The sequence below is a fragment of the Cibotium barometz genome, chromosome 41 (genome assembly GCF_041138505.1).
Source record: "Cibotium barometz isolate CiBa-2024 chromosome 41, ASM4113850v1, whole genome shotgun sequence".
NCBI lineage: Eukaryota > Viridiplantae > Streptophyta > Polypodiopsida > Cyatheales > Cibotiaceae > Cibotium > Cibotium barometz.
The window spans coordinates 4778461-4922639 of NC_141086.1; the positions used below are offsets into that span (position 1 = coordinate 4778461).

The window sequence follows — 144179 nt, forward strand, 5'->3', positions numbered from 1 at the left end:
CAAAGGGGTCACTCTTGAGCGTGCCTCTCAGCCATGTCGGGACAGACACCCTAGAACTTGGGATATCCGTGGCAGATGCAGATGGCATGGGAGGATTAGAGAGATCATCGCAAATCAACAACAGATACCCTCTAGGCAGTTCACCCTGGAGGAGCTTGTCTTCATGCTTCAGCGACCTATGAAGGATTTCATCCATTGAGGGCCCGTCTATACCCTCACACATTCATGAGCCTCACACGCCCAGAGATGTCTCTATGTGGACACTTTCGTCCCCTCTTAGTAGCTTCCCAGGTTTCCCGTGTTTCCCATGTTACTCTTGATCTCTAGATCTATAGATCTTTAGATCTTTTTCTATTACACAACAATGACATTTGTACTTCATCTGACAAGATTATTGTAACTTTTGGTCTCATAGGTCATTTTGACCTTTCGAAGACGTTAATACAGATTTCATTTCAATTCATTTTCTCTCTTCCCTCTACCCCCACTAACCCCGCGCTCTCCCGCCCCCCCCCCCCCCCCCTCCTCCCCCTCTTCTTCCTCGTGCTGCAAAACTAAGATCATGACTATTAACACTTCATATTGAGAGAGAACTAGTTGGCCTTTTCTATACAAAGGAGCCCAAGTGGAGATTGTCTCGTATTATGTTTACCTTGGAGTGACCTTTATAGGCCCAACCTTTTCTATGAGACCAACTGCCCAAGACCGCCTTGTGAGAGGGTATGTAGCTCTAGCCCATCGGGAGAGTATTTCGAGACCCACTTCCAATAGCCTCACACCAAGTATTGGCTTTTTGACACTTTGGTTCCCCTATAACGATGTACCACATCCCTTTTGGGGGACCACATCTTGGAGAGGATGATTGGAGGGGGACACAGAGGCTGCTTTCACATGTGATCCAAAGTAAGCCATCAATGCCACATTAGATCATCTTGGCTGAGTTTGCAACATCATCCTTGGTCACACATGCATTTTTTAAGACTATTACCTACATACATTGTGTGTATACACTAGATGCAAACCACCTTCCATGATTAGCACTTGACTCCTCCCCATGCAACTTACACGAGAGGGAAAGAGCAGGTCTTGGTACTCATGGTGGTTAGCTGGTTTGACTGACATGCCCCTTTGATGGACAACCTCCTCCCCTACCAATACACCGCATTTTACAATGGAAAACCTCCCCCCCTACCATTACATTCTTGACTCCCCTTTTGAGATCTCTCCAAGCAAGAGATAAACCGTCTTATGTGTCTCAACCAGACACAGCTTCACATGACCTTCACATAAGTGTCCCCACCAAAGCTCCCTACGAAACTCCAATTCTATAGAGACTACTTATTGCAAGTTTCCAAGGATGGATTCGGTGAGAGCCTTGGATACCTTCATATGCACATGTCAGTAACATCCCACCGTCTATGAACTGAATCTAGTAGAGCTGAGGGCATTCCTCAGGGGCACAAGTATGCAGGGTATGCACGACTGAGGAGGTGGAGATAGAGGAGCATTATATGTTCTGATGCACACCCTGGCACGAGATTTCCAGGAGATTCATTGTCTTTACAGATGGATTCAGTTCTCTCTCATGGGTTATTCAGTATGAGGATCAGAGACACATGGATCTGTACTTACTAGAGCTTCGTCATCATCAATAGGTCTTGCTCAGACAGCATCTATGGAGTTACAACCAACCGGATGCTTCTCTACCTCCATTACAGACTTCTTTTTGACTGCATTTGTAGGCGACAGTGGATGTCACTCAGGTTCCATAGGGACAGGGGACAGTCCATTGACTACATACAAGATCACAGGACCCTCTTGCCCCACGCACTTGCAAAGTCGCTAGAGAGAGAGCATAACCCCCTCTGAGAGGAGCTGAACACCCCTGCCCCAGCCGGGAATCTCCACCTTCCACCCACCAACTACAGATCCCAGACATACTCGAGTGATATGATGCCTTTCTTTCTTCTTCTCTCTCATGGAGGATTAAAAAAGGTTGGTGTAGCTTGGAGGAAGATTGTTTCCATGTTGACATAGCTTGGAGAAAGAGCCTTCACTGTGATGCACACCATGTTTCAGGTCAACCAAGTGCATTCAACACAATACACACTTGTGCTATAAATACAAAAAGAGAAAACATTCTTCTCCTTAACTATGCTTAAATAGTGTAGCCTCTAATTCAACAGTAGACAGCCAATAATCTCCACTACCCATGAGCCATTAACTACCCTGTCTATTAAATTCTCAAGTGTGAAAATCCTCAGGTTAGAAGCCTTGAAACTTCAAAGGGGAAGCCTAGGAATGTTAGTGACAGAATAACTAGGAGTCTCTTTTGTTGACATGAGAATTATGCAATATTTATTTATCCATTATTGCAGCATAATAATGGCACCACTACAACATGGAGCCGGGCCATATAAGGTGGTGGTGCTTCTATTTTACAAAGTTAAAGAGGGGGGGAGTGGGGGGTTTGGTTGTGTGAGCAATACATAGTTCAAAATCATTGATTGGATGTTGAGCTTGCAAGATTCTTTGAATTTCCATGAAACCGATCAAGCCCGGAGTTTCTAAGAAGCATATAATAATCTGTTGATGGAACGCGTAGCTCCTTGCATATGAAGTAGAGGATTGGCATCACACTCGACATCCTTCCAGTACATATAATATTTTCTGTCACAGCAAAAGTTGAATCAAGATGTGCTTTTTCAAGGTTATAATTCTGACCCCATCTTGAAGCCCATCAAGTTTCTTTCATTTTTCCAATTCTTTTCTAAGCATCAATTATCAACTACATGCGTAATACGGACATGCATATGATAAAAGCATACAAGAACAGGATACCCATTGCTTGCATACCCACTTGCCAGCCAACGCTTTCCATTATTTCTGAGAACCGCATTGAAAAGCATTGGTTTGCAAATTGGGGAAGGCAACATTGGGTACAATTGGCCCATCACATTAAGCTTTGCTTTGGGAAATAATATTCTGCCTAGTTGTCACATGGAGAGATTTTAAGTGCCACTTTTGACGGGTTTAGCACAGCCGCACCATTGGCATTGTGATGCGTACGAAATACCAAAAAGGGGACGGGGAGAAAACCGCTCCTTCCCCCATGGCTGGCTACACTCTTAGAGGGTGACTTTCTCAAAAAAGGGAGTGAGATGAAAACTATATTAGGAGCTTGCCAGCAAAGACCAATGAGGCAATCCTCAAAGAAGGGGCTTACACCAGACGTGGAGAAAGATCTCCTGTCACTTTGCTGTTAGTCACCTTGAATACACTCTCGGAGCCCCCACACAGTATGGAAAGATAAGCTAGGACTTGATAACTTACCAGGAAGATGCCCCATGTAATAGCATAAGCTAGAAAGTAATTCCTTTTGCAACTTGAAGCCACTCTCCAAAAGCCTGCACATCAAAGTTAAGAGTGATTGAGTGCAGGTGCATGTGCATGTGCATGCCTGGCATGTGTGTGTATACATGTGCTTGTGTGCATGGCTGTGTGGGCATATGCATGGTCTGACTAGCTTTCCTATGCTTTGAAATTGATAATACTAACTCTTTCAGGTGATGGACAAGGACTTCCATCAATGGGTCATCGTCCCTTTGATTGTTCACAAACAAACACACTCTCTCATAGAAATTACTGATGGACTCTACTTCTGGAAAAAGAGGAGCTGATGTTGGTCTCTTTCGGCCTTGATTTTCTTCGGCTAGCTTCCTACAGAACAAAGCATGTAAATCATTCGTTCTTTGGTGGGTTGTATCATATATATGATACATTTAGGTGTCAGGGTTCACCCACGCCCTTATGGGAAGCATGGTGCGTTAGCAACTCAAGCAAGGGTCCGACATACCACACGTGTTGAGTTAGAATGGGAGTTTGTCTGCTGCAGCTTTCCTCCATATGTACAAGCAGTTTTGAAGACACCTGCGTTACACAATAGAAAGAATGGTTTTCAAACTTTTAGGAAATAGGCATTAATGATATCATCTCGCTATGCAGAAGCCTGTTTGATCTATAACTAATGGAAAGCATGGCAAATTGATGCTAATCAAAATACTTGCAGAAGCACAATAGACAATAGATGTAGACCCTAATCTCCTGTATATTCCAAAACATGAATATGTACAATAAATAACCTCGGACCTTGACCAAGATCCAGTTCATTCATGCCTATCTACTGTGCATAAAAAAGGTTCCTGGCTGTCCTCCACTGCGCATGCTCTAACGCAAATGAGGGCGGCCTGTCTTGTTGTCCTGCACCTTGCCTTCTTGATGATCCACAACGTGCCCTTGCTGCCTTTCTTCTGGTCATGCAGACTTTCGCTAATAGATTTTTACAAATGACACTTGACCTCTTGTGGAGGGGTTGGACAACAACTCTCCATGCCACCTTGGCCCGGGCTACTCTATTATCACTACCGGCTCACAAGAACTTGCGGACGTTTCGCTCAACGTGACCAATGCATGATCAAAAAAATGCAAGCACGAAGACTATCCCACAGTTTATATGTACTCTTTTCTTATTATTAATAAAAATACATCTTCACTATAAAAAAATAAAAAATGCAAGCACGAAGCGATGTACCACATGGTCCAATAAAGAATCTTCCTCCGAATACTCAAGAGATCTACTACTCTAGGGTGTTATTAATGCCTACCTGGCATCTAAGATAGTACAAGTCGTGGTGCCTCTAGGGATTCAGAGGAAGGTGTATTGCCAAGTCGGAGTGGGGAGGGTTCCCACCCAAAAACTATAGAACTTGTGCTAGTTAATGCGAACATTGGAGGCTGGGCAAAACACCTCAATCACTGGAAAATGCTAAAGATTCCCATTTGAACTGAAAATATATATTGCAGTGTCATGAACTCCACAGCCAAGAACTCCTCCAGGGTGCAGATAGGTAGACTAAGGCCTCACACTCTTGTGTCCTGTGTGCTGATGCCCTACAGTCCTATGTCCTGCATGCACACAAAGCTGCTTATGGCCTCTGCAACAAAGAGTGCCATTGGAAATGAAAAGTGGAAGATTGTTATGAATGAAGAACTGCAGACTTTAATCCCTGAGAGGAGGGTGCGAGGAAGGGTCCATCGAAGGCTCGATAGGGCCAGAGGGCCTCACTGGAATCTGGGAACCTGGAGAGGAATGTCGGCGAGGTAACGGCCTCCAAACCGGAGGGGCCAGATGTGGGTTCCTCGAGGTAACCGGGGGGCCACCCACATCACCGTTGGGTTGCTGCTAAGATAAATGCTCGAAACGGTTCTCTGACAAAACCGTATCCTCTTGTGCTCTGCCAGCCTGGTGCGCTCAGCTCTGGAGGTCACAAGGCAGCTCTGTCTCGGGCCAACGGTCTGCCACTCTCCAGCATTAGTGTCGGTCATGGCCAGATCCTGGTGCTTTGTTGCCTAAGGGCTAGCTTCCCTCCCACCCCCCTTGAAGAGGATTTGAGTTGGGACCGCGAGGGCCGCGCGGGGCCGGGATCACTAGGGGCAGTCTCCTGGAATGATGACGAAGACAAGCTCTAGTGAGATGCCCCATCTGCCTGCATATGAAGCATTGGCCTGGGAGGCCAAAATACTCTACTCTCTGTAGAATAGGGGCTCCTCGGAGGCAAGGAAGAGAGATGGTGTGCGGCACTGTCTCCAAAGAGGCTATGCAGATACGAAGGGATGCAATCCCGGCCACTTGAGCAAGAACCGAAGCAACGGTCGAGGGGGATTCCATGACTCTCCCGATAGCACCACCTATCACCGCGAGAAGAGGAAGGTATTCCTTACGCAGTGCGACGGAGCTCACCTGCATGACTCTGTCCGACACCGCTGGCGAGTCGAACACAACTTGGTAGTAGCCATGCCCCAAAGGATGAATATTAGCAATCTTTCCAGGTGCACCAAGGAGGCTAGCCTGCAAAAGATCCCTGAGCTGTCTCTGTGCCGGGCGGCTACCAACAATCTTGCATACCGAAGTGGATGCCTCTACGGATACGACTGTCAAAGCGAGGGGCTAGAGGTTCGCTTCTGAAAAGGAGAGGCAAGGGACGGCGGCCTCGGTCAGGGATGATGGAATGGCTGCCATAGAGTCCTCTTGGGAGAGTTGAAAACCAAAAGAGGCCGAAACTTGCTGGAAGGAAATGTTACCCAAGAACTGAAAACCTGCCTGCTGTGAAGCACGGGAGAGGAGAGGCCAGAAGGGGGAAACAAGGTGCAGGAAGGAGGAAGAGCAAAAGAGCCTAAAAAAACTAGGGAGAGGCGGACATGAGGCAGAAGGGGGGGGGGGGGGGAGGGAGGGCGGGACGGGGAGGGTAAAGGGCAGGAGGTGGAGGGAGACGGGGGGGCAAGCATACATCCAGAAGATTCTACAAACTCTCCTTGGTTAAGCGGGCCTTTGGAGATATTTTTGTTTGAGTTGATGAGCTTGTTTGATCAAGAGATTTGACTCCATATATTTCACAAGAACTTAATGGATTTTCTAGTTTTTGTGAGCTTCCTTGAAGAATGCGAGTGCTCCAAAGTTGTTAAATCAAGTGGACAATTCATATTGAAGATGATAGCTCTTAGGAGATTGTAGAATCTCTTAGAGTTAGCTCCTTGTCCTTTTTTTTACTAGTTATTGCTCCAACATATGAGTGGGGGTTCTAGTTAGGAACACGATTGTTCCAAAGTTGTTAATCAAGTGGACAATTCATATTGAAGATGATAGCTCTTAGGAAAAGGAAGGGGGGGGGGGGGGGGGGGGGGGGGGCAGTAGGAGGCAGGGGGAGTTGGGGGCAGGCATACATCCAGAAGATTCTACAAACTCTCCTTGGTTAAGCGGGCCTTTGGAGATATTTTTGTTTGAGTTGATGAGCTCGTTTGATCAAGGGATTTGACTCCATATATTTCACAAGAACTTAATGGATTTTCTAGTTTTTGTGAGCTTCCTTGAAGAATGCAAGTGTTCCAAAGTTGCTAAATCACGTGGACAATTCATATTGAAGATGATAGCTCTTAGGAGATTGTAGAATCTCTTAGAGTTAGCTCCTTGACCTTTTCTTACTAGTTACTGCTCCAACATATGAGTGGGGGTCTAGTTAGGAACACGATTGTTCCAAAGTTGTTAATCAAGTGGATAATTCATATTGAAGATGATAGCTCTTAGGAGATTGTAGAATCTCTTAGAATTAGTTACTGCTCCAACGGATGAGTGGAGTCTAGTTTATATTAGGGAGTATGTTATGGCCCCAAAGGTTATAACGTAGCTACCATGTATTCAAATGCTAGGCTTGTACCTAAGGCCAATGCAAGATGAGACACAAAGAAAATAAGTGACTTAATAGAGTGGGATTATGGCATCTTTTTCACTCCCACTCATATGGGACCTTGTTGGTAGCACAAGGCGCCGGACGGACTGGTTAAGATTTCCACCTTGTTTGGTTTGAAATCTCTCTTGTATATTTTTTCATACTTAATAGAAGTCTCTTTTTCGGGGGGGGAAAAAGTGACTTATGGATGCTTATTCGTAAGAGTTAATGTGTTATTAGTTAAATTTATTAGCAAGTGTGCTTTCCTGTTGTATTATTTGCCCAAGCCTATATAAGTAAGTTTTGGCTCATAAGTGCACATCCCCACTACGGAGGACTCGCTATGGGATCAAGACCCAAGCAAGGCCTTGGCCATGGCTCTAGCTAGTTGCCAAACACCTAGAGAGGTGGGTGCCAATGGTACAAGATATCGGGGTTTGAGCATGGAGCATGGTCGTAGTATTGGTCTAATCTCTAACTCAAGGCTGCTCCAGATGGAGCAATGCTTGGGTGGAGAGTTGCCAACACCATAATTATCTTGGTTTGCGTGAGTGTTTGTCTTGCAAGATCTTCTCGGGAGACTAAGGGGCTGTTTTAGAGCCCGAGACGTGTGCTCATTTGAGGGGGAGGGAGGCAGCCTAGCTGGCCAAGGAAGCAGATGGTCACTGGAAATCCAACCTCAATGAGGTTTGGGATTAGTGTCCTGGAGAAGCCATGCTGCCATTGAGCAAATACGCTCTAGCAACCAATGAGATGATAGATCAAGTGGTGAAGGTGTTTGTCTAGGACCAAGAGGTCCTAGGTTCAAAAACGCACTAGGTGCTTCCTCAGCAGCATCACCTACCATGGGATAAAAAAGCACCTCCGGGCAGTGAAAAAGGTAACCATGGAAGGATACAGCTAGCCAATGCCTCAGAGTCAAAAGAAATCACCAAATAGCTGCTGGCTAGAAGCTGGGGGTCAAGAATGCACCCCTGTTTGCTGGCCATAGTGGCTTGCAATGACCTCAAGCTTCTCGGCTTCTAGAAATCCAGCCCAAAGTGATGGACTCAAGTGTAGCTACTTGAGCAAAAAGAAACTGAAGGTCTGCCTCAGAATTGTTTCAAGAATGTCCTCGGATGGAAAAGTTGGAACAGTTTCCATAGAGTCTTTTCAAGAGTGGTAACCAAAGGAAGTCAAATGCCAGTGAAGCTCGAAACCCGTCAATAACACCAAAAGGAAATAGACAAAGGAAAAAGGAAGAAAAGAGGTGGGGAGGACGCATTTAGGGAAGACTACCATGATGGGCTGCAGCTGCATGCTGAATGTCAAAACCAAAACCTACTGTTTGGGATAGTGACAGGAGGGCAACAAATGGCCATAACTGTGAGTGGAGCTTCAACTGGCAACAGGTAAGGCAAGCTCCAGGCAGGAGGCCAGCACCACAGCATAGAGGACGGGCTTCAAGGTGAGAAAGCAGACAAAACTGTGGTGGATAAAGAAAGGGGTGGAGGGGTTTATTTCTATCATTCTTCTTGTTGGGCTTCAACAGGTAACAGGTAAGGCAGGCTCCACGCAGCAGCACCCCAGCAGAGACGACAGGTTTCAAGGTGAGGAAGCAGGCAAAAGTGTGGTAGATAAATAAAGGGGGGAGAGGTTTATTTATCAGTAGATAAAGAAAGGGGGGAGAGGTTTATTTATCATTCTTCTCATTGAGAATCCTTGCTATGTACAAATCTGACTTGTTTACCTACTTAGTGTGGCCCATGTTTCCACAACCTCTACCTCTTAGTTGTCTCAGCCTGTTGATCACCTTTTCCCATGGGGCACTATCAAATCCTTTACAAAGTCCACACTCTTCTCTATGTTTGATTGCCTCAATTAGCTCAGATGCGGTTCACTATCGTGTGATTCTGTTGGAAGCCTCCTAGGTCCATGGCAAATTCCTCGTCTCTCTACCCAACCAATGAGGTAACCTTCTACTTAGCCAAAACTCTAAGCTATATCATGAGCTCTGTGGACTCATCGGGTCCCCTCCCTTGTGTGGGGATTGATTGGGGTGTCTAGCATGATGCACTCAGAATTTGGTCTCACAGGCCTTTTTGAAAGCCTTTACTTCTTTCTTTCTTGCGAATAGGTCACAGTGAGTTTCCTTATAAACCCCTTGAACAGCAATCCCAGTCCCCACACCATGTTATGAATAATTTGAAAAAAGATGCATATCAATCCCTTTGACCCTTGACATACAGCTCAACAGAAAGTGCTCATACCTCTGCAGTAAATGGAGGGCATGACCGGCATTGCTCTCGTCGGATAGCTCTAGCCAACAGCTTGTCATTCAACCTCTCTTGTAGACCTTTCCTCAAAGTAAGGAACTGTCTTGTCCATTCAAACACCTGTTTTTAAACCACAATATATATATATATATATATATATATATATATGTATGTATGTATGTATGTATGTAACAAGATGCTATCAATTTTTATCTTATTTTAGTCATCATAAGATTTTTGACTGGGATCTTTTGTTGGGGGGGAGAAAAGGTTTCAACTAGACAGAGAAGTTCAGAAGATGTAAAAGAGAATCCAGCTTTATTCAAGTAAACCAAACATTAATATCCATAGAGCGTAAGTACAAACTCTCAACAGAACAGGTCCCTTTCACACTGCTCCTGTTACAGGCTTTGGTACGTCCAACAATGCAAGCTTAGATCTTAGAATGTCCAACCATGGTCAGCTACCCAGAAAAGGTTGTAACATAAAACCTCACCCTTTGGAAATTATAGCGAGGCAGAGACCCTATAGACGTTTCAAGAAAGAACAACAAAAGAGTATTTAACCACACTCATCAGAGTGGGGTACACGAGCCACACTTGCTGGTTCTAATGCAAATGACTGCAAGGCTGCTACAAGCTGCTTCTGAGCTGGAGAAATTGCTGGATTTGCTAGCAGTTGAGAGACTCCCGCATAGAGGGATTTGCAAAATGGGCCTTTTTCAAAGGGCTACTAACTGGTCGTGCTGCCTCATATTTGCCTGCTACCCGAGGCTAAGGCTCATTTTCTTTTTTTCAAAAAGGAAACTTCTATTTAGATTTAAAAAACTGTATATCTGAGATCCTTTTATAGAGGAAAGAAGAGAATACTGATCGAGTGAATGTGATGGTTCCATACAACATCAGAGCCTGTATCATACAAGAAGGGAAAATCTTTCCAAATATGAGTGAAGGTCTCCCCTCTACAATGGGAAATCCTTGAAGGTCCTTGAATACTATTCCAGATGACGTAAGAGTAAGTGCAGATCTGACCAGATGATTGATAGTACCTGAATGTGGAAAGCCGGCATCTCCTGAACCTCTGTACAGCGAGATCTCCAAACCTGTCATGCAGTCAAGCTGCTTTCAATCTCCGCATTGGTATCCACAGCTGAGTAAAGTGACTAGACTGATGATTAAGGAACTACTCCCAACGAGATGATTTCAACTGTGCCTCTGTCTGCATACATGGCATGATTAGTCTGGGTCCCCTCGTGAAAAACCTAAGGCCCAGCTTTAAGCCACACAACTCTGCCCCATGTGAGATAGAATGGCTCTTTCTGGATATCCAACATCGCCAGTGAAAGTTCTCCATTAATTAACCACCATGAGCGTGACCTGTACAGTTCAGGAAACATGATTCAACTCCTAGTGAGGCTTCCTCATCCAGACCCAAGTGGAGGGTCTGAGCTGTATATGGCAGTATAGTCTAAAATGGAATTGTTAAAATTGTGACAGTGATTTAAGCATCAATGCATCCTCCCCTCTCTTCATATCCCACTACAAATCTCTAACAAGAGAACCACCAAACTACTAGAGTCTCCACAGCAAATGAGTGACCACGCTCAATGGCATGCAAATACACTCGACATCTGTCTTTTTTTTAACAGCATCTTGTTTGTTCATGCAGGTCTCATGCACTAGTAGGGCACGTATAGTACATGGGTGTTACATCCCGATAGGCCTAGGGTTTGGGCTAGGGATGTGTACTAACCTAGGATTAGGGTTAGGATTAACCCAAGAATAGGGTTAAGGGCTTAGCTGGGGTGTGGGACCTGGAGGGTTCACACGTGAGCTAAGGGTGCTAGCAAGATGAGGTCTAGATTGGCTAAGAGCTTACAATTAATAGCCTAGGGCTAATAATGACTAAAAGCTTATAAAAATAAAGCAAGGGCCAATAATGGCCAAGTTATTGCTTATGGGTGGTTCAGCCTAATGGTATGGGACGCTAAGTTGTGTTGGAAATAAGTGCACACTAGGTGTACTATTTCTAGTCTAGTTTCACTTAAGTCTTTGTGTCTTGAGTCTAGTGCCATGTGGCACCTCTACATTTATCCCATAAGTGAGTCTACTCAATCTTGTACTTCTCACCTATAAATTATAGGTGTCACATCAATGAAAGTATCAATCTTGTGTCTTGTCTACACTCATCTCAAGGTAACTCTTTGTCTTTCATTTGTTTTGTTTCATTTCTAGTTTTGCTCTTGCTTTCATATTTCTTACATGGTATCAGAGCCAGCCTTTCCTATTTCATTTCCAGCTTGATGCTGCCCTGATTCTCTTATACCTTGCCTCGTCGTTCGTTATCCTCTCCATCGTGCTCAAGTTCTGGCCGCCTATTTCCTGCCCAGTTCTGCGCCAGTTTTTGCTGCCTACGTTGGCCTGTTTACAGTTGCTGCTGCCTGCGCTTCACCCTCTAGGCTGCGCATCACTCCATACATGCAGCTACTGTCGGCCTCCCTCTCTGGATGAGCAGCACTTGTGTTGCCCCGACATCTACTCCTGCTCCTGGCCCCCGTGCTGCTCCTGAATTCTGCGCCATCTTCTTCAACAGGCTGCACTTCTCCAGGAGCTGCCCGAGGTTCTGCAACAAATTCTCCACCTCTGCTCGCTCTCCGGTCTCTCTAGGTATCGTGGCCCTGTACTACATCTTTCTCTATTTGCAAAATCTCTGTTCGCAGCTCTCTCTCTTTCTCTCTCTCTCGGGTTACCCCTGAAAGGGTGGAAGACCTGAGGAAAAAAACCAAAGTGGTATGCTTCAATATTTTCAGTTCTATTTTTCTTCAAAAATAATTCAAAACTGAACTCTCTCTTGTAAGGGAATAGACACTGCCCTTGCATCATTAGCAAGAGGTAAGACCTTCCCACATGGCATCTTCTACCCATTCTCTCATGTCTATCGACAAATTCAATGGGTCCAACTTTCATACTTGGCAAATCAAAATCAAGTGCCATCTTATGAAAGAAGGCCTGTGGGATGTTGTTCATCATGCTACTCCCGAAGATTCCGACATTGAGCAAGTTATCACTTATGCTCCCACTGCCAAGAATGACAAAGCCTATGCTATCATCTTGCTCGGTCTTGGAGATGATTACATTCATCACATCTCCGACATACAGTCTGCTTCTCGAGCATGGATCACTTTGGATACCCTTTTTGGACCCCGCTCTAAAAACTCTAAGATTGCACTTATGATCTCATTCTTTGATTTATATATGCAGGAGGGAGCTACTATAGCCTCTCATGTCAATTATTTTCGCAGTCTTATGGTTCAGCTTGCATCAGTGAAGTCCCCCATCTCCGAAGATATTGCTATTGCTGTGCTTCTCAAAAGCTTACCTGACACCTATGCTACTCTTGTCACTACCTTCAAGTATCACAATAATCCTACTCTTGAAGGTATCATCAATGCTCTCCAAGAAGAGGAAAGAACAAAACAACAAAAGGTAACTGACACTGCATTTTTAGCAAAGAAAGGAGGATCTAAGGTAAGAAAGCCTTGCACCCATTGTGGAAAAACTAATCATTTGGAGAAGGACTGCTTCAAGGCTCATCCATGCACCATTTGTGGCCGTGATAATCACCGGGAGAAGGACTGCTACTCTAAAACCTCTCCATCAGCCCCTGCATCTGCCGCAGCACATGTTGCTGCAGCATCTACATCAGCAGATCTTGCTGTTCATTCCTCACATAATGAGGAGTGGGCTTTCTGATTACTTCACCTTTTCTTGTCTACCACTTTGACCACCGATGATGTAGGTCAAGGGGTTCTATGTCTTACTCATTCTGCTTTAGGACCTCTCTCTTGTTCCTACTTGAGAGGCAGAGATTGCCCTTGAGGAGGGATGTCTTCAAGGTCCATCTGTTTGTCTACAGTCAGTTCTACAGTCAGTCTTCTGTCTATCTAGTCTTGTCTGTCTATCTATCTGTTGTTTATCTGTCTATCAATCTGACTGTGTCTTGTTTTAGATCCATCTTGTCCCTACCCTTGTGGACCCATATGAGGATATCACTTGAGGAGGGGTGTCTCGGGATTTTTTTGTCTCTCATGTCTAGTCTCTCAGTCTATCAGTCTTTATGTCTATCTTCTAGTCTTGTCTTTTTTTGTCTTCCTCCTAGTGTCCACTTAAGGAGGGTGTTGGAAATAAGTGCACACTAGGTGTACTATTTCTAGTCTAGTTTCACTTAAGTCTTTGTGTCTTGAGTCTAGTGCCATGTGGCACCTCTACATTTATCCCATAAGTGAGTCTACTCAATCTTGTACTTCTCACCTATAAATTATAGGTGTCACATCAATGAAAGTATCAATCTTGTGTCTTGTCTACACTCATCTCAAGGTAACTCTTTGTCTTTCATTTGTTTTGTTTCATTTCTAGTTTTGCTCTTGCTTTCATATTTCTTACAAGTTGGAGCCATCGGTACCAGTAGGCTCGGGGCAATCAGACCTCAAGCTTGGGGGTGAGTCCGGAGGACTCTAAGGGATAAGCTAACCTATGGTTAGTGTTAAAGCTTAGCTCGGCATTGGGGCCAGTAGGACCCGCCCATAGGGCGGGCTAGCAAGGATGAGGTTTGAATTGGCATAGAGTCAATTAAAAGTAAGCGAGGGGCTATATAATATATATGGCTAAAACCTTAATAAAGCAGAGGGCCAATGATAGCAGGGTTATTACTATATAAGTGACTTAGGGGTCACTTATGATTATTATGAGGACCCCTTGCACTGGAGGAGCTTCACCAACAGGACCTCTAGGCCAGAGTAACTACAGGTGAGTAGGCACACTGGTGTTATGGGACACCAGAGAGTGGCTATCAGGGTGTGGCTGACTCACGGCGATTCGACCTCAAGCTCAAGGGAGGCTCTGGAATGGAGCCTATGGCTGGGAGGTGAGTCGCTAGCCACAATCTATCATGGTCATGATTGATTCAAAGTCGGGAGTAACTTGTAAACCCATTGTTGGAACCTTATGGATTTTGATTGTCCAATTGCTTTTTGTGCTTTCCAAGGTTGGAGTGGTATGAGACACCTCGAACGGAAAGCAGTGAACTATTGGATCAGAGAGGTGAATATCACATGGTTGGATTTGTGTAGTGCTGTGTTTTACTGCTCCATATCCAAGAAAAAAAGCAGGAGCTTTTTTGGCTATGTCTGCTTGAGTTTGCTTGTCTTTTGACATGAATTTTGTGCGTGCAGTTGTGGGTGGAGCCCTGTGGCCTTAGTCACCCGCATGAAAAGGGGGTATGGTCTGTTTTGCTGTAGCATACAAAGGGTTGGTCGAGTTTGATTATGCATAGGAGTTCTTGCTTTTTGGGATTCTGCTGGATGCTTTTTGTGTGTGCATGGCTATCACAGCAGTACCTCAAGTTGAGAAGACAACATAGGAAGGGAATAAACCCTAACACATGCATGAAGGGATCTCTATCAGTAATTGGATTCGTCATAGAAAGAGAGAGATGCGTGGACTGTAGCATGTTCGTTGGCGTGCTTTTGAGCTGCTGGACAGCCAGGGCCGCCTTGTACTCATCATCGTAGGGTCTCTCTGGACCTACATGTGTGCAATTCAGTGTGGACAGCAAGGCTACAGACAGCTATAAGCATGGATCTCCAAAACAGGGAAAGCACTGGTGAGGGTAGTCCCCTTCCTGGCTGGCCGCTCTCAGAGGGAACTACCTCATACAAGAGAGGGGGGGGGGGGGGGGGTGGAGAGAGGGGGGGGGAGGGGGGGGGGCGAAGCCAAACTGGTGTCCTGTAGTGCCAAGTGAGGTCACCGGCATTGTCCGAGAGAAAGGGGCCCCACTGCCAGATGCAAAGGAAGGCCTCTCGACGTCTTTGCATGCGGTCCGTATCTCCGTGAAGCTTCCCCACTGATTGCAGAGGGTAATATGGCACGGATGGACTCTGCTGGGGGCAAGGGGGGTTTGGGGTGCCCTCAATGGCAACTCCCCCCCAAGTGATGGTGCAGGAAGAAGTCCGAGAGAAGGTGAATAGTCGAAGAATCCTCAGCCAAACCTGTTGCACTTTGGGGAAGTCCCAAAGGCAATATCGTTGCAACTCCTATGGGTGGTGGCACAACATGCATTGTGCTGGACGACCACCAATGGCCAGCCACGTGCCAACTGCTAGGCTCCTCTGAGCTACTTGCCAGAGGAAAAGAGTGACCTTCCAAGGTTAGAAGCTGTCCCTTCCAGAAGTCTCCAAGGGAACTAGGTGAGATGTCCTGGGAGAACCAATAGTCTTCTGAAATGGGAATTATGTCAATCTCATGCATCAAGCTCTAGCAGCCTAGCCTCGCCGAGTAGTGGAAAAAGGGGGTACTTGGGCTCTTTGGGCTAATGGTGTTTGTCCACTCCCACTCCCCAAGGTCCCATTGAATCCGCATCAAAGACATAAGTTCCTGTTCGGGCACCTGTCGGGATTCCAAGACATGCGGGATGGTTGCCTTTTCTGCATAGGTATCCTCAGTACGAGCCAAGTATGCACGTGCTACATCCCTCGGTTGCATGTGCAACTCTTGAGCAATCATTGCCATTGCAAGATCCATATAAGATTCAGTTTTCTTGGCCTTCAAACGGTCATGTACCAATGGATCCTCGCGGCAGTAGAGGTTCAATTCTTCTTGTTGTGCATGGAGAAGAGCCGGCATACGAGTAAGTTCAGCCCTCAAGACTATGGACTCTTCTTCCTGCATCTTCTCTTTGCCACGAGACGGCTGTCCCACATATTCATGTTCCCTATTGTGCACCACATGAGTTTGCTCATCCCGTAAAGCAGTGGAGGCATAATTTTCATTGTCCCTACTTCTTGTATTAGTATCTCCAACATTCATTGTATGGCTGTCCATAATGTTCTAAGTGTAGAGATATCTAGTGTTCACGGCGGTGATCGTCTCTCACGATAGAAGTGAAAGAGAACCGTATGCTCTGATACCAATGTAGCTTGGTTGAACACAATGCTAGTCAATACACTTAAATACACTAAGATTTGATGGACACTTGCTCAAATACAAGAAGTAAATTGCTGAATTGACAAGAGACACACAATGAGCAGGAACGGCCGACCCCTCCCTCAAATAAAGTATATTGATCTTGGGAGAATCAAGTACATAGTGTCATGGGCATTTCTGACCAGATTTCCATACCAATGCATATGAATACAATTTTGCAAACAAGTGGTTGTCAATGTAGACTTGCAATCCACACTACCCTCTCAAGTGTCCATATTCCCTACCATCTGCAAGAGAGCACGTAGGACAATGGGGACTTGTGCTTACCACTTGGGTGGAGTGCAAGCAGGTTTTGGGTGCCTGTGGATGTATTAGGTGAGGCTCAGTTGGAAGTTGAGGAACTTGATGAGGTTCCCGAGCAGATACTGGCACATAAGAAAGGTACGAGGTAAAGTTTCCCGTCGCTATCTTGTGAAGTTTAAAGAACTATTCACCGATGGATGCGAAGTGGATGGAGGAGGGTGACTTAGCAGATTCACCTCAGGTATTGCCGCTTTATCTTGATGCCTTTGAGTTGGAGCTGACTCTTGCTACGGCTCATTCACGTTCAGCAGAGCATGGGTCTGGAGCATTGCCTGATGCTCAAGAGGGGGGTAGCACCTCCGCTCCCTTATTATAGACAGGCTCAGTTTTCATCTAGAAGTCGCTTGGTGACATCTTTGTATTCACCCGAAGGTACTTGAGGCTGATAGTACATCTGCTTATGGGACTTCTATGATATTGTGTACTAGTCACATGAGATGATGCTATTTCTGGAGTTGGTTTCCTTTGGAATGGCATGGTTTGGTTTAGTTTAAAATCTGCAGCAACCTGAGCTAACACTTCGAGACTATGGAGGGCATAAGTCTTGCGAGCCGTCCTAGAGTTCGTTTGGTTCATAGATATATGGATCGAACTCTATTTGTGCATACACGTTTTGAGGTATTATTGTATTCTGGTGTCATTGGATCCTGGTACCCATTGAGAATACATTGAGTAATACTTTGGATTGTGTGGTGTGATGCATGTATGTTGGTATGATACATCAAGTACTTCATTATGTTCATGGATGCATCACTAAGTGTGGCTCCTGCGGGATAGCCATGTGCAGCGTGGGTAAAGCATCAAGAGGAACATATGAAGAAAGTACTTACTGGATGTATAGTTTAGATGCATTGAGTGCTTTCATATGCTCATGATGTACCATCAGTTGTAGGTCCTGCGGGATATTCATGGGTGTAAGGCTTGCGAGCAACCCTGAGACTGTTATTTTGGAGTAGGTAGAGCATCTTGAGGAGCATATTGTTTGCGAATGCATATATGTGTCATGCATATGATTGTCATATGTAGAATGATGCATGGTTTTGTTTTTGGCTAACACACGTTACGTGTTTCCACTTGGTTTTAGACTTTTGCTGCAGGTTGTAAAGGAATAAGCAAGAGTTGTTTGTCACTCTGACGTGACCGTTTGGCCTTATTGTTCAGGATGATTGTTTCATCACCTAGATGCACTGGAGGGGCATTGCTTTGGTCATATGGGGAATCCTTCTTCACTGGATGCTTACTGTGTTATTGAGTGCAATCGAGGACGCTTGCTATTTTTCAAGAGGGGGGTATGTTACGACCCTATGTTTTTCCCTCGCCAGTGCTGCTGCTGCTGCGTATGGACTACAGCCGGCAGCGATGGGCGGCATCGGGCAGCCAAACAAGCAACCAGACGGGCAACCAGCAATGGGCAGCCACGCAAGCGTCAGGCAGGAGTTTCTCTGCAGTCAGTCGGGCCGCCAGACGGGTGTCAGATGGGAGGCCCTCTACGCCAGGTGGCTGCACGTGTGGAAGCAATCAACACGGGTCTCTCTCTATCTCTTTTGGAAGAAGGCGAGCTGAAGGAGGCACCGAGGGGCTAACAACCAAGGGGTCTCTCTCTCTCTCTCTCTCTTCGCAAGCAGGTTTTTATTTTACGAGATTGGGATGCAGAGGATCAAGTTAAGAAGCACAAGATGATGTTCTTGGAAGAGATGTGTGTTGCTCTTCGTCTTGGACTTATGTGTATTCAAGGATGGCTTGACACATCCTCTATGTTTCTCTCTCTTGGTTTTTGGCACCGTGATTGGATGGTGCATATGTGGATTTATCTGTCATCGAAACACGACATTGGTTTTTCGAGAAGAAAACAGGACTCTCGTATCGAGGATACAGGCCTATGGTTTATGGATACAGGTCTATGGTTGATCAGATACAAGTCTTTGGTTTCGTAGGGAAAGCATGCCTCTGGATTCATGTGAACAGGTTCTAGTTTTTCTCAAGGTTACATGCAAGCTGTGACTATAGGAAGGACATGTGGTTTGGTTCAACACTACTGCTGTTTGGGAAAGGGTTGTGGGATCCATGGTAGAGATGGGGAAGACCTTTTCTAGCAGGAAGGTGTGGTACAGGTGTGCCTTCTCTATGGAATGCTTTGCTGTAATAGCGAGAGTTCTTATTTGGAAAATCCTGGGTGAAAAGCTTCGAGGGATCCTATTGGTAAAGGACTCAACAAGTTATACTTTGTACTCATATTTGTTCAAATAAAGAAATACCGCAAGGGACACCATTGCATTTTGGGGCCAATCGGTGTCCTTGTACTATTTGTAGGAGCACTCTAGCTCCCCCTGTTTGTTTCCTTTTCTAGGTCCCCATGTGTGATGAAGTGTTTTGTGTGCGAGTGTTTGTTCCACCGCCCGTCGGATTTTTGACGGCCCGTTTCATGAACGCCTGCATACGAGTAAGTTCAGCCCTCAAGACTATGGACTCTTCTTCCTGCATCTTCTCTTTGCCACGGGATGACTGTCCCGCATATTCATGTTCCCTATTGTGCACCACATGAGTTTGCTCATCCCGTAAAGCATTGGAGGCATACATTTCATTGTCCCTGCTTCTTGTATTAGCATCTCCAACATTCATTGTATGGTTGTCCATAATGTTGTAAGTGTAGAGATAGCTAGTATTCACGGTGATCGTCTCTCACGATAAAAGTGAAAGAGAACCGTATGCTCTGATACCAATGTAACTTGGTTGAACACAATGCTAATCAATACACTTAAATACACTAAGATTTGATGGACACTTGCTCAAATACAAGAAGTCAATTGCTGAATTGACAAGAGACACACAATGAGCCGGAACGGCTGACCCCTCCCTCAAATAAAGTATATTGATCTTGGGAGAATTAAGTACATAGTGTCATGGGCATTTCTGACCAACTTTCCATACCAATGCATATGAATACAGTATTGCAAAAAAGTGGTTGTCAATGTAGACTTGCAATCCATACTACCCTCTCAAGTGCCCATGTTCCCTACCATCTGCTCTCTATTGTTCCACCAACACATGGTAGCAACAATCTACAAGAGAGCACGTAGGACAAGAGAACACTACACAGGGTATGTGATCTTGTAATCAAGTTCCTCCCTCCTGCTACTTGCTCCCATATTTAAGCATAAAAGCTTACCAATAGCAAGTAGAGTCGATGACAATGGAAGTCTTCGCGATGGAAGTCCTTGGAGTGTTGAGATCTTCGATTTGTCGCATTTCTTCACGACAAAAGTCTTCAAGAGGATGAAGGGAACCTTGGGAAAGCTTCCCCTATGGTTCAACTTGAGAAAGGAGGGCTGAAATTAGGGTTTTCAGCAAAAAGACTAGAAATTATAGTAATAAAGAGAGTTGTTTTGCTGAATTTCAGTCATTGGGAGTGTGTGGGAGAGTGATTAGCATCCGAAAACACTCTTGGAAGCTTGAAAATCACCTTAGCAAGCTTGGAAGTGGAGTTGGGAAGGAGAATGTGCAAAGAATGCAGCCCAACAGCCCTCATGAAGGAGGCGCCAATCTCTAGAGAGAGGAGAAGTGAGGTGGTGAGTTGTCCAGTGTAGGTGGCAGGCAGGTGCTTTGTGGAGCAAGCTAGAGTGGACACATGGCTGGTTACTCCCTTTGTACAAAGGGGATAAGGTCTGGGTGGTGGACATTGGGTTATGTCCACCTCAGGACATCAGTGTGTGTGAACACCGGGCTGGTCATAATTTATAAGTGAGTTTTGGTCGCCCAAAACTTAATGAAGTGTGTACACACTCACTTATAAATTAGTGCTAAGTCCTAAGGATAGGTTTATGACCAATACTTACCACCTATCACATGCCACATAACCATGTCAGCAGACAGTTTCACACGCATAGTTCACGGGTGGGCGTCCCCTTACCCGGAACTACACATTGGTCAAGCAAGCATGATAACAACATGTAATTTCAATTGCAAGCAAGCACATAAAGATGCTATGCAACGCAGCATTGGTATGGACAATCCCCGTTCATGAGACTATACCAAAATAGACCTGCTCTAGACAAGTACACGAGGTACACCAATCCACCAAGCATTTCCGGGCATGTACACGGTGGCACAAGTCCCAACAGAAAGCCAAGTCCGCAGTATCACATGAGTGGCATCAATCCCCGGCATATACAACTGCCATGGACACCAGTCCAATGTACATACATGATAAGAAAGCACGGGTGGACCAATTGGGTGGCCAAATGGTCACACTACAATCATCAATAAGCAACATAAAATACAAAGAGCTTCCCAAGGATGAGGACTGCATAGGTCCACACAAGTCAGTGTGTACCAACTCCAAAGGTTTTGAAGCCCGCCTAGAAGCCTGCTTCGGAAAAGATCCCCTGTGCTACTTACCACAAATGCAAGAACTACAGCGTCCTTGCTTGCTGCCAACATCTGGCAAGCCAACCACCATCTGGTCCCAGAAAGCTCGCAACGCATCCACATTCAAGTGGCAAAACTGTAAGTGCCACAAGTCACTGATCTGAGTGCCTGTAAGAGAGGAGAGTGCTGAGAGTTTGTAGATATCGTTCTCCACTCCGCCTTCCCAAACAACCTGGCCTGTTTCTCTGTCCCATAGAGCAACAGAATGCTCATCAAACTCCACCCGAAAGCGAGTCTTGCAAACCTCATGCACTAACAATAGATGAAAACCAAGTGCGGGGATGTAAAGAACATGAGAGGAATTCTTCCCCCCTCTGCCATCGGGAATGATCTTCATCCGGCCGTCATTTTATGAATCGGTATGGTGGAATTGTCGCCAATGAAAATGCGACCTGACTGCCGTTTAAGATCCTGTAAAACTCACGAGAAGGAGAGTCATGTGCCTGGAAGCACCACTATCAAGAATCCACTCCCGAGTATCCCTGGCCGTGAAGCCAACTGCCTCCACACTCGAAGAAGATGAAGCATCTGTGTCCAAAATCTCCAAGTGCACAAAAGTTGGAGTCTTTGCAGCTGAAGCTGAAGAATCAGCACTCTTCTCGGTATTCCGCTTGGGACACTTCCTCCAATAGTAGCCTTTCTCGCCACAATTGTTACAGGTCCGCTCGGCCTTCAGTTTCGCACGGTCTGAATCCGGCTTCTTCTCAAAAGACTTCTCCAATGAAGACTTCCCTTTTCCCTTGTTGTTGTTACGGTCTTTCGACTGTTGGCCAGCCAAGGCCTCAAAACCTCCGCCCTGTGGAGGGTTCGTAAAACGCTCTTCTTGGTCTAAGACCATTGGCACAAGCTCCTCCCAAGGGATGGTACTGAGCCTACCGCTGGTGATCAAAGAGAAGTAAAATGTTGAGAACTGAGAGGGCAAATGGGACAACAACATAATGGCCATGTCCTCTAAAGATATCTCTTTCCCTGCCTGGAGAACCTCCTGCTGAAGAGCTTGCAACTTGTTGATGTGCTCCGTATCGTTGACGACTTTGCAAGATTCATCACCCGCATCTGAACTTCCAAGGAGATCCTCTTCATGGGTGATACCCTGTTGTACAGAGAAGCCAAATGCTGCCAAATCCTTCTGGCCAGCATCATTTGCTTTATATGATTAATCACATGTGGTGTGCGATTTAGGAAGATGAAAGAACGGACGCGGGCATTGACACGATCCCATAATTGTGCCTGAGCTTCCCGTTCCTTCCGTATAGAGGGTAGCTCCCCGTCTTCCAACTCCGGCCGTGGACCACCACCAACAATGAAATCAGTCAAGTCATAAGACTCCAAAACGGACTCCATCATTACCTTCCATATGCCGTAGTTGTTCCCGTCCAACTGTCGGTCCACTGGGAACATGGGGAGTGTTTGGATCTTCACGTGCTTCTCAGCCACCTCGAGTAAGTCTGCCATCGCAAGGGTTCACAAGGTCTTGTGAAGGGAGGGTGGGTGGGAAAAAAGAAGAAGAGGAGGCTGCAAATAATATGCAAGGTGCTGTCCAACGGTGATGGCCGCCTTCTACCCGATCTCCAAGTCCCGTACAGCCCAAGCAATCTCCAATCAGCACCTCAAATCAGCAAACCCTCGACGTCCCACTTATCTCCAAGCTTCAAGCCACCTCGGGCTCTGATACCATGTCAGAATGCACAGCGGAAATGAAGACAACTGATGTAGAGAGCAAAATGCAGATGAGAGAGAGAGAGAGAGAGAGAGAGAGAGAGAGAGAGAGAGAAGCTATGTAACTCTGCTATATACACATAAGAAAATCCCGGAATACACAATGGAGAGTGTGGGGGGCAAGGGGCCATTTTATATGGCCCCAGGCTGCTGGTCAGCCAGTCTAAAACAGGCCGACAGTCTATGTGCTCATAACCAGCAGAAAAGGCCCACGACCAGCAAACACCCTGGTCGATCAAGTCCCAGCAGTCGGCCAGGTCTGCTAAAGACAAACCGGGTAGCAACACTCAGTCGGCCAGCAAAAGGAGACAGTGACAGCGCAGCCACTCCTCAGAAAAAATGGGAAAAATACATGGAGAGTGAGGAAAAATGGGGAAACACCAAAAACGGGTGGGCACACCCACAACAAAGACCCTAGTGTAGTGTACAAACAGGAAATTACTGCTAACACCTTCCACAATTCATTCCACCCCCCCCCCCCCCTCCTCTTTCCCTCCCCCCTCGCACCAACCACTATGGCAGCAACACTTGTATGGCCACTACCAAAGCATGTGCCCCCTTCATGAAGGTGCACCACCCTATAGGCACTACCCAAAATCCAAGTATCATTACAACCAGGATTACCCCAAGCAATGGGCATCCACTTCAACCAACTTTATCTTCCTACCACCCACTTGGTCTCAGTAAAAACTCCACCATCCACTTGCTCTAGTGCAGAAAACCCTTCCTCCACCCTTGGTGTGTCCCCCACATGTTGGGTTTTTATCTTCATACTTGTACCTTCTATGGGAGTGCTGGTGGTTGGTAGGTGGGCCGGGGCACTTTTTACTTCCCTTATGGAAGGTTTTTTCCCCCAGGCTAATAATAGCCCATGTGATCTCATTCTGAGGCTAGGGGCACTCTGTTTTAGGCCTAGATAGCACTTAGAGGTGTGCTTAGTAGGCATAACCTAATCTATTAGGTTATGTGCATAACATTACATTGTATAAGCACTTTCTTTAAAAAAACAACTGCAATACAACAGTCGTTTTTTGCTGTCTCCTGTATTGGCCCTCATTCTCTTGCATCCACCTCCATTATTTGGTATCAGAGCTAGGCTCTACACTCCCGTGAGCTCCCCCACCACATTCCCCACGCGAGGAACTCTCAGAGACGACTGTTTTCTTGCTGCAGCTACTGCAAAACAGTGCGCCGCCCTATTTTCCAGCACCCGGGAGCTTGCTCTCGCTTTCTGTCGCCGGAAACTGCATCGGGAGGTCTTCTAGAGCTGGTGCGCAGCCTTCTAGTGCTGGTGCGCAGCATTTCCAGCAAGAAACCGGCCTGTTTCAGCCTCCAGGAGCCTCCAAAAATCAGGGCGCATCATTTCCAGCCTGTTCCCGACAAGTTCCAGCCCTGTTCGTGGTCAAACCAGCTCAAATTTGCTGCGCACTAGTCTTCTACAGCCCGTGGGTAACTACAAAATCATTTTTCAGTTGTTTCCTTCGTTCCCGAAGCTTGTGGGTACCTGCAGGTGTCCATTTCAGGCTTGGAAATTGGGGATTTCGACTCCCGTGAACTGCAGTAGCAGAAATCAGCGTGTGGGTAGCACGTATGCACTCTATTGGTTGAGGCATTGCCTTCCAGTCAAGGGGCTTTCTGTATTTTCTTTGTTGTAAGCCCGGTTTATGCTTGGTACAGCAAGAAAAGTGCCCATCCACTCAGGAATTGAGTGCGAAATTGGGGGGATTTTATGCCTAATTCAGTTCAGAAATTAAAAGGTGCATTTGGAACAAAAAGGGGGATGCTTTGCTCTCAGTTTTGACACTGAGAAGGGATTTACAGATTGGGACAGCAAGTTATAGCAGTGACATTGCTCTTGTGCAGTGAAAGGGTGAAGTACTGAGGTTGTGCCCATCTCGGAAGAGATTTTTTATTTGAGGTCTCTATTTTATTTCCTTGCAGGTGATCTTTGCAGTGACACATATTGCCATGGGGAAAGATGGTGTGCTTGATTTACTTTCAGCCGAGAACAAACTTGATGGCAGTAACAACTACCCTTTGTGGTCATACATGATGAAGCACATACTTGTAGCCAATGGGCTGAGCAAGATTGTTGACGGTACTGAGGTTAGACCCGGTACACGTGCTACACCACCTGATGATGACTCTGCCACTACTTCTACTGTCACACATAGTAGAAGAACACCTCCTTCACCATCAGTGCCATCCACCGAGGCTCAGCAAAAGTGGGATGAGAAAGATGCAAAAGCACATGCGATGATTGCATTGTCTGTGAAGACTGGTATTATTCCACATATACGGTCTTGCCAGACGGCAAAGGATGCATGGGATTGTTTGGCTAATTTGTACCAGGTACGAAATGAGGCCAAAGTTGCCTATCTCAAAAGGCAACTAGAGCATCTTGTTATGCATGAGGGAGATGTTATGGATGATTTTCTCACCAAGTTCAAGGACTTGCGTGAACAGTTAATCTCTCTCGGTGAGGAGATGTCAGATGGTTCATTGGTCACCATTATCCTAAATGGTATTCCAGATTCTTATCAATCACTTGCATCCACATTGCATCTTATTATGAAAGGGAATCCAGACTCTTTCAAGCTTGATGATAAGGCTGCAAAATGCATTTTTGTGGGATATAGCACTGAAAGCAAAGGCTACCGGTTGTATCACCCAGGTACACGGAAAATTATTGTGAGCAGAGATGTAATGTGTGCGGAGGATTCAGTCCTACCAATGCAGTCCATTAGGCAGCAGCCTGCAGTTTATTCTCGTGACATCTTTGAGTTTTTGTTGCCTCAGAGGGAGGGAAACACAGCCCCACATTTGGAGCCTGTGGAGGAGCCTGTGACAACAACAACGCAGCCCACTAATGTGCAGGAAATTACTGAGCAGGAAATTACAGTTGGTTTGCAGCCAACTAATCATGATGTGCCACAGGTTGATGTGCCTGAATCTTTCAGAAGGGTACCTAGGTGGCTCACCGAGACACTAAAGGACAGCCCTCTCGATATGCCTTTGTCAGGCAGGACAAGATTGGGTGCACGCAGAGCTCAGGGTCTTTGTACTGAGTATGCTTTGGAGAGCACAAGTCATGAAGAAGAGCCTGTCTCTTTTGAAGAGGCAGAAGAAGATCCGCATTGGATGGCAGCCATGCAATCAGAATTTGATGCAATCATGAAGAATGATACATGGTTTCTGACAGACTTGCCAGTGGGCAAGAAAGCAATTGGTGTGAAGTGGGTTTATAATGAAGGAAGGGGATCAGGCCTTTTATGCAGGGCAGAAAGGAAGAGGGAAAGCTGCAAATAAAGTAGCTGGAAAATAGGGCGGCGCACTGTTTTGCAGTAGCTGCAGCAAGAAAACAGTCGTCTCTGAGAGGGGCGGCGCACTGTTTTGCAGTAGCTGCAGCAAGAAAACAGTCGTCTCTGAGAGTTCCTCGCGATGGGCACAACCTCAGTACTTCACCCTTTCACTGCACAAGAGCAATGTCACTGCTATAACTTGCTGTCCCAATCTGTAAATCCCTTCTCAATGTCAAAACTGAGAGCAAAGCATCCCCCTTTTTGTTCCAAATGCACCTTTTAATTTCTGAACTGAATTAGGCATAAAATCCCCCCAATTTCGCACTCAATTCCTGAGTGGATGGGCACTTTTCTTGCTGTACCAAGCATAAACCGGGCTTACAACAAAAAAATACAGAAAGCCCCTTGACTGGAAGGCAATGCCTCAACCAATAGAGTGCATACGTGAGCTCCCCCACAATAATGGAGGTGGATGCAAGAGAATGAGGGCCAATACAGGAGACAGCAAAAAACGACTGTTGTATTGCAGTTGTTTTTTTAAAGAAAGTGCTTATACAATGTAATGTTATGCACATAACCTAATAGATTAGGTTATGCCTACTAAGCACACCTCTAAGTGCTATCTAGGCCTAAAACAGAGTGCCCCTAGCCTCAGAATGAGATCACATGGGCTATTATTAGCCTGGGGGGAAAAAACCTTCCATAAGGGAAGTAAAAAGTGCCCCGGCCCACCTACCAACCACCAGCACTCCCATAGAAGGTACAAGTATGAAGATAAAAACCCAACACCACACCCATACAAACCATTCAGGTGGATCCACCATTAGCCTTAGTGGTCACCCATGCCCAGAAGAGGGCCATGCCAGAAGAACCAGCCAATCCAAAGGATGAGCACAATGATACCGATCTCCCACTTCACCATAACGTCATAGATCAATCCTTCTTGCAAGCCTTCAAGGATCTCCATAACCTTCGCTCTGTAATTGACAAACCACCTACCTCTCCCTTCTTGCAATCCAAACCACAGCTTCCACCCTTCTTCATGGAAGAACTGTTAAGGGAGAGCAAGATGGCAGCGAATCTCTTTGATCTTCTACAGTTAAGCCCCAATGTCCAGCAACACCTCAGTGCACTTCCGAAGTAGCTTGACTGTAAGCCACTGAATTCTAGTGGTGGACAATTCCACAATGGTGGGTCCCCACTTCCACTCACTTGCCCGGGGACTAAGGACTTTGACATGCTTTTAGGTACCAACAAATGCTTACTTAACATTTGAATGTGACATAGCCATTTATCCTGATTGAGTTGATGTTGAAAAATATAAACTTCGCACATTGGGCACAACGATAGGGCCGGAATGGGCTGACCCCACTCCCCCCCCCCCCCCCCCCCCCCCCCGCGGGCCGGCCTTTGGGTAATTTTATTACCAAGGAGTATTTCCTATGGACAAGCTTTGGGGGCTCACCCAATCAGAAGAATACAGAATCCCAAGTAATCCATGAGAAATCCAATATACATGTATAGATACCAGAATACCCGCAAATCCATTAATACTCCCAATCAGTACATATGCAGGAACAAAACAATAGGAACAACCTAAAATAGTAACCCTCCTAGATTTTACAAGTTTGTTCCTTTGTATTCCACCTTATTAAAAATGTATGTGAGAACTATGTAGAAGCATATTTCAATGCTAGATCTCCCCCAAATCCTCGACAGTTCGCCATACATGCTTTCCACTTGACACTTGAGCTCCAATGCTCATTTCTGTGTCCAAGAAACTGTCCTAGGCATCTGGTCCTTTATACTGGATAATCCCCCATTCCCAAAGCTTGTACATCCTTAATCTTTTGGGCATCCAAAGCCATCCACATATGAAACCTAGGGGAACATCCAGGCTAGTGACAGCCCAAGGGGTGACCACTAGGCATCCTGAAGAGGGGGTTCCAAATTGACGGATACCGGAGTCTCTCCTCATCAAAAGTCGGAAGCAAGTCGGTGAGGGCAGGCTTGAGGTGACTGATCAAACTGGCTGCCAAATGTAGGTCAGCTAGTCACAAAATCTATGCTAAATTGTTCAATTGATTGCTGTGGAATCAACATTGATTGAAGTAAGACAATTGAGGTGATATCAGCATCCCACAGCTACAATCTCTTTAAGTTACCAACAAGGAACTCCACAACCACGTTGGACAATGGATATTGGAAAAGAGGGGGATGCCTAAGGCAGGGCTAGTGACTGGAGTGAAGTGGTAACAAGGCAGCCTTACCACAGAGGCTACCTATAATGGAAGGAACAATCCCGACCATAACAGGTCAAATCATGGATTCCTCAAACCAACCCATGAGGTAAGTCGAGCTGCAGAAAAAGAGGTGGCAAGGAAGCCACATGTTTCCCTTACGGAGGGCTGCATGGAAGCACTGCCTTCCTCACTAAGGGGAAGAGCATGCTGGAATGAAAATGAATTTCATGGTTAGCCTATAGTTCAATGCAATATTCAGTTAATACATGCCAGGGACGATAACCTATGTTTATATTTGGGAGTTCAACAAAAAATTATGATTAGAGCTGAAAGCTGATGGAACCAGAAAAGTGCAATGTGCAACTCTGAAGCGAACCGGACCCTCCTAAGATGTGCAACGGAAAATTCAACACTGGTTCAAAAGGACAAGCCTGAGAGTCTGCACCCAAAACTTCAGAATAGTCAAACCAGAGTCTAGGATCATGCATTGGGCCCCATGGGCAAAACAATGCCCACAATAGCTATACATTCTATATTGTGCATTTACAAACTTAAACAAGGGTGAATTTAACCTGTTTGAAAGGTGTTTCTAGTAGCAAAGCTAGGGACTCTAAAAGCTCCAGTTACAACGTCTTCGCCATAGTAAAATTATCTTGCTCACCTCCGATTTTTTGGAGCTGTTGCTCATACCACACGATACTCTAAATCTTCCTCTTTAAGAGTTAATATCTCTTGCTAGATCCTAAGCATGTAATGTCTAGAGGCAGTGTGCAATGTCATGGTGGCCAAGACAATAATCAATTGTGACATAAAGCACTATGATTCTCATGTAGCATACATGTTCACGTCCTAACTAAGCATTAAAATTAATTTTAAATCAGTTGCAGAAGAACAACAATACAAAGCTTCAAATTGACAAAAACATTTGTCCAAATATACCTCTTGTCCTGTGTGTGGAAGTTCCAATCCCATGTAAGCATTATCTTTGGTGTGTTGAATGCTTTCCATTGAAGGGATGCTTTGAGTATTTCCGTCAACCTACCAAGAAAGTAGCATGATAGTTTAAGTGAAAGTAGCATGATAGTTACCTCAAAATCATATTGTAAGGCATGCACATAACCGTTTTCTTTAATATTAATCTCCATCAATATTAAACTAGATAACCATTAAGATACGCATACATATTGTTTGAACTTTGAAGAAATTAACAAGACATGCCTACCACCTCCGCCCCTCCCTCCTCCCTGAGAAAAAGAAGGCAGCCATAATGGCTAAGTACTAACTCGCCTCCACATGGGGAGTGAGAATGAAAAAACCATAAAGAGGGGGGACGATGCTCTTCTCCTCCGGCTGGCCACTTTCTGTATCCCAGCTGACCTAACTCGATCATGGAGTTTACTTCAACAAGCGAGTTGTCGAGGTAATTGATGAGACTGCCGGTCTCATTGTTGCCCGAGGTCAAGCACAGAAGGATGGCTTATACCGGATGTCTACCTTTCTATCTGAGCCATCTTCCGAGGGTTCTGAGTTTCATCAGGTTCGTGCCTATGTGACTAGAGCTCCTTCGGACAAAATGACTATGGCACTATCGCCAAGGAGTGAGTTGCTCATTTTTGTGGGCTATGAATCTAAGGCCTACAAAGTCTTTGATCCAAGATCGAACAAAGTCTTCGTTCGTCGAGACATTGTCTTTGATGAGCGGGACTTGCTTATACTGGATGTCTACCTTTCTATCTGAGCCATCTTCCGAGGGTTCTGAGTTTCATCAGGTTCGTGCCTATGTGACTAGAGCTCCTTCGGACAAAATGACTATGGCACTATCGCCAAGGAGTGAGTTGCTCATTTTTGTGGGCTATGAATCTAAGGCCTACAAAGTCTTTGATCCGAGATCGAACAAAGTCTTCATTCGTCGAGACATTGTCTTTGATGAGCGGGACTTACTTCTCCTTCCGCTGCCCATATCACCCGAACAAGAATCTCCGATTGTGCCCCATGAACCCAATCAATCGATTGTTACTCTGCCACTTGAGGAGCCGCCAGCCACCACCGCGAGGGACCCTTTACCCCGCTAGTACCAACAAACCATCATGCGGGATTTAGGCATGCTTCCCAGCGATACCCCCTTGAACGGTCCTCGTCGGTCCATCAGGCTCAATCTTCGAGCCTCATTTGCCTCTGTGTTTTCAGCAGACTATGTGGCATTGACCGTAATGGCACGTGGTCCCTTGTGGATCATCTTCGTCATAAGAAGGTTATTAGAACCAAATGGATTTTCCACACCAAATTTAAAGCCGATGGTACCTTGGACAAGTACAAAGCCCAGCTTGTAGTGCAAGGCTTTCGCCAAAAAGAAGGCATTGACTTCGACGAGACCTTCGCACCTACAGCTCAAATGACGACCATCCGTCTCTTACTCGATCTGGCCGCACACCACAAATGGCCAATCTACCAGATGGATGTCAAGAGTGCCTTCCTCAATGGCATTCTTGAGGAGGAAGTCTATGTTGACCAACCTTCGAGCTTCCCACTCCCCGGGCATGAGGACAAAGTCTTCCGCCTGCATAAAGCTCTTTATGGGCTTAGCAAGCCCCCCGAGGGTGGTATCGTCGCATCGACAAATTTCTTTGCAACCAAGGTTTTCAACCACCCCACTGTGATCCCAATATTTATATCCACACAGATCAAGGGATGGTGTGCTACCTAGTGTTGTATGTCGATGATCTTATCATCACTGGTTCAAATCAAGCCAAAGTGGCTGATATCATGGCACAACTGAGACGAACGTTTGAGATGACTAATCTCTGTCTTCTCTCGTATTTCCTTGGCATGGAGGTGGTCCAAAATCCTGATGGTATCTTTATGTCACAACAAAAGTACTGTCTTCAACTAATCACTTCCAATTTTCCCGATGGTGCTATCCCTGTGGCCACCCCACTTGATCCAACCATCAAACTTACAAAGGAAGAGGACTCACCGCCACATGAAGAGCGAGCCTACCGACAAGTGGTTGGAAAACTTATATGCCTCACTAACTCTAGACTTGACATTTCCTATTGCACATCAATCTTAAGTCAGTATTTCTGTTACGACCCTGTGTTTTTCCCTCTGGACAACAAGCAGGTGGGCACGGGCATGGGCACGGACAGTGTGAACAGGCCTCAGTTGGATATGAAAAGGAAACTCATAGATGGTGGCTAGCCCAAGTGTGAAAGGGGACAAAAGGGAGTTTTATTGTTTATAAGGTTTAATAACCTTTGAGGCTTAAAAATATTAGTTTTTTTTGAAGGCATGCGTTTTTGGAGAAAGCGAATCGCCTCTTTATAGGCAAAGGGTGGCAGAGCTGAAGGGCTTATGCATAGAGCTTATGCATAAGGCTTATGCATAGAGGCATCTTCATCGCTCGCTGAAGCTCCCGCTGCTCGCCCATCGCCGCCGCCTTCGCTTCTCGCTCCCCCCCTTCTACTCGCCGTTGCGCCCCCCCCCCCCCCCTTCTCGCGGTCCTGCCTGCTTGCGCCCCCCCTCCTCGCTGCTGCTGCGCCTCCCCCCTTCTCGCCTTTTCATCCCCCCCCCCTCCTAGCCTCTTCGCGCCGACTCACCCCCCCCCCCTCCCTCTTCGCCTATTCGCCCTCCCTCCCCCTTTTTCGCCTGATTCGTCCCCCCCCTCTCCGCCTGCTCGCGCCCGCCTCCTCTCAGCAGTGCCCCGCCCCCCCCCCCCCCCCCCCCCCCTTCTTGTTGCTGCCGCCCCCCCCAGGGCTTCTCCTTGGGGTTTGTTCGCCCCCTCCCTACGCTTTCGTGCCTTTTTTCCTCTTCTTCCGGTCTTCCGCCTCTTCGTGTGCAGCCCATTTCTTGCAGGTTCCCCGTTTTCGCCTCGCCTTCGCCTGAGCTTCAGACTCTGATGGAGACTCCTCCCGCCTCGCCTCAGAGGGACTCATCCGCAGCCCCCTCGCCCGCCCCCGAGGACATCCCCATCAGGCTTTCTCTTTCGCCGGAAGAGGAAGCGAGCCTCACTGCAGAGGTGGAACGCCTCCAGGCTCATTCCACCATCTGCCGTATAGTCGGCACTCGCCCCAGCAGAGGGGAGATCAGGGATCTTCTTCAGGCCCGCCTTCTAGCAAATGTGGGCAAGATCCTGGATGTACAGCTCTTGGGCCGGGGACATTATCAGATCGAGTTTGAGGCCGCCCAGAGCGTGGCCAAGGTCCTTGCCATGAGTCCTCTGGACATCAGGGGTGCTCGGGCTTTCTTCAGGCCTTGGCAGCATGGATTTGACCCAGCTGCGGCGGAGCAGGGAGAGCGCCTCTTCCATATTACAGTTTGTTTCCCTGGTCTCCGCCGGGAGTATCTTCCGCTCCTCTCCAGGCTCGGAGCATTGGTGGGCTCGGTTCTTGAGACGGGCCCCTCAGCAGCTTCAGTGGTGGCCAGAGCAGCTGGGCTACCTTCGGTCAGAGTGTTGGTATCTGACATCTCCTCCCTTCCTAAGGTCATTCAGCTACCTAGGATAGGGGGGGGGGTGGATAGATCAGAGAGTGGAGTTCTCGGGGCTCCCGAACCAGTGCTTCATTTGCAGGCAGGTCGGTCATCTGGCCAAGGCCTGCCCTCGCAGGAGACCCCGACCCTCACCACCACAGCAGCAGGCTACTGATGGCCCGCCCACAGATTCGGCTCGGCAGGCTGCCTCCGGGACACCTGCTCAGGCCACAGAGACCTCGGAGTGGCAGCCTGGACAGGGGCGCCGCCGAGGGAGACAGCCACAGTAGCACGCCCAGAGACCGCTGCAGCAGCAGCCACAGTCTCAGCCTCACTGGGTTCCCGTGAGGAACAGCTTTGCTCCCCTTCAGGAGGAGACCCCTGCAGCGACTGAGGACCAGGAGATGCCAGCTCCCCCTTCTTCACCCCCCCCACCCCCGTCCCCTCCCACCGCCTCTTCTCCACCTTCGCCTCCTCCCGCCTCCGCTCCGGTTTCGGCAGCGGCTCCCTCTCCACCTCCCTCGCCTCCCCCTCCTCCCCCTCCGCCCGCCTCACCTTCCCGGGAGACCCTGGCAGTTCCCTGGCGCTCACCTGCAGTCCGGAGAGCGCTGAGCACTGACCTCGCTCGAGCATCACAGAGGAGACCTATGCCGATTAGGGCCTCACGGATTTCATCTATCCGCAGTCGGCTGAGTCGCCTTGGCATTAGACAGCGCTCGGAGGCCTTTGATTATACCTTTACACGGCTTTTTGGAGCAGAGGGCCCCCATGAGCCAGCACCCATTCGAGTACATGTAGTGATACCTCCGGCCCGCGGGGAGGAGGCACTAGATTCAGCGGTGGCCTTCTCGTTCCCTCTATGTGGACCTTGTGATCGGGAGTGGACTCTAGAGCTCGCTCTCAGCACTTTGAAGACTCAAGCAGTTGAGTTTTCTCACCACATGAGCGATCTGGAGGTGACTGATGTGATAGGCCGACTTTGGGAGTTGGCTCATTTTTTCTTGGATCCCGGGAGTGTGGATACCTCAGGGATTCGGCATTTGGTCGTGCGTATAGTGGCAGACTTGGCGCGCGACCCTGGCTATGTGAGTATACACGAGGTTTCTCTGTCAGAGCAGGAGGCAGTCGCCATGGGCCACAGCCACCACTGGCGCCTGATCCGGGATTCTTGCAGTACACCGGGTGGGCAGATTCGCAGCCGTTCGGATGGGGACTACTCTCCATCCAAGCCGCTTGCGAAGGCCCGCCGTACGGCTGAGACAGCATCCACCTCAGCAGGGCATCCATGAGGATCATCTCATGGAATGTACAGGGCCTTGGCGGAGCACACTTTGTACGCTATCGAGGTTGCTTGAGGCAGGAGCTTCAGAGATGCCTGGTTGGTGGCAGCATTGACATTTTGATGATGCAGGAGCACCATTTGGGTGAGAGCAGGATCCGGAGATATGGTTCGGTGATGCCTGGTAGATGGGACACTTTTTGGTCTGCAGGGTTTGGTCCTTTGGGTGGACAGGGAGGAGTATGCATGGTTATTGCAGATGTATGGCGGCAGGCCATTGTGGATCGAGGGATCATTGTGCCTGGTAGAGCACAGTATGTCATTCTGAGGATGCATGATGAGCTATTGGGTGTGCTCAACATCTATGCGCCCAATCATGCTAGTGCCAGAGCAGAGTTTTGGACTCAGGTTACAGATGCATTGCCAGAGGCCGCACATTGGTGTGTTGGGGGAGACTTCAACATGCTCGAGGACCCGGCAGATAGGGTGGGAGGCAGTCATGTTACAGTGCATGGCACGGAGCTTGCAGCTTGGGACCGGTTTTGCATGTCACTGAGGATCACAGATGCATGGCAGCATGGGGCTTTCTCCCGGTCTCAGGACAGTCTTAGTTTCTCTCGGTCGGATCGCCGGCAGGGAGGGACTAATCTATCTCGGATTGATCGCTTTTATGTTGGCGATTGGTTAGGGGAGCGAGGGGGCTCCGTCGGCATTCTTGCTGGCACCTCATTTTCAGATCATGCGCCAGTTATATTGACATTGGAGGAGGGGACACGGGAGCCCAGCTTGCAGTTGAGGATCCCAGAGAGGGTACTTGCAGATCCCAGTCTCGCTGAGGACATTGAGAGGATCTGGCATGATAGTCAGTGCTCTGACCAGGAAGCAGCGGGCCAGTGTGCCCAGGGACTCATTGATCTTAGCTCTTTTCTACATGCTGCAGCTTTGACACGACTGGGAGAGATTCGCGAGTGGGAGCAACGGCTGAGACGCAGCCTTGCTTCGCTACAGCGCCTTCAGGAGCAGCAGCCTGCATGTGAGTGGGTGGCGTCCCAGCTGAGCCAGGCACGCCAGGAGGTTAGAGAGGTAGAGGAGCAGAGACATGAGTTTTACTATCGTCGTCAGGCCTCTCAGTGGACGCAGCTTGGTGATAGAGTGACTGGGGAGTTTTTTGAGATCACTGGACCCCGTCATGCGCGAGCAGGAGTTCGCCAGCTTGGTAGACCGGATGGATCGATAGCTACTGAGCTCGGGGAGATCAGAGCCATTGCCACTGCTTTTTATAGTGACCTGCTTTCAGCGGAGCCTGCCACTGAGGATCGAGATGTGTGCAGACAGACTGTGTGGGCCCATGTGCAGAGGAGGGTCACAGACCATATGCGCACAGTTCTAGGTGCGCCTCTGTCAGAGATTGAGCTTGCCGAGGCCTTGAGGGTCCTGCCGCGACATAGTTGCCCAAGGGAGGACGGACTGACGCCGGCCTTTTTTATGCGCTATTGGGACCTTTTGGGGCCAGGCCTCCGCAGGGGCTTTCAGCATGTTTTGGATACTGGGGTGATGCCGCAGAGCTTTTCAGAGGGCTTGATCTATCTTATCCCCAAGGGGGAGGGAGTATCGGATGACATTCGGCATTGGAGGCCTATTACGATCCTCAATACTGTATACAAGGTCTTGGCAAAGGCCTTGAGTTTGAGGATCCAGCCCTTCCTGGGGGAGTTGATTCATGCTACTCAGACAGGATTTGTCAAGGAGCGCAGTATCCTTGACAACATCTTTACTTTCTGGGAGGCGACGGCCCGAGCTAGGTTTCTTGGCGAGGACTTGGTCGTGATGCTTCTCGATTTTGAGAAGGCATACGATAGAGTTGATTGGGGATTCTTAGAGGGCACTATGCTACGCCTGGGCTTTGAGCCAGGATGGATCGGAGGGGTGGCAGCTTTGTATTCCACAGCTCGCAGCCAGGTGCTGATTGCAGGAGGTCGGGGGCCGAGTTTTGAGCTGACCAGATCAGTCCGTCAGGGGTGTCCTCTCGCCCCTTTCCTTTTTCTCTTCTTTGCGGAGGCTATGAGTATGTATTTGACGGCAGAGGAGGTTGGTTTGAGAGGACTCCAGCTCCCAGTCCGGGGGGAGGATTTGCTTGATGCTGAGTTTGCAGACGACACGGGCTTATTTTTGCATGGCCAAGAGGCCAATCTTATTCGGGCAGAGCAGTCGCTCCAGGTTTTTAGTGCAGCTTCGGGAGCATTGATCAATTGGCGCAAGACAGTGGCCTTTTGGATCAGTAGTGCTCCCACTCCGGTATGGAGCCCGGACCCCGGTTTTAGATGGATTCCTCCAGGCACAGCAGTGCGGTATTTGGGATGCCAGATTGGCCTCGATTTGTCACCTGAGCAGCAGATTGCCCCGCTTCTTCTGAGCATTCGGAAGAAGCTATTGTATTGGAGTACAGCTCGACTATCCTTGGCTGGGAGGGTGGTGGTGGCAAATCAGGTGCTGTTAGCGACTATGTGGTACATTACGTCTTGCTGGATCTTCTCGAGCTCTTGCATCAGCCAGGTACAGAGGCTGATCAGGAACTTTCTGTGGTCTGGGCGGGACGGTCAGCCAGCTCGGGCAAAGGTTGCATGGGCAGTTATTACACTTCCGCTGGCTCAGGGCGGTTTGGGCATTATAGATCCAGTCGATCAGAGTAGAGCCCTATTGGGGAAGCTTATTGTTCGGGGGTTGCTTCCAGGCGCTGAGCCTTGGAAAGAGCTCCTCTTGCAGCGACTGCAGGCCCGGGCGCCTCCTGCAGGGGGTACTTGGGCACCAGAGATTCGTTGGATCTTCATAGAGATGAGGAGGACAGGCCTCAGTAGAGGATGGGAGGACAGATTTGCTTTGAGTATCCTGAGAGCTTGGGAGCTGCTGAGACCGGGGCTCTCTCAGCGGCCCTTCTTGTGTTGAGGAGCGGGCCAGGCAGCCGCTCATCTGGAGCCCAGCGGTTCGTACAGAGCAGGGTCATATGCTGGGTTCTCGGCCTCGTCTAGCCTGGGGACCTTTAGCGGCAGGCCCAGCTCGTAGTTTTGGAGACTGGCAGGCTTTCTGCAGTCTACCAGAGGAGACCCAGGTGGAGAGACTGAGTCACTTCAGAGGGGGGTTGATTATGAGGGATGATATTCAGGAGGCACTTACAGAGGAGTGGTTCACACCTCTCGAGCCAGTGGCCCCACGGTGGATGGGAGCCTTTACACAGTTGGAGATCCTGATTGCTGTCAGAGCTAGCACTGAGGATGGCAGATGCCTCTATTATGAGATTCAGGATGAGGGCAGACTCCAGAGAGTGGAGGTGGAGTCGCCTTTGGTTGCAGAGTGCACCTTTCAGAGGATTCGGGTAGTGGCTGCCGCTTCTCGGAAGTGGCATATTGACCCCGACCCTGCTGACGTGCTCCCGGATTGGCGCATATGGGCATATGCAGCGCGCCCCTTGGCCCGGCTACAGTGGGACCCCGGGGAGTACGAGTGGCATGATCCTTATGCATCCCTTGAGGCCACAGAGATCACCTTTTTCCAGTATACTGTTCGGCTGGGACGACATATTTTGACGGCGAGGAGGACGGTTTCTCCAGCGGCAGCGGGGCATTGGCGATTGCAGGGACTATCACAGGAGTTCCTGGAGGATTTCTGGGCTCGGCTCTGGGCTAGTCGACAGGCCCGCAGGTTCTCGGCTTTTCAGTGGCTGGTCGCCCACAGGGGCTCAGCAGTTGGCACTTGGCTTGTTTACAGCGGTCTTCCGGCGGCCTGCGTCCGATGCGGCCACCCTATGGAGACACAGAGACATTGCCTTTGGGACTGCCCTCAGGCACAGCAGATTTGGCTGCGGATGCTGCGTATTCTGGCCCCCCTCTCTCCAGAGGGTATGTTTACGTGGGGTGCCGCTGCTTGGTCGACTTCGTCAGGGCCTGCTATGGGCTATGAGATGGAGCAGGGCAGTCAGGCCATCAGATTAGGGGCCAGCCTCGCCTGGTTCCGGCACCGGATTTCTCGTCCGCCAGCTGGACACAGGAGAGGGATTTACGATGGGAGCTCCTCAGCAGCCTTACCATCTGGTTCACCTGGAGGGCCCGGTGCTTTACGGCCTTTGAGGGGAGATTAGAGCCACCAGCAGAGACTGTTCGGGGGATTTGGCAGGAGTTGATCCACACCCTGCGAGGACAGTACGACCGCATCCGGGGAGACTCGGATGAGGCGATCTTACGGCGCCAGGCCTTTCACACCACTTGGCGCTACGGCCCATTCTACACCCTACACACGGGATCCCCCCGTTGGCACTACAGGCCACCTGTTTGGCTCTTCCCCCCCCCCTATTGTATGATTTAGCCGCTCAGTTCTTTAGACTGATGCTTGTATTTTGCAGCACCTAGGGAGAGTCTCCCGGGCTGCCATGATGTATTCACTGCTCTTCTCTCTGTTAGGAGCAGGAGAGATCTCTTTTGTAGCCCTACGGGCGTTTTTTTACATAACTAATGAAAGGATCTTTTCTCGGAAAAAAAAAAAAAAAAAAAAGGTGGCAGAGCTGAAAGGGCATGTCACGGTGTGGAGTCGTCATGGGGTCGCCGTGTGGTACAGGCGGCTACCAGGTGGCTACGCGAACATGTGGAACAGGCGGCTTCACGTATGTGTGCCAGGCGGCTACGTGTACATGCGGTACCGGTGAAGCGCTGCTCCACATGGTCCGGAGCTGGTGCTGCTGCGCATGGTCTACAGCGGGTGCTGATGCGCATGGTCTACAGCAGGGCACTGCTGCGCCTGGGCTCCAAGCAGGTGCTACTCTGCATGGGCTCCAGGCTGGGCTCCAGGCTGGCCCTGCTGCGCATGGACTGCAGGCTATTGCACACAGGGAGGCCAGGCAAGTGCTGCACATGGGGGCTTCAGGCAGGCCAGCTGTAAACATGGCTACAGGGCGCTGCTGCGCACATGACTTCAAGGTGCTGCTGCATGTATGGGCTACAGGGCTACAATCAGCTAACGGGCGCCAGGTGGGTCGCAACCAGTCAGGGCAGTCAAGCGGGTATCAAGTGGAGGCTCTCTACACCAGGTGGTTGCATGTACGGGCACGTATGGGCTTCAGCCATCAACGGGTGCAAGGCAGGAGACTCTCTACAGCCAGAAGGACTGCAGGCGATCACAGAGGCGCTCTCTCGGAAGGAGGTGAGCTGAAGGAGGCACCAAGGGGCTAACAGCCAAGGGGTTTCTCTCTCTCTCTTCGCGAGCAGGTTTTTGGCACCATGATTGGATGGTGCATATGTGGATTTATCTGTTATGGAAACAGGACATTGGTCTTTCGAGAAGAAACAGGACTTTGGTATCGAGGAAACAGGCCTATGGTTTATGGATACAGGTCTATGGTTTATCAGATACAGGTCTTTGGTTTCAGATGGAAAACATGTCTCTGGATTCATGTGAACAGGTTCTAGTTTTCTCGAGGTTACATGCAAGCTGTGACTATAGGAAGAACATGTGGTTTGGTACAGCCCTAGTACTGTCTGGGAAAGGGTTGTGTCACCAGCCTGGACATTTCCCAGTCTGAAAGGGGTCTGGTGGACTCCAGGATGTTTAAATATTTGGAAAGTACAAGCTTTGGGAATGGGGGATTATCCTAGAATACAAAGGACCACACTCCTAAAATTTAGGAGAGTTGCTATTTTTGGCCGGACTCCGATGGAAATTCTGTTCGCGTCATTACATCTGGAATTGAGCAGATACCAAGAGTTGGCAAAGTGCCTATGACAGAATGTCTACCAGTTGGGATATTTTTAGAGATAAAGTTTATGGAAGGACCCATCTCTTAGATTGGGACATGTGGCAAGGAGGTGGATCAAAGTAAGACAAGTGGCCTGACACTTGTTAGAAAATGGATCAAAGTGAGACAAGTGGCCTCACACTTGTCACTTCAGCTATTGTGTGGCTCTCCACTTGTCATTGTAGCCTTCTCTTGCCATTTTAGCTCATGGGAGGCCCAAATCTATAAATTGGAGCCCTCTCTCTTGATTAATGGAGGCTCTCTTGCTCCACACTAGCCTCTACCACCGTTACAGGTTGCCCTAATGATGGCTACTCTCTTTCTCTCTCACTTGAAGGCTGGCCATGAAGAATACCGGCTGTTGGGAACTGTTTTGGAGGCTTCCATCGCGAAGAAATACTGAAGGCAAGGGTATTCAATCATTTATTATGATTTCTAGCCATTGTATGTGTTGTACCAGCATTTGTACTTGCTGTACCTGCTGTACCAGCTACCGTACCGGCTGTACCAGCCACTGTACTTGCTGTACCAGCCACTGTACTTGCTGTACCAGCTTCTGTACTTGCTGTACCGGCTGTACCAGCCACCGTACCGGCTGTACCAGCCACTATACCGGCTGTACCAGCCATTGTACCTGCTGTACCGGCTGAATGGAGAGTTGTACTTGCTGTACCCTTTCTATTGCATGAAGACCCGTGGTTTTTGGGGAAGAATCAGTACCCACACGGAGGTAAATGGATTATATTGTTGGCTCGGCATTTCTACAGCCTATGTTCCGGCTTGGTTGCCTTGTGTTGGGCTGTGTTATGGCATTTGTATAGGGATAATCCGGCATCTCCCGTGGGGAGAGTAAGGCCCTCAAAGCTTGTACATGATATTATTCTCCTTGGGTAATAAAATACTCCAAGGGGGGGTCGGCCCATTCCGGCCTCTATGCAGTGTCACTCGTGCAAGCTCCATTTGCAGCATTTGTGGATGTTTTGTCCAGCTTTATGTTTTATGCAAAGTGATGATGGATATGTGTTAAGGCTGTGGCCATGTTTAAATGTTTTAATATGCAAGTGTGTCAAAGGCCCTAGTCCCTCGGGCACTCGCCGCCGCGAGTTTCATTGGTATCAGAGCATAGGCTTTCTTGGAAGCGGAGGCTTCCTTCTATCAATAAGGAAGAGAAAAGATCTCAAGTGGGGACCACACTTACCATCATTGCTGTTAAGCATGGCCAGCCGCTTCATAGCTTATGAAGCAAGAGCATGAGCAGTAGACAGCTTGTTGATCTAAGGATTTATGAAGTCACAAAATTTATCTTGGAAGTATGGAGTTGGCTTTATGTGCACACGTTTAGCACTCTTTCCATATGGATATTGTGGATTATATTATCAAGCTTACAGGCAAGCTATATGGAGATATATCTCAGGATATCTTAAGGATATGGTGACGAGATATTTCTTTTGGCTTCATGACCAACCTGGCAAAGAAAAGCTAAGTATACTTTGAGTTTTCAAAGTTGGTGCTTTGGCTATTTACTATGAAGTGTTTTTGATGTTCACTAACCCTTGTATAGCTATGCAAGGAGAAAGGTGTTGTTGTTTGTCTTGAGATGGTTTCAGGGAAACATTGTTTATGGCTCCCTTTAATGGGATGAATTCTTTTCATGGCTCCCTTTATTGGGATAGAATATATCTATGGAGATTTCTTTCTTGGACGAGATTTATATAGATATTGGGCTTCACAAGCAATTTCTATGGACGAATCTGTCCGAGTTTATAGAGAAGAAATCTTTGGTTATCTCATGGATATGATGTTTTTATGGATAAAGTCCACCTCTACTCCAAGGTGTGTGGTTTGCAAGGAGTATGTGGTAAGAGTTATGGTATACAAGGATTATGGTATACAGGTGTATGGATTCCTGGACTTCTTTTCTAGGGATTTGGATCCATGGATTATGTTTATGGCTCCCTTTTACTGGGATGGATTATTCTTTTTGGCTCCCTTTATTTGGGATGCATTGGACTTATGGAACTCATGATTCACATACCCTGTGTAGTGTTCTCTTGTCCTACGTGCTCTCTTGAAGATTGTTTCTACCATGTGAGGGTGGAACAATAGAGAGCAGATGGAAGGGAACATGGGCACTTCAAAGGGTAGTGACAAGCACAACACACCCTGTGTAGTGTTCTCTTGTCCTACGTGCTCTCTTGAAGATTGTTTCTACCATGTGTGGGTGGAACAATAGAGAGCAGATGGAAGGGAACATGGGCACTTGAGAGGGTAGTGTGAGTTGGTGGCCGAAATGCCTATAAACTATGTGTAGCAGAAATGCGTATGGAACACCAGGTTATCTATGCCTGCGAGTGATTGTTTTCAGGACTCCTTGTTTAGCCGCTCTGTGTAGTATTTCTCTTGTCCTAAGTGCTCTTCAAGATGTTGCTACCTTGCTTGGTAGAACATAGAGCCAATGGTAGAGAATATGGGCACTGAAGTCGGGCCGGGCGTCAAGGCAGCTCCTTGGTGATCTACATCGACATACCATTGTTTTCTAAATGTTGAATTTCATATGCATCAAGGGTCATGTGGACCGATGTCTTGTTGGCAGGAGACTTATTTTGTCTTGCCCATTTACTTGGGACATGGATTATGATATCTGGACTTATGGGACTGTTTTGTCTCGCCCATTTACTTGGGACATGGATTATGATATCTGGACTTATGGGACTGTTTTTGTCTCACCCATTTATCTTGGGACATGATTTTGATATTGGTATTATGGAGACTTATTGAGTCTCGCCCATTTCTTTGGGACATGGATTCTTCAGTTATATTGGAATTTTGAGACTGTCTCGTCTCGCCCAATCGATGGGACATGATTATATTTTGAATATCTGGCTTGAAGCTTAAAGTTGCGGACAACTTTAAAGAAGCTGGGGAGGATGTCACCAGCCTGGACATTTCCCAGTCTGAAAGGGGTCTGGTGGACTCCAGGATGTTTAAATATTTGGAAAGTACAAGCTTTGGGAATGGGGGATTATCCTAGAATACAAAGGACCACACTCCTAAAATTTAGGAGAGTTGCTATTTTTGGCCGGACTCCGATGGAAATTCTGTTCGCGTCATTACATCTGGAATTGAGCAGATACCAAGAGTTGGCAAAGTGCCTATGACAGAATGTCTACCAGTTGGGATATTTTTAGAGATAAAGTTTATGGAAGGACCCATCTCTTAGATTGGGACATGTGGCAAGGAGGTGGATCAAAGTAAGACAAGTGGCCTGACACTTGTTAGAAAATGGATCAAAGTGAGACAAGTGGCCTCACACTTGTCACTTCAGCTATTGTGTGGCTCTCCACTTGTCATTGTAGCCTTCTCTTGCCATTTTAGCTCATGGGAGGCCCAAATCTATAAATTGGAGCCCTCTCTCTTGATTAATGGAGGCTCTCTTGCTCCACACTAGCCTCTACCACCGTTACAGGTTGCCCTAATGATGGCTACTCTCTTTCTCTCTCACTTGAAGGCTGGCCATGAAGAATACCGGCTGTTGGGAACTGTTTTGGAGGCTTCCATCGCGAAGAAATACTGAAGGCAAGGGTATTCAATCATTTATTATGATTTCTAGCCATTGTATGTGTTGTACCAGCATTTGTACTTGCTGTACCTGCTGTACCAGCTACCGTACCGGCTGTACCAGCCACTGTACTTGCTGTACCAGCCACTGTACTTGCTGTACCGGCTGTACCAGCCACCGTACCGGCTGTACCAGCCACTATACCGGCTGTACCAGCCATTGTACCTGCTGTACCGGCTGAATGGAGAGTTGTACTTGCTGTACCCTTTCTATTGCATGAAGACCCGTGGTTTTTGGGGAAGAATCAGTACCCACACGGAGGTAAATGGATTATATTGTTGGCTCGGCATTTCTACAGCCTATGTTCCGGCTTGGTTGCCTTGTGTTGGGCTGTGTTATGGCATTTGTATAGGGATAATCCGGCATCTCCCGTGGGGAGAGTAAGGCCCTCAAAGCTTGTACATGATATTATTCTCCTTGGGTAATAAAATACTCCAAGGGGGGGTCGGCCCATTCCGGCCTCTATGCAGTGTCACTCGTGCAAGCTCCATTTACAGCATTTGTGGATGTTTTGTCCAGCTTTATGTTTTATGCAAAGTGATGATGGATATGTGTTAAGGCTGTGGCCATGTTTAAATGTTTTAATATGCAAGTGTGTCAAAGGCCCTAGTCCCTCGGGCACTCGCCGCCGCGAGTTTCAGGTTGTGGGATCCATGGTAGAGATGGAGAAGACCTTTTCAAGCAGGGAGGTGCTGTACAGGTGTGCCTTCTCTATGGAATGCTTTGTTGTATTAGCGAGAGTTCTTATGTGGAAGTCCTGGGTGAAAGCTATAAGGGATCCTATTGGTAGAGGATTCGACAAGTTGTACTTTGTACTCAAATTTTGTTCAAGTAAAGAAATACCGCAAGGGGTGCCACTACATTTTGGGGCCAATCGGTGTCCTTGTACTATTTGTAGGAGCACTCTAGGTCCCCTGTTTGTTTTACTTTTCTAGGTTCCCATGGGTGATGAAGTGTTTTGTGTGAGAGTGTTTGTTTCACCGCCCGTCAGATTTCTGAAGGCCGGTTTCATGGTTCCATTGCCGGGATATCATCAACTTTCTCAAGGAGGTGAGCCCCTTGTTGTCACATCAAAAGCTTCTACATGAGGAAAGTGAAAAGGAAGTGCAAGAGGCAGTACAAGATTATGAGTCTTTGCCTATATGAGGTAAAGAGCAAAAGCTAAAGATGAAGCTCACGAGAAAAGACACCAAGGACAAGAAGTAGTCAGCTAGAAACAAGAAAGCACTTGAAGTGTTATGGTGCAAAAGATGGATTGAAGGCTATGGCTTTCCACACTTTGTCACCATTGGTATCTTCACAAAGGCTTCATGGGGTTCGGAAGGCAGCTTCTTTCTATGTTTATCAATGGTGATCTACTATGCTTCATTTGGGGACTTGTGCTTACTACTTGGGTGGAGTGCAAGCAGGTTTTGGGTGCTTGTGGATGTATCAGGTGAGGCTCAGATGGCATTTGAGGAACTTGATGAGGTTCTTATTCCCAAGCAGATACTGGCACATAAGGAAAGAAAGGTACAAGGTAAAGTTTCCCGTCTCGCTATCCTGTGAAGTTCAAGAACTGTTCACCGATGGATGCGAAGTGGATGGAGGAGGGTGACTTAGCAGATTCACCTAAGGTATTGCAGCTTTATCTTGATGCCTTTGAGTTGGGGCCAACTCTTGCTACGGCTCATTCACGTTCAGCAGAGCTGGGGTCTGGAGCATTGCCTGATGCTCAAGAGGGGGGTAGCACCTCCGCTCCCTTGTTACAGACAGGCTCAGTTTTTCATCTAGGAGTTGCTTGGTGACATCTTTGTATTCACCCGAGGTACTGAGGCTGACAGTACATCTGCTTATGGGACTTCTATGACATTGTGTACTAGTCACATGAGATGATGCTATTTCTGCACCTGCTGTGCCTGTGGGCAATCCCATAAGCAGTGCCGCTGCGACTCCTGTGCATGGCCGCATCGGGGGCAGGACGCTGGGTGTCTGCCAAAAACTAGCCAAGCCCCCACAGCCAGTCCTCTATGCGCTGTAAGCCAGAGAAAAAGCGTCACCTTCCGGGGCCGGAAGCTGGCCCAAAGGCACTGCCAGAAGTCCCTAAGGAAGGCAGGGGAGAGCCCCTGTCGCCGCCGGGGTGCCAGCTATCCTGTGCCTCTGGATCCGCCGCCCCAGCCTCGGTGTGTACTGAAAAAAGGGGGTGCCTGGGCTGGTAGGGGCCGAGAAGGGATCTCGCCAAAGACACTCGCCTGGATCCCACTGAAGGCGAATAAGAGGCCTGCTGTCCCAAGCCCATAATCTCCAAGAATAGTCCTCCCCTATCGAGGCCGGTGAGGGGTCTACATGCCACTGTCTTCTGATGAAAGCCGACCACCCGCACCCTCTGAAAGATACAACCCTGGAACTCATCCAAATCTAGTCAGGTCCTCTGAAGCTGGCCTCCCTCTCCCACCTCGAAGGTGAGTGGGGTGACTCTCTCTGCTGAACCGCAGACCGCTAGAAGGATCTCATGCCGAGTAAAGACGCCCATCCACTGTGGAGGTGGAGGGTCCTGTGCTGGAGTCCGCCACTCCCGGGGGATGGCCGCCTCAATGTCCTGCCTCATCAGCTCTCTGCCCCTCATCCCGCTGAGTCTCCTCTCCTGGACCTCTAGAGGCAGCTGCTGAAAACATATCAGTCGTCTAGGGACTGGGCTGGGCCGGAACTCAACGGGCCCCACGACACGTGGGATCGCGATCCAACCATATGATCACTGGGAAGTCGGATCAAGGGGTTCCAGATCAATGGCTGCCTCAGGCGCTCCTCATCGGTGCCCGGGGGAGACTGGAAGAGTGACGGCCTCAGATGCTCCCAGGCCCTCAGAAGGCTAGCTGCAAAACGCTCCTCGAAGCCAAGGCCCACTCCTCTGGATCGGTGCTCTGTAAAGATCCACCTGATGCTGGGGGTCCAGGGGCCGCTAAGGGAAGGAGTGCGGCTGAGAATCCTGGAAACAAGAAACTCCTTCCACGGCTCAACGCCTGGTAGGAGGCCACGAACCACCAACTTGCCAAGCAAAGCCCTGCTCTGACAAATAGGATCAACTATGCCCAGGCCGCCTCTCTCCCTCGGCTGAGTGATCACAGCCCATGCCACCTTGGCCCTGGCGGGCCGCCCGTCGCCACCGGACCAAAGAAAGTTCCTGATGAGCCTCTGCACACCTGGCCAATGCACGCCCGAGAGAAGGCCCAGCAAGAAGTGATGTACCACATGGTAGCAAGCAAAACCTGGTTGGCCACAACCACTCGGCCAGCCAGAGATAAACGAGCGGTACTCCAATACAGAAGCTTCTTCCGAATGCTCAAAAGAAGGGGGGCTATCTGCTGCTCCGAAGATATGTCGATGCCCACATAGCATCCCAAATAGCGCACTGTAGTGCCGGGGGGCAGCCACTGAAACCCATCAACTGGCCTCCAAGTCGGGGGGGGCACAGAACTGACCCACAACCCACACGACTTGTGCCAGTTGATCAAAGCGCCCGAGGCTCTGCAAAACCTGTCCATGGCTGAGGCGAAGCGGCGGAGGTTCTCCTCCCCTCCCTGAAGATAGACAGCAGTGTCATCCGCAAACTCCGAGTCTAGGAGCTCCTCCGAGGTGCGGATGGGGAGCTGAGGCCCCGCAAACCTGTATCCTGTGCCGTCAAGAAAGTGCTCATGGCCTCCGCCACAAAAAGAAAAAGAAAGGGCGCCAAGGGGCACCCCTGCCGCACCGAGCGCGAGAGCTGGAACCTTTGTCCGCGCACGCCCTGTATCAGCACCTGACTATGAGCCGATGTGTAGAGTGTAGAGACCCCACGGATCCACTGAGGGGGGAAGCCCATCCTCTCCATAGTGCCTTCCAAGAAGGCCCAGTCCACCCCCGAAGTCGAGTAGGAGCATTGCCAGATCCTCCTGCCGAAATCTAGCCAAAGTCATAGCCTCCCAGAAAGAGAAGATGTTATCCATGATGCTCCTATCCTGGATAAAGCCTGCTGCGTGGAGTGGATGATGTCCGGAAGGTGAGGTTGAAGCCGCCTGCTGATCGCCTTAGCTAGGACCTTGTAGGCCGTGCCTAGCAAGGTGATCGGTCTCCACTGTCTAATCTCCAGTCTGTCTCCTCCCTCTTTGGGGATCAAGTGGATCAACCCCTCTGCCATGCTGTCCGGCATGACTCCCGACTCCATGATCTCCTAGAATGCCAATCTGAAACCCCTATGCAAGAGACCCCAGTACCTCTGGAAGAAAGCCACTGAGAGACCGTCCTCTCCTGGGCATCTGCCCCGAGGGAGTGCCTGAAGAGCCTCCTCCAGTTCCGTATCCGAGAAGGGGGAGAGAAGGGAGTGCTGCAAATGGGCCGGCACAACCGGTCTCGTGAAGCTCCAGGCTGCCTCCCGAGCCTCTCTCACCCTGTCATCTGCTGGCTCAGCAGAGAGCAGATCCCTGTAAAAATCTGTGGCGATCACCCGAACCCTGGGGGGATCCACCACTACCTGGCCATCAGCCTGCCGAAGACGCCTGAGACCCTCTCGTCTGAAGCGAGGCCCTGTCGCCTCAAAGAAATCTCGAGTCACTCGGTCTCCAGCCTGTGTCCAAAAAGAAGCCCGAGCATGGAATCGGAACTCCACCCTCCTCTCCTCGATGGATTTGATCTCTGTGCGAGCTGACTCCATCTGCTCTGTAATCCAAGGGCTCGTAGGATCCCTCTCCTGAAGTCTGTGAAGGGAAGCTAGACTCCTCCGCAGGCTCCTCTCCTGCTCTCTGAAAGCCTCCAGACGGTCCAGGGCAGCCTGTCTGAGCATCCTACTGATCTCCTGCAAACCCCTGTCAAGATCACTGGCTGCCGATCCTCTCCTGAACTGAAGCTCCTGCGAGACCTGCTCAACTCTGGTCGCAATCTCGGGCTCCTCTATGAGACAATCTGGAATCCGGATGCTCTGGCCTCGCTCTCCTCTCGTAGGGTCCTCGATCTGGAGAAGCACTGGAAAGTGGTCTGAAAACAAGGAGCCTGCAAGTATACCCACAGTGCCACCTCTATCGCAAGCCCACTCATCAATGTAAACCTGTCGATGCGGGAAAGGTTAACTCCTGCGGCCCGTCTATCCGAGCGCGAGAAAGATAAACTCCCCTGCAACCTACCAAACTCCGAGAGAGTCCACGGATCCTGGCCTCTCACCTGCAGCACTAGTTCCTCCCACGCAGCGAGCTCCGGCCCATGAATGGTCTCCTGGCTGCCCCCCATCCTGTCCGCTGCATCCTCCAGCATGTTGCAATCCCCCCCTAGGCACCAATGGTCTGCCATGGGGAGGGACTGCCTAATGGTGCTCCAGAACTCAGCTCTCCCGGTCGCCCCATTAGGGGCGTAGAAGTTGAGGAAGCCAATGCGGTCTTCCCCAACCCGAAGGATGATCCACTGCGCTCGACCCTGGACCAGAGTGCCAAAATCCACAACCTCGGATAGAAGCTGCTCGCTGACTGAGATGCATACTCCACCCTGGTTCCCCTGGGAGCCATATGCCGGTGACCAAAAAGTGTGACTCCTGCCTGGCAAGATCTTCCCGCAGGTGCGGGTACGCCCGGCAGAAAGGTGGTGCTCCTGGATGAAAAGGATATCTATGGGTCCTCCAACGAGAGCCCTCTGGATCTCCTGGCGAAGTCTGCCCCGACCAATGTAGCAGCGAGGTCCACCAAGACCCTGGATGTTCCATGAGAGGATCCTCATGGATGAGCTATGGCAAGTGAAGCAGCCGCCACTGGCTCACCCCTCTCACCCGGCCCGGATGAGCTGCCCTCCACTCTGTGAGTCTTGGGCGCCGGCTTGGAGGGAGAATAGTCACTGTCTGTCCGGGTGCGGAGTCTCTCCAAAAAGAGGGTGACCTGTCTCTGTGTCCAGCCCCACTCCACCTTCGCCCTGTCCAGGGCATAGGCGTGAGACCAATCCTCAGCATATATGTATCTAGAGGTAGGCTGCATCCTCGGGGCGGAGGAGAATCAGTAGCACCGCCTCAACTGAGGTGTGGACCGGATCCGCCCGCCAATCTCCTATACCAAACAAGCTCATGCGGGCTGAGTGTAATTTGGTCTGCAACAATAGGTCCGTGAGCCCCAAGTCGCTGAAGTGGTGAGAAAACTCCAGTATCTGATCACGCAAAACTTCCTCTACAGAGTTGCAATCCCATGCTGTGCCTGGGGCAACACTGAGAGGAAAGGAGAAGGCCACCATGCTGCTCACCACTGAAGGAGAACGAGAGGGATGGCACACCACGCAAACTCGCAAGGGCACGACCAGTGTCTCGAACAGGCGAGCATCCAGCTGGAGACACCTGAAAAAGCCGTAATCCACTGGGAGCCCCATCACTCGCGGGGGCCCCCCAGGGAAGGCTGGAGAGAACTCTGTGACGGGCGAAGCTAGGATCGCCATCTCCACCGGCCCAGAGTGGCGGTGGAACAGCCGCTGAACTGAACTCTGGCCTACCCAGCTGCGCTGCCCCGGGGCAGTGGGTGGTCTGGAGGAGTATCCTGGAGAGGCCGAGGGAGGGATGGTAGCTCGCGGAGAGGAGGGGGGAGAGCGAGGAGAGGATGGAGAGGCATCTGCCCGAGGAGAGGTGTCAGGGGGGGCCGCCGGGGGAGGCGGGAGGGGGGGGGCTGGGGGGGGAGAGGGGGGGGTGGAAGGAGCGCTCTCTGAGTGAGGGGAGGAGGGGCCGGGGGTCGCAGAGTGCGGCCCGGGATCCTCAGGGATCTGCTCCATGGAGGGGGCGGGGCCCCCAACGGGGGGAGGCGGGAGCGGGGTCTCCACGTGGGGGGCTCCACCGGCGGCCTCAACGGGCACAGAGACTGAATCGTCGTCCATCGGGGTGGGACCTGCTGGCCGCCTTTCCCTGACTGGAGCATAAGTGCGGGTAGGTGCCTGGACGCCAGCCGGAGTCGCCTGTCCGCCAACCTGTGCTACCTGCTGGCGTCTGCGACGGTCCCTGCGGGCCGGGCGTTTCCGCCAGCGAACCTCCTGCCATCCACCAGCCTCCTGGGTCTGCGCGGTATCCTCCGCCGGGGCCTGCTCGTCAGATGATGGCGCCTGCTAAGACGAGCCAGGGATGTCCGGTCTCTGAGGTGGATGGCCACCCCTCGGGCCTCCTGAAGGGGGTCCAGAGGCGGCAAAGCGTGAAGGATGAACCCCCTTGCGGGGACAGGCGCGTGCGAGGTGGCCCATCTCCCGACAGATGTAGCACTGGCCGGGGAGACCCGAATACTCCACGTGCTGTATCAGATGTCCTCCAGAAAGACAAGGGAGGAGGATCGTCTTCGGGAGGGACTCCGGCGACGGAACCACAACGCGAATGGCCGGGAGTCCTGCTGCCCGAGCTATCACTAAAGCCGCTGTCTGAGGCGTCTCCACCACCTGCCCAAACGCCTTGCCAATGGATGACAAGAGGGGCAAGTACTCCCTGTGGAGTCCAGGAAAGCAGATAGTGATGGGGAAACCTGTCGCGCCTGCTAGCGGGTCAGAAGCGAGGTCGAAACCGTGAGTCCATCGCGCGAGGAACACCCGGGATGAGCGGAGGGCAATGGGGCTCCGAGCCAGCACCGTCTGAGCTGCCTGGGGGGACTCAAAATCCACCTGGTAGTAGCCACGTCCCAAAAAATCGACGCTGACGATCTTGGCAGGCACGCCAACGAGGCTGCCTTGCAGAAGGTCGCGAAGCTCTCTCCGCATCGGACGGCTACCCACTATCTTGCAGACCAAGGAGGAGGCCTCAAGAGCGGATACTGTGGAAACAAACAACTGATGATCTGCAGCTGTGAACTCCAGACGGAGACCGGAATCGACAGGGGTAGTCGGAGCGGCTTCCATGGAGTCCTCCAGAGGGAAAAGGCCAGAGACCGGGGTCACCAACGGGAGGGGCACAGCCCTACGAGGAAACGGAGAGGCGGAAGGAGAGAGGATAGCGGGGGCGGAGCCGCGGGGGGGGGGGGGGGGGGGGGGAGGGGGGAGCTGAGGCGGGGGAGCTAGCGGTGGGAGGAGGGGCGAGACGGAGGGGGAGGTGAGGGAGAAGGCGGGGGGAAGAGTCGCGAAGCGGGGGAGAAGGCGGGGGGGAGAGATGGCGGGGAAGAGAAAGCGGGGGAGGAAGCGAGGAAGGAGGCGGGGGGGGGAGAGATGGCGGGGCAGGAAGTGAGGAAGGAGGAGGGGGAGGAGATGGCGGGGGGAGGAAACGAGGAAGGAGGCGGGGGAGAGAGGCGGAGGAGAAGGCGGGGGACAGGCGGGGGGGGGGAGAGGGGAACGCGCGGCGGCGGTAAGCTGCAGGGGGAAGGTAGACGGGAGGGGGATGAGGCGGAGCTCGCAGGGGGCAGATCGACTAGCACCGGCCTATTCCTAAAGATTAAAAAAAATCTAGACTTTCTAGCACTATGCTATCTTGAAATTCGGCAGAAAACTGATGCAAAAACGCCAAGTTACTGCAAAAACGCAAACCCTAATTTTGCATGCAAACCCTAAAACGCAAACCCTATTTTTAGAAACCCTATTTCAGCATACACAACTCCTACCTAGGATAGACCTAGATGCTCTGATACCAATGTAATATGGCTACTATGCGAAAGCGTGCTTAATGATGATTAACGCAAAGCAATAAAGATTAACACTAATCACATGCTCATGACATAGAGTAGAGAGAAGGACAAGAGAGAGAATCTTTACCTAACCTACTCCTACTATATATTACTGAATGAATGAGTAATTACAATAATTGTCATAGATCCAATGTAGATCTAGACTATGAATGCTATGAATGAACTTATGCTTACTGTTCTCCACTGTGCGTTAATGGAAAACGCTGATTTGGAGATGTACTTGGCTGATCCAAACTGTTAGACTGCATGTCCTTGCTCTTGGCTCTGCAATCTCTGTCTTTGAATGATTATGAATGATCCATGACTTGCCTTTATATAGGAAAGTGATAGCAAGTCGTAATCAGGTTGGTTTTCACTTTTCAAGCCATAAAAAGTCATCAAAAATGTCATAAAATGTGTTCATATTGTGCCCATAATATGTCCCAACAATTGGCACATGTCCTGGGCACCTCCGAGCACCTATAGGGCTACCAAATCGGCTCCAAACTGCCCATATACGACCTCTAACTTTGCCCTTAAGGCGGCTGTAAGGAATAGTCATGTCTACGTGGCACCGGATTAAAATGTGCACGTGACACTTCTTCATTGGATGCTTACTGTGTTATTGAGTGCAATCGAGGACGCTTGCTATTTTTCAAGAGGGGGTTATGTTACGACCCTGTGTTTTTCCCTCTGGACAACAAGCAAGTGGGCACGGGCACGGGCACGAACAGTGTGAACAGGCCTCAGTTGGATATGAAAAGGAAACTCATAGATGGTGGCCAGCCAAAGTGTGAAAGGGGACAAAAGGGAATTTTATTGTTTATAAGGTTTACTAACCTTTGAGGCTTGGCTTAAAAATATTAATTTTTTTGAAGGCATGCGTTTTTACTCATCGCTTTTGGCATTTTTGGAGAAAGCGAATCGCCTCTTTATAAGGCGAAGGGTGGCGGAGCTGAAAGGGCATGTCGCCGTGTGGAGTCGTCGTGTGGTACAGGCGGCTACCAAGTGGCTACGCAAACATGTGGAACAGGCGGCTTCACGTATGTGTGCCAGGCGGCTGCATGTACGTGTGGTACCGATGAAGCCATGCTGCGCATGGTCTGCAACGGGTGCTGATGCGCATGGTCTACAGCAGGGCGCTGCTGCGCCTGGGCTCCAAGCAGGTGCTACTGTGCATGGGCTCCAGGCTGGCCCTGCTGCGCATGGACTGCAGGCTGTTGCACACAGGGAGGACAGGCAAGTGCTGCGCATGGGCTTCAGGCAAGGCAGCTGTGCACATGGCTACAGGGCGCTGCTACCCACATGACTTCAGGGTGCTGCTGCATGTACGGGCTACAGGCAAGCGGGCTACAGGCAGCTAACAGGTGCCAGAAGGGTTGCAGCCAGTCAGGGCAGTCAGGTGGGTGGAGGCTCTCTACGACAGGTGGTTGCATGTATGGGCACGTATGGGCTTCAGCCATCAACGGGTGCAAGGCAAGAGACTCTCAACAGCCAGTCGGGCAGCCCGAAGGACTGCAGGCGATCACAGAGGCACAAGGGCTGAACAACACACTTGATACTCTCGGAAGGAGGCCAGCTGAAGGAGGCACCGAGGGGCTAACAGCCAAGGGGTTTCTCTCTCTCTCTTCGCGAGCAAGTTTTTGGCACCGTGATTGGATGGTGCATATGTGGATTTATCTATCATGGAAACAGGACATTGGTCTTTCGAGAAGAAACAGGACTTTGGTATCGAGGAAACAGGCCTATGGTTTATCAGATACAGGTCTATGGTTTATCAGATACAGGTCTTTGGTTTCACATGGAAAACATGTCTCTGGATTCATGTGACCAGGTTCTAGTTTTCTCGAGGTTACATGCCAGTTGTGACTATAGGAAGGACATGTGGTTTGGTACAGCCCTACTACTGTCTAGGAAAGGGTTGTGGGATCCATGGTAGAGATGGAGAAGACCTTTTCAAGCAGGGAGGTGCTATACAGGTGTGCCTTCTCTATGGAATGCTTTGTTGTATTAGCGAGAGTTCTTATGTGGAAGTCCTGGGTGAAAGCTATAAGGGATCCTATTGGTAGAGGATTCGACAAGTTGTACTTTGTACTCAAATTTTGTTCAAGTAAAGAAATACCGCAAGGGACGCCACTCCGTTTTGGGGCCAATCGGTGTCCTTGTACTATTTGTAGGAGCACTCTAGCTCCCCTGTTTGTTTTACTTTCCCAGGTTCCGATGGGTGATGAAGTGTTTTGTGTGCAAGTGTTTGTTTCACCGCCCGTCAGATTTCTGAAGGCCAGTTTCAATTTCAATGCTCCGAAGGAGCCACACCGGAGTTCAGTGATAAGGGTTGTTCGCTATCTAGCGGGTACGTGTATGTTCGGACTTCACTTCAGTCGTGGATTCACCTTGCATGGTTACACAGACTCCGACTAGGCCAGTGACTTCGATTCCCGACGTTCTCGTGGTGGTTATTTGTACTCACTTGGATTTGGCCCTTTCTCTTGGTCTAGAGAGAAGCAGGACACCGTTGCAGGTTTTTCTGCTGAGGCTGAGTACCGGCCCCTGGGCCCTTTATGATGCCACCACTGAGGCTATGTATCTCCGTCAGCTTCTTGAGGAGATGCGCATTCCCGTGGACATAGCTTCTACCATCTTCGTCGACAGTCAAGAGTGCGATTGCCCTCACCGCCGGACAACCATGCCGACATTCTTACAAAGTCCGTCAATCGGTCCATCCTCGAGCGTCTTTGCGAGCTGATCGGCATCAGTCCTCCACCATCACCCTTAGCATCTTGAGAGGGGGACCATCCTCACCATTTGGATTATTTATCATTGTTGTAAAGGGCACATGAGTCAGTGAAAACCCCATGAGGGCCCTACTCATGTGAAAACCCACTGCATAGCATTTACCATCTTGCATACCCTTTGCATTGCATTCTGTTTTGTGTTTCAGGCGCATGCGTGAATGAAAACCCAAATGGGCATTCATGCATGTGAAAACTCTTTGCATTGTGGCATTGATCTAGTACAGCCCAAACTCAAAAGACTCTACAAAGCACATGATCTACACCTGCAACAACCAACCCTACCCAAAGCCAAATACTTCTTCATGTTCCTCTTCAACCAATTACCATCTTTTTCATCTTCTCTCATGGTCCCCTTTTGGCCTGAGACGGGGTGTGTGACTACCAGCCCAAATGGCCCAAAAGGTCATTGTTATCTACCTACAAAAGCCTTTTTTTTTCTTGGTCGGTTTATGCTGGCCGATTGCTGCCTTTTTGGTTGTCCAACGCTATTTAAGCATGCAGCCGCCTGGACCAACATCAAGAGAATCGACACATCAACCAATATGTCAACCAGTCGGCATACCTCCTGTGCATCATATGACAGCAGCAGCCCGGCTACATCAACCTGCATTCAGCCAGTGCTATACCACCTGTGCAGCACACAAAGCAACAGCCCGTTTACCGACGACATCATCATTGAGTCAGCGCTTCAACATCTGCGTTTCAGCAATGCACTTAAGCAGCCGGCGCCTTCTCCCTGTGCAGCATCATACGACAGTAGCAACGAACTGAAGCAGCCCAGCCATCATCTTCATCTACCACTGCAGCAGCTGTCGCCTCTACCTTCTGCACACAGCAGCAACCAGGCTAATCAACGTAGATATCATCTTCGAGCTTCATCACTAATCCTGCAGTTCACACCATTCATCAGGCTCACAACTGCATAGATTCGACATTCATCATCCACAGCAGTTCTGCGTTTTGCTGCCTTCGACATCTACTTCACACGGAGTGCCACCGCTGTCCTCGACACGAGCCTTCGTCATGAATCGAGCCTCTTGCTTCGACTTCGTCTTTGCTTCTTCGCCAATCTACTACTCAGAGTCACCTCACATCAAAGGGCCGCTTGTATTGGATTACTTCCACCATTATACATACACTCATTCATCCATTTCATGCTATGTTGATTTGCTCTGATCTCTTGCACATATGGTCCTTTCGTCCTTTTGCCCTCACAATACACACTCCAAAGTAGCTGTGAATGTTGCCCTGTACTCAGCATCACAACTAGAAGTGGCCACTGTTGGCTACTTCTTACTGAGCCATGAAATGCATGAACTTCCAAGGAGGAGACAGTTACCACTCGTTGACACCCTAGTGTCATAACATCCTGCGCAGTTGCTATCAGTGTAGGCAGTCAAGCATAAAGAAGACACATTGCTATAAAACAAATCAAAGTCCTGAGTGCCTTTAAGGTAATGAAAGACACGCTTCACCGCTTGCCATTGTTAAAATATTGCATCTCTCTTAATGCTGTCGTGGAGTCCTTTCAGCCTGTTTTCTACAGCCGACTGCTTAATGCACAAGTATATAAGAGTTGCTCTCTTTTATTCATTCAATCATCTTTCATTGCCCTATTTGCTGGCTCTTGTCTCTGTAACCTCAAGCTAATAAAGCTCTTGTTCTTTCTTGCAATCTTTCTCTCTCTCAAGTTTATTTGCTTCCGCTTGTGCACATTCTTTCATGGTATCATACGCTTAGGCTCTGGCTGTTGCACAATCTACTTCTCTCCGTTTTCTGCTTCCCTAGATTCTTCAGGCTATAGATCCTTCAAACAGTGGCTGCGTTTTTTTCTTTCTTAGCTGCGTTTTTTTCTCTACAAGCCCTCCAACTGCTGTCGGCCAGCCCCCAGGCTGCGTTTTCTTCTACAGAGGCAAGTGGAGGAGTTCTAGCTACAAATTTAGTAAGTGCATCAAACAAGTGGCACATCAGCTCTTGTCCCTCCAAGATCCCCTCCCTCTTCCGGTAGGAGGTTCCTGGTGGTGTGTTTTTGGGTTTCTTTTGCTGCTGTCCAGCTTGCATCTTTAGAGGGGGCTACTAGTCCCTAGTTGGATCCGGTGGAAAGGTGCTTGAGGGAGCATGCGGATTGCTTAGCCACAGAGGTTGTTTGAGACATAGCTTCTTTGAGGCAGACATGGGTCCCCCCTACACGAACAAGGAGGACAAGCTCAGTGGTTCAAACTATGATCACTGGAAGCTACAGATGAAGGTCTGGTTCACACACAAGGGTCTTTGAGAGATTGTTCAAGGCCACGAACGAAAGCCCAATTGCCCTACCAGCTCTAGGAAGTGGACTCAAGACCAGGAGGATGCCTTTGTCATAGAACTTTCAGCTTGGGAGAATCAAGACTCAAAAGCTCACTCTGCACTTCTACGAGCAGGGACTTCCATGCAATCATTTGTGATGAAGGTTAAGGTAATTCATGGCCAATTAGTGGCAATGGGTACTGCCCTAACCTCTTCTCAGTTAGCTGCTCTCCTCCTCATCAGGCTTCCTGCAGATTATGACATGGCTTCCCGAGCTTTGCGGGTTCAGATCACAACACGTTCCCTCGAGTTTGATGATCTGTGTACTCTCCTCTTGGAAGAGGAATCCATCCTAGTTTCACAGGGGAAGTTGAAAGTTTCATCGTCTATTGGATCTGATCAGGCACTCGCGGCGACGGTGCAGAAGAAAGTTCGGAGTCGGTGTTACAAGTGTGCGAAGAAAGGCCACCTATCAAAGGATTGTCAGTCAAAGGACAAAGCCAAAGCCAAAGCCAGGGACAAGGGCAAGTCTTCAAAGAAGGGCAAAGACAAGTCACATGACTCGTCTAGTGATAACCCCAGCTCTCCCAAGGCCTTACAGACTGGAGAGAACATGACTGGTGTCTTGCTCTGATCCTAAGGGCACCCCCCCGCGTGCTGTCTTCCAGAAACGGCTTGTGGGCGAGAGAGGGGACTTTCAAAAGCTCGCTTATATTAAATCAGGAGCATGGGACCCGTGTGTCGTAGTTCCAAGTATGAAGACAGGCAAGTTCACTTGATGGTCTGGATGAGTTCCAGAATCAACCAAGTTTCCTTCATGGTTCGGATGAGTTCCATAACTATTGGTCAACAGAGACTATGGACAAGATGTGTTCCATGTCCATTTGCTCGAGGTTATTGGATGTGATGTGTTCACAGTTCTACTTTGAGTTTGGAGCCAAGCATATTTTCTTTTGCTCTTTATAGTGGCATTATGTTTTCTGAAGACAACAAGCTGACATGTGCATTTTCCAAGGTGTACTCAGTACTGGCCATGCTGAGGTGTCCATGGTCGCACCTTCGTCACATCAGTTTTCTTCTGACCTTTTTGCACACTTCAAGATGGAGAGGGGGTGTTAAAATATTGCATCTCTCTTAATGCTATCGTGGAGTCCTGCCGGCCTGTTTTCTACAGCCGACTGCTTCATGCACAAGTATATAAGAGTTGCTCTCTTTTATTCATTCAATCATCTTTCATTGCCCTATTTGCTGGCTCTTGTACTCTGTAACCTCAAGCTAATAAAGCTCTTGTTCTTGCTTGCAATCTTTCTCTCTCTCTCGTGTTTATTTGCTTCCGCTTGTGCACATTCTTTCAGCCATTACCTAGTGCCACGGCAATGCATAAATCTGCTCAACTGTGACACTGCATACTAAATATCAAGACGGGTAGTACATGGATGAATAAGGCATCCCACAGCCTACTGATGATAAGTGGCAACATCAAATGGCTCGGAAGAGTCCTCAAGTGAAAGTCATAAGCATGGTTCCATAGGAGTAGAAACAAGTTTGCAATCTATCATTTGGAACCTTTCTAAGAGCTGCTCAATGTATCTTCTCTGAGATAGCATGATGCCCCCCCCCCCCAAAAAAAAAAAAAAAAAAAAAAAAAACTCGTATAAATTGAATACCCAAATAGTAATGCAAAAGCCCCATGTCTGTAACATCAAATGCATGTTGTAATTTAGCTATGAGAGCTGAAATTTTCCCCTCATCAGGGCCAGTCACTAGCAAATCATCCACATAAAGGTTGAGGATTATGAAATCATTCCCTTGTTTGCGAACATAGAGAGTATTCTCAATAGGACTATTTTGAAAAATATGAGAGAGCAAGTACGCATGAATTTTTTGATACCAAGCACGAGGAGCCTGTTTAAGGCCATAAAGTACTTTACGCAATTTGCATACTTTATGCTCTGCACCTTTCTGGACAAAGCCAGGAGGCTGTGATGCATAAACCTCTTCTTGCAAAAATCACCATTCAGAAAAGCAATTTTGACATCCAACTGATGCACATTCCAACCTTTATGCGCAACCAATGTAACAATAGTGCGCATTGTAGTCATGCGTGAAGTAGGCGTAAAAGTCTCACCATAGTCAATGCCCTCTCGCTGGGCATACTCTTTGGCGAATGTTGGGCTGCGGATTTTCAGCAACAATAGGAGGCTGGTTTGAAGCCAAATTAGGCTCAATAGGTTCATCACCTGTACCAAATACTGGCAGCAATGTATCAAAGACATCTGGGGTAGCAATTGATGGTTGTAGTCTACATGAAAGCATGGGTTGACTGAGCTGAGTGCTGAAGTGACGTGAACCTGCACTGCTGCCCCCGCCTGCCCTCTGTTGCCTCCGCCTGCTCCTTTGCTGCTCCCGCCTGCCTCTGCTGCCTTCGCCTGCCCAATTGCTACCTTCGCCTACCCTTCTGCAGCCCCCCACCTGTCCCTCTCTGCAGCCTACACTAGCCTTTCCTCAATCCCCACCTGCCCTTCGCTAGCCTTTCAATCCCCGCCTGCCCTTCAGCTGCCCCCGCCAGCCCCGCTTTTGCTGCCCCGCCTCCCCCTTTGCTGCCCGCCCCCAACCTTCTTCAGTCCCCGCCTGCCCCTCTGCTGCCCCCACCTGCCCCTTTGCCCTTGCTTCCCCAGCTGCTCCCCGCCTTTGCCCCCCTTCCTCTGCTCCCATTTTCCCAGCAGCTATTTTATCTGGATTCAAGTCGGCCGCCCACTTTTCTTGATTGGCCTTATGGCTTTTTCTGCCGCAGCCAATCTCTCATCACCCCCACTGGCCGGGAGAATCATCAATTTTTCACAAGACGAGCTCACCTCTCTTCAGCATGACATTGACCTTGAGGTCCAGACTACCCTTGTTGCGAGAGTTTTGGTTCCCACCCCTCTCGTTCGTAGGCCCGTGAATGGCTTCTAGTAGCTCTCCCTTCGGAGCTGATTGTGCACTTTTAGGATACTCGTTTACTTGGTCGAGGCTTCTTCCAGGTGGACTTTCATTCTTCAGAAGCTACTTCTCAAGCTTTGGCTAGCAGCCCTTTCCTCTTGGTCCTAGGAAGATTTTCTTCTTTCAATACCAGGTGGGCTTTGATCCAGTGGTGGAGGATCAGCGCCTTACCCCGGTCTCACTACGGTTCCCTGCTCTTCCTCGGTCCTATTGGAAGCTTTTAGCTTCCATACGGGCATCCTTTGGCCAGGTTCTAGAGGTACCAATCCTCCCGAGCTCTCCCGCCTCAGTTTCCGCGGCCGTTACCGCCACTCTTGATGGTGTACCCCGGGTCCTTGTGCTTGTTCCTGATCCATCGATTACTGATGATCATGTTATGCTTCAGAGACCTGACGGATCTCATTTCCGCCAAAGGATGGAGATTGCAGGCAGACCTGACCAGTGTCGGATTTGTCATCGACAAGGTCACATTGCTAGAGATTGTCCCAGATCGAGGGGCCATGCTAGGAGGCGGCGTGGTCCTGCCCATTAGAGACCTTCTACAGATGCCAAGACTCCAGCTACTCCTTTGCCATGGCAAACCACACAGCATTGGGTTGTGGTTAGGGATGGCAGGCACCCTCGGACCCCCGTACCTGCCCCTTCACCCACACCCCTTGTGGAGCACCCTAACCCCTATGCAGCTCTTGCCTCACAGGATGTTGATCCTTTTTTGGAGGATGAGGCCTTGCAGGCACATGATCTAGATCCCTCACAGGAGGATGCTGCATTACAGTTACAAGATGATAGCACCCTTGAGGATGATGTTGCACATTCGCATTGTCATGGTACCTCTCCAGTTCTAAGGACTAGCCCTGGCTTTTCCCCGGAGTGGGAGAGAGAGGTAAGGTTTACATCGTCAGATTTTCCCTCCGTTACCTATGCGAGACGTACTTCCGCCTCTAAAGGGAGTCCTTCGTCGACCACGAGATCTGGTCGTTCCTACTCTAAGTCTTTATGAGGATTGTCTCTTGGAACATTCAAGGTCTTGGGGGTTTTTTTCCGCGTCGACAGAAACAAATTGTAAAAACCCAGCTTCATTGTGCAGTCACAAGTGGACCTATGGATATATTGCTCTTGCAAGAGCATAAACTGGATGCTAGTCAGTGTGGGAGATCAGGCAAGCTTCTCTCGGGACACACCTTTTGGCCACCGGCTCGGCTGTTGGTACCAAGGGTGGTGTTTGTATCTCTATTTCAACTTTGACCTTGCCTTGCATCATTGGACATGGTGTCATTTTACCTGCGAGAGCGTAGTGGATCCTTCTTATGCAAGGTACTACACGCATTGGTATTCTCAACCTCTATGCTCCTAACCATAGAGGTGAGAGGATTGCCTTTTGGAAATCTCTCACTACATTGATGCCTCTTGCCGACCATTGGATTATTGGTGGGGATTTTAACATGGTTGAGATGCCAACGGATAAAAGAGGTGGACATGAGGGCTTGGTGCATCCTCTTGAAAGAGCGTCTTGGGAGAGGTTTATACTCTCCATTCATGGTAGAGATTGTTGGCATGAGGATGACATTTTGAGGAGTCCATCCACTCTTCTTTATTCATGGTCTAACAGGAGAAGAGATGTAGGATGTAGCTATGCACGGTTAGACAGATTTTATGTGGATGATTGGGTGCTTGACAGAGGTGGACATACTTTGATTGCTACAGGCACCTCCAAATCGGATCATTGCCCAGTGGTTTTATGTATTACAGATCCGAATTGCCATGGATCAGCACCCCATGTACGCATCCCTGATCATTTGTTTTCAGATGCTGAGCTATGGCGTCATATGCTTGATATTTGGAGCATGACGTCTTACAGGCCTCTCAAAGCCTGGCCTCTGCTCTCTGTGATATTAGTGACTTTTATCACACATGTGCCCTGTCTAAGAGGCAAGAGGCCTTGAACTTAGAAAGGGCTATTAGACGTAGATTGGCTGCCTTGCAGAAAGAGCACGAGAAACATCCTCATGCTCAATGGGTTTCAGATTCTTTATGTACTGTTAGAGCAGAACTTCATTACTCTCTTGAGCAGCGCGCGGAGTACCGTTTCCATGCCTAGGAATCCTTTTGGACACATATGGGTGGCAGATGTAACAAACATTTCTTTGCTTCTCACGGCCCATCTCATGCCAGAGATAGTGTCAAGCAGTTGCAGGATTCACATGGCACTCTTCACTCAGATCCTCTTATGGTTAGACAGATTGCCACCAATTTCTATTGCCAGCTTCTTAGTGTTGAGCCACATTCTGATTTGAGACACAGGGCACAGAGGAAGGTTTGGAATGCATTGCCACATTTGATCACTGAGGAGATGTGTGCCGCTCTGGATGCCCCTTTTTCTATGCACGAGTTCAGTCATGCTCTTCATGCCTTACCTCATGGTAAGTGTCCAGGGGAGGATGGCCTCTCCCCTGCTTTTTTCATTACTTTTTGGGATGAGATTGGGGCTGAGATCACATCGGCTTTGCAGGAGATGTGGGACACAGGTTCTATGCCTTCTTCTCTCACTAAGGGGCTTATTTATCTTATTCCTAAGAGCGGGGATAAGACATTGATTGGCCAGTGGAGACCTATCACCTTACCTGGGACTACCTATAAGATTCTTGCTAAGGCAGTGAGCATCAGGTTGCACCCAATTTTGCAGGATGTTATTCATGATACCCAAAATGGATTCTTACACGGCAAGAGCATCTTTGATAACATTTTCTCGTTTTGGAAGGCCGTCGAATGGGCTAAAGCGAGCAATCAGCCCTTAGCCATTCTGCTCTTGGATTTTGAGAAGGCCTATGATAAAGTGGATTGGAACTTCCTTGAGGGTACTCTTAGTCATATGGGCTTCTCTCAGAGATGGATCAAGGAAGTTTCATGCATGTATCGTGATGCCCACAATAGAGTTCTTGCTTGCGGTGATAGAGGAGAGCGGTTTCAGATTTCTCGCTCAATATGACAAGGCTGCACATTAGCCCCTTTATTATATATCATAGTTGCAGAGGCCATGAGCATCTTTCTCCGCTCCACTGCTGGTATTTCAGGATTGAGGTTGCCTCTTCGTAGTCATGAGGAGTTGGTTGACTCTGAGTTAGCTGATGACACAGCCCTGTTTTTGGAGGCTTCACATATATGCTTATGTTCCTTCCAGGTAGCACTAGAGGAGTTCTGTTTGGCAGCAGGGGCACTCATTAGTTGGCACAAATCTATTGGTTTTTGGGTTAGTGATTCACCGAGAGTTGATTGGGGTGCAAAGCTTGGTTTTACTTGGATCAGCAGAGGATGCACTGCTAGATATATGGGCTGCCAAGTTGGGATTGATATTTCTCTTGCACATCAATTCGCTTCGGTACTTATGAGTATCCGGAAGAAGCTCCAAGAGATTAGATTTAGCCTCCAGCTTTAGTGGCTAATCAGGTTTTGCTTGCCTCAGCTTGGTTTATTGCCTCTTGTTGGTGCTTCTCTTGTGCGTGCATTGGCCAATTGCGGAGATTGATCCGCAATTTTCTTTGGCCGGGGCTTGGATGGCACCTCAGACACTCGTGCCAGGGTAGCTTGGCTCACAATTATTCAGCCCAAAAGAGAGGGGGGCTTGAATATTATCGATCCGGATGTTCAGTGCAGGGCATTGCTTTGCAAACTTGTGGTCAGAGGTTTCCTACCAGGCACTGAGCCTTGGAAGGATTTTTTCTTGTCTCAGATTTCCAGATGTATACCCAAGGTCGTGTTCACAGAGGCTGATATTAGGGCATCATCTTCCCCTCTTCTTGCAGCCATTGTCAGAGCATGGAGAAGCATGATATATTTTTTGCGACAAAGGCTTCCTAGGTCTTTGGACGAGGCTCACCGACAACCTATTATGTGGAACGAGTTCATCAGGGATGAGGCTGGTCGGCCAGTTGGTGCATCTCGTTATATGCAATGGTCAGGATGGGAGAGATGCGCATACACAGTTCTTGCTTGGAAGGGGCTCTCGCATTCGTATTTATCAGATTGATGCACCTATTCCGCATGAGTGGCTTTCTGGGACCTTTCACAGAGACTATCATCCGAGTTGGCTGGGAGTTTTTTCGAGGATAGGCATACCTCTGCAAGTCATTGCTCTCCCGGGCCAAGAGGATACAGATTGCCTCATTTATTCTATCATGCCTGGTGGAAGATTGAGGAGATGTAGTATGGAGGAGATCATCCCAAATACTAGGCTTAGTCCAGTGAGGATTGTTGGTCACTCGGGGAAGCACTGGTATATTGACCCTTCTCCTCAGATAGTGACTCATGGCTCTTGGTGTTTGTGGCTATATGGTGGCACTCCTATCAGATATCTTCAGTGGGATCCAGGAGAGTGGGAGTGGATCGATGCCTTCGATCCTTTGAAAAGCCTTCCTTTTTTCAGTTTCACTGTTCGGAATGCCAAGCTTCTCCTCACTCAACAGATGCATAGGATCCCTACTCTCAGGCCTCATTGGGAGAGCTATGATATTTCTCCACTGATACAGCGCAGATATTGGCATAGACTTTGGCACTCATACAGAAGGAGCCAGATCTCTCATTTCTTTTGGTTATTCTTACATGGTGGTCTCCCCACCAATCAGTGGAGATCAGTTTTTGGTGTAGCACCTTCCTGTCCTAGATGTGCGGCAGATTCTGAGTCCGTACAACATTGTCTATGGGGATGCAGCATTGCACAGCAGATTTGGGGTCCTGTAGCCCAACTTATGGGCAAACTAAGTGGCCGAGCCATGCATGTGACTTGGGGGGCAGTTGCTTGGCTCTCCCAGTCTGGTCCGCAGCTTTTTTATGAGGCCAGTGGTACAGATTTTGCTTTTTCATTCGTAGAGGCATTGCCCAGCATGGTTTATTGCAAGATGTTCCTCACTCTGATTATACACCCCCTAGACAAAGGATTGACACCAGTTGAGAGATTATTGCCAATATTACAACATGGCAGATCTGGAGAGCTAGATGCACAGAGGCTATTGAGGGTGTCCAGATTTTTGGGTCTCAGTGCAGTAGTACTATATGGGGTGATATCATCCACACTCTTATGGCTACTTGGGCTCGCATTCACGGGCCCTCTCGTTCTGCGCAGGCGAAGCGTGTATATGCGGGAATGGGACCATGGCATCTTCTTTTCCTCTAGTACCACAGGTCTTACATGGTATCATGATGCTCCTCAGTGGTTGAAATCACCTTACATATTGGGGTGATTCTATTATTTTCCGGCTTATAGCTGTGATTGTTGTATGTTTTTCTCATACTTAATAGAAGTCTCTTTCTGAAAAAAAAAGAAAAAAAGAAAGCTGCATATTCATCAAAGATAACATCTATGGACACAATAATCTTCCTGGTGGAAGGTACATACACTCTGTATTCCTTGCTCTCATTGCTATACCCCGCAAAAATACATTTCAATGCTTTTTCTTCAAGTTTATGTCTGCTGTGCTGGTACATGCACGTAAGCCAGACATCCAAAAACATGCATACAAGTGACTACAGGGATTCTACCATTCCAAGCCTCATAAGCTATCATAGATTTCAATGCTTTAATGGGACAGCGGTTCAACACATAGTTGGCACACATGACCACTTCAAGCCAAAATCTGGATCGCAAATCCTTGGTTTTAAGCATACATATCGCCATTTCCATAAGTGTACGATTACGGCATTCAACCACACCATTCTATTGTGGTGTATAAGTAGTAGTACACTACCACGTGACTACATAAAAGCCGTAAACTCATGTGACAAATATTCCCCCCTCGATCTGTACGCAATGTCACGAGCTTATGGCTCCAAGCATTTTCAACCATAGGGAGAAACTAATGGAAAGCTGAAAATGCATCTGATTTAGCTTTTAAACCATACACCCAACAAAAACGAATGTAATCATCAATGAAAGTCATAAAGTGCAGATGTCCTGCAAAAGATGATGCCCTCATAGGGCCACATAAATCACTATGTATGAGCTACAATGGCCAAGTAGCTCCCACAGTGCCATCCTTTGGAAAAGACTGACGATACATCTTCCCAATATACATCCCTCTCGTATACATGCTTTTGTGGGAGCTAAATAGGTGGCAACTCATGAACCATAGACTAACACTATAAACGCATAAGAGAAGGGAAATTAAGGTGAGCGAACCAAGCATGCCATAGCTCACTGTCACACATAACCTCTGATGTGGAAGCAACCATAGAATCATCATGAGGAGCAGAGACACGAGTTCTACTATCATCGCCAGGCCTCTTAGTGGACGCAGCTTGGTGATAGAGTGACTGGGGAGTTTTTTGAGATCACCGGACCCCGCCATGCTCAAGCAGGAGTACACCAGCTCAGGAGGCGGGACGGATCATTAGCCACTGAGCCCGGGGAGATCAGAGCCATTGCCACTGAGTTCTATAGAGACCTGCTTTCAGCAGAGCCAGCCACGGAGGCACGTGACGCTTGCAGACAGACTGTGTGGGCCCATGTGCAGAGGAGGGTCACACATCGTATACGCACAGTTTTGGGTGAGCCCCTTTCAGAGGATGAGCTTGTTGAGGCTTTGAGGGTCCTTCCGCGTCATAGTTGCCCTGGGGAGGACGGATTGACGCCTGCCTTCTTTATGCGCTATTGGGACCTTTTGGGGCCATGCCTCCGCAGGGGCTTTCAGTATGTTTTGGACACTGGGGTGATGCCACAGAGCTTTTCAAAGGGCTTGATCTTTCTTATCCCCAAGGGGGAGGGAGTGTCAGATGATATTCGGCATTGGAGGCCGATGCTCAATACTGTCTACAAGGTCCTAGCAAAGGCCTTGAGTTTGAGGATCCAGCCCTTCCTTGGGGAGTTGATTCATGCTACCCAGACAGGATTCGTCAAGGAGCGCAGTATCCTTGACAACATTTTCACCTTTTGGGAGGAGACGGCCCGAGCTAGATTTCTCGGTGAGGACTTGGTCGTGATGCTTCTCGATTTTGAGAAGGCATACGATAGAGTCGATTGGGGCTTCCTAGAGGCCACTATGCTTCGCGTGGGTTTTGAGCCAAACTGGATTCAAGGAGTGGCGGCTCTATACTCCACAGCTCGTAGCCAGGTGTTGATGGCAGGAGGACGGGGGCCGAGTTTTGAGTTGACCAGATCACTCCGTCAGGGATGCCCTCTCGCCCCGTTCCTTTTTCTCTTCTTTGCAGAGGCTATGAGCATGTATCTGACAGCAGAGGAGGTTGGTTTGAGAGGACTCCAGCTTCTAGTCCGGGGTGAGGACCTACTCGATTCTCAGTTTACTGATGACACAGGATTGTTTCTGCATGGCCAGGAGGCCAATCTTCAGAGGGCAGAGCAGTCGCTATAGGTTTTTGGTGTGGCTTCGGGAGCATTGATCAATTGGCGCAAGACAGTGGCTTTTTGGATCAGTAGCGCTCCCGCTCCATCATGGAGCCCAGACCCGGGTTTTAGATGGATTCCTCCTGGCACAGCAGTGCAGTATGTGGGATGCCAGATTGGACTTGATTTGTCACCTGAGCAGCAGATCGCCCCGCTTCTTCTGAGCATTCGGAAGAAGCTTTTCTATTGGAGTACAGCTCGGCTATCGTTGGCTGGGAGGGTGGTGGTGACAAATCAGGTGCTTTTAGCGACCATGTGGCACATCACGTCTTGCTGGATCTTCTCGAGCTCTTACATCATCCAGGTACAGAGGCTGATCAGGAACTTTCTTTGGTCTGGGCAGGATGGTCAGCCAGCCCGGGCTAAGGTTGCTTGGATAGTTATCACTCTTCCGCTGGCCCAGGGGGGCTTGGGCATTATAGATCCTGCTGATCAGAGTAGAGCCTTGTTGGGGAAGCTTATTGTTCGGGGGCTGCTTCCAGGCGCTGAGCCTTTGAAGGAGCTTCTTTTTCAGCGGGCTGCAGGCTAGAGCTCCCCCAACAGGGGGCACTTGGGCACCAGAGATACGGTGGATCTTCATAGAGATGAGGAGGACAGGCCTCAGTAGAGGATGGGAGGATAGATTTGCCTTGAGCATCCTGCGAGCTTGGGAGCTGCTGAGACCGGGGCTTTCTCAGAGACCTCCCACTTGTGATGAGGAGCGGGCCAGACAGCCGCTCATCTGGAGCCCCGCGATACGCACAGAGCATGGTCATATGCTGGGTTCTCGGCCTTGTCTGGCCTGGAGACCATTGGCGGCAGGCCCAGCACGCAGTTTTGGAGATTGGCAAGCCTTTTGCAGCCTCCCGGAGGAGATCCAGGCGGAGAGGCTGAGTCACTTCAGAGGGGGGCTGATTATGAGGGATGACATTCAAGAGGCACTTACTGAGGAGTGGTTCACGCCTTTCGAACCAGCGGCCCCACGGTGGATGGGAGCCTTTACACAGTTGGAGATCCTGATTGCTGTCAGAGCTTGCACTGAGGATGGTAGATGCCTCTACTATGAGATACAGGATGAGGGCAGACTTCAGAGAGCGGAGGCGGAGTAGCCTTTGGTTGCAGAGTGCATCTTTCAAAAGATACGAGTAGTGGCCGCCGCTTCTCGGAAGTGGCATATTGATCCAGACCCTCCAGATGTGGACTCTGATTGGCGCATATGGGCATATGTTGCGCGCCCCTTGGCCCGGCTCCAGTGGGACCCTGGCGAGTACGAGTGGCACGATCCTTATGCGTCCCCCGAGGCCACAGAGATCACCTTTTACCAATACACTGTTCGGCTGGGGAGGCATATTTTGACTGCGAGGAGGATGGTCTCTCCAGCGGCATCGGAGCATTGGCGACTACAGGGACTCTCACAGGAGTTCTTGGAGGATTTTTGGACCAGGCTCTGGGCTAGCCGACAGGCACGTAGGATCTCGACTTTCCAATGGCTCATTGCCCACAGGGGCTCTGCAGTCGGCACCTGGCTTGTCTACAGTGGCCTTCCGTCGGCCTGCGTTAGATGCGGCCACCCATTGGAGACACAGCGACATTGCCTATGGGACTGTCCACAGGCGCAGCAGATTTGGCTAAGGATTCTGCGCATTTTGGCCCCCCTCTCTCCAGAGGGCATGTATACGTGGGGAGCCGCTACTTGGTCGACTTCGTCAGGGCCTGCTCTGGGATACGAGTCGGAGCAGGACAGCCAGGCCATCAGATTCATTCGGGGCCAGCCTCGCCTTGTTCCTTCACCAGATTTCTCGTCCGCCGGCTGGACACAGGAGAGGGATCTACGATGGGAGCTCCTCAGTAGCCTCACCATATGGTTCACCTGGAGAGCCCGTTGTTTCAGGGCCTTTGAGGGGAGACTGGAGCCACTAGCAGAGACTGTTCGGAGTATCGGGCAGGAGTTGATTCACACCCTGCTGACAGCATCCGGGGCGACTCGGATCGAGCGATCTTGCGGCGCCAGGCCTTCCACACCACTTGGCGCAGCGGCCCCTTCTATACTCCACACGCGGGTACCCCCGATGGCACTACAGGCCACCTGTTTGGATTTTCCCCCCTCCTATTGTATGATATAGCCTCTCAGTTATTTGTACTTGTATTTGTACTTTTTTGCACCTAGGGAGAGTCTCCCTAGCTACCTTGATTGCATCTCTGCTCTGCCTTCTTATGAGCAAGAGAGGGGTTTTGTAGCCCAGTGGGCGTTTTTTTTATAACTAATGAAAGGATCTTTTCTCGGAAAAAAAAAAGGGACTCCCAAAGCTTCCCCGTGTGACATTGGTATCAGAGCTTCAGGCTGGTTCTAAGATATTGTTGTTGCCGATGTCCCACCCACGCTTACCGCATCGCGCATGGATGAAACCATCACCCAGGTCTTGATCTTTTGGTGGTGTGGTGACCACACAACATTGTACCAACATCAGGCTCAGCAAGGCTAAACACTGATGGTGTCCAAGATGAAGGTGCACAGCCGACCAAGGAGAGTAACACAAGACATGGAAGAAGTTCCCAAGAGGTTGGTTGGTGGTGTTCTACAAGACCCAAGGGGAATGGCAGTCCTGTGAGTCGGATGCCACTTGGGACATACCAAGAAGGCTTTCAGGCAACGGTTCCAAGGGAGGATGATCCTCCAAGGGGTGGAGTGAGAGTGCCAGACTCGGGAAAAGAAGAACAAAGAAAGTGTTCACGGACAGGGCAAGAAGGATAGGGGACAAAGTGGAACGGATGCACAGATCTTCATCAAATTTGGAGTGGAATTGGAGAATAGGGCAGGGTTTTTAGTGAAAGGGTTGCCAGGAAGGGGTGAAAGGTTGGGGAGTTCATGAGGAGACAAGGAGATGATGACACTTATCCAGGGTCAGAAGTTGGAATCCCGTCATCAAGTTTAGTAGAAGGGGATGTCATGTGCATGCACATGGACATGCTAATCCCTGGGCTAATCCTTGAAGGGCAACAAATAAACCCAGATTTTGGACTTGATTATGGAGCTACTGCAGCTAAGCATAGGCAGGGAAGGCATTGGGAATGGACCAAGAGGCTGTCGGCCAGCAAATAAAGAGATGATCTGGTGTCAGCTGCAACAAAGGTGTGTTTTGTGTCCAAGGCCGACAGCAGATCGGCCAGTTCATAATTCCTTCAAAGGTCTATAAATAGCATTGGCTAGGTTCTTTGTCAATCATTCAGTCCCCTAGGGATTGAGTCAGTAGGATATGACTCTTTTTGATTCAAGAACACCTTTTGAAGGGGCAGCCTATGGCTAGCCAGATTGTACACCCTTTTTGTACTATATCAAATATACTGAAACTCAGCTATCTCTCTCTCTCTTCTCTTCATCTCTTGCTTACGTTTTGCATCAGGCAGTCTTGCAAGGGGGTCAGATGCGTGGTGCCATCGAGCAAAGAACGCCTGAGCTGTGTGTATTGCGACGGGACTGCCCTGAAGCTGCGCTGCAGGAGAGTCAAGCTCCACCTGGATGTAGCTATGCCCAAGAAAATGAATATCAGTGATTTTGTTGGGCTCATCAATGAAGGCTGCCAGGAGAAAATCCCGAATCTGAACACATGCTAGGTGGCTCCCTATGAACTTACAAACTAATGAAGAAGTCACAAGGGAGGAGAATCTTGATGCCGAAAGCTGGAGGTTCGCTTAAGAAAATAAACAAGGGGAGCAGCCTCGGTCAGGGATGACTGCGGGGCTACCATGGAGTCCTCCCAAGTGGGTGGAGATCAGAGTAAGCTGACACTCACCGAAAGAGCAACCCACCAAACGCTGGAACCTGAGAGGAAGGGTCAGGGAGGGATAGGGTGCGGGAGCAAGGTGGCGAGGGACGGAGGAATGGCAGAAAGGCGAAAAGACAGGAGGCAGGGGAGCAAGGCACCGGCAGAAAACAGAAAAGGAAGAAGGGGGCGGCAGAAGGCCAACGGGCAGAGAAAGCACAGACAGGACAAGGAGGGCAGGTGGAAGGGAGGAAGAGGAGGCAGAAGCATACGGGCAAGAGGCACATGGGCAGGAAGGTGGGCAAACAGGCAGGACAATGGGAAGGCAGGTAGATGGAGAGCATGCGGGGCAGACAGCGGTTGAGGAGTGTAGCCACCAAGGGTGCCCGCACTGAACTGTTCAGGCCAAACCATCTCAGGGCGTCACACCGCCACAGTGGATCACCCTAGAGGAACCATCCCAGAGCATTTGGTGGACTATCCAAAAACGGAGGTGCACGCGCCCACATTGAAAGCACCACACTGACACTCCAACGAGCAGGAGATTCCATCGAAGGCCTGTCACTCCGATGGCATCTACCAGAGATAGGAGATGCCACCAACTCCACCGACTCCATCACATCTTGCAGGATTAATTTAAATGGTCCCTCAACTCATCCTTGTGGACATCCTTCATGCTTCATCCTTCATACTATGTCCTATCCTTAACCTCGAGTACTGTAGTCACTTGTCTATTTTAGCCTGTGTGTCATCCTATTCATTGTGACCACTGCTGGGTGCGCACGGTACAGCGAAGGGAATGTACCAGTGTCTTGGAGTATTACAAGTGTTGTTCCAGTATTCTTGTCATTCTTGTCAATCTTGTCAATCTTGTCATTTGTGTTATGCTCCATTCTAATCTGTCTATTCATGTATGCATTTCACTGTGAGCATTGAGGACTCCGGACATATTGTCCAGATGTGTGTAGTTGAAGGGCATATGTGCGGGGAGGCAGGGAGTGGGCGGGGGCTCAGGAGAAGGCCGGCGGGAGGCAGGCCGCGGAAGGGCACGCGAAGGAGGGCGGGGGGGGGGGGGGGGGGGGGGCGGTCCGCTAAGGAGGGCAAAGGAGGGAGGCGACAAGCTAGCGCGAGAGGGAGCTCCAGCTCCACCTTTTTTTGTGCCCAAAAATATCTTGTCACTAGGGGACACACCAAGTTGATGGAGTGGTGTGTGAGGTGGTCTTCCCACCACAAGAGGGCGGCACCTGTCAACGCACGTGCGCACCAAATGGAGTTGAAACACATCAGAACCTCCTATTGCCACCAACATGGCAGCCATGTCGTGGTGTCTAGTTGGTGGTGACTTCTTTGTCCATCATCCCATTCAACTTAGGAGGCTTCAAAAGCTTCAGCCAACTGTGTTCGTTCCTCATTAGGCATGGAGGAAGAAGTAGGCAAACCAGTAGTGCCCTGTCGTCCAGCCAGTGAAGGTGAACGAGAATTATCCGGAGAGTCCGGTGGAGAGGGACTCAGGGAAGCAGACCCCAGCGACGCAAACGGCATCTCTCCTACCGACCAATCGTGGGTTCAAAATGACCACTGCCAACGGACCAGTAGCAAAGCTCATCTGGTTCATCCATACGTGCCTGTAGAGGATACAAATCATTGACGGGGTGTTGTGCCACTTCGTCTTCAGAATCATATGGCCCTTGCTAAGAAGTGTGAGCCTGAGTAGATGCTAAGTCTTGAAAAGGCCAGTACTTGGGGTGTCATATATAACCGGTTAGGACAATTAGTCAACGCCTCAACACTTGCATTAATGTTCGGAAGCAAATTTGCAAGTTGTTCGGAATCCATGACAAGTAGCTAGGAACTGACCTTGTGCACTCTTGGAATCTAGGTGTCATAAAAGAAAAAATCTGCAGGTTTTGTAGGTTAGTTCTAAGCTTTCAAGCTAAACTCGGCAGTGAAATCGGCGGTGAGCTCAGCACCTATGGTATTATACCCTATTTACACTATGGAACCAACTGCTGTGCCCAAATCTAACTAAATCAAGGTTAGGCTCTGATACCAACTGTAAAGCTCTTATGCCTATGTGCTAGGATTTTCAAAGATAGAAAGAGAAGAGAGCACAGGAACTCAAAACCCAGAACATACACTAGCCCTAAACTACAGTATTGCAGTATGTACAAAAGAAAATGTGTTACAACTGAATTCTCATGTGTTACAACTGAATTCTCATGTACAAAATCTGAATGAAAAATGTAGACCACAATACTCCGCACAACACACTGCTGTTGTCTCTCCTTGGCCAGCCCACACTCCAAATAATCGCCCAGTAAGGATCCAATGCTTGAGAGTTTGCAAATGACATGCTGAATTTTCAACGCACGTATTTATGGGGCATGGCAGAGCTGTAGGCTGCTCATGACTAGCAGAAAGATACCACGACTTCTAAAAAATCATCCAAACTATTTTGAATGATGTCCGCCCACACCTAGCTGCTGCTCAACTCACCGCATGTGCTTTCCAACTGCTCCAGCCTTGCCCACGCCGCCCGGGTGCCTGGATGCACCTTGCCCATAGGGCTGCCCACTGGCTATTGAGCTGCCCTAAACACTCTAAGGTGTGTCACAGGTATCCTCAAGATTCATTTGCTTGAATAATTGTTCTCCATCCTCCTTCAATGGGCCTCCTGTGCAGCCCCTTCCAGAACATTTCCCCTATAAAGGAATGAAATAAAAAATAGGAAAAAGGATACCAAAAAGATACCTGAGGAGTGGACGTTGTTAATCTCTGAAATGATGCTGCCCTGTTTATGCAAAAAACATTGTAAGGTTAATATTTACAACTTAAATTAACTCATTCTTCAGAGGGTAACTATCACTTCCAGAAACTGTGTGAGAGTGTACACATGCGTGCACGTGTAGAGGGTTCTTCCTTTTTTACAAGTGAAGATGGGATTCCATATCACCTGAAATCTGTAAGCTGAATGGATTGCTGACTAAAAGGGCCTGCAATGCATGAGAAGCATGTATTGGCTCAGCTCTCTCTCTCTCTCTCTCTCTCTCTCTCTCTCTCTCTCTACTGGGACTCTTCCTACTGGAGCTTTGCAGACACAAAGACACTCGGCCATGGCTTCCACCCCACCTTCCTCGCCAGCCAACCATCACCAATTTCTTCCGGGCCCAAGGAGAGGATACCGACATAGTGGACCCCACGGGTCCCTGTCCCCGAGGAGTCATGTCAGAATGGGCTTGTGCACTTCGACGTACACCTAGCTCACACAACGCCAACCACGATCCTCCAATCAGCTCGAGATCCAGGACATTCTCTTAAACTCACCAATTTCTTCCAAGCCCAAGGAGAGGATACCGGCATAGTCCATCCCCGAGGAGTCACGTCAAAACCCAATGAGCTGGAGTGTTGCCGGAGCATAGCGTGAGGTACAGACTTCGTGAAGAGGTCTGCCACATTGTCCTCCGTCGAACAATAAAGAAGCAAGATGTCACCAACCAAAATCTTCTCACGAACAAAGTGATATTGTATCTCTATGTGGTTTGTCCGGGCATGGAAGACTGGGTTCCGAGCAATAGCGATATATCTCTAGTTATCGCACTGGATGACCGTGGGCTCTTTCTGTGGAACCCCAATCTCACCAAGCAACCTCCGCAGCCACACAACCTCGCAAGTAACACCACAAGCAACCCGGTACTCTGCCTCTCTAGACGACAAGGCAATAGTCGGCTGCCTCTTGCTGCTCCATGAAACAGCTCCTGAGTCGAGGGTAAACTGTAGCCTAATATAGATCTCCTCGTGTCTGGATCTCCTCCCAAATCTGAGTCACTCCAGCCTTGGAGTCAGACTCGGTCCTTCGTTTCACCTCTAGTGTTGGTGTAGAAGAGTCCAAGATCCTTCGTACCCTACAAATACCGCAAGATCCGCAATCTTGCGTCGTCCCAATGAGACTTCAAAGGTGTCCGCATGAACGAGCTCAACAGCCCCACAAGAAAGCTCAAGTCCAATCTGGTGTTCAGCAACCAGATCAATGAACCAACCACCTTCCGATACAGAGAGGCATCAACTGGCTCGCAAGGATCATTCACTATAACCTTCGTGTTCGGGTCCATCGATGACGTGATAGGCTTGCAGTTCTCCATCCCAAAGGCCTCAAGCAACTCATGGACATACCGCTGCTGAGAGACAAAGAACCCCCTCTGGGTCTGCCAGATCTCCAATCCCAAGAAGAAGTGGAGTAAGCCTAAGTCGGTCATCTCAAACTCCTTTGATAAGACAGCCTTCGTCACTACAATGTGCTCCTTGTGACCGCCAATGAGAATTAGGTCATCCACATAAAGGATGATCAACGTGACCAAACCGCATTCCCGAAAGAGATACAAGTTAGGATCTGCAAGTGATCTCTGAAGTCCAGTCCGTAGAAAGAAGGAATCAATCTTCTGATTCCAAGCCCTGGGAGCCTGCTTAAGACCATACAAGGCCTTTCGCAACCTGTAAACCATTCCCTTTGATCCTAGAACCTCAACGCTTGGAGGCTGCTCAACATACACCTCCTCCTACAAGTCACCATTAACGAACGTAGATTTCACATCCATCTGATATGCGGGCCACCGCTGAGAAGAAGCAAGGGCAAGAACGGTCCGAATCGTAGTCATCCTTGCTGTTGGTGCAAAGGTATCCTCATAGTCCATGCCAGGCCACTAGGCATAACCCTTAGCCACAAATCTGGCTTTGTGTTTGTCCACCGACCCATCTGACATATACTTGGTCTTAAAGACCCATTTGACACCAAAGACTGACCGTTTTGATGGCCTGGGAACCAACTCCCAAGTTTTATTCTTCTCTATGGAATCCAGTTCCACCTGCATGGCTTTTCCTCCAAGTATCCTGTGAAAGGGCTTCCTTTACGGAAGTGCGCTCTTTGTCCCACAACATACGAGACATCAAAGCATAGTTCACCTATAGGAGCTCCGCTGAATGACTTTTGTCACAAACTCTATGCGATCGTCGAGGTCCGTCCTCTGTGGTCCACTCAGAGGAAGCTCCATAACACCTGACTCCCGAAGCGAGTCTAATAACCACCTAAGTACTTGAACAAAACGCAGAGCGTTGTGTGGACAAAAATAGGAGTTGAGATGTGTACATACATGTACATGGCGTGTGTGAAGTTTTGCTTTTGAGAGCATTGTCAGGTGTACAGAGTAAATGTATTGATGTGAGCATGTACAGGCCTGTCCGGTGAGAGGTCCACTGAGGATGATATCAGCTGCTCGATGGCTTTGATTGTGGGCGCGTCAAAGAAACGAACGGGCACTCGAAGTTGCATTGAAGTGTGTATGGAAGGAAGGGCAATTAATAGGTGAAGGGGCCTTTGTTGCCTTTAAATTGGTGGGTGTGAAAGGATTATGTGGCCATCACTTAGGCCTTAGAGAAGAAATAAAATTTTCTTCAAAATAAATAAAACAAAATGAGGATAAACGTGGCCAGCTGCGTGGAGCCTTGAATGGCTGCCAACGCATCTTCTGGAAGCTGGCAAACACGTGAAGGTGAAGGCTTGGAGAAAGACTGTCGGGGCTGGTAATTCTGGGGGGCGCGTCGAACACAGAGAGAAAGAGGCGGTCTTGTTCGAGAGAGCCCCGTGTGATTTTGTGTGGCCAGCTGCAGCCACAGGCGCTGGAGAGAAGCGTGGGCCAAGAAGTGTTCGTGGGTAATTCTGCTGGAGACCGCCGTGGGCACCGAGGAGAGGACCTGTTAGAGTGGGCTGGTTGACCACTGAGGAGGCGCAACAGAGACTCTCCGACAGTGGGAGAGCCGACTGAGAGAGCAGCCGCCTTGTGCGAAGGTGGCTCCGGCGTTGCAGTAGACAGGCTTTGGTGAAGAAGGGGACTCTGTGTGAGCTCTCTGGCGTAGCCACAGGACAGAGTCAAGGGTCCGCCAGAGGAGTTGCCTGGCGAGAGGCTGGCTGGAGGCTAGTAGCGATAGAGGGCAGTAACCTTGAAAGAAGCCGCTTTGGTGAACTGGAGACTGGCAGTGGCTGGTAGCAACGAAAGGAAGGAGCCGCCTTTGGGTTGGGCAGACTTGGAGATTTTGCTTGTTGGTGACTAACGACTGGGCAGGGGAGCCGCCTGGGAAGCAAGCGAAGGAGAGAGTAGAGCAGAGAGAGCAAGAAGGCTGGCCGGTGGCAAGGACAAAGAGAGTCTTACGTGTGGTGTTGTGTGAAGGCGGTCACCCAGCTTGCAAGAAAGGGTACAGGGAAGGTGGTGCTTGGGATAGAGGGGCTGGCAACAACTATATGACAACTTGGAGTTCGAGCAGCAGAAAAAGTGAGAGCAGAGTAGCAATAAAGAGGAGAGCGATGACAATATTGCTGCTTGGTGGTGGGCTGATAGCATTGCAGAGCTTGGGTTTGAAGTGTAGCTGATAGAGGATCAACACAGAGAACACTCAGAGAGAGAGAGCGTGTATGGTCTTTGTGGATTTCTTCCTCTTCTGGAGACTCGGGCCAGAGTTGTAAATTCTCTTGATTTGCTGTGGCTGGTGTTTGGTGATGCTAGAGAGTTCTTTTTTGTTTCTGTGTTTGTTTGGGTACAAGTTGTGACAGCCAGATCTGAAATATAAATCTTGTTCATGCTCTTTGGTCTGGTGTTCTGGTGTGTTTTTTATGCGTGTGTGGAAGTGTGGCATCCTATAAGGGCGTAAACAGCTTTACCGCTTCCGTGCCATCACTTTTTGGTGCCTCCACAGAGGAGCACATTTCCTCTGGTTTGTGAAAGAAGATAGGGGCTGTGTGAAGCAAGATTTGGAAAGATGGCTCAGGATTTTCCAGAGTATTGGGGATTGCCACAGGAGAGTGCAGTCAGGTTTGTGGAGAAGATGGAATTTACAGCCTTGATGAAAGACAGAGCAACTCCGGAGATCCTCTCTCAGATTTTGGCTTATTGCTTTGCAGGGTGATGCAAAAACATGGTTACAGATGTTTGTGACTACACACAGGAACATTCATCAACAGGATCCTGAGTACCGTGTAGTCAGAGAGCTGCATTTTTGGCACAGTTTGCCCGAGTTAGGAGTCCAAATGAGGTGTGGAAGGAGTTGTGTAACATTCAGCAGAAGGACGGTCAGGATGTGGATCAGTATCTGATAGAGTTTGGTAGACTGTGGAGTCTATGGTGTGAGGCTCTGATTCCTGAAGTACCCCCGCAGATGATAAAGAGAGACCCGTTTGTGGCTGGTCTGGAGCCAACTCTCCGTCTGAAGGTGGAGCTGAAGAACCTGGATAGCTTTGAGGAGGCTGTCAGAGTAGCTCGAGAGAAGGAGTGGAAGGTGAAGCGTCTGAGGCAGATGGGAATAAAGAGCCGAAGAAGTTTGTGAAGATGCCAGAGATTGAGAGTATACATCCTGAAAGGGAAGCTGCTGTTGTTCCAGAACAGGAGGACACTTTGAAGAGGGACATACATGATGCAGTGGAGCTCATGAAGTCTCTAAGTTTGAATTGGATGGAAGCAGGTGGAAAGGGAAGAAGCCGAGGTGCACCAAATAATAGAAGAGACAATATGTTAACAGGTGAAGGGAATATGGGAGGAACAGGGAGAGGACGGGGCTACTATTTGAGCAATGTTCAATGCTGGAACTGTGGGGAGCGGGGACATATCAGCCCTCAATGTGACAAACCGCCCAGAGCAGGTGGTGGAATATATCCTGTGATGCAGAGGACTAATGATAGATCGGGGGATCATAGTGTAGAAGTAAAAGATCCAAATCAACCCTCTACCAGTGGAGTCAAATGGGAGGATAAAGGGAAAGGACCGGCTCTCAGCTTGATAGGAGTGGAGACCATTCCAGAGATTATGCCTGTGGCCAAGAGGACGAGGAGTACAATGGCAGAACCTGAACCATCTTCTAAGAAAGGTAAACATGTCCAATTTGATATAAGCCCTCAACCAGAGAAGAAGAAGAGGAAGCCAAGGAGACATTATAAAACTTCAGATTTGCATATTGGTCAAGGTCAGGAGGAGTATACATTGATGGGAGATTTAAAGGGAAGGGTAGCCAATATAACATTTGCCCAATTACTTGGATTGTGTCCGAAGCTTAAGAGAGAGTGGAAGAAGTTGGCAAATCCGAGGAAAGTAAATGAGCAGGAGCCCACACAAGGTGAAATGGAGCTGATGTCTGTGGAAGACCTTCCTGATATTTGTCCATCAGTTGATGCCTGGTGTGGAAGTGTGAGTGTTGGAGAAGCATATGTTGATGGCGGTGCACAAATCAGTGTGATGACTCAGTCCTGTATGGAGAGATTGGGGTTAAAACTGAATGCTAGTTCAGATTTTAGACTCCGTCTGGCAAATCATGCAAAAGTGAAGTGTCTGGGTGTATGTACAGAAGTGCCAGTGATGACTGCTTTTGGTGTGGTTTGCAACATAAATTGCCATATTATGCCGGCTGGTTTGGGAGCTTATCCACTGATTTTGGGCAGACCTTGGCTCAGACAGGTGGGTGCCATCCAAAACTGGAAAAGGGGAACTATAACAGTACATAATAAGAGAGGAAGGGCCAGGAAATTCAATATGAGTAGTAAGCGGAAAATGAAGAGTGAACCTGAAGAAACAAGTGCTGATGAGTATACAAATAGTGAAACTGAAGAAGAGAGTTCTACTTCTGATGATGAGAGCCAGGTATCATTTATAATGAAGGAAGAAAATGAGCATGTGATGCAAGTTGAAGAGGAGTTAAAGAAGGAAGAAGAGAGCAGACTTGAAGATATGGACAGTCTGATGCAGCCTCCATCACCCAGTGCAGAGAAAGAGAAGCTGTTACAGGGCATGCTGAATCCTAGATTGCAGCCAGTGGAGAAAGAAGAGTATATGAAGGTAATACATAAATTCCCTCATTTGTTCATTACTTCATATGAAGAGATCCGAGGATTCAAATGTGAACCAATGCCCATAGTATTGAAGGAGGGTGTGAGGCCAGTGTTTCAGAAACTGAGGAGGATAAATAGAGAGCTATTGCCTGTATTAAGAGAGGAGCCGAGTAAGTTGTTAAAAGCAGGGTTAATTTATCCAGTAGATCACTCAGATTGGGCAAATCCAGTGGTCTTTACTCCGAAGCATACAGGTGGGTGGAGAGTCTGTATTGATTACCCTCTGAATGCTGCAACAAAAAGCAATCACTATCCTCTGCCGTTCATTGATGATATTTTGGACAGGGTAGCTGGATATGAGAGGTATAGTGTATGCGATGGCTTCTCTGGGTATTTTCAGATCTCAATTGCTGAGGAAGATCAGGCTAAGACCACTATTATTACACCGTGGGGTTGCTTCTGTTACCAAGTAGTACCATTTGGTTTGAAAAATGCACCCTCGTGGTATCAGAGGAACACTGATAGAGTACTTGCACCTCTTACAGATCATTTTGTGAGAGCTTTTTTGGATGATATATGTGTATATAGTTCTCAAAAGGAGCATGGTAATAAATTGGAGCAAGTATTTTCTAAAATGGATGATGCAGGTGGACAGCTGAATCCAAAGAAGTGTCATTTAGGACATTCAAAGATGAAGCTGTTGGGGCATATGATATCTCAGAATGGAATTGAACCTGATCCAGAGAAGATAAAAGCTCTTGTCTTATTATCTGCACCATCAACATCCAGGCAACTGCAGACTTTTGTCCAGAAGGTAAAATATATGGCAAGATTTGTTCCTTTAATGTCTCAACTGCTTTATCCTCTTCAGCAGGCTATGAAGAAAGAACCATTGCAATGGAATGAAGAATGCAAGGAAGTGTTTGAGAAAGTAAAGGAGGTATTGGGAGGTATTTCCAGTGTAAAAGCTCCGGATTTCTCTCAGGTCTTTTATGTGAATCCATCTTTTGGTCCGGATGTAGTTGGAGCAATCTTAATGCAGAGAGGAGATGAATCCAGATATATGAAGCCTGTGTATTTTGCAAGTAGAGTGAAGATAGAAGCAGAGAGGAAATATACTGAGGCTGAATTGGTTTTGTCAAGTCTGGTGTATGCTTGCAGGAAATTCAGGTCATATCTCCTGATGAGACCATTTGTGGTGCTAACAAATTATACTCTACTCCCTCAGCTGGTGAATGGTACTTCACTCTCAAAAGGTATGATGCGATGGTTAGTGGAGCTTCAAGAATATGATTTCTCATTTTTGATTGAAGATACTTGCAAGGCAACTCTGGCAGATCTTCTAACATACAAGGATGGCCCGATATTGGTGAAGGAAGTGGATTCAAAGATAGAAAAAGAGGAACAGATTATCATTCCTGGAGCTCATGTTTTATTCTTTGATGGTTCATATAAGAGGAGTATACATCAAGCCACCGGGGGGTATATAATCCAGGATGGCCCGATATTGGTGAAGGAAGTGGATTCAAAGATAGAAAAAGAGGAACAGATTATCATTCCTGGAGCTCATGTTTTATTCTTTGATGGTTCATATAAGAGGAGTATACATCAAGCCACCGGGGGGTATATAATCCAGGATTCAGAAGGCGTGCTGATTCTAAAGGATGGAATATTAAGCTGAAAGTAACAATGAGGCTGAATACACAGCATTGTTTCAAGGGTTGCAGGCTGCTTTAAAGCAGAAAATTCAAAAGCTAATCATAAAGGGAGATTCTCTATTAGTAATAAAGCAGGTCTTGGGTAGCTGGCGAGCAAAGAATCCGAGATTAAAAGAATGTCTGGCTGATGTTAGAAGGCTGCTACATCAATTTACAGCATGTTTGGCTGATGTTAGAAGGCTGCTACATCAATTTACAGCATGGAGTATTCAACATGTGCGGCGGGAGGACAATCATATGGCACATGAGTTGGCTCAGGAGGCAATTAATCAGGATCCAGTAATTGCAAAAATCGAAGAGCCATTGTACAGAGGGAGGGAATACCTATCCAGAGTGGTGGATTACTTACTCTCAGGTCGCTTGCCTGAGGAGCTCAAAAAAGGCCAAAAGTATCATTTTATCAGGAAAAGTAAGCATTATGTCATGATTGGAGATGAATTATACATGCAAGGAGCTGATTAGGTATTGAGGAGAATTCCCTGGAGGGAAGAAATTTATTATATTCTATCTTCAAATCATGAGGGAGCATGTGGGGGTCATTATGCATTTAAGATCACCTTGCAGAAAGTATTACTGGAGGGTTATGTATGGCCTTCCATCCAGAAGGATATTTAGCACTGGTGCAGATCTTGCCATGAGTGCCAGAGAATGGGAAAGAGAATCTTGAAAATGGAGCCGAGAAATATCATGCTGGTATATGACATTTTTGAAAGATGGGGAGTGGATGCAATTGGACCATTTCCCAGGACAGCCAGAGGAAAGTGTTATGTGCTTACTGCGGCGGTGGATTACTTATCAAAATGGGCAGAAGTGAAGGCAGTGAAGAGAGTGGATAGTAAAGAGGTGGCTGATTTTGTGTGTGAACATATATGCTGCAGATTTGGTATTCCTCTAGAGATATTATCAGATAATGGTCCTGAATTTCGAGGAGAAGTAGTTGACCATTTATGCAGAAGATTGAATATCAACCACAACTCATGCCTATTGATGTGGAAATTCCAGCTTTGAAGCTTTTGATTGAGGAAGGACATGAGCCTATTGATTGTTACAGAGAAAGATTACTGGCTTTGCAAATAGTTCAGCTGAACAGAGAGCTAGCATTTGATCACTATGCGGCTATGCAATTGAAAAGACAAGAGAGAGAGAATGAGAAGGTGGAGCAGAAAGAAATTGAAGAGGGTGATCTGGTTCTCAGGTATAATAGCAAGCTGGATAGTACTTTTCATACTGCATTCCAGACAAAGTGGGAAGGTCCGTATAAAGTTGAGAGAAAATTTGATAATGGGAGTTATCAGCTTGCTGATTTGGATGGAAAGAAGCATAAAAGGAGAGTGAATGGTTTACGACTGAAGAAATATTTTGCTCGATTGACGTTAGCCATGAAAGAAGAAGATCAGGAAGCTTGTGATGCATGTCAGGAGGATGTGGAAGGTACAGACGAAGATCTGAATATTTCATGCCTGTTTGTACAGCTGCTGGACATGAATGTCTCAGCAGAAGTAGGGGGTTGCTAAATATGTGTGGACAAAAATAGGAGTTGAAATGTGTACATACATGTACATGGCGTGTGTGAAGTTTTGCTTTTGAGAGCATTGTCAGGTGTACAGAGTAAATGTATTGATGTGAGCATGTACAAGCCTGTCCAGTGAGAGGTCCACTGAGGATGATATCAGCTGCTCGATGGCTTTGATTGTGGGCGCGTCAAAGAAACGAACGGGCACTCGAAGTTGCATTGAAGTGTGTATGGAAGGAAGGGCAATTAATAGGTGAAGGGGCCTTTGTTGCCTTTAAATTGGTGGGTGTGAAAGGATTATGTGGCCATCACTTAGGCCTTAGAGAAGAAATAAAATTTTCTTCAAAATAAATAAAACAAAATGAGGATAAACGTGGCCAGCTGCGTGGAGCCTTGAATGGCTGCCAACGCATCTTCTGGAAGCTGGCAAACACGTGAAGGTGACGGCTTGGAGAAAGACTGCCGGGGCTGGTAATTCTGGGGGGCGCGTCGAACACAGAGAGAAAGAGGCGGTCTTGTTCGAGAGAGCCCCGTCTGATTTTGTGTGGCCAGCTGCAGCCACAGGCGCTGGAGAGAAGCGTGGGCCAAGAAGTGTTCGTGGGTGATTCTGCTGGAGACCGCCGTGGGCACCGAGGAGAGAAGGACCTGTTAGAGTGGGCTGGTTGACCACTGAGGAGGCGCAATTGAGACTCTCCGACAGTGGGAGAGCCGACTGAGAGAGCAGCCGCCTTGTGCGAAGGTGGCTCCGGCGTTGCAGTAGACAGGCTTTGGTGAAGAAGGGGACTCTGTGTGAGCTCTCTGGCGTAGCCACAGGACAGAGTCAAGGGTCCGCCAGAGGAGTTGCCTGGCGAGAGGCTGGCTGGAGGCTAGTAGCGATAGAGGGCAGTAACCTTGAAAGAAGCCGCTTTGGTGAACTGGAGACGCAGTGGCTGGTAGCAACGAAAGGAAGGAGCCGCCTTTGGGTTGGGCAGACTTGGAGATTTTGCTTGTTGGTGACTAACGACTGGGCAGGGGAGCCGCCTGGGAAGCAAGCGAAGGAGAGAGTAGAGCAGAGAGAGCAAGAAGGCTGGCCGGTGGCAAGGACAAAGAGAGTCCTACGTGTGGTGTTGTGTGAAGGCGGTCACCCAGCTTGCAAGAAAGGGTACAGGGAAAGTGGTGCTTGGGATAGAGGGGCTGGCAACAACTATATGACAACTTGGAGTTCGAGCAGCAGAAAAAGTGAGAGCAGAGTAGCAATAAAGAGGAGAGCGATGACAATATTGCTGCTTGGTGGTGGGCTGATAGCATTGCAGAGCTTGGGTTTGAAGTGTAGCTGATAGAGGATCAACACAGAGAACACTCAGAGAGAGAGGCCTGTATGGTCTTTGTGGATTTCTTCCTCTTCTGGAGACTCAGGCCAGAGTTGTAAATTCTCTTGATTTGCTGTGGCTGGTGTTTGGTGATGCTAGAGAGTTCTTTTTTGTTTCTGTGTTTGTTTGGGTACAAGTTGTGACAGCCAGATCTGAAATATAAATCTTGTTCATGCTCTTTGGTCTGGTGTTCTGGTGCGTTTTTTATGCGTGTGTGGAAGTGTGGCATCCTATAAGGGCGTAAACAGCTTTACCGCTTCCGTGCCATCAGCGTCCTACTACTGCGGGGGCTCACCTCAAGCCGCGGGCTCGACCTCCTCAACTGACTGAGGCTGTCCAGCTGGAACAATCGACTGGGAATCATCATGAGACTCATCTAGGTCTCCAAGAAGTGGCGGCTCATCAACAGTGGAAGTTGGAACATGCTCATCAGAAACAACATCTCTACTGACGACAACCTCATTCGGCTCTAGGTCATACAACCTATATCCTCTGGAAAGAGGGTTATATTCCACAAAGACAAGCTTCTGGGACTTCGAGTCATGCTTCCCCTCTGCTTCTTTGGAATGTGAACATAGGCATCACTCTCAAACACACGAAAATGGGAGACATCTGATTTCCTGCCAAAATAAGCCTCAAAGAGAGTCATGTTCGGTACTGGAGTCATCGGAGATCGGTTGAGGATATGGACAGCCGTAGCCACAGCCTCTCCCCAAAGTGGACGAGGAAGATCACGATGCTGCAACATCGTCCTCACCATCTCCACCACAATCCGGTTCTTATGCTCAACTACTCCATTCTCTGAAGGCGAACCTGTATTGGCCAGCTCCTGCTTGATGCCATGTTCCACACAAAACCACACAAACGCATTGAAAGAAAACTCGCCTCCTTTGTCAGCCCAAAGAGTCTTTATCTGCAAGCCAGACTCTTTCTCCACCATCACATGCCACTCCTTAAACCGAGCAAAATCTTGGTTCTTCTAGGAAAGGAAATAAACCCAAGTGAATCTGCTAAAATCATCAAGCAGCAGCATAAAATACAAAGAACCTCCCAAGGATAGGGTTAGCATAGGTCCACACACGTCAGTATGTACCAACTCCAAAGGTTTCGAAGCCCGCCTGGAAGTCTGCTTTGGAAAAGACTCCCTATGCTGCTTACCACGAATGCCTATAAGAGAGGAAAGTGCCACAAGTCACCGATCTGAGTGCCTATAAGCGAGAAGAGTGCTGAGAGTTTGTAGATACCGTTCTCCACTCCGCCTTCCCAAACAACTTGGCATGTTTCTCTGTCCCGTAGAGCAACACAATGCTCACCTGAAAGCCAGTCTTGCAAACTTCATGCACTGACAATCTTCCTGGTCCAAGACCATAGGCACAAGCTCCTCCCACGTGATGGTGCTGAGCTTGCCACTGGTGATCAAAGAGGAGTAAAATGCTCAGTACTGAGAGGGCAAATGAGACAGCAACATGATGGCCATGTCCTCTAAAAATATCTCTTTCCCTGCCTGAAGAACCTCCTCCTGAAGAACCTGCAACTTGTTGATGTGCTCCCGCATCGTCGACGACTTTGCAGGATTCATCACCCGCATCTGAACTTCCAAGGAGATCCTCTTCATGGGTGATACCCTATTGTACAGAGAAGCCAAATGCTGCCAAATTCCTCTGGCCAGCGTCATATGCTTTATATGATTGATCACTTGTGGTGTGCAATTTAGGAAGATGAAAGAACGGACGCGGGCATTGACACGATCCCATAACTGTGCCTGAGTCTCCCGTTCCTTCAGAGGGTAACTCCCCGTCTTCCAACTCCGGCCGTGGAACACCAACAACAATGAAATCAGCCAGGTCATAAGACTCCAAAACGGACTCCATCATTACCTTCCATATGCTGTAGTTGTTCCCATCCAACTGTCGGTCCACTAGGAACATGGAGAGTGTTGGGATCTTCACATGCTTCTCCGCCATCTCAAGCAAGTCTGCCATCTCAAGGGTTCACAAGGTCTTGTGAAGGGAGGATGGGTGGGAAAAAAAAAGAAGAAGAGGCTACAAATAATATGCAAGGTAGCTGTCCAACGGTGAGGACCGCTTTCTACCCAATCTCTAAGTCCTGAACAGCCCAAGCAATCTCCAATCAACACCTCAAATCAGCAAACCCTCGAGGTCCCACTGTCTCCAAGCTTCAAGCCACCTAGGGCTTTGATACCATGTCAGAATGTGCAACGGAAATGAAGACAACTGCTGTAGAGAGCAAAATGCAGAGGTGAGAGAGAGAGAGAGAGAGAGAGAGAGAGAGAAGCTGTGTAACTCTGCTATATACACACAAGAAAATCCCAGAATACACAATGGAGAGTGTGGGGGGCAAGGGGCCATTTTATATGGCCCCAAGCTACTGGTCAGCTAGTCTAAAACAGGCCAACAGCAGCAAATGCTCACGACCAGCACCAAGTGTGCTCACGACCTGCTATATGCAGGTCGGCCAGGTGACCAGCAGTCGGCCAGGCCACCAGAAGGAGTCAGGTAGCAAATCAGCAGTCAGAGCCAGCATCAGGAATCAGCCGACAGCCCAACCACACCTCAGAAAAATGGGAAAAATACATGGAGAGTGAGGAAAAATGGGGAAACACCAAAACTAGGCGGGCACACCCACAACAAAGGCCAGATCTGGTGTAGTGTACAAACAGGAGATGACTGCTAACAAAACAATAGAGCATTTGAATTGTTTTCTCTGTGTAACCAACCTGAGGACTGAAAAGGTGAGTTTTTCTCACTCATAACCTGTGAGAAAGGTGTCTTTACCTGCATTAAGAAACTAAATACAACTGGATCAGACATCAATAGAGATTTAAAGATGGAGAGAGAGAGAGAGAGAGAGAGAGAGAGAGAGAGAGAGAAATGAAATGAAATGAAATGTTATATTAACGTCTTCAAAAGGCCAAAGTGACCTATGAGACCAAAGTTACAACCATGTGACATCTGATACACTCTCTGGAAAAGAAAAGAAAGAACTGAAGGTAAGTATCTAGCCCCACAATACATCAGTAGGGGGCATCCGGAAGCAGCAACTAGGGAGAGAGAGATCACACTTGAAAAACTCAAAGCATCAAAATCTACACCTGCTTCTTTTGAACATTCACATACAAGGCACTGGCAAAAGTATACCCTCACTGTCTTTCGAAGATGATTTGATATTTCCAATGGCTTCTTTGGAAATTTTGTATGTGCCACATCTGCACACAGTAAGACTGACTAAGGCCACTATGGGATCAAACCAAGAGCTCAAAAAAATAGGTGTAAGTGTCCTTTTAGATTTTTTGGGATGTATTTTAAAAACATTGTGAACTTTCTTGTTTAAAATAAGCTTATGTTTTTTATGTAAGCTTCAGCATAGTATGGATAATGGTATGCCTCTTCTCAGCGTGCTGTGGTATGCCTCTTATTTGGCATGCCCTGGTACGCCTCCAAAGGCCATTTATGGAAGAGGCAAGGCCTCTATCCCATTCGGACAAGTGCACAAATTGATTAACCTCCACCGTCCATGCTCACCCCTAACAGACGGGCTAATTTCAAACAAGGGTGCATCCATCAGCAAATGCCCCTCCAGGCCGTTGGGTCATTGATGGATAAGCAATCTTGCGCATCCAGCTCCCGGCAATCCCATGGTCAGGGAGATTTGTGTGACCAGCCTCTCATTCCACATAATAAGCTGTTTATGGATGTAATGATTCATGATGCATATCAGGTCTTAAGCCCACATCTCAGTCTGTATCATGCATTAAAAATTGAGGGTGAGAAACGAGAGACTGGCATATGGAACAGATGGGGTTCCCCTCCAGTGTACCGATGGCTGGACAAGAATCCAGCCATCAGTAACTAGGGAGCACAGAAATCATGACTGCTTACTGGCTAACCAGCTCTATGTGCACATAATAGAGGAAGCTCTCTTTCAAGTGCAATTTCGCCCCCCACCCCCCGCCCCCCCCCCCCTCTCGAGTAGATCCTTCTGTAGCAGCAACTGGAGTGCCCACCAGAAGGCGGCTTGGTTTCCAGAGGCGAAATCAGCCTGGATGCAGAGCTTGCGGGGATTTGAACTCCGGGACCTCCCATGTCACAAACCCGCACCGCTAGGCTAGAGACCCACGGGCTTCGTTCGAGTGCAATTGATTGATCCTTCAAGAACTTTATGTCCCTGTATCCTTAAATTTTAATTATAGCAAATCCAAATACCATGCAAGTGTGAAAGCCCCATCTTTAATAGCAGACATTGCAAGTTCAAGTGCGTCCGCGAGCCCTCCAGCAACAGCCCTGATTTCTTTACGAGAACAGGCACCCTTCCGGCTATGGAAAGATTACGAACCACAATAGATTTAGAAGTATCCTGCAAAAAAGGAGGGATTTCTTCTGCTGCATCAAGGTGCCCTATCTCCCTTGGATTGGGATGATCTTTTGGTATTGAAGTTGCTGGCACTCCAAGGCACGAGTAAGGTCTCCCCAACTGTGACCACACACCATGTCTTTCTCTGCATTAACAGTAAGCATAAGGGCATCTCTACAAACACCAACTCTATATATACCATTTGGATTCAATTGTGTGAACAGAAAAGGAAATCCTACTTTATGTCCTACCTTTGATAATTATTTGCCACCTTGTCAATGAGGTTGCGAGCAACCAGCTCAATGGGACTATAGGACAATGCCGTCTCCAACATAAAGCGATGGGCCTCATCCTCCTTTGATCTCTCTGTTCTCTAGTTCCCATTACAGTGATCAATGTCACATACTCAAATTGAAACAATGTTGACTGATCAACATGCATATACACATACACACACGCATTACAAAAATATGTGGACCATTCTAGAATCGGTAATGAATATATATGTACATTTACATATGCAAGCACACAAACATAAACACTGTATATACATTTAAGTACGCACAAATACATTCCATTGCTTATGTGTATTGTGCATATGCTACATGCATTACAAATACATGGAAGCATATGTGCTGAATCATGCATAATATACATACCCATTCATGTACAGAAATGGAGTCATTTGCAAACAAACATAATGTATATATAATTTGTGTATATATGTGTGTATACATGAGATTTGCACTATTCTATCATGTATATGTATGTACATATACATGTACATTCACTATTCAATCGTGTATACGTACGTGCATATATAGACATAAACATGTATACTATTCTATGTAAGATATATGTGGATACCTGTATACATACATGCATGCAATCACAGGCATACAAAATACACACATACATATATGCATACAAACATAGGCACACACATACATGCATGCATATATACCCACACACATACATACTTACATATTTGTTACATACATGCACGTCTGCAGTAGAGGAGGAAAAAATTCTACCCACATACATGCATGCAAAATTTTTTTAGTGAAACCATAGTCTCATTAGAGAAAACAATGTAAATTCATAATTGTCCCGGAGTGTACTTCATTCGAAAGCAGTGGGAAAACACTTCCAGTTGCTGAAAGGAAAGCTCTCCGATTTCATGAGAATCTCAGAGGGATTGTAAAAGGGCTCTCTGGAAGTAAGCAAAGAGCTGAATAGAATCTCTAGAGAAGAGCAGTTGATTCCGAGCATGGCAGATGGTCCACAATGCCTAGAATCTAGTCTGGTCAAGAAAGTCTATGTAAGCTGGTACTGGAGGAGAAAGGCAACCAAAAGGCCAAAACATTCGCCCGAAACACCTCCCAAGAAAACGAGCCTGGAGGTGTCCAGACAAATCATCAAGAAATCCCCGAGAGTGAAAGCAATACCAAAGAAAGTGAGGCATTGTCTCTCTAGGATGAGAGCACCGCCTACAAGATGCAGTGGTAATGTGCCTCCATGTCAAAAGAGTTCCCACTGAGAATACACCAACCATTTATCTCCATAGAAACAAACGTTGCTTGAGGAGCAATCCACTCTTCCAAATTCTTTTCAATGCAGCTTTCCACCAAGCAAGAGATTTGGACATATGCCAAAGGCGATTTGCATGATCCTCAATCCATGGGGCCAATAAGAGCAACCTGTAAGCCTTGGCCGCAGACAATTGGTAAAGAGACACAAGAGCATATCCTAGAAGCTGCATATCAAAACACCAATCTTGAAGTCTGCCTGCCTCCTCGAGCATTGGGACTAGCTGAAAAGGTTGCATCATTTCCGAAATGACTCTCCAGATTGGCCTGTGATGCATCCCCAAATTACATTACCTGACGGCTCGTGGAAAGGTAAAAACATAACCATTTTCATTCATGATGTCACGCACATGACGAATCCCCAATGTAGACAGGTTGTAGACCTTTCTTGAATGAGACAAAGCAAGTGGTCAATCAAATAGCCTGCTCCAATGAATACTTTGCAACAACATTGAGTTAACCCGATTCGGAGACCTACCGAATCATTCTAAATGGCATAGGAAAGCTTGTCAAACTTGAATAAGAGCAGTCACATATAAAGTGCCCAGAATACGGCTAGTGAAACGCCCATATGCATTTGTACGCATGTTAGTGTACATAGCTCCCGAGTCCCAACATACGTGCCCATGGCTTGACTTGCTCTATAAAATCAGGTAGAAGAGTGGCCTTCCTTGTGAGTATATGATAATGAAAAGTAAGTACATTGAGCCCACTATGCATTATACAAGCTATTACCTGAACAAACGTAGCCCTTTTCTATCCACTATGGTTTTCCATAGGCATTCCATTGCTTTGGACATGAAATTATCAATTTGTTTATGTGACCAAGGTAGTAGCAGAAGATAAAATTGCACATACGCCATTATAATTGACTGCACTATCCGCAATCGCACATGTAGAGGCCATGTAGATAATTTTCAATATTCAATTTTATAGTGCAATTTACCCATCACCCATTGAGTCTCATCCTTCAAAGACAACTCCAACCAATGGGGTAACCCAGATGCAGATGCTTGACTATCTCATTAGGTGGCAGGATCTGACCCGGCCACAAAATCTGATTCCAATCATAATTTTTCAAAGGGAGCAACCTAGATTTTCAAAATTCACATACAATCCTATAGACAAACCATAGAGGGACAGTGCTTTCATGAGAGCCCTTACATCAGCCTCGTATTCTTGGGAAAAAAAAAGAGTCATCAACATATGCCTGTGCCACAAATTGTATACCATCTACCATGTAACTACCCATCTTGTGTCAGTTTGTCCATGTAGAGGAGCATTGGATGAGTCGTACGATGACATACAGTATTGCACTAAGTAGAAAACTCTGCCGAACAAATTTCCCAAAATGTCCTTTGCCAAAAATGCATTTAGTTGTTCCCTCTTGGTAAAGCCAAAAAATGATAATTTTTATTCTAGGCCCAAAAGCCCATTCTTTCCATTACCTGAGCTATAAAGTCCCAATGCACCTTGTCAAAGGCCTTGGCTATGTCTACTTGCATGATGAGAATGTCTTACAACGTATACTTGGCATATTCAATGCCTATGTATGCATTTTCTATATTATCAGCCATTTGTCTTCTAGGGACAAATCCATACTGCATTGGATGTAAACCTACATGTAGGACACTCTTTATTCTATTAACAAGCACCTTGGTGACCAGTTTATATATATGACAGGCACTAAGGGGATGGGATGCCAATCAGATATAGTTTCACTAAGTTGTTTTTTGGGCAACAATTTCAACAAACCTTCTTTCCATGAGCATAGCAATTGTCCAAAATTCCATTAGTGGTTTACCATAAGAAAGATTGGAGATTTCAAGACATGGAGACTTCCATTTGCCTAGACCTTTTATAGCATCATCTAATTCTCCATCTGTAAAGGGCTCATCCATGTTGTTAGCCTCTTGTCGTGTGATGACAGGCATAACCTGTTGTAAGAAAGTTCTCTCGCATCAAGAGCCTCTCTCTAAAGTGGTCGAGGGACAATAGACATGCAAGAAAAGTATTCATGGCAAGCATCGACAAGCTGACCTTTAGTGCATGTCCAAGTACCATCTATTCTTTTGACCCTTACAATGCAATGTTTTTGTCTGGAAGTATGCAAGCATTTGAGGAGCCGCCTTTATCAAGTAATGGCTTATGTCTCGCCCTAGTTTGCCATTTATTAGGCTTACAGTTATCATTATGGCGGAGGTAATTTTTAGCTTGTGTTAACAGCTATTGTTCATCATTATTCGGCTCTCTAAGCTGGCTAATTTCAGTATACTTTTGCACTACAATTTTGGCTTGTTCTCCTTGTCTTCTATTCTCTCCCATATACCATCTGCTATAGTCGTGTATCACAGCCTGCATTCGCTGCACAAAACTGAACCAAGCAATAATTGTTCATCATAAGTAGCCTTCTGTCAAGTAATAGACAGTCATTTGTCAGCCATGCCAAAGTACAGGCCAAGCCATACCGACGAATGATTAGAGAGGCACAATGTGTGATCAATCCACATTTTACATGTGTATGCATCATGTTGAGCAGCATTGAGAAGATACCATCTGTCTAAGCATCCCCAGTAATGCAAAACATTATTATGATAAAAAGTACCTTTTGATATGGCATTAGCTGTGTCCACAAATCACATGCATCTAAAGAAATCATTATCTGAGTCTAATCTTGCTTTTCAGAACACATCATATGAGATTATTGGGAGGTGTTATCATGAAAGTCAGGCGAATTATTAAACTCCCCTGTAATAAAGGCATTTGAAATCCAAGGATATGTTCATAACGAGTGCCACATCGCAGCTCTATATGCAAAAGTTTGCAAATTATTAAAAAACCCTGTAATAAAGGCATTTGAAATCCAAGGATATGTTCATAAGGAGCGCCACATCGCAACACACACACACACACATAGAGAAGCCTCAAGAGCAGAGGAAGCGACTAAGAAGAAGTGCTACTGAGGAAGACATACGAACCAACGCTGAGAAGGAAATATGTATAAATACACACACTTTTTTTTTTGTAAAACCATTGAAATTGCATTATATCATAAATGTACAAAAGGGTTTGACATCAAGAGGATGTCTAAACCCTAGAACTTAAAAAAGTAGTAAAAAAGTTCTATGCAAGAACAGGGCAGTGCTCAAGAGAAGAGCCTATGCCCTATCCATCAGAAACAGTAAAAGAAAAGCTGAACACAAGAAAGATCCAAATCTTCCTCATGTACGGCATCATATAAGGACTGCCGCAAAGAGGCTCGGAAGAACTCATAAGGGTGCTGAAGGGGTGAATTCAGATATGCATGATTTCGCTGTAGCCAGAGGGTCCATAAGGCCCAGTATCTGATCCAATGGAAGAAAAGAGAATACTATGACAAAGAAGCTGATAACATGCCAAACATCCTGAAAAACCTGTAGAACCTGTGTGCAGGAAATCTGAGAGATAAAAAATAGGAGATCTTGTCCAGAAGGTCTCTGGAACATGAACAAGACCACAATAAATGCGGAATACTCTCAGTGGCATGACGACATCTTGGACAAAAAGGAGAGGCAATCCTTCTTTGAACCAATTTCACTCCCACTGGAAAAATACCGACAATGCATCTCCACAGAAAGAGTCTCTGCTTCAATGGCATTTTCAACTTCCATATCAATGTCAGTTTTCCTTTCCACCAAGCTGAAGACTTATCCAGATGCCAAAGAGAATTAGCATGATGAGCAATCCATGGAGGAGGTAATATCAATCGATAAGCCTGTATAGAAGTCAATAGATGCAAAGGCTGAGAGGATAATCTTGAGCTTGAAGACTGAAGATGCCAATCTTGAAGCCTGTCTCTTACATCCAATGTTGGAATCGGAATGAAAGGGTGTAAGAGATCTGCAATAGCTTTCCATATAGATCTATGATGCATCCCAAGATTGTATTTTTGGCATGCTCCCGGAAAAGAAAGAATTTGCCCTCTAGTATCTACCACGTCGTCAATGAACCGGATGCCCAACTTCATAAGATTGTAAGCTCTGATTGGTTGTTGTACAGCAAGGGGAGAGTAAAAAACAGCACTCCAATGTATGCTTTCCATTCGAAGCGAGGAAGCTATAGAGACAGGAAGGGGAGACCATTTGATGCGAGAGAGCACTTTCTTCCAATCCTGAATCAAGGAAGTAGAGAATGGACAACCAGGGATTTTACCTTGAAATTTGCCAAGTACTACTTCCAATGGATCAACTAACCAACGACCATAAGCATTTGTGCGCATCTGACCACACAAAATTGCCAACATGATAGACCAAGGCTGCTCTTGTTGAAAAAAGGTTTTGAGCATAGTGATCTTTCTTGCCAGCACATGAAATTTGATGTTTATAATATTCAAACCACCATGCATTCTTGGTGAGCAAAGCAGGTCCATTTTGAGCAACCTTAAAGCTTTTTTATGAAGCTTAGTTTTCCAAAAAATCTCCATGGTTTGAGACATAAAAGAAGAAAGATCTCGAGATGACCAATGCAAGAGAGGAAGGTAGAACTGGACATAAGCCAGAACAATGGACTGAACAATTCGAAGCCGTACGTGCAATGGCCAAGTGGAGATCTTCCAATATTCTAATTTGTCCTAAATTTTGTTTAGCACCCAAAATATTTGTTGCTTATTTCTGATTTTCCAGCCAATGGGATAACCCAAATGTCTTACTATGCTTTCCGGATAAATAATCTCGCCAGGCCACAGGATAGCATGCCAGTCACAATGCTTGAGAGGTAAGAGTTTTGATTTCTGAAAATTAATTTTTAGACCAGCTGCCAACCCGAAATCTGAAAGAGTATCCATCAATAGTCAAAGCTCTAGAGGACTGTTCGTTGGCATGAAGAATGAATCATCTGCATAAGCCTATGCAATGAAAGGCCGTGAACCAGCAATCTGAAGCCCCTCTAACTGTCTAGAATCAACCAGATGATCCATATAAAGAAGCAAAGGATGTGAAGCAATAGCATAGAACAATGCATCTGAGTAAAGCCAATATATGACATTAACTAGCTTTGGCCCAAAACCAAGTTTAGACATGATTTGAGAAACATAATCCCACTGCACCGTATCAAATGCCTTTGCCACATCCACCTGCATGACCAGGACATCCTGAGCAGAGTATTTTGCATATTCCATTGCAATGAGAGTATTGGAGATATTATCATGTATATGCCTTCTTGGAACAAAACCATATTGCCTGGGATGAAGTCCATCATGAAGGATATCCTTTATCCGATGTACCAACATTTTAGCAATAAGTTTATATATAACAGGCATCAAAGTGATAGGCCTCCAGTCATCCATTGTCTCACACAGAGGTTTTTTGGGCAGAAGCTTAACCAGACCATGCTTCCAAGCTGAGGGAAGATGTTGATGCTGCCAGGCTACATTAATGAGCTTCAAGATTGGACCCTTCAATTCAGCCCAGAAGGCTACAAAAAATTCAGCCGTCAAACCATCCCAGCCTGGGGATTTATGTTTACCCAAATGCTTGAGGGCTTCATCCAATTCAGTATCTGAAAAGGACATTTCCAGCATTGAAGCTTTTTGCAAAGAAACAATAGGAGAAACAAGCTCAATAAATCTACTCCGAGCCAATGCAACCTCAGGTGTAGAAGAAGATGGTAGAGAAAAAAGAAGCTGAAAATGATCCAAACATTGTTTTTCTAGCTGCGATAAAGTCTAGGTCCAAAGACCATCAGGTTTCCTGACTCTCATGATAGATTGACTTTGTTTGTAGGTGTGTAAATTTCGAAAGAAAGATTTCGAGGAGCAACCCTTATCTAGCATAGGTTTAACTCTAGTCCTTGTCTGCCATTTGAAAAGCTTGCGTTTATCATTAGCATCAATTATGGAAGAAGCACAATACAATGAATTCTGTTCAGAAGCAGAAAGAGACCTTTGATGGCTAATCTGTACCAAGGACTGCTTGTATGATTTTGCCCACTGGATATGCTGTCTGGTTTCTGCCATGTACCATCGTCCATATTCCTTAATGACATTTTGAATACGATGTACAAAAGAGTTCCAAGCAAAATCCAGATCCTCTTGAGCATGGGATAACAATGGCTTACAAGCCAATCTGATCGTTTGCTGGAATTTTTCATGAGAAAGATATAATTGATTAACCTGCAAATGTCTGGCTAAAGAGAGCTGAATATCATCCAGAGGCATACCAAATGAAAGGTTGAGCCAAAGTGGAGTGTGATCAGATAGTTGTTGAGAGTAATCAGTCCACATTTGACATGTATAATCATCATATTGCTGAGCATGAATAAGATACCATCTATCAAGCCTGGCCCAATATTCTGTAAAAGCATTATGATGATATGTGAATCCCAAAACCGAAGGGTGAGTTGCTATCCATAAATCTGCAGTATGAAGTGATGAAGTCATATGTTCCCATTGCTGGATTTCAGAGGGAAGCATATGGGATTTATGTGTGGTATTGTCCTTCCAGTGAGGAGAATTATTAAAGTCACCACAAAGAAGAGCATTTGAGGACCAAGGATATTGGTTTATGGAGTCCCACATTTGAGCTCTGGAAGCTGAAATTTGAGAGACATACAAGGAGCCTATTTCAAAAATCTCTCCATTGATCATACATTGGATAATCATCCATCGGCCACAAAGATCATTATATGCTACACAAGGCTGCAGATCATGCCTGGCTAAAATACACAACCCAAAGAATTGTCCAGATCCTGCATAAAATATATCATATCTTGAAAAGAACCCATGCTGGCCAGCAAAAGAATGCTGATTATGCTCTTGCAGACACACAACATCTGGATGAGTATTATTTATATAATGCCATAGGAGCCTCCATTTATGCTGATTGCAGAGGACCTGTATGTTATAAGAAAAACATTTAAGAGAAGCACGCATGAAAATATGTACAAGAGATGAGTAGTCTTCAAAGAGAAAGGGAGGCATCAGGCCTCTGCCATTGCCACAGGATCTTGCTGACCCTCAGAATCCAATTCCCTGACTATATCATCTTCTTCACAAAGTGGAATACCCTTCTTAACTGCATTGACCCATGCCTTTGAGATAGGGCTGTCCGAAGAGGTAGAAGGTTGACCAGGAGATGAAGCAGAAGCATCCCAATTACGAGATTGGAGAGGTCTTTGTTTGAGAGGCACCGTCTTCTTTGCATTCTGCCAACCCTCGTGAGAAGATGAATTATTTTCCACTAGCTTGTTTTTTCCTTTATCCTTGTTTTGAGCTGAATTGGCTTGATTCCCTGTATGAACTGAAGGCTTTGCTCCTTTAGCTTCAGTCTTTTCCACATAAGTCTTTTGACCTCCTTTATTAGATGACTGAGGAATGGCAGCTGGAGGAGGCGGATGAAGGATTGAGGGACACTCAGAAGCTAGATGTCCGAACTTGTGACAAGAGAAACAAGCTCCAACAAAAATGCCCCATTTCAAAGTAAAATATTTCTTTCCCAAATTAACACCCTCAATCTCAACTGCAATAGAAGAGGGGGTTGGTCTATCAGTATCCCATAAGATGCAAAAACGATTTTTATTACCTGTGGGACGAGGGGGACAGATCACTTGTCCCAATGTTATCGCTAAGCCTGGAAGCTCTGTTCTCATGTAATCTGGAAAATCAACGACTTCAACCCATAGAGGGCAGTGATGTTTAATGAGACTTTGATAATCCTTATTAGGAGACCAAGGCATGATGTGCACCATTTGACGACCAAAAAATAAAGGGAACATTTCCAGCATCTTTTGTTTTGTCAATGCATCCAAGAGATGAACCTCATAAAATCCTCTCGAGGCAAAATAGACTCCTTCTACATAGCATCCACCTAGGAGAGAATTCACCCATTGTCCCACATCATTAGCCGAGGGTATTTTACCTGGAAAAAAGATGATGACTGCAGTTTGAGAAAGCTTCTTCAGAGGATGCACAAGAGAAGGCAACTTCATCTTGTAAGTGAGTTCCGGAGCAGGTAGTATCCATTCTCTTCTACTTTGTTGAAAATCCTCATTCAACATGTCAAACACATAGGAAGCATCTTCAGATGAAGGAGCTATGGGGGGCAAAGTTTCCCTTGATTGTCTTTTAGGTTCAGGAGAAAGAGCTCTCTTGACATAATACTTGCTTGTTTCTGCCATGGAGACTATTCGATTCAGCAGGAAGACACAGATCAGAAAAAAAAGGGGGACAGCGCTATTGGAATACTATCTTACACAGAAGGGAAAACAGAGACCTGTAGCGAGGCGCGCGCACACACACACACACACCCGCACACACACACACACTCCTACACACGCAGACAAGTCGCAGAAGAGAGGAAGATAGGGCAGATTAACGAAGAGAATACAGTATTTCTGTGCGCTAAGAAGAGACCCTCAGATTGAGGCGAAGAGGGCTGCAGGCCCAACACAGACTAGGAAGCAGGCGCGCCTTACCAGACGTGCTCACACACAAGGGGCGAGCAGGTCGAGCAGACCAGCATGCGAGCAGGTCGAGCAGACCAGGCAAGCCAGGCGAGCCAGGTGAGCAGGTCGCGACCTCTCTCTCACCACACACAAAACACGCACGCACGCACGCACGCACGCTGTATAAATACACACACACAACACACACACACACACACACACACACCATACATTTTCACACGCATACAAAAATACACACACATATATACATGCATGTGTGCATGCAAACATAGGCACACACATACATGTGATGCATAGCACACATACATACAATTATGTACACACACACACACACACGCGCATACATACATATGCATACACACACACATATACATACAAATGCATACATTAATATATACGTGTGTATAAATGCCGGTCTGCAGGAGAGGAGAAAGAAATTCTACTTTGAAAATGTCACCATATCCTGCGTTTTTGGTGAAGCTTCTGACCAGCTGCTTTCTCTTCTGCAAGTTTCTGCATAGCCTTCTGACTTGAGGGCTCTGAAGGGCGGTGGCACGGAGCTTCCAATCCTTGTGCTCTGACTTGACACTTTGCAGAGAAAAGGGGCCAGGGGCAAGGTTCAATTCGGAGAACAACTGCAGGGTATGGCAATGTTAGTTTCAAAAGAGGTGTGGATATCTGCACAAATGGTTAGGGAAACATTAGGGTTTTCTTTTTTTTTTACGTTGGCCAGGCTTTCCTTCTGGATGGTCCTGCGTTCGAGGGTTCTGGGCGTGGGGACATCTTTGCTGGAAGCACTGCTGGATCGTTTGAGGAAGAGGGATTTCTTCTTGTGGACGGGAAGGCGGCGGCGGCGTGGAGTGGAAACGCCCATCTCGCCTCTCACCCTCTCCAAGCTACCATGGCGGAGGGAACCTGCATTGCCTCTTCACTGCTGTCTCCTTCAGTTTTTCGCCACCCTAGACAAATGTAATGTCTTTTTTTTTAATTATTATCAATAATAAGTATTATTTATAAACTGAAAAGAGGACCAAATACACTTTAAAAGATGTGGGTTTTCACATTTAACTTCACTTAAGAGTTTACACAATAAATCCCATCTCTCCTCTTGCAATAAGAAACTCGAGTGCTCCCAAGAGATCTGATAACCAAGCATGATGCAAGCTTCCATCATAGCTTCTGTAGTGCAACCTATCTTTGACCATATCTTAATTGTGAGTCTAGTACCCACTGGGTTCTCTATAAAAGCAACAAATGTATGGTCCACCTGTTGTAGTGCAACCTATCTTTGACCATATCTTAATTGTGAGTCTAGTACCCACTGGGTTCTCTATAAAAGCAACAAATGTATGGTCCACCTGTTTTTCCTTGAGATACCACCTTTTGGTTCTATGTCCATATATGGGTAATCTGCTTTTCAAACCTTCATAACATCTTACCTGCAAAGGTTAGGAGCCCTCTCCCAGTATGTTTGAAGCCACATCCAGACCAGGGCATGAATTAGGTAATGCTGCTCTGTAGATTCAGTAAAAAATAATCCAACTCAGCACATCTCATCTTGTTCACATTACACAGACCAACACATGCAGACACATTTATGCATTACATCTGAAGCTTCTAGACCAACAAGTGAGACCTTTTGAAAAACAATGGCATTCCTAGCGCACCAGATTTCCCACAGAACATAGGCTCTGATAATGTTAAACAGTGACCTTGCATGTTCATCATTAAATAACCATTTTCCTAAAATCCAATTCCCCCAGTAAGCCTGAATACCCAGCCCCCTCTCCACCCATTTAGCAATCCTTGTCCAAGTCCCTCTAATGGATGGGCATTCCCAAAATGCATGTCTGCCATCCTCTAAAGAGGATTTGCATCTGGGGCAGGCTCCACTAGAGTTTTTTTTTGCAGTTTAGAACCAATAGGGAGAGCCCACATGCCAACCTTCCACATAAAAACCTGAAATCTCTTTGGAACCTGACTTTCCCAGAGCTGCTTCTATCTCTTTTTCCAAGAGGCAGAGCTCCAACTCACTCTCCAGATCTTATTGCAATAATCCACATTGGCATCCCCACATCTCATCATAGAGTAAAGTTCTCTGCTTTTGCCATTGACTAGCTTAACACCATTAATCCAAGTCCAATCTTTAATCCAACAAGATTCATCAGCTACAGTGGAGTACCACCCCCTTTGGATCAAATCAAACACCTTGATCAACAAATATCTATCTCTACCAGGGATAGATGAATTTCCCAAGTTATATGATCCAAGTCTTTCCACCCCACCACATCCTAGTCCCAACAATTATTCAAATGCTTTAGTCCTTTATTATTTAACTTCTTAGCTGAAGAAATGCAAGAAGACCCAAGGGGGGGGGGTTAAATTTATGTGTCCACCATATCCCCAGACTGAGCATAAAATTCCTAGTCACTCTGCACCCCCCATCCCAAGTTATAAGGCCCAGGCAATCTTTCCATCTTTTGCATAGCATCTTACAAAATGTTGAGTTGGTGACTTTGAGAGGAGCAAAAGAGAACAGTTTATTTTTCCATCCCAGATCCAACCATTTGCCTTTTGCATAAACCTCAGAAGCATCAACAAGTTCCCTTAACATTAAGGTCCAAGGGTCACACTTAGGTAACATTAAGGCACTCCTTGCAATGCAATGAGTAGGCATATGTAGGATACCAATACCCCCCTCTTCCTTTGGAACTTCCTTTGGAACAGACAACTTATCCCATGCTAACCAGGCTGGTACTCTTTTGGTTACTCTACCATTCCTCAATACCATTCCTCCATAAGAAATCTTTGATAGGCCCTATTATTTTTTTTCAATGGCACTTTCCAAAATCCATCACTGAACATAAGAACACTATGTAAGCATTCAGCACTGCATTACAGATATCAATCCTATTATGGAATGGAACTCTAATGCCCTCCCATTTCCTTAATTTCTCCAGAAACCTATTTACATCCCAATCAGTTATCTGTTTATTAGTAACTTAAACACCAAAGGGGATTCCTAGCAGTCTAGCAATTTGTCCCTTTTACACCACCTCACATCCCCACCTCTGCATGTTAAAGTCATTGTCTTATGTCAAACTGATGATTTTGGATTTTTGTATATTGCACCTGGAGCCAAAAGCAATAGCAAATTCCTATACATATCCAAAGCCACTCTAACATTGTTGTTCTCAGCTCTTTAAAAAATAAGAGAATCATAAGCAAAACACTGTATAACCAATTGATCATTGTATCTCAGTTTTATACTAGTGATACTCCCTGTTCTGCAGGCATTCTCTAGTGACACCACAAGTGGGTGAGAGGTAATGGCAAACAAAAGGGGGGCGAAAGCACAGTCTTGAGGAAATCTTTCACAAAAACTACCATGCATTCTATTTTCAATGATTCAATGATATCAACTCTCAACATTAAAAGCCCGAATTAAAAATTGACACACACGTAGAGATGGAGGGAAGAGCGGGAGAGGGAGAGGGAGAGGGAGAGGAAGAGGAAGAGAGGGAGGGGGTTTAACACATAACAGAAAAGGGGTAAATTCCCAGTGCAAGAAAAAATATTTCTTATATTCATAGTTAAATCCCTAGTGTGGGCTCAAGATTAATTTAACCAAATGAGGATAGAACCACAAAAAGGAACCTGTTATAACAATCAAAAGCCCAACTTTAATGCTTGACTCTTAAACATGCCAGAATGACATGTATAGCATGTTTATTCTCTTTTAACTTCTCTAGTGTTTCTTTAAGCTCCCTAAAACCATATAGTGTATAACTTTAATTGATAGAGTAAAGCTTGACACTCCTTGCATCATAAAAACCAAATACATGTAAGACTTTAAACAACAACATAAAAAAGGATCAGCATACAAACTCTAATGACATGATGCATTTGAATAAAGTTAATGTGCAAAAGAACAAGAAAAACTATAGGACAAGGGTGTGTCAATATGTAGACTCATACCATACATCCAAAAACCAAACCACCTAAGATACACATAGCATTATGCATACATACTAGTATAGAAAGATGCAAACCAAGCAAGATGCATACATACACATAGTATTATGCATACATACTAGTATAGAAAGATGTAAACAAAGCAAGATGCATACATAGTAGTATAGAAAGATGCAAACTAGGCAAGATTTACATGAGATACAGATTGAAGCAACAAAGTAAGATACATGGATGGTAAATATAGAGAGAATACCAAGTATAACAATGCAAGTAAGCATTTATGGTTTAAATGCATAATACTAAGAAACTAAAGGGACTGGATGAAGATCAAATGGAGAAACCAAGTAAGATACATATATAGTATATATAGAGAGATTAAACCAAGTATTCAGAGATAAAAGAGTGTAAGTTAACTTACATGGTATACATAAATAAAATACAACAATATATATATATGGTAGTAGATGCATAGTATACATATAATATATAGTTTACAATATAATATACAACAATGCATATGGTTTACATATATAGTACATATAGAGAGATTAAACCAAGTAGTCAAAGATAAAATAGTGTAAGTAAACAAACATGGTATACATAAACAATATACAACAATATATAAATGGTATTAGATGCATAGTATATATACAATATACAATTTACAATATATAGTAAGAGATATATATATAATATATATACATAGAGATTAAACTAAGTATTAAAAAAAATATTTTGTTATGACAAAATTGAGGAAGAATCTCCTCATATTGTTGTGCACCTCACATAGCTTTTGCCTTCTCTATAGCCATCTCTCTCCTTCCCTCCATGCTCATGCAGACATCCCGATTCCCTTGTACTCTTTCACCCCTCCTTGCCTCTTTTCTAGCCCTGCCTCCTCTACAGTCATCTCTCTCCTTCCCGCCGCCATGCTCATGCAATCATCCTAATTCCCTTGTCCTCTTCCACCCCTCCTTGCCTCTTTTCTAGCCCTGCTTCCTACCTGCCGCACACACCAGTGCTCATGACCACCTTCTCACCCAGCTCCTCTTCAGTCATCCCACCTTCCTTCCTCTTCCACCTTCCTTCCTCTTCCACCCCTCCTCACCTCTTTTCCATCCCCTCTTCTACCCCTTCCCCTTTGTGCATGTGCTAGCTTACAAAAAACTCCTACTATGTTCATGTCGACCACCCTTCCCTTGATTAGCATTATGACTTCTACCCAAGCCAATCCTTATCCACTCCCATAAGCCATAAGAACTATCAATTTTTCACAAGACAAGCTTCTCATTCTCCAAAGCGACATCGATAATGACCACTCTCACTACACCACTCACCCTACCTGCTCTCAAGATATAGATTGGCTTCTAGTAGCCTTCCCTTCAGATCTGGCTATGCACTTTCTTGATGCACATCTACTTCTCTCAATTGGCATTATGACTTCTACCCAAGCCAATCCTTCCCTACTCCCATAAGCCATAAGAACTATCAATTTTTCACAAGGCAAGCTTCTCATCCTGCAAAGCGACATCGATAATGACCACTCTCACTCCACCTCTTACCCTGCCCGCTCTCAAGTTAGAGATTGGCTTCTAGTAGCCCTCCCTTCAGATTTGTCTATGCACTTTCTTGATGCACTTTTACTTGGATTAGAGTTTTTCCAAGTTGACTTAAATTCCCCATAAGCCACATCTCAAGCATTTGTTGGAAACCCTTTTTCCCTTGGCCCACAGAATTATTATTCTTCCAGTATAAGCTAGAATTTGATCATGTGGCAGAGGATTGGCACCTTACAATGATTTCTCTTAGATTTCCTACTCTTCTAGAGGTTTTTTGGTGGAAGCTTTTGCCTTCCATAGGAGCTACATTTGGTCAATTCTTGGAAGTACCTGTCCCTCTAGGGCTACCCTCGTTTACTTCTATGTAGCGGTCTGCAACCTTAATGAACTACCCCGTCGGTGTTTGGTCAGGACCCGACACTTATATGGTTCCATACCACCTAGTCGGCTCCGGAAGAGTAGCGACTAATGCAGTTGAGCCCAATGCAATAAGCTAATGCAAGGACGTTGAGCTACCATCTGCCTAAGTGCAGGGAGATTGAGCATGAATGCAAGCAGGTTAGTTCCTATGGCTATCTAGATTCCAGACAGACTTCCACATCCAAACAGGAATAACTTAACACAAGATTGAACATTAAACAGACAGAGATGAATAGATAGAAAGCCACATGAGTATTACAACACAATGCCTTAGAAGAACTTAGAGCTCCATTGGAAGGTTTGGGCTACTTTGCATCAGACAATCACAAAGGACATCTGTACTTCACTTAATGCCCCCTTCTCTTCTTTGAGGAGTTCAAGTAGGCACTTCATGTAGCATTACCTGAGGGCAAGTGTCTAGGGAGATGACGACCTCTCACACACCTTTTTCATTACATTTTAGGATGACTTTGGAGAGGATATCGCTATGGGATTATTTCTTTTTTCTCTTACTAAGGGTCTCATTCTCCTTATCTCAAAAGGTGGTGATAAGATGAATATCGTTCATGGAGGGCTATCACATTACCTGAGACTGCCTATAAAATTATTAGTCATAACCTCTATGGGAACGCCCATTATTTTATTTTAGATACCCATTATTTTATTTTGGGATATTTTATTTTGGATGTACCTTTTATTTATATCATTTACTAGGATTAATGTATTCAATCAAAGTTGTGTGTGCTACCACAATATGGTCAGGATTAATGTGTTTAAATCAGTTGTGTGCACTGGCTAATATATTATTTTGGATGTGGGTGAAGAATGAGTGGCGGATTATGTGTTAATTACGGGTGGAATATATGTAGGATCATTATGTAATATTTTGGAAAACATGTGAACACCTTTTATGGTTTCATATTTAGGCATCTATATTTTTGTAAAGCTAAGGCTTCATATCTTTGTACATACCCAACAATATATTTTATACTTTTGGTAGGTTCAAGAATTTATATTAATACTTTCTATATTTTTGTAGAGTTTTCATGCTTATAAACTCAAAATCATCTTTTTGAAAAGGAAGTGCTTTTTTTGATACATATAAATACGAGAGAGTAGTACAAGGGCCACACTCTACCCAGGGGAGAGTCAACCCACTCTTGTGTCGACAGTGACCTCTACTCTATCTCTCTCTTGTCTATTTTATTTGGTTTATTAAGGTTTATGCTTTCAATTTGTACAAGTATATGTTATGCTCTAATTTTTGTGTCAAGAAATTAGAATTTCCTTCTCCAAGTGTCTTAAGGTCCTGATAGTGGTATCAAAGCTTTGAGGACCACTCAAGGAGAAGGATTTTTGAAGAAAATTTTAAAAAACAAGGTTTACGCAATTTACTTGGTGCAAAGAAGGCCAAAGATTCATTTTTTTGGAATTACTAAAGCTTCAAACAAATCAAGGAGAAATATCACAAGAAAAAGAAAGGCTTAAAAGCTATAACAGCAAGGGTACAAGTGCTTGGGAAAAAGAGAGGACATCATCAAAGATCCAAAGGATAAAGAGAAGAAGGCCATAAAAACCTTTGGGAAAAGGTTGAGGATTTATGGGAATTTTCTAAGCCATTGGATCAAGAACAAGATCAAGGGCTAGAATCTAATATCAATATCTTCAAAACCACCTCAGCAAAAACCAAAAAACACCCCTCTTTTTGCAAAACTACCTTCCTCAATTCTAAATCCCTCTCAAGAATCAAGCCTTATGGATGTGATTAGCATGGCAAGAGCTTAAACCTCCTAATCTGGGAATGGCTAAGCTCATCTCATTGTGAATTTCCATAATCAAGGGCCCATAATCTCTCTCCATTGTTTTTTTAAAAAGGAAAAAGAATCATAAATTTCTTTCTCCCTATGTCGCCAACCTTATACTTCACTACTTGCCCTTTTTATAATTGTGTTTCCCAAACTCTCTCTCCTCCCTTCGTTGATGCTGAATTAACAGTGTCAGCTACTTCTCATCACCTTACGCTAGAATCCCATCACTTTTTTTCTTAAAAATGTTGTGCGCTGCCAACCATAGTAGTAGTAAGCTTTCTTTTTATTAAAAGCTTTAAGATTTTTAATTTAAAGATTTTAAAACCAAAGCTTTAAGCTTTAAAACTTTGGATTATTATAAAAGTGGCTTCAAGACTCCAAAATCTGAATTTTGGAACAAAGGCAAACATATCAAAGGCCAAATTGGGCTACTCCAACAAATCAATTTTGAAGGCTTCAAATATCACTTACCGGCTTTATGACACTTGAAGTTGGGAATTCTTGCTCCAAAAAATTAAGACAACATATGACTTTAACAAATTCGAAGCAAGGATCATAAGTACTACTCTTCACATATTGTTTTTTTGGTTATCTTAATTACTATCAAATTTTTACAATTTTATTTTCCTCTCTCTATCCTTCATCATGTCAAACCCACAACCTCCTTCTATTTTCGAGCAACTTCTATCTCTTCAAGCTCAATTAAATCAAGAACGAGCTAAAATGATAGAATTAAAAGAACTACTTTCTAATAGGAAAAGGTCAAGAAGTGTTGAATTTAACTTTGACTATAAACGCACCATCAAAGAAACTTTTCGTGAACAAGAGAAACAAAAAGAAAAGAAAATTAATCGTAAAGCTTTCACATTTCAAAATTTTGATGGTAATAAGGATGCCAAAATGATGTTGTCATGGATTAGTGAACTTGATAATTTTTTTTATGGGGAAGAATTTTCAGAGAAAGATAAAGTCAAGTGTGCTGCAAATCATTTGGTTGAAATGGCATCATTATGGTGGAATGCAATCAAACAAGGAAGTGAAAGACCTAGGACTTGGAAAGAATTTTAAAAGCTCATTAAAACAATTTCTTGACACCTCAATATAAATCGAGAGCACGTTAACAATGGGGTATACTTCGTCACAACTGGACAAAGAAACTATACAAATTTATGTGAACAAATTTTCACAAGTTCTCATTTAACTCTAAGCCATTGAACGAGTGAGAACAAAGGAGCAAAAATGCAAATTCATTGTTAGATTAAAACCTACTCTTTGAGTGGAGATCAACATGTTCCAACCTCATTATCTCTCCACGGCGATCTCTTTGAATTACAATTATGAGCAAAATAATGGAGTACCAAAGGACAACAAACCACCATAAGATTCTCATGCTAACAAATTTAGAAAGTTTGTTCCTCTTTGTAAGTTTGACATATAGACTAATGATACCAAGGGTGTTACCTCAAACAGTAATAACAATTATGGTGCTAACAACAACAAGACGAAGAACAATGATGAAGTAAAGAAGTAACAAGATTTTGTACCTTGAGTGGTGACATGTTACAATTGTTGACAAAAAGGACATATTGCACCCGATTGCTCGGAGAAGAAGAAGAAGTCAACAACCACATGAGTCAATGTGATCAATGGTGAAGAATATACAGAGGATGACGACTTCTCTCCTAAGCTAGAGGGTAATTCCAAAAACAAAGATCTCGCAGATGATCCAGGTATGCCTAAACCTATTGAAAAGAAAGTTTCACATCATATGTTTTTAAAAACAAAAGAACAAATTAAGAACAAGGAATTTAATATATTGCATGATGATGGTAGTACACATGTCTTTATTTTCAAAACGCTTGTTCATGCTCTCAAATTGAATGCTACTTCTTCAAAGTATAAAATCAAAACTACTTTTCAAGGAACAAAGTATAATTGCACAAAGAAAGTGAAAGATATTGTCTTATCCATTGCACCATATCCTCAACCCCGCATTTTTCTAGTTGCACCTTTGCATTCGTATGATGTTATTATTAGAATGCCACACAGACATGAGCATAACCCTCACATTGTTATGATTCACATGCTATATCTTTTGTATTCAATGGTGAGAATGTATGCCTAAAAGGATTAAGGGAATCTACTGAATGTGCACTCAGCTATACCCAAGCTAAGCAAGCCATGAGGAAAAAAGAAAAGACTTATCTCATCATGGTTAATGAGGTTTCTGTCTCTAAATTGATTTCTAAGGACACCTTGCACCAACCATTCAATTCACGATTTTCGGATTGTTTTACAAATAAGTTACCTCCTCGATTACCTAATTCTAGACTAGAAGACCATAGGATAGACATTATCCCTGGTAGCATTCCTCCTTATAGGGCTTCTTATAGAGTAAATTTTCTAGAGCAAAAAGAGATCCAATATCCAATCGATAATCTACTTGATAAACTTATTAGGCTTAGTAGCTCACCATATGGAGCACCTGTTCTTCTTGTCAAAAAGAAGAATGGAACGTTTTGCATGTGTATTGACTATCGGGCTTTAAATAAGAATATTGTCAAGAATAGATATCCTATTCCATGTCTGGATGATCTCTTAGATAAGTTGAGATAAGCCAAGGTATTTTTGAAGATTGACCTTAAGTTAGGCTATCATCATGTTAGAATGGTTGAAGAAGATGTTTATAAGACTTCTTTTCGTACACAAACGGGTCATTATGAGTTTTTAGTAATGCCTTTTGGACTTACTAATGCACCGGCTACATTTAGTCGCATGATGAATTGTTTATTCCTAAAGCACCAAAATTTTATAGTTATTATCTTTGATGACATCTTAGTTTTTAACAAAGACAAAGATGAGCACAAGAAACATCTAGAGATAGTATTTAATCTTATGAAAGAAAATCAACTCTATGCCAAATGAGACAAGGGCAAATTCTTTCAAAAATAAATTGAATACCTTGGGCATATCGTGTCTACCAAAGGAATTCCTGTCAATCCTAAAAAGGTAGAGACCATTAGATCATGGCCTAGACCAAAGGATATTCACATCAGTTGAGATATTTCCTTTGTTTATGTTCCTACGATAGGAGATTTGTGGAAAACTTTGCTTACAAAGCACATCATTTGACTGAATTGTTAAAAAAAACTAAAGTTTTTCTTTGGACTGACATGCATGAAAAATCTTTCAATGCACTTAAGTACGCACTTACCCATGCACTCATATTAACACTACCAGATTTTCCTAGACCATTCTTTGTAGTACTGATTGACTGATGGTGTGGACATGATATTGGTGTTGTGCTTATGAATGATAATCAACCAATTGCTTTTGAAAGTAAAAAATTGAAACCATCTAAACTTAAATATAGTACGTATGATAAAGATTTAATTGCTATTGTTCATGCATTAAAGATTTGGGAACATTATCTTATGGGTTTTGAGTTTATCATTAAAATTTATCAACAAAGTATTAAACACTTCTTTTCAACAACCTTTAATATCAAATAGACATATTAAGTGGGAATCCTTTATTCAAAGTTTTTAGGCTGCTATCCAATACACACCTAGACGTGAAAATGTTGTGGTTGATGCTTTGAGTAGGAGACCTACCATTAATAATATATCTGTTATTGAAGGCATCACTTTTGATAACATAAAGAGAACATATGATGACAATTCTGATTTTTTAATGCATATAACAAATTGAAAGATAATGATTGGTTATCACATTTTTTATTATTCTTTTGATGATGGTTTTCTTTTCTACCAAAAGAGATTATGCATTACTAAACCATTTAGGTAAACTATTATTGAAGAATCTCATCAACCTTCTTTCGTTGGTCATAGAGGAGCATTATCTACTTTGCAAATAGTTGCTAGAGATTTCTTTTAGCCTACTATATGCAAAGATTTTGCTAAGTTTGTTTCTAAATCTGTTGTTTGCCATAAGATTAAAAATCAGAAAGAAAAGAAGTTTGTTTTACTTATGCCTTTGCCTATTCCTAACAAACCATGGGAATAAAAAAATATGGATTTTATAACTAGATTTCCTTTGACTTCTAATAAAAATGATATGATTTGGACTATACTCAATAGATTTAGTAAACAGACTTACTTCATTACTTGTAAAAAGAAAATGATTGTATATCAAGCTGCATTTTTATTCATCAAACAAGTCTTTGTACATCATGGTCTACCAAAGATTATTGTTTTAGATAGAGATAGAAAGTTTTATAGTGATTTATGGACTACAATGTTTGATAATCTTGGAACAAAACTTGTTTTTTCTACTGCCTTTCATCTTGAAGCTAATGGAAAATCTAGAATAACAAATATCACAATACTTGATTTGCTTAGATCTTATGTCTCATCTAGGCCTAAGCAGTGGGATAAATATTTGCTTAGATCTTATGTCTCATCTGAGCCTAAGCAGTGGGATAACTATTTGCATATATAATTTATGTATAAACTGTCCTCACACTGCTACTATGAAAGCACCATTTGAGATAGTCTATGGTAATGATTTGCCTACTCCGACAACTAGACTTTCACATTCTATAGAGGCTATAGATTCTTTTGTAAAAGACTTTGACCAAATTCATGTAGTAAAGTTAAACATTCAAAAAGCTCAAGAGATATACATGAAGTACGCTAATCGTAAATGAAAACATATCATCTTCAATGAAGGTAATTATGTGCTTCTTTGTATATTGAGAAAAGGATACTAAAATCTATAAAGACCAACCATGTAGTTAAGTTAGCTCTTAGATTTTATGGACCTTTCAAGATAATAGCAAAGATCAATGATAATGCATATAAGTTGGAGCTACCTTCTACTTGGCATATTCATAACTCTTTTCATATTAGTATTTTGAGACCTTTTAGAGGATCTCATCTCATTCTACATTAGAACAACCTCCTAAATTGGTAGAAGAAGAAGAACATCTTGTGCCTGAGTCTATTATTGACCATGAGACTACCACTACATGCACGGGTAACACTTATGCTAAGTATCTTGTGACTTTCAAGAACCATCCTGTTGAAGGTGCTAAATGGATGCCAAAAAAGTTTTTTCTTTCTTGCCAAAATCTCATCCACTCTTATCATCCACGCAATTGAAATCAATTGCAACCTGAGCAAGAGGGAATGTTAGTCATAATCTCTATGGGGACACTCATTATTTTATTTTGAGATATTTCATTTTGGATGCGCCTTTTATTTATAGCATTTACCAACATTAATGTATTTAATCAAAGCTGTGTACACTAGTATGATATGGTCAAGATTAATGTGTTTAGTGAGTTGTGTGCACTGACTAATATTATTTTGGATGTAGGCAAATAATGAGTGATGGATTATGTCTTAATTGCGAATGGAACATGTGTTGGACCACTATGAGATATTTTGAAAGACATGCAAACACCTTTATGGTTTCATATTTAGGCATCTATATTTTTGTAAAGCTAAGGCCTCATTTTTTTCTTTTGGTAGGCCCAAGACTTTATAGTAATGCTTACTATATTTTTGTAGAACTTGCATGCTCATAAACTCAAACGCACTTATGCTTTTTTTAAGAATCATCTTTTTGGAAAGCAAGTACTTTTCCTAATACATATAAATATGGGAGAGTGGTAAAAGGGCCACACTCTACACAGGGGAGATTCAACCCACTCTTGTGTCAACGGTGATCTCTACTCTATCTCTCTCTTGTCTATTTTATTTGGTTTATTAAGGTTTATGCTTTCAATTTGTGCAAGTATATGTTATGCTCTAATTTTTGTGTTGAGAAATTAGACTTTCCTTCTCCAAGTGTCTTAAGGTCCTTGACAAAAAATACTTGCTAAAGGCAATAAGCATGAGGTTACAACAACTGGTTTTAAGAGAGAGAGAGAGAGAGAGAGAGAGAGAGAGAGAGAGAGAGAGAGGGAATTCTCAAGTCAAGTGCTTACCTTGCCTATGCCGAAACAAATGTCATTGTCCTTCAACACCATTTTAAGGATGAGGATAATGAGTTTGAAGAAGAGGCAAGTGGCTACTATGGTCAAGTTGGGAACCTTAGTGTAGTAGAGGACATTAAAATTCTTAATGCAAAGCTACATCTCTGTTATGGTAAGTGCCATGGACCCTTTAAAGTAAAGAAAGTTGTAGAAGGGGACTTTGCCCTCCATTCAACTTTTTGATTGACATAAAGATTGGGTCAATGTGGACTTCCATAGGCATGGCATGATTGTGTATTATTTAAGAGATATGACTTCTTCTACACTTAGGTTGATTGGCATGAATATTGGGAATTCGCCCTCCATTTTCAACTTATTGATTGTCATGTGAAGATTGGGTTTAATGTGGATGTCTCTAATCGTGGCACGGCTCTGTATTTAAGCCATAGGGCTTCTACTACCACTCGGGCTGCATTCCCACTTAGCAAATATCTCTTGCATCAAGTGGTTGGTCGTGTCAAAGGTTTGGTTAAGAGTCTTCAGGTAGTTGCCTTGGGAGATGAAGTCCGTGGGATATTTGAGCCTTGGATGGGAAAGGAAAATCTTGGATCCTTCCCATCATCCTCTATGGGCTCTCAAGTGCATGCCCTAGCACTAGTTACAAGGGCATGCTCATTCATCATCACTAGGGCATGCTCAAGTGCATGATCAAGCACTGGGTAACCTAGACTCTACTTGGGCTACTTTTGCTTTAGCTTTCTTGATATCTTCTAAGAGATTTTCCACGTGAGCTTCATATGTGTGGTGGTTGCCTCATTCTTGGTTGCTTCTAGTTCAGTGTACTGTTGAAGTCACAAAGACAACATTTATTTCCTATTTGTGAGAGTTGGTGAGATCTTCTTATGTGACCTTGGTTGTAGACTTCCTCCTTTGCTTCTTTAAGCTTAGCTTATAAGTTCACAACCTTCTCATTAGCCTCGTGAAGTTGTTACCAAGAAAGGTTGAGCTTCTTGAACTCCTCCTAGATGGACTCATTTTTGACACTCTTAGACATCTCAACCATGTGGCCCATGAGATTGATCCATCAATGAGTGTCAGTTTCTGAGAGGTGCATTATTGGGACTACATGGGTAGGTCATGAGATGATCTATGCTCACACCCTATGGGATAAGGTGGTCAAAAAGGGGCCAATTGAGGATTTATCATAGGTGATCATGGGATGGTCTTAGAGGTAGGAGACCTTTCAATGCAGAAGCTATAGACCTTGGTATGATGAGCAAGTGGGGAAGGAATAAAGCCAGCTCATGTGTTGCTTGTCGAACTTCTTTTGTTGCCCAACTTGGGCTTCATGCACCCTCCTTATGGTGCTCCCATATATGAAGAAAGCATGTGGCTCAAACAAATCAACACCAAAGCTAAGGGCGTGTTTCTCTCAAGTGGGTTGTGGAGGTTAGGTTGTCCCTTCTTAAGGCTTGCTTCCTAAGGCTGCTCCTAGCCAATGGGGGCATATGAGGAGTCATATGAGGAGTCATATGTTCCTCCATTGGCACCTTGGTTTTTTGGGAGTATGGCTAAAGGTGCCAGGGTGATGTTTGAAGGGTTTTAGTTTATCTCCAACTTAAGGCTCAATTCTTAAGGCTAGTTCTAGCTAATGGTGTTATGGTAATTAATTTATTGGGTGATCCAATAAGTAAAAAGAATACCTTGGGTGACCCAAGTGTGATTAATTTGGTTGTGAGTGAATCCAACCAAGTGTGACATTTGTGACGCATGTAAGAAATGTGTGAATTTGATTGTGAGTGAGTCCAATTAACTCTAAGACATGTGTGTTGCATGTAAAGGTTCTATGAATTTGATTGTGAGTGAGTCCAATTAACTCTAAGACATGTGTGATGCATGTAAAGGTTCTGTGAATTTGATTGTGAGTGATTTCGGTCAACTCTTTTGAAATAATTCTTGATGAGGGTTACCCTAGTTGGTTGTGAGTGAGTCCAACCAGCTGTGACATGTGTGAGACGTGTGGTATACTTTTTGAATACGTGTGATGCATATGAAAACATTGTGAGTGAATCCAATGTGTGTGAGTTTGATTGTGAGTGAGTTCGATCAACTCTAGACGTACGTGACGCGTGTAAAGGTTTTGTGGATTTTATCGTGAGTGAGTCCAATTAACTCTCTTGAAATAATTCTTGATGAGGGTGACCCTAGTTGGTTGTCAGTGAGTCCAACCAGCTGTGACACGTTTGAGACGTGTGGTACACTTTGTGAATACGTGTGATACATATGAAAACATTGTGAGGAGTGAATACAATGTGTGTGAGTTTGATTGTGAGTGAGTCCAATCAACTCTAAGACACGTGTGACGCATGTAAAGGTTTTGTGAATTTGATCATGAGTGAATCCAATGTGGGAACAATTAATATGTTTTGATCACTCGCGTGTGCTGATAGTTCTTACAACCGAGGACGATTGTTCTTCTTAACCGGGAGGACTATCACGGGAGTGAGATTTTTTAGAATATTTTATCATGGGAGTGAATCCAAATAATTATGTGCGATGCATGGTTTATGTGTGAAGCATGGTAGTGAATGATTTCCACTTGTTAGAATTATTTTTGTGAGTGATTCCAAAGTAATTATGATCTAACATTGTGGATTATGTTGAGTATAGATCATGAGTTCGAGATGACCAAGGTGGACATTGGACAAGATTATCTAGCTAAGCACATGTGTGCTAAATATTTTAATTTTGTATGGTTTGGCCCATTGTACATACATTGGGCAAGGTTTATTTTTGATGAGGTGCTTTAAAAAGCATTCGACTAAGGTTCAATTTTGTAAAAAGTCCAATTTTGGAAAAGCTATATGTTATTAATGGCTCCAAGGGCTAAATTTATTACTACACACGTCGGGGGGGAGATTGCACCCAGTCTTGTGTTCTTTGATTCTTATGTTCTTTGATTTATGCTATGATGTTATGGTTAATTTCTTTTATTATTTAATTTATGGAATAATCTAATCTCCATGTACCATGGTCCTGTAAACAGTGGTATGGTATCAGAGCACGATAAATTCAAGGTTTGAATTTGGGTCATGGAGAATTGAAGAAAAATCAAGAAATTGATTTTTACTCAAAGATTGGAGAAAATTTGAAGGCTTTTCAACAAATTCAAAAATACTTGCACCTGAAGAGTAGAATCTGCAGTAAGAGTACAAGGCCTTGCAGTAAGAGTACAAGGCCTTGGACAAGGCCTTGGACAAGGACACAATTCGACTAAAAATCCAAGAGGTAAAGAAGAGAAGGTATGGAAGACCTTTGGGCAAAAGAAGCTATGATTATGTGAATTTTGTATGGAAGACCTTTGGGCAAAAGAAGCTATGATTATGTGAATTTTGTGGACCATTAGATCAAAATTTGGATCAAGGGCTAGGAAGAAAGCCAACCTTTTGAGGAAAACCACCCTTCTTCTCCCAAAACCACCTTTCTCAACTCAAATCCTTTCCCTAATCCAACAGTAAGGATGAAATCAGCAAGAGAAGGAGCATTAGAACCCACAACTGGATTGCTAAACTAGTAAGCATGTCTGAATTCCATAATCAGCAAGAGAAGGAGCATTAGAACCCACAACTGGATTGCTAAACTAGTAAGAGTGTTTGAATTCGCTAAACTAGTAAGCATGTCTGAATTCCATAATCAACGGTGGGAGGTGATGATTTTTTTTTATTTTCTTTCAATTAATAAAAGCGCTAAACTGTAAGAAGAAGCAAAAGCCATATATATATATATATATATATATATATATATATATAATTCCAATTGATTTTTTTCCTCTCTCTCTCTCCAATTGAAAGGGATGACAACATCTCTTTTTCTTTCTTTTCCTCATCAAATTTTGCCCGATGGATTTTCGACTTGCGCTCCAGTGTTGCTGAATGGCAGTTTTTGCAAGAGATTCTTACCAAAAAAAACTTTTGCTATAAAGCTTTAATAAGCTTTTTAAATATGTTCTTTGATTTATGCTATGATGTTATGGTTAATTTCTTTTATTATTTAATTTATGGAATAATCTAATCTCCATGTACCATGGTCCTGTAAACAGTGGTATGGTATCAGAGCACGGCAAATTCAAGGTTTGAATTTGGGTCATGGAGAGTTGAAGAAAAATCAAGAAATTGATTTTTACTCAAAGATTATTGGCTTGGAGAAAATTTGAAGGCTTTTCAACAAATTCAAAAATACTTGCACCTGAAGAGTAGAATCTGCAGTAAGAGTACAAGGCCTTGCAGTAAGAGTAAAGGCCTTGCATAGTAAGAGTACAAGGCCTTGGACAATGACACAATTCATCCAAAAATCCAAGAGGTAAAGAAGAGAAGGTATGGAAGACCTTTGGGCAAAAGAAGCTATGATTATGTGAATTTTGTGGACCATTAGATCAAAATTTAGATCAAGGGCTAGGAAGAAAGCCAACCTTTTGAGGAAAGCCATCCTTCTTCTCCCAAAACCACCTTTCTCAACTCAAATCCTTTCCCTAATCCAATAGTAAGAATGAAATCAGCAAGAGAAGGAGCATTAGAACCCACAACTAGATTGCTAAACTAGTAAGAGTGTTTGAATTTGCTAAGCTAGTAAGCGTGTCTGAATTCCATAATCAACGGTGGGAGGTGATGAATTTTTCTTATTTTCTTTCAATTAATAAAAGCGCTAAACTGTAAGAAGAAGCAAAAGCCATATATATATATATATATAATTCCAATTGATTTTTTTCCTCTCTCTCTCTCTCCAATTGAAAGGGATGATGACAACAGCTCTTTTTCTTTCTTTTCCTCATAAAATTCTGCCCAACAGATTTTTGACTTGCGCTCGAGTGCTGCTGAATGGCGGTTGCAAGAGATTCTTACCCAAAAAAAAACTTTTGCTATAAAGCTTTAATAAGCTTTTTAAATAAGCTTAACATAATATAAGCTTATATATATATAGATATATATATATAAGCTTTTAAAATTAAGCTTTATACTAAGCTTTATAATAAGCTTATCAGTGATAAGCTTATTATAAAGCTTAGTATAAAGCTTAATTTTAAAAGCTTTATAATAAAGCTTTAATAATTATTATATATATATACAAGCTTAGTCTCAAAAAAGCTTAGTCTCAAAAAAGCTTAGTCTCAAAAAAGCTTGTATATATAATTATTATATTATATATACAAGCTTAGTCTCAAAAAAGCTTTTGAGGGTTTTAAAGTAGAAAAAAGAGCCATAATTTCAAAAAAAAATCATTTAAAAGATTCTTGCAAACTAAGATTTTGGACATTATTTCTGCGAATTTTTTTTCGAAGTGGTTTTGAACGATCTCTTTTTTCGAATTGTCGACATCAAAAACATTATTGGATTATTATTATTATTTCTTCGTGGGATGCCATCGACTTCAAGCACTTCAACGACCCTTCTTTCGTAATATACGAGAATCAAATAAGTTTTCCACCTTTTCTATTTTATTTCCATAATTCCATAATATTTTACTTGATTCTTTTACAATGGCAATTTATCCACAACCACCCACCATCCAAGATCAAGTAAATGCACTTCAAGCTCAGTTTATTGAGTGAGAAGAGGCAAAGATAAGATTTCGAGCAAAAATTTACTCCCAAGAAGCAAAGGCGTGCGTATTCCGAATCTGATTCTTTGGATTCTGAGGAGGACCCTATCCAAAGAACTGTGCGTGCTACTCTCAAAGCTCAAGAGTATCGAAAGGGATACAAGATCAGCAGAAAAGCTTTTACTTTTCAAGATTATGATGGCAAAAAGGATGCACATATCATAGTCGTATGGTTGAGCCAACTTGATGATTATTTTTCTAGAGAAAAAAATTCTGAGAAAGATAAGGTTAAATGTGCTACTAATCATTTAGATAGTGCAGCTCTTTGGTGGAATGTTATTAGACAAGGCAAATGCAAACCCAAGTCATGGAAAGACTTCCAGAAGCTGATCAAGAAGGACTTATTACCTCCGTCATATAAGAGTAAAGCCAAACAACGATGGGATATTTTTAGACAGCACAAAAGGAGAACATATTAGCCTAGATTGACAAATTTTGGCAAACTTTATTGCAACTTCAAGATATAGAGAAAGTGCTTGACAAAGAGCAAAGGTCTCAAGCCGGTCATTAGAGTAGAAGTGAACATGTTTCATCCTCATTCTCTCAGCAATGCCATCTCTCTAGCAACATACTGCGAGAAGAAAAATGGATTTTCGAGGGACACTACAGTGATAGATTCTCATATTATTCTGTCTTCTCGATCTACACATTATAAGAAGCTTCAGCACAAAGATAAAACAGAGAAGCATGATGGTCCACTAGTGAATGGAAAGAGTACTGAAGCTACAAAGAAGACCAATAATGGAGATAAAAAATTACGTGTGATTATATGCTACAGATGTGACAAAGAAGGACATTATGCATATGAGTGTCTAGAAAAGAAAAAGATTCGAGTTGTGGTCGTGAATGAACATGATTCAAGATGAACACAAAGGTGACCAACCTAAACAAGAGGATACTATCAACCATGATTTCTACCACTAGAGAGGTAAGCCTAAAACTCATACTTATGCATTGTTTAATTTTATAGTTGAATTCTCCTATATTGGTCAAGATAGTTCAATGATTGATATATACTTTCTATACGCAAAAGAAAATACATATTAGATCATTCACTATCAAGACTTGGGTGAACTAACAATGGTGCACATATGTTTTTCGAGACTGATCACCAAAGAATGTATGTAACTTATTGTTATTTCACATTTAACCTTAAAAACACCTCATTTAAAACACTTTCTTCAAATTATTCTCTTTCTATTTTCAAATAAGATTAACCAGGTGTTTGTGAGAGATACTTATGTTGGTATCTATGAAAGATACTTGTGTTGGTATCAGTGAGAGATACTTGTGTTATGAATAAATACGCAATTGAGGTCAGTTGTAACCCAAACAAGAGGGAATGTTACGATAAGTAATTTATTGGGTGATCCAATAAGTAAAAAGAATAGCTTGGGTGACCCAAGTGTGATTAATTTGGTTGTGAGTGAATCTAACCAAGTGTGACATGTGAATCTAACCAAGTGAGTCCAACTAGCTGTGACATGTGTGAGATGTGTGGTATATTTTTTGAATACATGTGATGCATATGAAAACATTGTGAGTGAATCCAATGTGTGTGAGTTTGATTGTGAGTGAGTCCGATCAACTCTAAGACACGTGTGACGCATGTAAAGGTTTTGTGAGTTTGATCGTGAGTGAGCCCAATGAACTCTCTTGAAATAATTCTTGATGAGGGTGACCCTAGTTGGTTGTGAGTGAGTCTAACCAACTATGACACGTGTGAGACGTGTGGTATACTTTGTGAATATGTGTGACGTGTATGAAAACATTGTGAGTGAATCCAATGTGTGTGAGTTTGATTGTGAGTGAGTCCGATCAACTCTAAGACACGTGTGACACATGTAAAGGTTTTGTGAATTTGATCATGAGTCAATCTGATCAACTCTAAGGCACATGTGATGCGTGTGAGGATATGTGAGAGTGAATCCACTTAAATACATAATGACATTGTGAGTGAATCCAATGTGGGAACAATTAATACGTTTGATCACTCGCGTGTGCTGATAGTTACAATCGAGGACGGTTGTTCTTCTCAACTAGGAGGACTATCACGGGAGTGAGATTTTTCACACTATTTTATCATGGGAGTGAATCCAAATAATTATGTGCGATGCATGGTTTATGTGTGAAGCATGGTAGTGAATGATTTCCATTTGTTAGAATTATTTTTATGAGTGATTCCAAAGTAATTATGATCTAACATTGTGGATTATGTTGAGTATAGATCATGAGTTCGAGACGACCAAGGTGGACATTGGATGAGATTATCTAGCTAAGCACATGTGTACTAAATATTTTAATTTTGTATGGTTTAGCCCATTGTACATATATTGGGCAAGGTTTATTTTTGGTGAGATGCTTTAAAAAGCATTGGACTAAGGTTCAATTTTGTAAAAAGCGCAATTTTGGAAAAGCTATGCTATTAGTGGCTCCAAGGGCTAAATTTATTAATATAATTTAAATACCGCGTGTGTGGGAGTGGAGCCACACACGTCGAGGGGGAGATTGCACCCAGTCTTGTGTTCTTTGATTCTTATGTTCTTTGATTTATGCTCTTGATTTATCCTATGATGTTATGGTTAATTTCTTTTATTATTTAATTTGTGGAATAATCTAATCTCCACGTACCATGGTTCTGTAACAAATGGGCTCAAGAGGAGTTATACGTTTTTATGGAGGTGAGATTTTTCCTCCTTAAGGCTCACTCTTTAAGGTTTCTCCTAGCCAATGGGCTCATGAGAGGAGTCATTTGTTCCTCCATGGGCACCTTGGGTTATTTGGAGTATGACTGCTTGAAGGGTTCCTATGGAGGTGAGACTATCCCTTAAATAAGGCTCTCTCCTTAAGGATGCCCCTAGCCAATGGGCTCATGAGGAGTCATTTGTTCCTCCATGGGCACCTTGGGTCATTTGTTCCTATATGGAGGTGAGATAGTCCCTTCTTAAGGCTCACTCCTTAAGGCTGCTCCTAGCCAATGGGCTCATGAGGAGTCGTTTGTTCCTCCATGGGCACCTTGGGTTGTTTGGAGTACACAAGGGCAGGTTTGCAATGCTTGCAGTTCATCTCCAACTTATGTCTCGACTAAGCTTATGTTTGTTAAAGAAGAGGTTGTTCTTCTCAAGGCAATGGATGTATGGACAAGGAACTATAAGTGGAAGCTCTTTGCTAGTTGCATGATGACATAACTTTTCAATTGACCTTACGTGTAAGATTATTACAAGCCCTAAAATTCATTTGTATCAACCCAATTTTTTGCTTTGCTAGTATATAGCTTGGATAGAACTATGAGTGGATACTTGGTTGTGTTGGCCCTTAGCCTTTTTGTGGGTAAGAAAAGTAAGTACCCTAGCCACAGGGATAGTAGTTCCTAGAACAATGATATCCTCAAACCTTACACCATTGGAGTTGAGGCTCATCTTTGGTTACAAAGATGGCTGATTTTGGCCATGGTGCCTTTCCCACCGTGGAACTAATGAGGACCACTGGAAGGTGGAGGGCCCTTCTGGTGAGATACTCATTGAGAGTGATCCTTCTTTGTAACCCATCTATTACAAAAATATGGTGGTGTTGTTGACATGGAAGATGTTGCCGCACATGGATGGGGATTTTCTTTATTTTGGCTTACCAAGATACATGGGGGTCTTGTTGGTGCACAAGAGGATTTCAGTTTTGGTGAGGATAGACTCCCACATGTGATGCTTAAAGATGGAGCCTGTAGCACCTCTGGCTAGGCTTGTGCTTGGCATGAACCTTGTCGTTGATTCTTAGTTACTTTGCCTTGGCTAATGGGGTGCCATATTTAAGTTGTCGCGGCATTGTCTTTTGCTTGTCACCCCCCTCTTTGTGGTTTTGCATGTGGATGATGTTGAGAAAAGAAATGTGTGAGGGTGTAACATGAATAGAGCAAGGGGAGGAGCATGCATAATAGAAAGAGGAATAGACTAAGGGTACATTGGTAAAGGTTGATTTGTATGGTCATTTGTAAAAGGTGAAGTCAAAGGTCAAAAAGGTAGCACACAAAAAAGTGCAAGGGAGCACATGCAGTGTGAGCATTTATGGACACATGGTTGACACTAGGGTACACACAAAGCATGGGTTGGGAGCTCCATAAGAGCTATAAAAGGAAATACTTGGATCAACTCTAATGCAATGAGATTATGTGGGTTTGTGATTAATCACTTATCATTATCTTATTATTAGCTTAATCACATTTTGTATTACCTTAATCAATATGCTTAATCATGCTTCTCATATGCTTTGATCCACCTTGAGCTTAATCAAGCTTGTTTTCTCAACATGGTATTAAAGCCATGCCTCTTCACTCATCCCATCTCAAGCGAGTAGCTAAAGTGAAGTCTATTAATCTTGATTAAGCTCACTAATCCCACACTATCCCTCTATCTCATTTGTGCCCAAATTTCAAGTAGCTTGTGCCTCCAATTCTCTCCATCATTGAGGGAGATCCATGCTATGGAGGAATTCAACAAATTCGACATCAACTATGCTTGATTTTTGCACTAGTTTGCTAAAAATGGTTTTTAGCATCGTTCTCCGTGTACACTCCAAATCAGGGCAAGCCCTCTTGTGAGTGTCTTGCCCATACCCTAAGGCGCCCACAACCTGAATCTTGTTACATTTCATCATGAAATTGCTCCACAACAAGCGGAATAATAGTCATCGATTTTTGCAACCAAGTAGTGCCCGTTTTTTGAAAATTTGTGGTATAATTACTTGATTGCCTACTCATCTCATCAAGCTCTTCCAATGTACGCAAAAATCCCCATCAAGAAGTTCTCCTACAAGCTCAATTGAAGCCTCCAAGCTCACTAGGTAACTAATCATAATTTTTGTGTGCTAATCTTATCATTAAGATATAATTAACAATAATTGGAGATAATTGAAGGTAAAATTGGAAAAATGGAACTAAGTCTTGCATCAAGACGTGGTCACTTGCATTCAAATCTCTTTTGTATTGAGATTAGACACTGACCTTGAGAAGTACTCAAGTGTTGAGACCTTCTCAAATCCTAAAATAGCTACTTCATTTTTTGTACTTGAAAAGTTCAAAGGAAAATCCTTCCACACATGGAAAGTTAAAATCAAATTTATGCTAATGAAGGATGGGCTATGGGGCATTGTAAATGGAAGGGAAAAATATCCAGAGGATGAAGGGGATGAAAAGAACAAATGGTTAAGCAGGAATGAAAAGGGATTAGCCTATCATTGTCTTAGGATTGGGAGATTGATTGATCCATCACATTGCATCACAAGATGCATCTAAGGGTGCTTGGGATGCGCTAGAGAAATTGTTTGGAGCAAAGAAAAAGAATTCAAAAATAAGCTTGAAAATACAATTCTTTGGCTTGGACATTAAGGATAGTGAATCACTTTCACTACACATTAACAAAATGAAGAGTATAACTCAACAATTAACTGGCATTGGGGAACCAGTAGAAGAAGAGGATGCCATAGCCATATTGTTAAAAAGCATGACACTTGAGGAAAATGGGCCCTTAGTGGCTACCTTGATGAGCCTCCTAAATCCAACCATTGCAGGAGTGGACGTAGCACTCATAAAAGAAGAGAAGCAAATTCGAGGGAAGATAGTTCAAGCTACATTAAGTGAGGAGAAACCACTCTTCTCAAGAGGACCAAGACCGAGGACCAGAGAAAGACCAAGGGCAAAGATAACCTAGCATCTTTGTGGTAAAATTGATCACATAATAAAGGATTGCTGGCATAAAAAGAAAGCCAAAGAAGCCAATGTAATGTCAAATAAGGAAGACAATGATGCAGCCTTACAGGATGGAGGCAACACCAAGCATCTGTTCTAGATGATATGAGGAGCATGGCTCCTAACCCTTGGTTATAACCCCACTCTCTTGTAAAGTGTCAAGATAAAGCCAACAGTGTAGCTCATAGAGCAACCTAGATGGACCATTCCAACCATAAGAGTATGGAGTGTAGGTCAGGTCAATACATGTTAGGTGTTAGACCCTCATCACATTGAGGGGAGGTGTTGAGAAAAGCAGACTGTTCCAACCATATGAGTATTGAGTGTAGGTCAGGGCAATACATGTTAGGTGTTAGACACTCATCACATTGAGGGGAGGTGGAGAACAACAATGTGTGAGGGTGCAACATGAATAGAGCAAGGAGAGGAGCATGCACATTAGAAAGAGGAATAGACTATGGGTATATTAGCAAAGGTTGATTTTTATGGTCATTTGTAAAAGGTGAAGTCAAAGTTCAAAAAGGTAGCACATGGAAAGTGCAAGGGAGTACATGTAGTGTGAGCATTTATGGACACATGGTTGGCACTAGGGTGCATGTAAAGCATGGATTGGAAGCTCTATGAGATTATGTGGGTTTATTAGCTTAATCACATTTCATATTATCTTAATCAATATGCTTAATCATGTTTCTCACATGCTTTGATCCACCTTGAGCTTAATCAAGCTTGTTTCCTCAACAGATGATGTTGGACATCGGCCAAGGTGCCTTTCCCATTGTGGAACTAATGAGGACCACTGGAAGGTGGAGGAACCTTATGACAAGATACTCATTAAGAGTGATCCTTCTTTGTGACCCATCTGCTACTAAAATATGGTGTTGTTGTCGACATGGAAGATGTTGCCACTCACAAATGAGGCTCTTCTTTATTTTGGCTTACCAAGATACCTTGGTAGTCTCGTCAGTGCACAAGATGATTTCGGTTTTAGTGAGAAGATATTCTCTCCACGTGATGCTTAAAGACAGCTAGTAGTGCCTCTCGCTAGGCTTGCGCTTTTGGCATGGCCCTTGTTTTTTATTCTTAATTACTTTACTTGGGTGACGGGGTGCCATATTTAACTTGTTGGCTTTGTCTTTTGCCTATCATCTCTTTCTTTGTGGTTTTGCATGTGGATGATGTTGGACCTCAGCCATGGACCTCGGCCATGGTGCCTTTCCCATTATGGAACTAATGAGGACCACTGGAGAAGGTGGAGGGCCCTTTTGACAAGATACTCATTGAGAGTGATCCTTCTTTGTGACCCATATGTTACCAAAACCATGGTGTTGTTGGAAGATGTTGCCTCTCATGGATGGGGCTTTTCTTTATTTTGTCTTACCAAGATACCTTGGTGGTCTCTTTGGTGCATAAGAAGATTTCCATTTTGGTGAGGATAGACTCCCATTGATGCGTCAAGATGGCCAGTAGTGCCTCTCCTTTGGCTAGTAGGCTTGCACTTGGCATGGCCCTTGTCTTTGAATCTTTGTTACCTTGCATGGCCTATGGGGTGCGATAGTTAAGTTATTGGCATTTTCCTTTGCTTGTTGTCTCTCTGTGTGGTGTTGCATGTGGATGATGTTGGACCACTTCATTGGTTTGTTGCTTTTGACCGATCGGTTCTTTGGTTTGTTTGCTTGCCTGAGATTTTGGCTTGTTTGCTCTTGATTCACTTTCTCTCCTTATCTTCCTTTCCTTATTCTTTGTGTCCACACCTTCCTTGCTTTTTTGGTTTCCTTTCTTCTTCTTCTTTACTCCCCTTCTTCTTATCTTCACCTCTCCTTCTACTCTGCTTCACCTCCCCTTTTAGTTTGCTTCACCTCTCTTCTTATTCCACTTGTAGTCTTTTCCTCCTTAGTTTTATACTTCTTTATTTTACTTTTCTCTCTTCTTTTTGCTTTCCTTCCACAAACTCCTTCAGTTTCACTTCCCTTCTTTCCACATACTTCTCACTTCACCTCCTCTTTACCTCCCTCTTCTATCTGTCTTTAGAGCATTGAATCTCTCTCTCTCTCTCTCTCTCTCTCTCTCTCTCTCTCTCTCTCTCTCTCTACTACAAATGGTGGTGCCATTTTGTATGGGAGGGTAGTGTTGCTCTAGGAATTAGGGATGATCTAGAAAGGCATTCACAAATTAGGTCTAAAAGTAGAGGGGGTAGGTTCAAAGATGAAGCCATGGAGTGGAAAACGAGTGGGGCTTAAAGGCATGAGATCAATGGCACAATTGTAGGGTCCTACTTTTGCAAGAGAGCCTGAGTGGGGCCACATATGGTTGGACATGTGGGCCCAAGCCTATAGTGCACGCATGCGGGGTGGGCCCAAGCCTCTAGGGCGAGCAGGTTCAAATGGTAGGTTCATATCTTAGGCAAACACACAACTAGGGTATGTAGGTGGTACCAATGGCAGAATCGAATAGTATCAACATAGGAGAGGGTGGTACCAGTGTCAAGAACAGGTGGCACTGTCGGTGGCACAAACTAGTGCAATGGTGGAAAATTTCTTCTAAATATGTTACATAACCAACCCCTTCCATCAAGTGTAGAAATAAAATATACTTGGCAATGGCATAAAAAACAAAATGGAACCATGTCATAAAACCTAATCCCATGAGCAAGGATGGAAAAGTGCTTGCTCATCCATGATGAAAGCTTGGATATGCTACCGCACTAAATATCATCACCGCCTTTGCACTTTGATGGAGCCTTGGCCTCTTCTAGTAGCTGGCCTTCTAGCTTGCAACAAGTTGGTGGTGTAGCATGGAACACAGGGGTGTTATGGGACCTTGGTGGTGATTGCTTTGAGCCTAATAAATTCTTGGCAATGCCGAGGGAGTTGGTGCATGACTCTCTTAGGGTTTTGTCACCATGGGTGTCTCTACTTTGATGAAAATGGAAATAGGTAGGGCCACCAAACATGGACTTAGTATTGCCTCTTTTTGACCACTCGAGATGGTATCCACTGCTCTTGATACCTCCATAAGCTTTGGGGCTTTTGGTGTGGCATTTGAAGGCATGGTTTTCAGTCTCTATTCCATTTTTGGTTTAGCGTTTGATGGATCCTTTGGCATGGTTACTGAGGCTTGGTATGCCTTTGACTTTGGGGACCCAAATGTAGGGATTCCCTTCATAGAAGTTGAGCTTCTAGCAAATTTGTCAAGATCCAAATGGGGTTTGACTACTAGGGTTTGGGGTTGCTACTTGACTTCCTTTAGCCTAGGAGGTTGGGGTGTTGACAACTTAGTTTTTAGGACCCAAATAGAAGGGTTCCCTTTATAGAAGCCTTGGCCTTCTAAATTCTTGATGGGGATCTAGTGAGGCTCAAGTTATTGATACAATTTTTCTACTCTTGCTTCTACTTGTAGATAAGGCTTTTGGTTAAATGTTCATTATTACCAAGTTTTTTCTTGGGCAATGTACAATCCTTGATGGCTAGCTATCCAATCCTACTTGGGCCTCCCTGAGGGGTTGTTGAGGTTGTTTAGCCTTTGTTTCTATGTTGAGGTTTTGGCTTACCATAATGGTTTGAGGGGGTAGATTCGAAGGGCAAGGCAAGAGAACTATTGGGTTTAAGTACATGAGGTGAGGGAACATATTTGGAAGATGAGGCTTGGGATGTTAGAAGATTTGGGATGTCCTTATCCACAAAAGGTGTTGAGATATACAAGTCAACTCTAGTGTAGATATGAATGACGACCCACCAAGATGACACCACCTCATTTATGCCATTGGTATCATTGGCAAGATTATGGTTGATATGCCACAAATGATTTATAAGCTGTATGATGATGGTTACTAAAGTTAAGGGATAGTTATAACATTAGCTCATATAGTTAGGTTTCACAACACTATGGACATTAATAGTATGATATATTATTAAAGTACTTTCTCTTATAGTATGTACTCTTACCTTTTTTTATGGTTATAGAGAAGTAGGACATTAGGCGAAATATGGACTCTCATTTTTTCCCCTTAAGGATTTCCAGCAAAATATGGACTCTTATTTTTGCCCTGTTAGGATTTCCACACCTCCTCTCTCTAGAAAAATGGACTCATGGTGATTTTTTTGTAAATCAAATCAAAAGTTGGTGGAGATTGCACATTTGGAATCTACTCATCATTGAGACCTTTCCAATGATATATAACATGATGGGAAATGTTGATTATTCAAGAAGTTCCCAAATTGTTACATGCCACGCCATCACCAAGTAACATGCCACATCATCACCAATTTAGGGACTTCTTGAATAATAAAAATTTCCCATCATGCTATATATCATTGGAAAGGTCTCGATGGGTAGATTCCAAATGTGTAATCTCTACCAACTTTTGATTTGATTTGTAAAAATTTCACCATGAGCCCATTTTCCTAGAGAGAGGAGGTGTGGAAATCTTTAAGGGGTGAAAATGAGAGTCCATATTTGGCCTAATGATGAGAAGAAAGAAAATTCATCCATCCATCTCTCTCTTGTGTACTTGTGTGTGTGTAAAGATGTGATGGCATTGAGGAAAACTGTATGAATAAGTCCTCTATGTACACCCAACAAGCTAAATCTCATCAAAGTGGTGGCTGATTCTTTGGCCACTAGGGCAATCATCATGCTGTTGGGTAATTTTTATATGCATCCTTATAATCATATTTAAATCTATGCTTATAGCATGTACCACCATAAGGAGTGACTAGGCATGGGATTTGAAGTGCTTATAGCATGCAAGGGACTTGGTGCAATGTCCTTGTGAGGATACTCTATAATACAATGTGGGCCTTTACATTGGAAGCACCACATTAATAGCCTATGTATCATATTATTGAGGTCTCTAGATCTCTATTACACCATGGATTTAAACAAGAAGGTGTAATCTATGGTTGGAACCTATTCTAGATATATTCATATGGATCATGTTGCTCACATGGGTCTTGTTGCTCATAAGACTCATAGCTCTCTTATTTCGGATTCTTTCCCTTTACAATAGGAAAGGTCATCGAGTATTACAGTTGGTGGAGGTACCATTTAGGGTGGTAGTAATACCAGAGGTGGGTATGACAACTATGATGGTCTTTACATACCTCTCAGCAAGGGGTTATGGTATGTAGGCATTAGTGCCAATGCTAGCCTAAGGAGTGGCAGATGGGGCTAGTTGGGCTAATGGCTACCTTAGTGTTAGGATCATTTATCATGGTGCTAGAGTTTATAATACAACTAATTCCACCTTGTTGTGCTCCCTTGGTACTAGAAATAAGCTTTGTCGTGATTTTCATGTGGTGATAGCATAAAACTATTGTTATCTTGGTCGTTAGTGCTCAATGGACACTCAATTGTCGGAGGAGTCCGCAACACTTACATGGTTCCGGACCACCTAGTCAGCTCCATAGGAGTAGTGACTAATGTAAATGTGCCCAATGCAATAAGTCAACACTAGGGCGTTGAGCTACTTGTCTGCCTAAATGTGGGGATATTGATTATGACTATAAAGCAAATTAGTTCCTACGTCTATCCTGAATCCAAACAATGATCCGCATCTAGACAGGACTACACTTAACACAGTATTGAATGTTGAATAGACAAAGATATGTAGAAAAATCATAAGTAAGATAAAGACCAATATGACAAAGACAAACCCATGTGTCATTCTTGAGCAATAACAATACAGTACAACACCTTAGCAAGATCTCTATTCATGAACTGCTCACTCAACTCTCCTATCTTCCTATTCAATACTATTCCTCTCCTTTGGGCCCAAGTAGACATGACATGGTTCTTGGACTATCCAGAGGATAATGCACTCCTTCCCTACAATCTCAGCTGGGTAGATCAAGTATTCCCCAACCTCTCTCATCCCTTATCCAACTAATTTCCCTTTTTCCTTACAACTACATGGTACTACCCATTTTTCAAGAAGCTATTACAAGTTTGTTACAAAATAAGAAGGCTTGTTTGTTGCACAACGGTTAGTCCCATGACGGCAATTTGGGGGGCAGCTAGACAGGCTAATTGGCTGCCAACACTTGGCGATCATGGTGGACGCTACAACAAGTAAGCCCACAGTTGTTATTATGGAAAAAATTATGTGTCCAGAATACCTATGAGTTTGGATCCTCCAATCTAGATGCCTTATGGCTTGTTCCAACCACCTTCATATGGAACCTCCTCTGTTGTTATGCCCCCTGATGGGGGCAATCCTAGGCATATCTTGGCTTGTAAGCCCTCTTTCTGCTACTTACCCAGGTATGCCCTATGCATGTCCTCTCATCGGCCCTTCGGAACTGCACATCAATGGGCCGCTCCTCTGTATAACTTGCCCTTACCCTCTTCATTGTTTCCACAGCCGTGCCTGTTGAAGGCATGGGGATCTATTTGCTTTGGGTAATAATTCCTTCTTCAAAGAGTCTCCGATCATGCTCCTTTGGCCTTCTTTTCCCACCCCAACTCTATTTCCATCCATAGGGCAACATTCCTATGGGTTCTGTCTTCAGCACCCCAATTCCCCTTTCTGCTTGGTGGCTCCATTAGTGAGGGGCATTAGCAGAGTCTCTCTTCAAATGAGTTGTTGCCTCCTCATCCAGATCCGTGAGTCATAAGAGCTCGTTGCTTCCACGCACTACTTTGGATCTAGGGGAGGGGCTTCTTCCCTATCTTGTTGCTCCTGCCTGAGAGCTGCTTTGGCTCTGTTCCTCTATCTTAGATGCTTCCAACAATTGGTTCATGAATTTTGTAATTTTTTCCCTGTTGGAAGGTTTTAGGGCACTACCTCCTAAGATTTCTGGATTAAATTTTGCATATATTTAATAGCAGTCCCCTTCCAGATGCCCATGCTCTTTTGGCCCCTTTCTTCTTGGATTCTTTTCTGCAGGTCTTATTTTGCCCCTTTTTGCCTAGCCTTGGAAGTCCTCTATCATTTTTTTCTTTGCTTGCACTTCCTCTATGTGTACCCTGCTCATGGCATCCATCTGCTCCTGAGGTTTGCGTGGGTTGCTCGCACTTCTTCTACGTGTGCCCTTCTCATGGCAACCATTTGTTCTTGTCTCTTCTAGAGTTCAGCGTGAGCTATTGTCAATGCGACATTTATCTCATTCACTGTCATTTTTCCTCCTCTTCCTCTTGTCACCCTTGTAGGCATAGCAGCCTCTACCTCCTTCTTAAGGGTCTTTATTGTATGTTCATCCTGTTTCTTCTACTCTTTAAATTCTCCAACCAACACCTCCAACTCTTCAATATAGGCTCTTAGTGTAGCCTCGTCATTTTCCTTCTCCTCTAGTTTCTTTATAGCTACCCACGCATGTTCTTTCAGCTCCTCATCGTAGATTAGGTCCATTGATGACCCTTTCCATATAACAAGTTCCTTCCCCTTCCCTTCTAACTACGCGACATGTTTCTTTCCTTCTCCCTTCATGAGGGGGAACCTCCTTTTCCAGACTTCCAATTCATTCTGCAGCTACTCATTTTCCATTTTAGCTCTTTTTCTTTGTAGGTGCCTCCCCCACTGGTGTTGGCCTCCTTGCCCACTTGGCTGGGTACAGTGGCTTCCACATCTTTTGTTGGTTATAGGCCTGTTAGCTAGGATGGATTCAGATTTTCGGATACTCCCTTTGTATTTTCATCGTGTGAATTGTAGGGAAGCATCTGTTTGTAGGATCGTGTGAGGGCTTGCATTTCGGTTATCAATTTGTTTAGATATTCTCCCCACACCTCCTTTACGTCCTCAATTATGTTCCCTTTCCATTGCTCCATCTTTTCTGCCTCAAGCTCGTAGACCTCCAGAAATTCCTCTACATCCAAGACCACTAGCTTGGCTTCTACCTTGACTAACTCTATCTTGTCTTTGTCGGCCTTGGCCTACACTTCCTTTATGACTTTGAGGCGCTCCTGTTTGATTAGGGCAACTTGGCCCTCCGTTAAAGCTTGACTTTCCTTGGCCCTATCCAATTCTCTTTGCAGTTGGACATTCATTTGTTCTTTTTGGGCCCTTGCCTCCTGCATCTCTCCATTGGCCTTCTGGAGATCCTGGATTTACCTTTGCATTTTGTCCTGGTGGCTCGCTTCCAGGGGTTCCTCCTAGCTCCTCACCATCTCAATGGCAATGTCCTTTTCCTTGATTATAGCCTACAGCTTGGTCATTTCTTTCAATCCATCTATCATGTAGTGTTGGAGATAGTTGAGAGCTCCCTACACCCAGCCTATGTTAATGAAATTTGAAAAATTTACAGAACTAGTTGCAGTGAGATCAGACTATGCTTGTTCAAGCTACAAGCTTGCGGTGTAGCCTCTTGCTATTGCTACTCTAGATTCTGTAAGAGGATAGACTTGCCAATGTCAGCCAAGTCCTCCTTAAGCTATTTGTTGCCCTGTGCTTCAGTTCCCACACTCGTACCTTCCTTGGAAGTCCTCCCCTTCTTCAACTTCTTCTCCCCAAATCCAAAAGCTCTTTTCTTCCCCAATGCCACCTCGTCTTTTCCTTATCTAGAACTTGCCTGTTCCTGGGGCTTCTCAGCTGCATGTTCTTTGGGGCCTGCATCATTCTCCTTGTGACCTACATCCTCCTATTGCCCTGCATCCTCTTTTTGGCCTTCATCCTTCTCTTTTCCGGCTCCTGATTGTGCCTTAAACAATCATGTCAAATATGTTTTCGTGTTTGGGTGGTTGATCTCCCCTATCTGGTCCTTCAGGTTGTGATACAACACCTATGCCCATACTACCTTTGTTCCAATATCCATGGCCTTTACCATCCTCCTGAAGGCCTTCCTTGACACGCAATATGGTTTGCGGGTGAGATTGATCATCTCCACCACACAATGCATTTGCTTTTATCGGTCTTCATCTGTTACGCTCGTGATCTTGAACTCGTTGGCCATGCCTTCTAGCGAGCCAAACTAGATCATCATCATCGGTGGCAGTTGGCTTCATCTCAGCCACCCCCTAAGCTAGCAATTTAAATACTTCAATGACATAAAGAGCGTAGAACACTCTCTTCTCACCTGCTGATGGGAGTGTGATGATGTTCAACTTTTGCATAGCTGCTTCAACTGCTCCCCTGCAGTCCTTGAAGTTTTGTTGAAGATCCTCCTAGGGCAGCTCCGTAAATTCCTTTAATCCTGTCTTTTCTAGTCACTAGGCATGCCTATTCACCTCCTTGTGTGAGAGGTACTCGAACTCCACCATCTTCTTGACTTTAGGTGTGCTGAGGTTAAGGGGTAGAAGGCGGGGGTGAAAGCAAAGTTTAGCAACAAAGGAGTTGAGAGTGCAGCTTAGCAAGGAGTTTTTGCACAAAAAATGACTTGCGAATTAGGCCTTCAATGGAGAGGTATCTAGGCAAGGACTTTTCTTCATACAAAGTCCTTCCATGGGAATTTTCTAAGTGACTTTTTTGTGGTATATTTTTCATTGATATTTATTTTTGTGGTATATTTTTCATTGATATTTATTTTTTTATTATTCCCACATGGTCAGTGACTTACCATAAGGTACTGGTCATACCTTGTTAGGTAGATAGTCACTGGATATAATCTTGTGCATGTGTTTTTGATAGTAGCAGATGAGTGGTGGCAAGACTAGTGTAGGTGGCATGATGATGGTTTCACATTTTTTGCCATAATTAGTGTTAAAGCATGATGAATAATAAGATAAGCCAAATAACATATTCAAGTTTACATTAGATTCATCTCAGAAATAGTGAGTGCAAATAGATCATTATATAGCCCAAAGCATGGTTATAAATCTAGTGTGAACTCAAGGACTTTTCTTCATACAAAGTCCTTCCATGGGAATTTTCTAAGTGACTTTTTTGTGGTATATTTTTCATTGATATTTATTTTTGTGGTATATTTATCATTGATATTTATTTTTTATTATTCCCACATGGTCAGTGACTTACCCCATAAGTTACTGGTTGTACCGTGTTAGGTAGATAGTCACTGGATATAATCTTGTGCATGTGTTTTTGATAGTAGCAAATGAGTGGTGGCAAAACTAGTGCAGGTGGCATGATGATGGTTTCACATTTTTGGCGTGCATATTGGATGCACATTTTGGCATCACTAGGTTCACGGCGATATGATATTTTTGGCAACATTATATTTATATGACATTTTATGTAGTAGCTTGGTGGCCATCATTATCTTGTACATAAAACGATGGCACATATATTTATTATGCACATTTGTTATAGGGACATATCTATTCAAATGGTTTGTTTACCCTTAGTAGATGGCCCATATTAATTTATGTATGACACTTTGCTAAGTCAAGGCCCAAGGATGGTTCACATTAATTTATGCATAACACTTTCCCAAAGTTTAGGGGCAAGGCCCAAAGTGAAGTGTAAAAGTCAATTTTGGCTCACAAAGTAATAAAAAAGGATATCTAAATACACTTGCTTGAAAGTGTGAGGACAACAACTCTCCTACAAAAATAGCATCCTAGTGCTACTATCATCACTCAACATCTTGAAGCTTAGTGGGTGGAGAAGGGTATTTTTATATGAGAAAGGCTTCCATATTCTTTTAGATATCCTTGAAAAGATCTCAATCCTTATGTTGCTAGAGTCAACTATACTTGTGCTTCTATTCATCCTCTTCAAATATCATTATGCTAGTGCCTAAGCAAGTAGATTGTTCTTGGCTCCCTTATTGGAAAGATTTTACCTTTTCATTGACTAATTTATACATTTAATGACATTTAATGACTAATTTATACATTTAATGACATGCAAACCACTCCACAAATAAACATTATTCATATAATGTTACTCAATGTCAAAAATAAAGGCCTTGTTTTGGATTATTAAGGGAGCATGCCAACTAGGCTATTAAGTTCAATATCACTTGTAATTCAGCTTTTGTTGTATGTGATGACATGAAGACCCTATTCATATATAACTTTCACAAAAAGATTTGTTGCCTTGAAGTAGTGTTTTCTCTTCACAAACATAAGCAACCCTTTTGTGCCAAAAAGTTAATACAATTGTTCATAATTGAGGATTAGGGCGTTTATGCCCCTATTTCAAATGAATCTAGAATTTGGAAATGGCAATGTAAAGTTTTTGAATGAAGCATAGTGGAAAGATATAAACATATCGACTATTTTTGGACACCATTAATGGAGCATCATCATTAGTCCTATGGTAGTATAAGATAAAGGTACTTCTATACTGGGCTCGTGTGGTGGAGAGCATGACTCGTACTTGTATTGTCTATCTTGATGTTGGGTGTATTGTTTAACACTTGTCCTTGGTGGTACAACAAAAGAATCATGTCCCATTTATCGTAGGTGTGATTATTGGGTTGCTTGTTGATCATGGTCAGCTTAGGCTAACCCAGCTTAGGATCAACACCAAATGTTTGAAACATTGTGACATTGAACATGGTTTGACCATTTCCTTTGAGTTTCAAACTCATACATATTATGATGTAGATTGGGCAAGTGATCCATCAACAAGGAGAAGCACCACATGCATGCATTGCTTAATTGGGAATGATTTTGTTTCTTGGACTTCAAAAGAAACAATAGACAGAAGCCTTAAACTCTGCAAAATTAGAGCTTTAGCATAAGGGGCATGTGAAGTTGCATGGATGTATAATTATTTATAAATTTGGAAATAAGCTTAAAAGATCCAATACCTATATAACATGGCTTGGTATAATATCACTTTGTGGAAGAAAAAGTGCTACAAAGGTAAGTGGATCTCGAATTGTAGAATCAAAGGCCTCTGAAGGCTGAATATCAATTTGCAGATATCTTCACCAAAGCATTGGCAAGGGAGAAATTTGAAAAGTTTCATAGCCTATTAGGAGTTGAAGACATGAGCTTGTTCTTGGCTCAAGCCAGATGCCTAGAGGATGCAAGCACGAATCAAACATGTCAAGAATGAAGCCAAACAGACACCTAGAGCAAAAGATATGCATTTTTTGTGTTATGTATAGAGACACACTCTTATAATGTATATTTTTAGTTTATGGTGATTAGGAAAATAAACGCAATAGCAATAGCAATAGCAAGCATTACATGATTTTTATGAAGATGTGTATAAGGGTATTAACCCATCCATAATCCAACAAGTTGATTTTTATGCTTTCGCTGTTTTTTAAACAAGGACTACATCTCCATGTATATAGTTGACAAGGTTAGAATAGATTTCCATGGACTATTTTTAGTCATGGCTAGCCAAGTGTCAACATTAGCCACTTTCATATGAGCTAATTTTGACATTAAACAAGCCATGACCTATTTTTATTCATGGCCATATAAGTGTGAACATTAGTCACTTGTATATGAGTCAATTTTGACACTAAACAATATAAGTCATTCCCCTTGCAATTCAATTTAAGTGAGCTCTCTTCTGTCTCACTCTCTACTCCCTTGCATGCATTGTTTTGATCGATTGTTACTTGTTGACAGTAGCTTACATGGTTGGGAGTGGCTCAGGTTCTCTTCTTACATGAGTTTCCTTCTTTTCCACTTATTTTTTGAGTGAACCAAGTGTGGGGATCTTCTCCTTGCCTCCATCAAGGTAGGTAAAGCTCTCCCTTCATACCCCGTTAGCTAGGAGCTCTCTAGTGTGACAACAAGTGTGCCAATAGTACAGTGAGGATTTGGGAGCTAGGCTAGCCACCCATGGTGGCTCTTTAACAAAGTTCCCCCATGACACATGTTTTAGTAAGGTAAGTGTTACCATTTATCATGAAAAAAGAGGGAAGAAACTGATATTCTTCATGAAAATGTGAGTTCCACATGACATTCATGCCATATGGTATATTCACAAGCGTGAATGGCATGTGGCATTCACAGCATGAATGACATGTGGCATCAAGTGTGAATGCCATGTGGTGGCATATTAACAAGCATGAATGACATGTGGCATTCACAAGCGTGAATGGCATGTGGCATTCACAAGCGTAAATGGGGAGTGGCATTGTTCACAAGTGTCAATATGAGGGCATGTTAAAAGGTAGGTCCCATGTTCAAACTACTGCACCTTAGAATAGGCAAAACTTAGCCAAAAAAGAGGAAAGCCTAAAAAGACTTTATGTAAAGAAAGTTGGAGGCCATGCATACAAAACACAAAAGTTGAATGATGACATTATTCCATGGTATTGCTCATTCACTCCACCTATGCCACTTGAACAAAACTTGACCCCCTATGAAGTTCCATGTGTAGAAGAGACATTCACAATTAACATTCTTGTGAATCTAATTCAATCCTTGCTCACATGGACCTTCACCCCAATTATTTAGTCATAGATATCATCACATAGTGCCCCCCCCACATGTAGGTAACAATCCCATCCTTAGTGGCTTATCCATATATGATGCTAGGGCTACAAGTTATTGGGTGGCTAAACATGATCTTGAGCTTCATTTTTGGAGCTAGCACATGGGGTTAATGGACGAAGAGATTGTAAAGCTTGCCAAAAATGTGGCTATGCTCATTGAGATAGTAGAGTTTTGCTCCTAGGATGGTGGGGTAACCCTCCTTAAGTGCATGAAAAATCAAAATTTAGCCTCCCAAAGCCAACCCCTTGAGAAGCTCAAAACTCCTTACATGAGCTTGCCCTTTGTGTGACAAAGCACACTTTTTGTTGACAACCAAAGGTCAAACAATTATTTGATCTCTTGGATACTTGCCCTTCAAGGAGGAACCCCAATTTTGTTAAGTGTGCCTCTCAGGTTTCCAATGAACCTATGCTCTTGGTCTTCAATATATGTAAGATTGAAATGTTATGGGAGACAAAATATGTAAGACTAATTAGGGGAGATAAAATATGCAATTAATTTGCCACATCAATGTAAAGTTTTAAAAATGTAGGGTACTTGAAAATTTTAGCCTAAACATCGTTAATCCCCTTTGCTAGAGGATTTATACTAACCAATGTTGCCTAATGAAAAAAGCGAAACTCGTTAATTCCCATTGCTTAAGGGACTTAAACTAACTAATGCCACCTAATTAAAAATAAAACTAAGAGTTTAAAAAATAGAGTAACCATTCTAATCAAAGAGAATAAGAAACTAATGAGAAAAGAGTGTTAACCTAGTTGTCACGAGTGCACAAACTTTCCTAGGGTTTGCGGTCACTAGTTGTGGGTGGCTACACTATTGTGGTGTGACTAGATGACAAAGCCTAAGGTGTCCTCGTGGGTGCTAGTGGGATGATGCTTTCCTCCCTCTTCTAGCTAGCACCTAAAGGAGCTAGTGCCAATTTATTGTAGGTGGTAACAACATCATGATGGATCCTACTCCTTTTTTTACTTCTACTAGTTCAAACCTTTCTTTTCTGTCAAAATGCAATGTTGTTTTAACATGATAGCATCATGATGGATCCTACTATTTTTATTTCTACTAGTTCAAACGCTTCTTTCATATCTAAATACAGTGTTGTTTTAACCCTAGTAGGAGAGAACTTAGGCTAGTAGGACTTTCTAGTTTCCAATGAACCTATGCTCTTGGTCTTCAATATATGTAAGATTGAAATGTTATGGGAGACAAAATATGTAAGACTAATTAGGGGAGATAAAATATGCAATCAATTTGCCACATCAATGTAAAGTTTTTAAAATGTAGGGTACTTGAAAATTTTAGCTTAAACATCGTTAATCCCCTTTGCTAAAGGATTTATACTAACCAATGTTGCCTAATTAAAAAATTGAAACTCGTTAATTCCCATTGCTTAAGGTACTTAAACTAACCAATGCCACCTAATTAAAAAATAAAACTAAGAGTTTTAAAAAAAGAGTAACCATTATAATCAAAGAGAATAAGAAATTAATGAGAAAAGAGTGTTAACCTGGTTGTCATGAGTGCACAAACTTTCCTAGGGTTTGCGGTCACTAGTTGTGGGCGGCTACACTATTGTGGTGTGACTAGATGACAAAGCCTAAGATGTCCTTGTGGGTGCTAGTGGGATGATGCTTTCCTCCCTCTTTTGGCTGTCACCTAAAGGAGCTAGTGCCAACTTATTGTGGGTGGTAACAGCATCATGATGGATCCTACTCCTTTTTTTTACTTCTACTAGTTCAAACCTTTCTTTTCTGTCAAAATGCAATGTTGTTTTAACATGATAGAATCATGATGCTATCATGCCCCATCATGATAGCATCATGATGGATCCTACTCCTATTTTTATTTCTACTAGTTCAAACCCTTCTTTCATATCTAAATACAGTGTTGTTTTAACCCTAGTAGGAGAGGACTTAGGCTAGGACTTGCTACTCACTTCAAGGTGTTAAGCATGAATGAACTCACTTCAAGGTGTTAAGTATGAATAAACTTAGTGTCATATTGTAAATGTCATGAGTTGTAAACACTCGAGATAGCTACATAGGCTTACCTTTTACTATATTAAGTTTGATTTTTGCACAAAGCTACTTTTCGCATTATCACTTTTTTAAGGCAATAGAATATAAGTGTTGTAATAGGTGTATTTTGTAGGTTTTGTTACATTCACTAAGGATATTAGAGATTTACCCTTGTTTAACAACACTTGGAATTACATCATTGCTTTCTTCTTCGCCTTCTTGTAAAATGGAGAGCTTTTCCCCAATTTTTCCTTGAAAGCCCTTAGCCTACAAAACAATACAATTCACAAGAAAAATGGACATTTGAATAGAAAAGAGTCGATAGTGTATAATGTAAACTCAAGTAAAAGTCCCTTAGAGTGCATGAGATTGACTCGTATGCAAAGTGCATAGACAATTAAGGATAGCTTCACACCTTTCTACAATCTTTCTATATAAGCCTAGGTACATATCCTTGTGTAATCCTAGTGGTCTATTGTCAATAATTGAGTCAGTGGGTTGATGGGATTAACATTATGCTAAAGCACCACCAAGAAAGGCATCAATGGAACCAGATGTCACGAGAGATTAAAGACTCTTAGCCACCCATGACATATGCTTAAGTGGTCTTTTTTATGAGTTTCTCATTCATGTTGTATTTGAGCCATTATGGCATGAAGGTTTAGAAGGTTTAGAAGCCACTACAGCACACGAAGGTTTAGAAGATGAAAGAAGCAAGGTTGCAAAGATGTTTATTGTTGGCCTAGCATGACAGTGAATGTGTAAGAGGGAGAACATGGTGTAGTTTGCTTGTTTAGTGGACAATAGGAGCTCCTCTCTTATATTGACATTATCCACCAACATTATTTAGCTACTAGCCACATTGAGATCCACTGACATTGAGGTCAAAAGTCATATAAATATCATTGGGAAATAAATAAAATTTATGACAAAAATAAAAGTTTTTCTCACATTGAGGTATGATTATAGAGAATATGAAAATTCATAAATACAAGACATCTTTGCAATTCAGGTAGCATGTTATCTAAGAAGAAAGCACAATGATGAATATTAATTGCATATAATGTGATTATTGAGAGCATAAAAAAAAACCTTCAATTGTTTGAACCATCCTCAAGAAACATGATGAGCTAAATATCACAAGTACATTTTGGTTAATATTGAGACCAAAATGTAACATTGAAGTTTAGTAAAATAGTAAAGTCAATGAGCAAAGTAAAGCATGTCCTCAAGAAACATGATAAGGAAAATTTCACAAGTAAATAATGAGACCAAAATGTAATATGTAGTAAATAGTAGTCAATGAACAAAGTCACTACGACTCCTTTGCCAAAGTGATCTACAAAGCTCAATCTACATCTTCCCATCTCATTTGGGTCACTACCAAGTATGCATGATGCATCTTCATGCATGAAACCATCTCGTCTGCATAACATTACAACACATTATAGCACCAATGAGCACCAAAGAACACCAATGAGCACCGATGAGAACGAATGAGAACAAATGACCCCCAATGAGCATCAATGAACACCAATGAGCATCAATGAACACCAATGAGTACTAATACACACCAATCAGCTACTACCACACCAATGAGAAGTCTCTTAAGCAAATTAGTTGTTGACATATCTTCTAAGAAAATTAGTTGAGGTATTGAAACACTTACCAATCCAATAGTAGCATAATGTTAAATGTGACCTTATCATCATCTAGAATAATAAGTGCATGCTTTTTTGAGGTGTCGTCACCTATGTAGCCACCACTATGCTCTAACATGCCCTGTAGCAATATAGATCTGCTTTTTCACTTCCACTGATAAGTAAGAGTGACCTGTGTGCAAATTTTCTTTCAATCATGGCCTTATCACCACACCCAACTTAAGAACCAAGCCATGGGGGGTGGGAAAAACATCAACATAAACGATGGACTCCTCTTGGAGTGAGAAGAAGATGGCAAGTAGTGAAATAACATGTAATGGTCAAGCTAGATCCTCAATGGTGAGGCTATAATTTGGGCCACTAGCATGTATTAATGCAACAATTAAAGGTTCTTCCTCATAGCTAGCACATGGAACATATAGCATCATGTATATAGCATGTAGTAATGCAACTAGCATGTAGTAATGCAAACAATTGAAGGTTATTCCTCTTAGCTAGCACATGGGACACAAAACACAAGTCATAACATGTATAACAAACTTTATTTCATCAAAGATTATCTCAAACAGGAGCTCAAAATAACTCACCTTCACACCAATGCCAAGTACATTACTTATCTCCCTATAAAGTTTGTAGTCTGAGCCATTCACCTAGAGTTCACGTGAAAGTAGATAAATAACACTTCTTAGACTATATAATGTAAGAAATAAATAAACACTTGAATTATAGGATATAAGATATTGATGGGGGTCATTTATCTCACCTACATGATGCCACCTCCATCTTCATTCTTGCACCAATGTGCACCACTACAACTGCCACAGATGTGGAACATATAACCAAAGTCCAAAAAATCCATAATAGCTAACGATATGGCCAAAGGGCATGTAATATGATCGTTACTCAAAGTATTCCCCCTGGAGGGATCTCAGCATGGTGTTTTCTATTAAAAGACTAAGGTCATGTAAAAGGGTAGGAGAAGGGTGTGTGTGTGAAGGGACTTAAGTTCCACTAGCTCATCTATTTAAACAGATGAGCAAGTGGAACTTAAGTCCCTTCACACACACACCCTTCTCCTACCCTTTTACATGACCTTAGTCTTTTAATACTTGTTGATCATGGTCAGCTTGGGTTAACCCATCTTAGGATCAACACCAAATGTTTCAAACATTGTGACATCGAACATGGTTTGACCATTTCCTTTGAGTTTCAAACTCATACACATTATGATGTAGATTGGGCAAGTGATCCATCAACAAGGAGAAGCACCACATGCATGCATTGCTTAATTGGGAATGATTTTGTTTCTTGGACATCAAAAGAAACAATAGACAGAATCCTTAAACTCTACAAAATCAGAGCTTCAGCATAAGGGGCATGTGAAGTTGCATGGATGTATAATTATTTACTGATTTGGAAATAAGCTTAAAAGATCCAATACCTATATAGCATGACTTGCATTCAATTAGCCAAGAATCCTATGTTTCATAACACATTGAGGTATAATATCACTTTGTGGGAGAAAAAGTGCTACAAAGGTAAGTGGATCTCGAATTGTAGAATCAAAGGTTTGTGAAGATTGAATATCAATTTGCAGATATCTTCACCAAAGCATTGGCAAGGGAGAAATTTGAAAAGTTTCATAGCCTATTAGGAGTTGAAGACATGAGCTTGTTCTTGAGGGGGAGTGTTGAAGTATACAAGCTCAAGCCAGATGCCTAGAGGATGTAAGCACAAATCCAACATGTCAAGAATGAAGCCAAACAGACACCTAGAGCAAAAGATATGCATTTTTTTGTGTTATGTATAGAGACACACTCTTATAATGTATATTTTTAGTTTATGGTCATTAGGAAAATAAAAGCAATAACAATAGCAATAGCAAGCATTACATGATTTTATGAAGATGTGTATAAGGGTATTAACCCATCAATAATCCAACATTGATTTTTATGCTTCCGTTGTTTTTAACTCCATGTATATAGTTGACTAGGTTAGAATAGATTTCCATGGACTATTTTTAGTCATGGCTAGCCAAGTGTCAACATTAGCCACTTTCATATGAGCTAATTTTGACATTAACAAGCCATGACCTATTTTTATTCATGGCCATATAAGTGTGAACATTAGTCACTTGTATATGAGTCAATTTTGACACTAAACAATATAAGTCATTCCCCTTGCAATTCAATTTAAGTGAGCTCTCTTCTATCTCACTCTCTACTCCCTTGCATGCATTGTTTTGATCCATTGTTACTTGTTGATAGTAGCTTACATGGTTGGGAGTGGCTCAGGTTCTCTTCTTACATGAGTTTCCTTCTTTTCCACTTCTTTTTTGAGTGAGCCAAGTGTGGGGATCTTCTCCTTGCCTCCATCAAGGTAGGTAAAGCTCTCCCTTCATACCCCATTAGCTAGGAGCTCTCTAGTGTGACAACAAGTGTCCCAATAGTACAGTGAGGATTTGGGAGCTAGGCTAGCCACCCATGGTGGCTCTTTAACAAAGTCCCCCCATGACACATGTTTTAGTAAGGTAAGTGTTACCATTTATCATGAAAAAAGAGGGAAGAAACTGATATTCTTCATGAAAATGTGAATTCCACATGACATTCACGCCATGTGGTATATTCACAAGTGTGAATGACATGTTGCATTCACAAGCGTGAATGGCATGTGGCATTCACAAGCATGAATAACATGTGGCATCAAGTGTGAATGCCATGTTGCATATTAACAAGCATGAATGACATGTGGCATTCACAAGCA

The 144179-nt window shown here is 44.8% G+C and overlaps 1 protein-coding gene across 5 annotated transcripts; it reads right to left on the reverse strand.

The window, feature by feature from the left end:
• Positions 1–2176: 2176 nt before the first annotated feature.
• Positions 2177–100305, reverse strand: LOC147614619 (uncharacterized). Of its 5 annotated transcripts, XM_086779895.1 has the most exons (14): positions 100068–100305; positions 99787–99978; positions 89567–89688; positions 89168–89460; positions 88103–88170; positions 87682–87739; positions 74458–74497; positions 74256–74295; positions 29510–29608; positions 9533–9658; positions 3857–3930; positions 3559–3720; positions 3334–3407; positions 2177–2670 (listed from the first exon to the last, which is right to left on the reverse strand). In XM_086779895.1, exons 1-14 carry the CDS (start codon positions 100215–100217, stop codon positions 2501–2503), a joined length of 1668 nt encoding a protein of 555 aa, XP_086636021.1. In that variant the 5' UTR covers positions 100218–100305; the 3' UTR covers positions 2177–2500. The 5 variants fall into 5 exon arrangements, with proteins under 5 accessions (XP_086636021.1, XP_086636025.1, XP_086636024.1 ...); XM_086779899.1 differs by lacking the exon at positions 89168–89460 and having other exon boundaries at positions 89567–89681; XM_086779898.1 differs by lacking the exon at positions 3559–3720.
• Positions 100306–144179: the final 43874 nt, after the last annotated feature.

Excerpts from the sequence above, each read along its gene's own strand:
- LOC147614619 (XM_086779895.1), bottom strand. The coding sequence starts at position 100,217 with ATGGGCGTTTCCACTCCACGCCGCCGCCGCCTTCCCGTCCACAAGAAG. Across the intron at positions 89,689-99,786 it reads GATATGGTGACATTTTCAAA|AGAACAGAGAGATCAAAGGA; the intron begins GTAGAATTTCTT and ends AATGGGAACTAG. Across the intron at positions 3,721-3,856 it reads ATTCTAACTCAACACGTGTG|GAAGCTAGCCGAAGAAAATC; the intron begins GTATGTCGGACC and ends TTTGTTCTGTAG.